Here is a 144,179-nt window from a genome sequence, read left to right on the forward strand (position 1 = left end):
TAGAATTAACCAATTAAGGTTAAAATCCTGACCCGGCCTGGAATCGAACCCGGGACCCTCTGAACCGAAGGCCAGTATGCTGACCATTCAGCCAACGAGTCGGACTGTGCAGATGTTGATGGAGTGGGATGCTCCGCGGTACACATGAGGCCCGTGGCATGGGCTTGGAAGAGTGTCACACCACTTCCTACCAGTTGTCTTTTTTGGTTTCTCCCTAAATTTATGATCGGCTACTTTTATTCTAAAAGCTCCACGATTTTCCATGATGTCGTCTGTGATATTTATTTCTTGGAGGTCCGCCTTAGTTTCTTCTAGCCATTTTATTTTGACCTTCTTTGAGTTGATTACTTTGAATAATCTTTTAGTTAGTCTGTCGCTGTTCATTCTGTAGATATGGCCGTAGAAATTAAGGCGCCTTTTCCGTACGGCATCAGTAAACCTGTCGGTGAAGGAGTAGAGGTCCGCTGTTCTCCTCTTAATCCACATTCCATTTTCTCTCGTAGGACCATAAATTTTCCTGAGAATTTTCCGCTCCTGCTTTTCAATTTCTGTAATTTTAGAGTGACCACCTAAGCATATGGTTTCTGAGGCATATAAAGCTTCGGGCAATACAATTGTCTTGTAGTGTCGTAATTTTGCATTACGCGATATGACTCTTTTGTTGTAGTAATTCCACGTCAGTCTGTATGCCTTATGTAGTTTGGTGTTTCTTTCTACATTGGCACTACTGTCTAATCCTGATGGTAGTATAATTTCTCCAAGGTATTTGAAGGAGGGCACCTGTGAAATTGTGCCGTTTTCCATCTCTAGCGGAGTTCTTTTGCTATTTTGACGTAGATTTTCCATGTACTTGGTTTTCTCGTAGGATATCTGGAGGCCTGCCTTTGATGCTATATTGTGTAGTCTCTGTATGGCATACCTTGTTTCATCCTTGCTCTTAGTAATGATTGCGAGATCATCAGCAAATGCTAAACATTTCACATTGACCTTGCTTCCCAATTTTCCGATGTTCACACCCTTGATATCCTTTTCCCACTCTCTAATAACTTTGTCTAGAACTAAGTTAAACAGAATAGGGGAGATGCTGTCACTTTGACGAACGCCCGTGCATATTTCAAAAGTCTCAGAGATTTCTCCAAGGAATTTCACTTTAGAGGTCGTATTTGTGAGGGTCTGCTGGATAAGTGCTCTGGTCTTCTTATCCACTCTGAGTTCTTCTAGAGTATCAAATACTGTCTGTCTGTCCACAGAGTCATACACCTTCTTAAAATCCACAAAGGTGACGATCGTGCTGGCACTTCGGCGAATCCTTGATATCGTCTTCAAGTTCCATATTTGTTCTGCACATGATTGACCTTTCCTGAAACCCGCTTGGTACTCGCCAATCAGGTGATCTGTCTGTTTTTCTAACCGATTCAAGAGAGCTTTGGAAAGAATTTTGTATGCGATTGGCAGTAGAGATATGTCTCTATAGTTGTTTGGATCTGCCTTGTCACCTTTCTTGTGCAATGGGTGTATTAATGCACACTTCCAATCCTGTGGAATTATTTCCGTTTCCCATATTTCTACTAGGAATGCATGAATTTTGCTTACAAGATCATCTCCAAGTTTACACATCTCCGCAGTGATGCCGTCCTCTCCAGGAGCTTTATTATTTTTAAGCGATCGTATGATCTCTGCTGTTTCCTGTATTGTCGGTGGCTGTGAATCGGGGTTGGGCATGGGCTTTTCAAAGTTCAGTCTTTCCTTTGGAGGATCACAATTGAGGAGGTCTCGGAAATAGTCAGCTAGAATGGTGCAGTTCTCTTTGGTGTTCGTTTCTAATGTTCCATTTGCTCGACGGAAACATAAAGTTGGTGGTTGATAACTAGATAAATTTTCACGGAAGGTCTTGTAGAAATTCCTGGAGTTGTTTCTAAGGAAATCTTGTTCGATTTCTATGAGTCTATTTTTGCCATAGGCTCGTTTCTCCCTGCGGATTATTTTTGAGGAGATTTTCTGAACTTTTAGGAATGTCCCCCATCTCTTAGTTGTTTGATGTCCATTCCACTGATTCCATGCTTTCATCCGTTCATCAATGGCTTTGTCACAGGTCGTGTTCCACCACCTATGTTTGCGTTTCCTTGGAGGCTGTCCTAATTTCATGGCTGATGTCTGAAGTGTTTTACGAAGGCCTGGCCAGTCCTTGGGGTCCTGCTCTCGTATGTCTTGTAGAAAGGTCGTGGCGTTCTGTCGAAGACATTCTGGATCAACTCTTAGAGATTTTTGTGTTTACGTCTGCATCTGTTGGGTTGGAATCTCACTTTGATTTGTGTTAGGTAGTGGTCCGAGTCGACAACTCCCTTCCGTACTCTAACATTTTGGATCTCACACATATTCTTTCTGGAGATTGCGACGTGATCGATCTGGAATTCGCCCAATAACGGGTTTGGTGATTTCCACGTTTTCTTCTTATGTGGGGGTCTCGCAAAATGCGTAGACATTAGTTTTAAGACAAAGGTTTTACAGAAGTCTATAAGACGTTCTCCGTTCTTATTCGTTCTCCAATGTGCCGAGTGATGACCAACAATCCATTTGTGTTTCCTCTCTCTGCCAACCTGTGCGTTAAAATCACCTACTAAGATTTTCACGTGATGCTATGGAAACTTGCTAGTGGTTTCTTCTAAGAGTTCCCAGAAGGCTTCCACTTTCTCTGGGTTTTTCTTATTGTCAGTGTTTGTGGGAGCGTGGGCATTGACCAAGGAGTAAGCTTTATCGCCAGATTTCACAGTAAGTACTGAGATTCATTCAAATGGGGATGTAAAGTCAAGTACAGAACTGATGATAGTTTTTCGTACCGCAAAAGCGGTTCCAAGTTGTGTAAAGTTCCCATGGATTCGTATGGCAGGTTAACCCTTAAATATCCTGTACTCTTCAGAGTCAAAATGGTTTTCATCCTGGTAGCGCGTTTCCTGGAGTGCTATGATTTGAATATCGAACTTATCCAGGGTGTCCGTTAGCTGTTTAAGCTTGCCTGTTTTCAGTAGGGTGTTGGCATTAATTGTACCTAAGAAGGTCTTTTTCTTGGGACGAAGAGATTTTGAGAAGCTCCGACTCTTCTCTGCATGATGCTCCCGATCCCCCAGAATCCGATGATCGGGAGAAACCGGACTAGGTGTGTCCAGAGCCTGGGGTAGTTGCTGTGATAACGTGTTATCCATGATGCCAATGTTGCAAGTTGAAGATACATGCAGGGGGTGATCATACTGGTATGATCACAAGGTTACAACTCGATGGTTAAGATCGAGAGGTGCCTCTTGATGTCTTCCGGCTAAATTATCATTTACGATTAATTAGGAGTCCCCTTCAATATTTACAAAATCCATTTTTCAACATAGCTGTTTATTACCCTCTCCGCCCTCTTCCCACTCACCCTTATACTTGTTTCCTTCTATTATACAGGTCCCTTTTTTTCTTGTTACCCTTGTTTCTTCTCTTTCTGCTCGCATATCATCCCTTCTGGCCGTTTTAGCACTCTCTTTACCAGTATTCTCGTCCTGCCCTTTATTTTTCTTACCCCACAAGTCTTTTAGAATTAGGCTTCTTCCCCTACCAAGTCCTTCTCGGCGTCTTCTTTCTTCTCCTTCCACTGTTCTGCTTGCGTGCGACGGCACCAAACACTCCTCCCTCGGTGTTCTTCCCGTTACCCTTTCCTCCTCTGTGCACTAGACTTTGGTCACTTCGTCACTATTATTCACTGCTTCGTCAACACAATCTGCAATCTGCAATCAACATTCACCAGCCGATTGTTCGCCAACCTGCTGATGTTTGTCGTCCATTTCTTGTAGCTCGTCCACCGCCCACACGCGTGACCATCTACCGTTTCCAACTACCAACTCCTGACCTCTGAAATATGCTCTCAGGCCTTGCTGTCTAGCTGCCCATACATGTTTCCTTAAAATTCTAAATTCTTAACTTGCTTCACTACCAATATCGCTCTTCAACCACACTTCTTCCCCTTCTAAGTTTCCTGCACTCCTTAGCACAATATTCGCCATCAGGTTGGATAATAGCAACACTGATGATAATGTTTGTTGTTTAAAGGGGCCTAACATCTAGGTCATCGGCCCCTAATGGTAGGAAATGTAATGACAAATTAAAAGTCATTCAAAACGTGAGCATGAAGAATGAATGGATGGTTGTGAATTTAAAAACAATCAGTGGATTCGACCTGCAATGCCTCACATTAAGAGTAACTGACATAAAACAATAGCATTACTGACCAACGGACTGCTTCTATAGCACAATACTGTATCTACGATGCTTGTAGGCTAAAGAGGTCCAAAATGCGAGTCATCAGCCCCTCATAATGGTACTTATCACTAGGGAAGTAGAACCATGGTATTTGTCATGTTGCGGTACTCATCAAAATTAGCGTAGACTCACGGTATTCCACACATATGTTACTACTCACAGGTAATGAAATTCGCACATGTTACACACACCTATGGTGTTTCGCACATTGCGGCGCCATTTACAGGCAATGCAAATCTATGGTGTTTATGACATAAGTGTATTAAGCACAGGGACTCGTACTATCCCGTGGTTTTCCTCATATAGTGGGCACTAATCACAGGCAAGCCACAATCATGGTGTCGCTCACCCATGGTGTCGCTCATATAGTGGTACTAATCACAGGTACTGTAAAAGCCGAAAACGCACTCTGTTGCTACTAATCACAAACCTATTTTGTACCTAACATACTGGTACTACGCGCAATTAAAAGCGACTCATGGTGTTCCCCGCGCGGTGGTACTAATTACAAGTAGTCTCATAGTTCTAATTCGATCATCCCTTGGTCGCCGCGTATAGTCACCTCTTACGACAGGCAGGAGATACCCACAGAGGGTAGGCCGAGAGAAAAAGAAGATAAAGAAGCGATCCGTCACTTCGAAAAATGAGGTAACGGATGAAGAAAGACAAAGGCCACGAAGGGCGTGAAAATGAAAAGACCCCCTAGGCCTCGGAAACCTAATAGCGTCGGGGTCGGAAAAGAGCAAGAGTTGACCAAGGGAGGTCGACAGGATAAATGAAAGTGAGGAGCCTGCATAAGTAATTGGAGGCAATGCCAGGACTCAGCTAAGGGCCCCGTGGTCGCCAATCCACGCTCCCAAGTTGAGAGCCCCTTGGTCACCTTTCAGTCGCCTCTTGCGACAGGCAGGGGATACCGTGGGTGTATTCTTCATCTGCGTACCCCACTCACAGGGGGTTATTATTATTATTATTATTATTATTATTATTATTATTATTATTATTATTATTATTATTATTATTATTATTATTATTATTATTATTATTATTATTATTATTATTATTGCTGACGACAGTAGGGTTCGAACACACTATCTCACAGAAAGAATCTTACAGCTTCCGACCTCAATTTGTTAGGTTCAATCCCGGGCCAGTTCTGTAAATATGTAAATGCCTTGAAATGTGTCTGTACATTTGCACACTCGAAATCTTTAGTATGTCGTGGTCGGAAATATTCATTTCAGGCAAAAGTTAGTACAGCCCTCAGAACCACCCAGTACCTGCTTACACACTCTCTCTCTCACTGGTCACATCCATCAGACGCGTTAACACACGCACACAACTGAAGAATGAGGGGAGGTGGAGAAAGAGAAGTACGAGGATATCTAGCATGCAGAGGTGAAGGTACTTGCTTCCTCGCCTGTCCACACGTCCCACTGGCTCGACAATGGAGGGAGGAACCACACGGCTTCTTCAAGGCAAGAGACGTAATGTGTATGTCAACTCACTGAGGGTCAAATTCCCCAGTTTCTTTGCAATTATTGTGTGCGAACCTGGCTGAAATTTTAGCGGTCTCGACTGTGACTTCATTATAAAATGGCATCGGGCTCAACCACCGTAAAAAGGAATGACTATTATTTTCGTCAATTTAGGCCATGTCAAACACTAGTACTACTAATAATAATAGAGAAAATGTTTATCCTCAAAAACCAAAGTAAAAATAACCTGGCATTAAATAATTATGATTATCAGAGACGCAAGGGCGTTTGAAAAACCGTTCCTATGAGGTTATTGTCAGCGCTGATCAAACAATTAAATGCCATATACTTGGTGGTATTACACTTCATCGCAATTAAATTACAGTTAATTAATTGTTTGACTTGATTAGGAAAAGCTAGTGTAGCCAGAATGTTTAAGCATAAGAACATCTTAATCAGTTCCCGGAAAAATGGAGTTGGGCGTGACCTCTGAGTGCGCAACGTCCCAAACCACGCCTTCTGGAAGACGAACACATGTGACGTTGCTTTGGTTACTTCTCCTTCATCCTCAGAGTTGGCCAAAACCTTCACCCAAACGTTACCTGTTTCCTTCTACACCCGGAATACTTGTGATCGAGATTGTACACCCCTACATCCTGTAACGTTACTTTTGTTATTTGCATACGTTCTCATTTGACCGTACAATACGCAGCACACTAACTCACCTGCCAACAGTCTCACAGAAGCAAAATTCTACATTTATAGAAAATAATATAAAAATATTATGCTTTTAAAAGAAGCGTCTAAATTATGCATCTAGAAATGTTCAGGGCATAATACATGTATGTAGAACAATATGAGGACACGGCGGAGGGCACAGTAGTCGTTAACTGTCTACATAAGTTTTTCCGTGGTTTTCCATTTCTCGACAAGGCAGGTATGTCTGCTTCCTTCCCTCTCCTTTTCTACCAGTTTCTAATCTTTTAATCCACATACAAGACCTTAGATAAGCTTAACAGGTGAGGTAAAGGGTTGTTGTCTACGGGATTCAATAATAATAATAATCCTTTCTTTCAGTCTGTACTAGTCTCGTTTTAGTCACTACTTACAAAAGAGAGAATACTTTTCTGTAGAGGATGCCTTTTAGTCGCCTTTTACAAGAGGGAACGTGATACCGTTGTATCCCTCTATTTACAGCGGCCGTACCCCTTTTAGTCACCTCTTTCAAGAGATCAGCGGAAGCGGTCGTAGCTAATAATAATAATAATAATAATAATCGCCCTTACTTAACCTGTTTTCCCTTCTAGAATTCGTTTTTCTCTAACGCCACTAATCGCATTAAACAATGCACTGTACATAGAATAAGAAAGTGATATTTTGTACACCCTGTCGGGACAAACTATGGTCAAACCTTAGGCCTATCCATAAACGTAAGCTTAAAAGTATGTGTGTGGGAAGAGAGAGTCACCTTGCATATTTCCACGCCCACTGTTTTGTGCGCCTGTTGAAGCCTGTCATACTCCACTGGGACAATGATTAATAACAGTCTTATAAAATTAAATAATATTAGAGTGTTGCTGAAATGAAAAATGTCAGAGAAAACCGGAGTACGCGGAGAAAAACTGGGGCTTCATTCTGTTTTTTAATCCTCCTCGCACTGCTCATATAGAGTAAGGGCATATTACGGTGCTGTTGGCGATTCGTCTGTCGAATCGGAACATAAAGCCTTGAGCAGACCTCTTTATGGTATTCGAAGGGAAAACAGGAGTACACGGAGAAAAACTGGGGCTTCATTCTATTTTGTCAATCCTCTCTGCACTCCTCATATAGAGTAAGGGCATATGACGGTGATGTTGGTGATTGGTCTGTCCGTTGGAGACCTAAAGCCATGTGCAGACCTCTTCTTGGTATTCGAAAGGAGAAGGCTATGTCCTCTCCCTCCTACTAGAAAAAACCGTATTATTATTATTATTATTATTATTATTCGTAAAATAGGGCCAAATACACATGTGCGTCGCAGTTCGCGCCCACGACCGCAGATATAGGGAAAAGCGGTATTATGTTTATTTTTATTTTTATTTTTATTTTTATTTTTATTTTTATTTTTATTTTTATTTTTATTTTTATTTTTATTTTTATTATTCACTGTTAGATGGGGCTTCATTCTATTTTGACAACCCTACCCGCAGTGCTCATACGGAATAAGGGCATAAGACGCTGATGTTGGTAATTTGTCTGTCGAATGGAGTCGTAAAGCGTTGAGCAGACCTCTTGGTGCTATTCGACATGTGTAGGCTATGTGCCGGAAGCGGTTTTACCCTCTCCCTTCCTGCTATCATATACCACGTCATTCCTTTCATCTTATTAACTCCTCTGATGAGGTTCACGTCAGGAAGGGGATCCGGTCATAAAATCCGCCTCGACAGATTCACCTCACCTCATACCGAACACCGTAGAGAAACGGTTGGACAAACAAACGTTTTAAATAGTATCTGTTAATTATTTCTACGATTTAATGTGGTTTCTGTTCACGCAGTATTATAAGCGAGATTGTGTCAACGAGCAGCAGTGTGGCTGCAATCCGCTGTATGGTAGAATACGACGTCAGTGAAATCAAATATTCCCGCTTCCTCTCCTGGCTAACAGTGTGTTGAGATGGAGAGACATTAATTTCTTAAGACAACTGAAGGCAGTCCACATGCGACATTTTAAAACAGACATGATACTGTATAGGCTTATGCCGTGTCAAGGAAATAAGGTGAAATTCTTTACGTTTCGCAAAGAACTGTCCTCTGTACCATTAGAAGAAAATCTCGATTGTCCACGAGAAGGCTTCTTAAACAAAAGGCCTATATAGAATCATGTCTATAAGTACGGGCCGTGAAAGCACCAATGGCAACATTTTAAAACATGTTCAATCCCCTTATTTGTTACTTGTAAGTATATATATATATATATATTACGCTAATATGAGGTAAGTAATTAATTACTAAAAATATGATAGAAGTGTGTGAATAATTAAAACACATTCATGAATGCTGTGTAAAGGTTATGCTTCTGTAAATGCGCCGCTTTCCGTTGCTTTCTTCACTACGCTATAAGTTGCTGTTACATAGTTCAATGTGTGTGCTATGCCTATTTGTGTACTGTAAAATAAGTAGTAAGGTAGTTTTCCGTTGCTTATATTTTACTGCGCACAAATTTGCTACTAAATATGTGTGTGATGATTAATGACTGAGGTATAAAAGAAAATCATATTAGAGAAAAATCTGTCCCGCCTCCGCTTTGTCCAGTGTAAATTTCACATGGAGTGACCGGGATTTGAACCACGGAACACGAAGAAAACAGTCCGACGTGCAGCCACCTGAGCCACGGAGGCAGCTAATATTTTATTATTATTATTATTATTATTATTATTATTATTATTATTATTATTATTATTATTATTATTATTATTATTATTATTATTATGTAAACCTGGTAGTAGTACGAAGCCTCCGTGGCTCAGGTGGCAGCGCGCCGGCCTCTCACCACTGGGTTCCGAGGTTCGAATCCCGGTAAATCCATGTGAGATTTGTGCTGGGCAAAGCGGAGGCAGGACAGGTTTTTCTCCGGGTACTCCGGTTTTCCCTGTCATCTTTCATTCCAGTATCACTCTCAAATATCATTTCATTTCATTTGTCATTCGTTAAGCATTGCCCCAGAGGAGTGCGACAGGCTTCGGCAGCCGACACAATTCCTTATCCTAGCCGCTAGATGGGGTCTTCATTCATTCATTCCATTCCTGACCCGATCGAATGACTGGAAACAGGCTGTGGATTTTCATGTAAACTTGGTAGTGTTGAGAGCGAAACAGTTCTAAAATAAGCATGCCCAGTCTCACAGCAGTGATGACGCTACGTTCTAGAGCTAGAACGGGAAATACCATATAGGTCTATACAGAGTCACTGAGCGTTGTATTAAAACACAGCACCTTCGGGGCATCGAAATAAATTAGAATTGAAGCAGCATAACATGCAATGTCGTAAAAAACTTACTATCCAGAAATGCTCGAAGCGCTTTAAAAGTATGACATTTCTACGACCTGCAGACAGTACAAATTTATATCTTCATAATATTTTCATGATACCTTCGATAATCTTATTCGATGAATGCTAGAAATAATACAGTAATTAAATAAAATATGTCCGCCTCTGTGGTGTACTGGTTAGCGTGATTAGCTGGCACCCCCAGAGGACCAGGTTCGATTCCCGACTGTGCCACGAAATTTGAAAATTGGTACGAGGGCTGGAACGGGGTCCGCTCAGCCTCGTGAGGTCAACAAAGTAGAGGTGGTTTCGATTCCCATCTCAGCCATCCTGGAAGTGGCTTTCCGTGGTTTCCCACTTCTCCTCCAGCAAATGCCGGGATGGTACCTAATTTAAGGCCACGGCCGCTTCCGTCCCTCTTCCTTGCCTGTCCCTTCCAATCTTCCCATTCCGCCACAAGGCCCTTGCTCAGCATAGCAGGTGAGGTCGCCTGCGTGAGATACTGGTCCTGCTCCCCAGTTGTATCGCCGGCCCAGAGTCTGAAGCTCCAGGACACTGCCCTTGAGGAGGTGGAGGTGGGATCCCTCGCTGAGTCCGAGGGAAAAACCGACCCTGCGGGGTAAACTGATTAAGCTAGTGACTTTACGTCGCACCGACACAGATAGGTCTTATGCGACGATGGGATAGGAAAGGCCTAGGAGTTGGAGGGAAGCGGCCGTAGCCTTAATTAAGGTACAGCTCCAGCATTTGTCTGGTGTGAAAATGGGAAACCACGGAAAACCATCTTCAGAGCTGCCGACAGTGGGATTCGAACCCACTATCTCCCGGATGCAAGCTCGCAGCCGCGCTCCTCTGACCACACGGCCAACTCCCCCGTTAAACAGATTAAGAAGCAGAAGAAGAATTAAATGAAATATTCCACTTACGGACAAGGAGCAAGCACAAGTAATAATAAGTAGTCGCACATTATTAACATCAGCCTCAAGGTAAGATAATGTTCGTGTACTTGTTAAAATATCCATAAAAAGAGCTCATGTAAGGACTAATTACCAATTGTGTAAGACTATAGAGAGAATTTATGTTTCAAGTGTCCGACTCGTTGGCTGAATGGTCAGCGTACTGGCCTTCGATTCAGAGGGCCAGGGATCGATTCCCGGTCCGGTTGAGGATTATAACCTTCATTGGTTAATTTCAGCTCGAGGGCTGGGTGTTTGTGTTGTCCGAAACATCCTTGCAAGTCCCATCCCACTTAACACTATCCTCCACCACAATATCATGCAGTTACCTGTACATGGCAGATGCCGCCCACCCCCTTCGGAGGGTCTGCCTTACAAGGGCTCCACTCGGCTAGAAATAGATATACGAAATTATTAATTATTATTATTATGGCTAAAGCTAAAAAAGTGGAAAACTTGTGACATTTTCATTTCCACTCTCATATCTTTATCATTGCACGACTTTCCGGAACAGTCAAGTACATCTCTCTCTGTTAGACACAACAGTTCTTGTGTGTAGTTCGATGTGAAGGGAGCGGTGTTTCCATCCATGCTCCTAACATATCCTCAATGATTATTGTTACCGTGGTTGGTGGATCAGCACAGGTGAAAGAAGGTGCCGGGATGAATGGGTCTAACTACCAAATCAAAGTTAATTTAAAACTTTAAGAAGGTTATATTTTCTGAGTTTTAACAATCAATAACAACAAAATTTAATAGGATCCAAGAATTTTAACTCTCTTGGGCTACAAGCCCCTACTTTTACAATTTCGAGCTCCTAGCTCAACGCCCAAATTAATTCAAGGGCAGAAATCCCCTAACAACATCAAACTTTACAATGTTACGCCTCCCAGAGGAATTCAAACAACACTAGAAAAGAGCTGACACGCTCTCAGTTTTTCAAGCCTATTCAAGGCAATATCAGAAACTTACAATTACTGGCCATCAAGGCACAACTACAAAAATGAAACAGGGGTATCTCGTACCCAGCCTACAGGGTCTTCGTGTAGAAGAAATAACAGCTAAATAAATGGCCAGAAAACAAAATGAAAGGAGGCGAACTCTTGCACTCCTCTATGCAGCTTCTTAAAACCTAAAAGGCACGAGGCCGATGAAACAAGGGCTATTCCCAAACGATGGAGGTGACTCGTATAAGGATTATTTAAGACATTAAGGAAGAGAAGAAAACCAGTTACCAAAACGTAGTCACCTCAAACCAAAATGAAGGGGAGCTTGAGAGGGTAAATAACTCTCTATCCCCGAATTACAGTTACAGATTTAATTAAGTTTTTACATAAGCCTGCAGAAAATTACATGTTTAGAAGGATAGGTTACATGGTAAAGGATTCGGACCTTTCCCGCGGGTTAAAATGCTGAGCTAGCAGAAAATAAAGATGTTAAATGGCCATTACCTTGCTGAAGACCTGCTGCCAGATGAAAGAGGCACCACCCGCCTCCTGATTCACACCCGCACACTTAGATAGCTGTTGATCAAATGGCCAAGAGACATGAAAATCAGCAGTTTATAAACCCTCGGGGAAAGTTCGAGACCTTTCATGAATAAAACAACCACACCCTCTCACCTTATTGGAGAATTTAAAAGTTACACACCAAATCGAAGAAGAAGCCTGTGATTGGTAGGAAATTAACTACAGAAATTCTGGATTGGCTAAATTCAAAACTGGTGGAAGGAACAGTTAAATATTGCCAACCCGCCAATGAATGAACGAAATTTAGTAAAGAACAAACTTAGGCATACAAAATTTCTTCAAAAAAGTTCCTTAACTTCACACCAGGATGCATGATCATAGTTTTTAACAGAGACATCTATGAGAGAATGTCCACACTTCTTGAAGAACGGAAAACATAACAAGTTGAAATGCACACAGTTCAGGAAACCTCACCATAAAAAAACTTACGGTAGTGACATCTTCTGAGGAAAAGTTTAAGTAAGTCAAGTTCCAAGTTCGGTGTTTCTCCTGTAGAGGAGGTTTCATTGGCGCAATATTTAAAAGTGCGGCGTAGGGGTGTACCTCCCGGTACAGACCTCCCGCCTAATGTCCTTCCAAGGGGTGACACAGAATAATTTTAAAAAAATTATTATAATTTAACTTTGAAGAGAAAAAATTATAAGATTTTTGTAGTAGTTGGGTAGCAATTAATTGAACTTCATCTTTAGAGAGTCTTTGTTGCTGAATACTTTGAAATGCATGCCACTAATTTTGACGGCAAGACCTACCGCCGCTGCCGATATCCAGTTGAGGTCACCCGGACCCCTCAAGTACCCTCAGATACACCTCTCTCTCTACTATGAGAGGGGTAGTCGTGGTGAAGGACGCCGCAAATCCAAGATATAAGTACAGTCCCCAGATGAGTTGGCGGTAGGCGCGCCGCACTTTAGCCTTTGTCGGGAGAGGGACTCCGGCGCGCCGTACACAGGTAGACATCACGGGAGTGGAGTGGGCCCGTATCCCACCCCAGTGGCGGTACGGCGACGAACGGCTGCGGGGCACTGAAACAGTAAGATCTCGGCGACAGAAAAGAGTTGTTGGTGACTTGAGAAGATGGGGTGCGATCTTTATTGGGTGAGGCTGAGGGGTCAGCGGCGTTGAGGAAGGCAATTTGCCACTAGAGTGGATTTGCAGGTGACGGGGGCTTGGTAATGGCCACAACTGAATTGACAGCAGGAAAACCCGAGGAAAAGACCGTACATGACAAAATCTATATCTATAATAAAATCAACTAGTTTGGGGCAGAAGGCCACCCAAAAAACATAACCTGTCGATTGCTGTTAAATGTTGAAAGGTAGGTTAATAACGACGTTACACAGGTTTTACCTGAGAGATATGGACCCTAAAGATCCTCTCGGTGGCTGGATTGCTCACCAAAAATGTAACAGGAGTCAGGAAATCTAAAATTATGCACGGCCCATGAAATCTGGGGGCAAGCTTGCCCGCGGGAACAACGTTTTTTACCATGACTTGATCTCCTACCTTTAGATGGGTGGACCTCCGTCCGCGATCATATCTTTCCCTAACATTTTCATGAGAAACTTTAAGATTGGCCATAGCCTTCTTCCAAAGATCTCTAATGTTGTCGGGATCTATTGTCTCCGGTAGAATATCACTAAGAGACCAAAGGTTAGAGAGCGGCGTGTTAGGCACAAATTTAAACATCAACGAAGGTGGAGTGAGCATATGGGACTCATGAACCGCCGAATTCAGACAATGCAGAGACTATCCCACCTGGAATGATCATCATTATGATAGGCAATTAGACCCCATCTCAGATTACGGTTGACCCGTTCAACCAGAGATGGTTGAGGATAATATGCCGAAGTAGTTACATGAGAGATGGATAGATCAAAACAGAATTTACGGAAAAGATTGGAGGTAAAGGCTTTAGCATTATCAGAAACAATATATTGACATGGACCAAAAGAAGCAAAGATGGTATTTAAACAAGCAATGGTGGACTGAGCGGTAGCCAGCTTAATCGGAAATAACCAGGAAAAGCTAGTGAAACCATCTACACACACAAGAATGAATTTGTTGGCATTCCCCTTTGATTGGTGGAAGGGTCCTACGTAGTCGATATAGAGGCGTTCCATGTGGCGCGACGCTTGCTGAGAAAATAATAGCCCTAGTTTGGTGGACAAGGTGAGCATACTAAGCAAACAAGGTTTACAAACTTTTACCAATTCACGAATTTCACCGTCCATACCTTTCCAAATGAACATCTCTCGGATCTTTTCTCGAGTTTTGAAGATGCATAAATGTCCCCCTAATGGGGTCTCATGGTAGTACTCGAAGATCATAGGTACAATAACAGCTGGAACCACAACTTTCATCTTCTGATCATGCCTCGACGGGCAACATAATTCCCCATTCCTCAACACATAAGGGACGACATGTTCCCCAGAAGAAAGGGTTTCCATAATGGGAGCCAGCACTGGATCTTCACGTTGATATTTTTCAATATCCCTAAACAACATGGGGGCATCAGTTAGAATGGCATTTACACCAGGAGGTATGGACTCGGGAAGAGAAGAACTTCCTGTTCAGAGGTCTCCACATCATTGGAAAACATACGGATTAGTCCGTCAGCCACAACATTTTCAGATCCTCTTATATGCCTAACACCAAACTGGAAGGCAGAAATCCTGATAGCCCAGCGGGCTATGCGACCAGTACGACGCGGCCTAGCTAAGACCCAGCTTAAGGCTTGGTTATCAGTTTCCAAGTCGAACTTGACGTGTCCCAGATAGAGGCGGAACATCTCTAGTGCAAATAAGACTGCCAAACCCTGAAGTTCATAGATGGAATATTTGGTTTCTTGAGCCGAAAGTTTCCTAGATGCATAGGCGATGGGTCGCCTTCCGAGTTCGGTCTCTTGAAGAAGCACAGCAGCCACCGCCGACGACGACGCGTCGGTTTGAACGATGAATTTCTTCGAGAAATCCGGCATAGCAAGAACAGGGGCATTAAAACGGGCTAATTTCAGGTCTTCGAAAGCGGCTTGTTGAGAAGGAACCCAATCAAATTTGACGCCTTTCCTACGAAGTAAGTTCAAGGGCGCCGCTCTATTAGCGAAGTTAGGAATAAATTTCCTGAAGAAATTCACCATGCCGATGAACCTGGCAATACTTTGATGTCCTTAGGAGGTTTGAAATTACGGGTGGCCTGTGTTCTAGAATGATCAACAGCAACACCATCGGGCGACACAATATGCCCTAGGAAGGACATGGAGGGCTTAGCGAAAGCAACCTTGGACAACTTCACAGTTAACCCTGCCTTACGAAGGCGATTAAGGACCTCTTTCAGATGATCTAGATGTTCTTCAAAGGTCTCAGAAAACACGACGACATCATCAAGATAATGGTATAAGTATTCAAACTTGATGTCGGAGAAAACCCTATCTAGCAGTCTGGTAAGCACGGCTGCTCCCGTGCGGAGCCCGAAAGGCACACGGTTGTACTCATACAAGTTCCAATCCGTGGCAAAAGCTGTGAGATGTTTGGATTCCTCAGCTAGAGGGATTTGATTATACGCCTGATTAAGATCTAAGATGGTAATGAACTTAGCTTTCCGAAACCATGAAAAACACGAGTGAAGGTCGGGAAGGGGCACAGATTGTAACACCACCTTCCGATTTAAAGCCCTATAGTCAATCACAGGCCTGAAGCCGCCTTTGGGTTTCGGAACTAGGAAAATAGGCGAGGAATATGCCGACTTAGAGGGCCGAATTATACCATCTTTTAGCATCTGATCTATGATCTCCTTGAGAGCCTTCATTTTAGGTGGAGATTACCTATAAGGTGGAAACCCAACTTGGATTGTATCAGTAACCTCAATCTTGTATTCGATAAGGTCAGTAACACCAAGAGTATCGGAGAAAACATCTGGAAACGACTGACACAATTTACGAATACTCTCAGCCTGCTCCTCAGGTAGATGTCTAAGGTCTAACAACATCTCATCCTGGGTAGGCGAAACGGATGAACATGACACAGAATTACATTTAAGCAAAGGGATTTTACAATTACTAGCAAATTTGAAAGTGCACGACTTGCTCTGAATGTCGAGCACTAGACCAGTAGAAGACATGAAATCCGCTCCCAATATAATGGGGCAAGACAAATGCTTAGCCACAAATAGTTTAACTTTCCAAGTAAATTCAGCAATCCGAATTTTGGCATATAGGAAACCTAAAATTTCTAATGGAGAGGAGTTGGCCGAAACGCATTGAACCGAATACGAGCAATAATCAGAAAATTTACAGACAGACCTTAATTTGGAATACCATTCAGCCGAAACAATGGAACACACACTCCCAGAGTCTAATAGAGCGGTAATAGGTTCATTATTCAACTCAATTTTCAGAAAAGTTACCAGTGCGGGGGGTCTCCGCCGCGATCCTAAGACATTCTTTGGGACCTTCGAATGATAAATTAGAAGAGCCCTGACTTTTCCCTGAGCTTTCGTCGGGTTTAACAGGGGCTGAGCCTGAAGAAGGTGAGCACGCCGACTCAGCCGATGCCACTAGTCACTTTTGATTATTTAGGTTGGTGGAAGTTGCACCAGAAGTTAAACAGGAGGGGGTGCTATTAGCATTAGGATAATTCTTGGCAATATGTGAAAAAGAGCTGCATTTAAAACAGCCTTGGGATGACCCCGCTCCGTTCTTTGTCCCGCTGGATTTAATCAATGGACACTTGTTCAGAAAATGATCTGCTGACCCACAAGCATAACATTTGCGGGTTATGGAAGTTCGGCGAGGTGGACGCCGAAAATTACTCGAAGACGGAGGGGGCTCCTTCGTGACACGTAAGGTATCGGCATACCTAACTCCTTCGGCTGAGACAGCCATCGTTTCTAACTCAGCAAAAGTTTGCGGACGCGAGGCGAAACACAAATATGACCTGTAGGGTGGTGAAATTCCTTCCACAATGGCCTGCACAATTTGGTCTTCTGGGAAATGAAGAGCAAATACCCCTGTGTAGAACTTAATGTATTGTAGGAAGTCGGCAAGATTTTCATCCAGTCGCTGTACTCGGTAATAGTACTTCTGTATTAGAGAGGACATTGCGAAGGCCGGAATGAAATTAGCTAGCAGATGAGCGTGGCAGTCTTCTATAGATGATTGTTCAGCAATTGCTCTTACTATTTTGTCTGAGAGGACACCGATGGAGTGAGGGTAAATAATTTGAAGAATTTGACACGGGGAAAGAGAAAACACAAGAGCGTGATCTTGGAATTCAAATAAAAACCTCAAGAATGCAATGGCGTCATTAGTGGAATTAACCGAAAACTTAGAAATACCTCTAAGTAACATAGCCAAAGGGTGAGGCAAACTACTAAAGCCAGGCGACATAACAGGTAACGGCCTAGGGGGTCAAGAGGCTTCAGAGACAGCGTTATTCAAAAAGAAAGTTGGGATTGAGGTACGACGAACAGACTCATTTTCTAATGGGTACACGTCTGTTGAGTAGCTACCGATTTTCTACTTTCTTCACCCTTGGAAGAATCCTCCTCATTAGTTATGTATACCAAAGTGGGCTGGTCGGGTTTGGGAGTAGCAGATCCAGTTAACAATTGACTAACCTTACTGGACATATTAGAAAGGTGTTCAATAAGATTACTTGCCTCCTTACCCTGAACTTCGTTTAACTTAAGAGACAATAGATCACTCACCTTATTATAAAAATGGTACAATCTAGCCCTGCACTCTTTTAAGTTGATTTGGAGATGTAGCACTTACTTCAAAAAAACTAACTACAGATGCTAGCTCAGTAGTGTAGTCAGTGATAGTGGAGGGAGCCTCATCAATATCTTTCTCTCCCAAAGTTGGGATACTAATAGGTAACCCTAATGATTATTTTAGCTTAGTAGTATCTGCCACAACCGTGCCTCCAGATTGAATATTTCTAACACCTAATTCATAGATCAATTCCTCCTTGCGCAAGTAGCCGGGATGGAGAACTTCGCGAGGGCCGGACATGATGACAGAAATTTACAAGTTTAGAAATTTGGAAAGATTTCCAGCGACTGAGAAAATAGTTAGAATACAGATCCGAATGCTATGTTTAGCCGTCAAAAAGGAGCTTAATTGAGACGCATTCAACCACGCTCTGCTACCACTTTACCGTGGTTGGTGGATCAGCAGAGGTGAAAGAAGGTGCCGGGATAAACGGGTCTAACTACCAAATCAAAGTTAATTTAAAACATTAATAACGTTATATTTTCTGAGTTTTAACAATCAATAAGAACAAAATTTAACAGGATCCAAGAATTTTAACTCTCTTGGGCTACAAGCCCCTACTTTTACAATTTCGAACTCCTAGCTCAACGCCCAAATTAATTCAAGGGCAGAAATCCCCTAACAACATGGAGCACTTGCTCCCACTTTACAATGTTACGCCTCCCAGAGGCATTCAAACAACACTAGAAAAGAGCTGACACGCTCTCAATTTTTTAAGCCTATTCAAGGCAATATCAGAAACTTACAATTACTGGCCATCAAGGCACAACTACAAAAATGAAACAGGGGTATCTCGTACCCAGCCTATAGGGTCTTCGTGTAGAAGAAATAATAGATAAATAAATGGCCAGAAAACAAAACCTAAAAGGCACGAGGCCGATGAAACAAGGGCTATTCCCAAACGATGGAGGTGACTCGTATAAGAATTATTTAAGACATTAAGGAAGAGAAGAAAATCAGTTACCAAAACGTAGTCACCTCAAACCAAAATGAAGGGGGCTTGAGAGGGTAAATAACTCTCTATCCCCGAATTACAGTTACAGATTTAATTAAGTGTTTAGAAGGATAGGTTACATGGTAAAGGATTCGGACTTTTCTCGCGGGTTAAACTGCTGAGCTAGCGAGAAATAAAGATGTTAAATGGCCATTACCTTGCTGAAGACCTGCTGCCTGATGAAAGAGGCACCACCCGCCTCCTGCTTCACATCCACACACTTAGACAGCTGTTGATCAAATGGCCAAGAGACGTGAAAATCAGCAGTTCATAAACCCTCGGGGAATGTTCGAGACCTTTCATAAATAAAATAGCCACACCCACTCACTTTATTGGAGAATTTAAAAGTTACACACCAAATCGAAGAAGAAGCCTGTGATTGGTAGGAAATTAACTACAGAAATTCTGGATTGGCTAAATTCAAAACTGGCGGAATTAAAAGTTAAATATTGCCAACCCGCCAATGAATGAACGAAATTTAGTAAAGAACAAACTTAGGCATACAAAATTTCTTCAAAAAAGTTCCTTAACTTCGCACCAGGGTGCATGATCATAGTTGTTTAGCAGAGACATCTATGAGAGAATGTCCACAATTCTTGAAGAACGAAAAACAAAACAAGTTGAAATGCACACAGTTCAGGAAACTTCACCCTAAGAAAACCTTCCGGTAGTGACATCTTCTGAGGAAAAGTTTAAGTAATTCAAGTTCCAAGTTCGGTGTTTCTGCTGTAGAGGAGGTTTCATTGGCACAAGATTTAAAAGTGCGGCGTAGGGGTGTACCTCCCGGTACAATTATATTTAAGTTTGTTCATTCATGTGCACTGGTTTCAACAGCACTGAGAATCCAAAGTTGGCGGGTTCGATCCCGGCTCCTTCCGGGTGTATTTGAAGCTGCCCGAATACGCCAGTCTCGTGTCGGTAGTTTTACTGGGACCTTAAATAATTTCTGTGGGACAAACCTCCTCTCCTCAGCGTATCCGAGAGGAGTAAAAGTAGTTAGTGGGACGTAAAACTAATGATATTATTGCATCTTAATCCAAATCAGCATAGAGCAGTTATACTGTGTTGCAGTTAACAATTGCTGTTCATTTCGATAAAAGGCAAACATGGCTGAAGACTTGGCCGATAAGTGATTAAGAATATCTTCCGAATAAAAAATTACTCCTGTTGAAATAATTCTTCTTCTTAATCTGTTTACCCTTCAGGGTCGGCTTTTCCCTCGGACTCAGCGAGGGATCCCACCTCTACCACCTCTAGGGCAGTGTCCTGAAGCACGAGACATTAGGTCCGGGGATACAACTGAGGAGGAGAATCGGAACTTCACCCAGGCGGCTTCACTTTCTATGCTGAACAGGGGCCTGTGGAAGGATGGAAAGATTGGAAGGGACAGACAGGGAAGACGGAAGGAGCAGACCTTGACCTTAAGTTAGGTATCATACCGGCACTTGCTTGGAGGAGAAGTGGGAAACCACGGAAAACCCCTTCCAGGATGGCTGAGGTGGGAAACGAACACACCTCTACTCATTTGACCTCCCGAGGTTGAGTGAACCCCTTTCCAGCCCTCAAACCACTTTTCAAATTTCGCGGCAGAGCCGAGAATCAAACCCGGACCACCGGGGGTGGTAGCTAATCGCGCTAACCACCACACCACAGAGGTGGACGTTGAAATAATTAATTTCATTATACCGGGTGGTTCACCAGCCCCTTATTTTCTTTCTGAGGTAGGTAACCCAACTAACGAGTGTATCATAGTCATCCGAAAAAACATCAGTACCTGCTTCGTTATGGCCTTAGTACAACCATACCGTTTATATAATGCTCGCGAATATGGTAGAAATCATTAGCGCCAGTGTTATTTCTATTACTTAAACTATAATGAATGTGTAAAACGATCACAGCTGTGAATAACCCTACGTTACGTTTGGACAAGCTATTGTCTTGGCGGATGCAAACTGTACCGCAGTGCGGATAATTTTGCTGATAATTTCTAAATAATGAAGTTTATTGATATTCACTTAGGTATACTCTTATTTTTGCTTATGGTTAGGTAACACTTGACAGTGATATGTGTACCGGGTGGTACACCTCCACGCCGCTTATTTAAAATTTGCGCCAATTGAAATTCCTCTGCTGGAGGAAGCCTGAACTTTATCTACGGTATTAATTTTCAAGTTTCTCAGAAGATGTCACTACTTGGAAATTTTGGAGTTTTTGAACTGGGTCATTTTTGATGTATTTTTGTTTTACCTGTAGTAAAAAGTGTGAACTTTCTCTTCTAGAGGACACTACTGAAAAACTACAATGGTGCACCCTAGTGCGAAGTGAAAGAACTGTTTTTTTGGAGAAAATTTAGTTTCAAAAGTTTGTTTCTTGTTAAATTTCTTTCTGTTATTGTTTAAGTTGGCTGTATCCCCCTTTCTTTCCCCTTGTTTTGAATTTAGCCAATCCTGAATTTCTCGAATTAATTTTCCACCAATAATATGTTTCTTCTTCGTATTGTGTAGGGGTTTTCTTGGTGAACCAATAAAATCCTTGTGGGAGGGTGTTCTCATTCCAAAAACGCCTCGAACTTTCCGCGAGAGTATATAAACTGCTGATTTTCGGGTCTCGATGCCACTTCAGTACCATCTTTCAGTGTGTAAAGTACATAGCAGGGGCCGGGAAGCGCCTCTTTCTTCGGGCAGCAGTTCAACTACCAGGTAATGGCCATTTAATAACTTCTTTTCTTGCTAGCTCAGCAGTTTAACTCTCGGGGCGGGTCCGAAGCGTTTCCACCATGTAACTTCCCTAAAATGTAAAGACACTTTGTATTTATTCTATCTTTTAAGCTACATATTGGGATAGAGAGTGCTTAACCCTCTCGAGCTCCCACTCATATTGTTTTGAGGTGAACTTATTTTTCTTCCTTAATGTAATGTAAATTGTTCTTTTCTAAAGTCACCTCTGTAGTATGGGATTAGCCCTTGCATTAGTGGCCTAGAGCCAGATTAGGTTTTAAAACAAATGCATTAGGAGTGCAGATCGCCTCCTCTCAAGTTGGTATTTTAGAGGCCATGTAATTAACCTTTTCTCACTTAATAGGCCTCAGTAGGTTGGGTATTTTACCCCTGTGTTTATGTCCTTAGAGGACAGCTTGAAGGTGGAATTTGGTGTGGCCTTTGACAGGCTTAAAATTTGAGAGCGGGTTGCTCTTTCTTGAAAATTTTGTTTTCTGCGCGCCTCAAGGAGGCTTTACTGTGTAATTTGGAGCAAGTGCTCCTGGGTATGAACGGGGTTTTCCGCCCCTCTGTTGAAAATTGTGTGGGGGTAAAACTGGGCTAATTGCTCAAGAATTGTGAGGTCGGGGCTCGAAGCCCAAAGCCTGTAAATATTGTAATTGTACTTTTATTGCCTTGCTACTCTGTACCTGTCTTTCGTGTTATTTCTGAATTTTGAAAAGAGAATATAACCTTGTTAAATTTTACATTAACTTTAATTTCGTAGTTTGAGACCCGTTCACACCCGCACCTTCTTTCACCTCTACCTACCACAAAAATACGGTAACAAGTGGTAGCAGGGCGTGGTTGAATGGGTCTCAATTTAGCCCCTTTTGACGGCTAAACATTGTTTTGATTCGAACTCTAACAATTTTCTCTGTTGCTGGAATTTTTTTATTTTTTCTGTTTCAAAATTGTTCTGTCATCATGCCCGGCCCTCGCGATGTTCTCCATCTTAACTATTTGCGCAAGGAGGAGTTGATCTATGAATTAACTATTAGAAATGTGCAATCTGGAGGCACGGTTGCAGTAGACACAAACAAGCTTAGAGAGTCCCTTGATTTGCCCATTTCCATCCCCACTTTGGGAGACAAAGAAATTGACGACTCTCTTTCCACGATCATCGAGAATATTACTGGGCTAGCATCTGTAGTTAGTTTTTTTGACGAAAATGATCCTTCTCCTAATCAAATTAAGCGTGTGCAAGCCAGGCTATTTCATTTTTCAAATAGAGTTAACGATCTGTTGTCTCTAAAGTTGAATGACGTTCAGAGGAAGGAAGCTAGTACGGTGCTTGAAAATATTTCTGAATTATCTAGTAAGGTCACTCAATTGTTAACTGGGGAAGTTCCTCCCAAAACTGATCTACCCGCTACGGTGAATGTAGGTAGCGAGGAAGAGCCTCCTAAGGGAGAAGTCAATAGGATAACCGTTGGAGCTCAAACGATCTCTGCCCCATTGGACAACGAGTCTGAACGCCGTGCATCGTTGAATAATGTACGTTCTGAATTAACTTCTTTGCCACTGAAACCTTTACCTACTATGTCACCTGGGTTCAGCAGCTTGCCTCATCCATTGGCAATGTTGCTCAGAGGTATCTCGAAGTTTTCGGTTAACACTACCAGTGAAGTTATTTCTTTCTTAAGGTTTTTAGTGGAATTTCAGGATCATGCCCTTGTTTTTTTCTCTTTCTCCATGTCAGATTTTGCAAATCATCTATCCTTACGCAATAGGTATTCTCTCAGACAAAATAGTAAGAGCCATAGCTGAACAGTCATCTATTGAAGATTTTCACGCACACTTGCTTGCAAATTTTATTCCTGCTCGCGCGAGGTCATCACTGATTCAGAAGTACTATTATCGAGTACAGAGATTGGATGAAAATCTGGCTGATTTCATACAAGACATTAAGTTTTATACTAGGGTGTTTGCTCTTCATTTTCCCGAAGATCAGATTGTACAGGCTATTGTAGAAGGAATTTCACCATCCTATAGGTCATATTTGTGTTTCGCGGCGTGCCCGCAAACCTTCTCTGAACTTGAAGCATTGGCCGTCTCAGCGGAAGGAGTTAGATACGCCGATTCTTTGCGTGTCGCGAAAGAACCCCCGCCTTCTTTTAGTAATACTCGGCCTCCACCTCGCCGACCAGTCACACCCCGTAAATGCTATGCTTGCGGGTCGCCTGACCATCTTCGGAACAAGTGTCCATTGATCAAATCTAGTAGGGCAAATAATGGAGCTGGTTCATCACAAGGCTGTTTTAAATGTGGGGCTTTCTCACATATCGCCAAGAATTGCCCAAATTCAAATAGCACCCCCTCTTGCTCAACCTCTGGTGCAAATTCCACCAATGCCAATAATACAAAGTGACTAGTGGCTTCGGCTGAGTCGACTAATCCATCTTTCCGAGGCTCAGCCCCTGGTAAACAGATCGAAAATTCAGGGAACGTTCAATCTGTAAATCCATCTTTTGAATGCCCCAAAGAGTGTCTTAGGATTGCGGCGGATACCCCCGCACCGGTCCCCTTTCTCAAAATTGAGTTAAATAATGAGCCTATAACAGCCCTATTAGATTCAGGCAGTGTTTGTTCTATTATTTCGGCTGAATTGTATGCAAAATTGAAATCTGTTTGTAAACTTCCTGACTATTGTTCCTCTTCGATCCAATATGTTTCGGCTAATTCATCTCCCTTAGAAATTCTAGGTTCTTTACAGGTCAAAATTCGTATTTTTAAATTTACATGGAAAATCAAACTGTCTGTGGCTAAGCACTTGTCTTGTCCCATCATATTGGGAGCGGACTTCATTTCTCACACTGGTCTTGTGCTCGATCTTCAGAGTAAGTCGTGCACATTCAAATTTGCTTCCAATTATAAAATCCCCTTATTAAAATGTAATTCTGCGTCATGTTCATCTATTTCGCCTACCCAGGATGAGATGTTGTTAGACCTTAGACATCTACCTAAGGAGCAGGCTGATAGTATTCGTAAGTTGTGTCAGTCGTTTCCAGAGGTGTTCTCTGATACTCTTGGTGTTACTGACCTTATCGAATACAAAATTGAGGTCACGGATTCGATTCCTGTCCGTTTTCCACCTTATAGGCTATCTCCACCTAAAATGAAGGCTCTGAAAGAAATCATCGATCAGATGTTGAAGGATGGTATTATTAGGCCCTCTAAGGCGGCGTATTCTTCGCCTATTTTTCTAGTCCCAAAACCCCAAGGGGGCTTCAGGCCTGTCATTGATTATAGGGCTCTCAATCGGAAGGTGGTGTTACAATCTGTGCCCCTTCCTGACCTTCATTCTTGTTTTTCATGGTTTCGTAAGGCCAAGTTCTTTACTATCTTGGACTTGAATCAGGCCTATAATCAAATTCCCCTAGCGGAAGAGTCTAAACTTACAGCGTTTGCCACGGGTTGGAATTTGTATGAATACAACCGCGTGCCTTTCGGGCTCCCCACGGGAGCAGCTGTACTCACTAGGCTGCTAGATAGGGTCTTCTCCGACATCAAATTTGAGTACTTGTATCACTACTTGGATGATGTCGTCGTATTTTCGGAGACTTTTGAAGAACATCTAGATCATCTGCGAGAAGTTCTTAATCGCCTTCGTAAGGCTGGGTTAACTGTTAAGTTGTCCAAGGTTGCCTTTGCTAGGCCCTCTATGTCATTCCTAGGGCATACTGTGTCACCTGATGGTGTTGCCGTCGATCATTCTAGAACACAGGCCATCCGTGATTTTAAACCTCCCAAGGACATTAAAGGTATCGCCAGGTTCATTGGTATGGTGAATTTCTTCAGGAAGTTTATTCCTAACTTCGCTAATAGAGCGGCGCCCTTAAACCTTCTTCGTAGGAAAGGCATCAAATTCGAGTTGGGACCTTCTCAACAAGCCGCTTTTGAAGATCTTAAATTAGGTCTCTGTAATGCCCCTGTCCTTGCTATGCCTGATTTCTCAAAGAAATTCATCGTCCAAACTGACGCGTCGTCGTAAGCAGTAGCTGCAGTCCTTCTTCAAGAGACTGAACTAGGGAGGCGACCCATCGCCTATGCATCTAGGACCTTGTCGGCTCAAGAAGCCAAGTATTCTATCTATGAGCTCGAAGGTTTGGCAGTCTTATTTGCCTTAGAAAAGTTCCGTCTCTATCTTGAACATGTCAAATTCGACCTGGAGACAGATAATCAAGCCTTAAGCTGGGTCTTAGGTAGGCCGCGTCGTACTGGCCGTATAGCCCGTTGGGCCATCCGTATTTCTGCCTTCCAATTCGATGTCAGGCATATCAGAGGTACCGAAAATGTTGTCGCTGATGGACTCAGCCGTATGTTTTCCAACGACGTTGAGAACCATGAACCGGTCGATAGTTTATCTCCTCCCGAGTCCATGCTATCTGATGTTAATGCCATCTTAACAGATGCTCCCATGCTCTTTAGGGATATCGAGAAATACCAACGTGAAGATCCGACGCTGGCTCCGATAATGGAAATCCTTTCTTCTGGGGAACATGTCATCCCTTATGTTTTGAGGAATGGTGTTTTATGTTGCCCATCGAGGCATGATAAGATGATGAAAGTTGTCGTTCCAGCTGTTCTTGTACCTATGATCTTCAAGTATTATCATGAGACCCCATTAGGAGGGCATCTAGGCATCTTTAAAACTCGTGAGAAGATTCGTGAAATGTTCATCTGGAAGGGTATGGACGGTGAAATCCGTGAACTAGTAAAGGCTTGTAAATCCTGTTTGCTTAGTAAACCAACCATGTCCACCAAGGTAGGCCTTTTGTCTTCTCATCAAGCGTCGCGCCCCATGGAACGCCTGTATATTGATTATGTAGGACCCTTCCCCCAGTCGAAGGGAAATGCCAACAAGTTCATCTTTGTATGCGTAGATGGTTTTACAAGATTTTCCTGGTTATTTCCGACTAAGCTGGCTACCGCTCAGTCCACCATTACTTGTCTAAATTCTATCTTTGCTTCTTTTGGTCCGTGTCAATATATTGTATCTGATCATGCTAAGGCTTTCACATCTAATTTATTTCGTAAATTCTGCTTTGACCTGTCCATATCTCATGTGACAACTTCGGCTTATTACCCTCAACCATCTCTGGCTGAACGGGTTAATCGTAATCTCAGGTCCGCGCTTATTGCCTATCATCATGAAGATCATTCTAGATGGGACACGTCTCTGCATTGGTTAGCTTTTGCTTTGAATTCGGCGGTTCATGAATCACATAAATTTTCTCCAGCGTCTTTGATGTTCAAGTTTGTTCCCAACACGCCGCTCTCTAACCTCTGGTCTCTGAGTGACATTCTACCCGGGACAATAGACCCGGACAATATTAAAGATATTTGGAAGAAGGCTAAAGCCAATCTTAAAGTGTCTCATGAAAAGGTTAGGGAAAGATATGATCGTGGACGGAGACCCTCCAATTTGAAGGTAGGCGACCAAGTGATGGTCAAGAATTTTGTTCCCGCGGGCAAGGTTGCCCCCAGATTTCATGGGCCGTGCATAATTCTCGATTTCCTTATGCCGGTTACGTTGTTATTAAGTAATCCAGCCACCGAGAGGATATTTAGGGTTCACCTGTCCCAGGTGAAACCGGTGTAAATTTTGTGTTAACTTGATTCATATAATTTGAAAGGAATACGAAGGTTATATTTTTTTTGAAGGTTTTCACTTTTAAGGCTTTCTGCCCCTTCTATAATATTTTGTTTTATATGTAAGCATTTTTGTAAAACCTGCCCCGAACCGTTAAACTGCCATCCTGTCGTTGCCACGGCCATTACCACGCTCCCGTCTCCTGCTCCACTACACACAGTGGCTTGTACGTGAAATGAATTTCTCCACGCCGCTGGCCCCTCAACCTCACCACAATGAATGTACACTATTATCATTCTGGTCCAACAAAAATTCTGCCGTCGAGCTTTAATGTTTCAGTGCCCCCGCAGCAGCGCGGCGCCGTACCGCTCCTGAGGCAGAGTACGGGCCCGCCCTTCCCCAGTGAGGCCAACCTGTGTACGGCGAACCGGAGTCCTCCTCCCGGCCAAGGCTGATGTGCGGCGCACAACCAGTAACTGGCCCGCAGCCTGTATATGTTCGCCGCGGGCACGGCGTGCTTCAACACCACTACTCCTCTCATAGTGCGGGCGAGCGGTATTTCAGGGTACTTGAGGGGTCCGAGCGGCCTCCTCTGGACACAAGCCGCAGCGGCCGCTCTGGCCATCCAACTTAATCAACCTTGAAAATATTTAATCAGCTATATGGACATTCCAGTTCAACATTACTACCTTTCCTTGGATTTTACTGCAATACCTGGTGGACTTAGAAAATTTTTCCTCAACTTTAAAAATTAAAGATTTTCTTCTGAATTTAACTTCTACAAACATAAAGACATTACTTCAGCAGTTACTACGAGAATTTTTGAAACAGGATCAAATCAAATTTCAACAATTTTGATAAATGCTTCTGAATTAATCTCCATATCAACATCATAACTTGGACTTGGTTTTCAAACAAAAGTTTATGTTCTTCTGTGTTACCCCCTTGGAGGAACTTTGGGGGGGGGGAGGTCTGTACCGGGTGGTACACCTCCACGCCGCTTATTTAAAATTTGCGCCAATTGAAACTCCTCTGCTGGAGGAAGTCTGAACTTTATCTACGGTATTAATTTTCAAGTTTCTCAGAAGATGTCACTACTTGGAAATTTTGGAGTTTTTGAACTGGGTCATTTTTGATGTATTTTTGTTTTACCTGTAGTAAAAAGTGTGAACTTTCTCTTCTAGAGGACACTACTGAAAAACTACAATGGTGCACCCTACTGCGAAGTGAAAGAACTGGGTTTTTTTGGAGAAAATTTAATTTCAAAAGTTTGTTTCTTGTTAAATTTCTTTCTGTTATTGTTTAAGTTGGCTGTATCCCCCTTTCTTTCCCCTTGTTTTGAATTTAGCCAATCCTGAATTTCTCGAATTAATTTTCCACCAATAATATGTTTCTTCTTCGTATTGTGTAGGGGTTTTCTTGGTGAACCAATAAAATCCTTGTGGGAGGGTGTTCTCATTCCAAAAACGCCTCGAACTTTCCGCGAGAGTATATAAACTGCTGATTTTCGGGTCTCGATGCCACTTCAGTACCATCTTTCAGTGTGTAAAGTACATAGCAGGGGCCGGGAAGCGCCTCTTTCTTCGGGCAGCAGTTCAACTACCAGGTAATGGCCATTTAATAACTTCTTTTCTTGCTAGCTCAGCAGTTTAACTCTCGGTGCGGGTCCGAAGCGTTTCCACCATGTAACTTTCCCTAAAATGTAAAGACACTTTGTATTTATTCTATCTTTTAAGCTACATATTGGGATAGAGAGTGCTTAACCCTCTCGAGCTCCCACTCATATTGTTTTGAGGTGAACTTATTTTTCTTCCTTAATGTAATGTAAATTGTTCTTTTCTAAAGTCACCTCTGTAGTATGGGATTAGCCCTTGCATTAGTGGCCTAGAGCCAGATTAGGTTTTAAAACAAATGCATTAGGAGTACAGATCGCCTCCTCTCAAGTTGGTATTTTAGAGGCCATGTAATTAACCTTTTCTCACTTAATAGGCCTCAGTAGGTTGGGTATTTTACCCCTGTGTTTATGTCCTTAGAGGACAGCTTGAAGGTGGAATTTGGTGTGGCCTTTGACAGGCTTAAAATTTGAGAGCGGGTTGCTCTTTCTTGAAAATTTTGTTTTCTGCGCGCCTCAAGGAGGCTTTACTGTGTAATTTGGAGCAAGTGCTCCTGGGTATGAACGGGGTTTTCCGCCCCTCTGTTGAAACTTGTGTGGGGGTAAAACTGGGCTAATTGCTCAAGAATTGTGAGGTCGGGGCTCGAAGCCCAAAGCCTGTAAATATTGTAATTGTACTTTTATTGCCTTGCTACTCTGTACCTGTCTTTCGTGTTATTTCTGAATTTTGAAAAGAGAATATAACCTTGTTAAATTTTACATTAACTTTAATTTCGTAGTTTGAGACCCATTCACACCCGCACCTTATTTCACCTCTACCTACCACAAAAATACGGTAACAATATGGATGAATGGTAATGTATAAAGTGCCCTGAGAACATAAAGCCGTAATTCTGACCTAAACCTAACTGGCTACTGCCCGCAATTAATGGAAGGAAGGAACAAAGGGTCCGCCTCTGTGGTGTATTGGTTAGTGTGATTAGCTGCCACCCCCGGAGGACCGGCTTCGTTTCCCGTCTCTGCCACGAAATTTGAAAAGTGGTACGAGATTTGTAACGGGGTCCACTCAGCCTCGGGAGGTCAAATGAGTAGATGTGGGTTCAATTCCCACCTCAACCATCCTCAAAGTGGTTTTTCGTGGTCTCCCACTTCTCCTCCAGGCAAATGCTGGGATGGTACTTAACTTAAAGCCACGGCCGCTTCCTTCCCTCTTCCTTGTCTATCCCTTTCAATCTTCGCATCCCAGCAAGGCCCCTGTTCAGCACAGCAGGTGCGGCCGCCTGGCCGAGGTACCACCCACCCTATTCTTTCGTCGACTTTGCGACGTCGCAGGTTTTAGAGCAGGATTATCTTTGGCCTCTTATACTTGAGGCCATCGGTTTCGTAGTTGCCTAGCTGGTGATAAGCGGGTTGCTTGCATTGGGTAGCCGCTTGTACAGCTTGCTAGCCATGAGCCTCCGTCTTTCACCCAGCGTGGTGATTTGACATTCGTCCTGGATGTCGGTATTCCTTGTGTGCCACTCAGCCCCTGTGATAAGGCGAAGTGCCCGGTTCTGGACAACTTGCACCTTATACAGGTTGCTTTTGGCGGCAATGCCCCATATTGGAGTAGCTGCCTAATCATAGTGACAAACAGTAGGAGCCTGTTTTCTGTGGAGAGGCTATTATTAGCGTTAAGTAGGGGGTATAATTGTGATACCCTAGTGTGGGCGATGGCCGAAATTTGAGATATATGCTGACGGAACGTCAGTCCTCGATCTAAGGTTACCCCAGGTACTTCGAGGTTGGGGACCATCGGATAACTTCGCCAAAGAAGTCCAGACCGCCCTCAAGTCTCGAAGTTCGTTTGGTGAAAAGAGTAGCGTGCCTCTTATTACCGTTGATTTTAATTCTCCACTTTCCGAACCAAGGTTCGAGATGAGAGAGGCTGTCCTGAAGGTATGTTTCTACTCTGGGGGCCTGCCATGAGACCGCAGAGATCGCCGTGTCGTCAGCATATAGGTAGGTTTTAGCCTTCGGAGGTTTAGGCATGTCAGAGATAAATAGGTTAAACCGGCAGGGGCTTATCACGCTGCCTTGGGGCACGCCCGCCGTAATAGTACGTGCTGATAAAGCGCCTTTTTGGCTGAAATTTGGAATTTCCTCTCTGAGAGGTAGCTCGTAATTAGAGCGGTCAAATGAGGCGGGAAGCCGAAATGTTTAATTTTGTAAATAAGCCCTTCATGCCAGACCTTGTTGAAGGCTCTAGAAATGTCCAGAAAACATACTCCTGTGTATCTGTTGTCATTAAAGTTTTTGGTTATGTCTTCAGTCAGTCTGAGTAATTGGTGAGTCGTGGAGTGCCCTTTCCGGAAGCCGAATTGTTCATTCAGTTCCAGATTAAGATCGTCTATAGTCGCTTGAAGACGGGATAGGAGGATCATTTCGAATAACTTCGAGATGATAGATAGGAGAGAGATAGGCCTGTAGTTCAGTGGGAACGTCCGGTCAGATTGACGTTTGTGTAGCATAATTGCTTTCGCTGTTTTCCAGCAGGCTGGAAAATGAGCGAAACGAAATATCGCGTTAAATAGCTTAGTGAGAAAGGTGATAGCCTTCTTGGGGAGGTGCTTTAGGAATACCGCTGAAATCCCGTCCAGGCCGGGGGTTTTCCTGTTCTTTAGCCTTTTAATACGGGTCATGACCTCAGCGGTAGAGACGAATTTGAATTCCAGCGGCGGGTGGGGGTCGTCTATTTCCAGTAGATCTTCCTCCACCTCGTCTATGAAGTCCTCATTCGCAGGTTCAGCGTTAGGAGAACACGTAGTTTCTAACGTGTCCGCCAGTGCTTCTGCCTTTTCCTCATCAGTGTAGGCTAACCCTCTCTGGCGGTGTAACGCGGGTATGCCTGTCCTTGCGCCCGTAAATTTGCGTGCCATGCGATAGACGGAGCCGTCCGCTGAGCTTAATTCGGAGAGTTTAGACTGGAATGCAGCTCTACGGTGGTGTTCTAGTAGTACTCGTAGGTTGCGCTTGTGTCTATTCCAGAGCGCCTTCATTCGAAGGTCCCTGGTATTCATCCACAAGGCTCGTACCCGGTTCTTCAGTTTGAGTACTTGAAGTATCTCGTCTGGCAGCGAGGTAGCTTTAGGCTTTCTGGTAGAAGGTCCCACGGCGGAAGTCTTAGCTGCATTCCTTATGGCCGTCGTAATAACTTCTGCTTGGAGGTCGATATCCTCAGCTGAGCGAATGCTGGGATTGCCAGTGATAGCCTCGCTCAGTGTACTGCGATATCGTTCCCAGTCTATGGTAGGCATGTGTAGCGGGATGGTATCAGGTTCGTGCTGAGGGGCGGCGTCAAGGGTAAGAAGGACGGGAGTATGGTCAAGAGTCTAAGAAGTCTTCAGTGGTGAGACATTGGAATAGGTTAAGGTTCCTTGAGAGGGCCATATGAAGGTGGTCTGGAAGAACGCTAGGGTTGTGGGGGTAATAGGTGGGTTTATCAGAGAGGTGAGCTAGTACGTTGTTACTGTCGCTGTACGTGGCGAGAATACGGCCCCGTTGCGTAGTAAGGCGGCTCTTCCATCTCGTGTTTTTACAATTTAGATCTCCCGCAAGGATTACTCTTGGTTTGATTCGGAGTATGGAGTCAAACTCGTCCGTGTTAAGCTCAGCTTTGGGGGATAAGTAACACGAAGCAACAGCTAAAGGTCCTCGACTGGTCTCTACCTCCACTATAGTGGCCTCTAGGTGTGTTAGGCCTCGTGGGGTTGGTAAGCGAGTGTGTTTGAATGTATTTTTAATGAAGATGCACGTACCTCCGCCGGCTCGATCACCGGGGCGGTCGTTTCTATAAAAAAAATGTAGTTTTGTAAGTGTACATTTAAATGGGATTTAAGTTGAGTTTACCCAACTCAGATCAGGTGTGCGTGGTGTGAGCGAGCGCTCACCAAGTTTAGCTGTCTTGTGGAGGATAGAGTCGTCATTCCAGAAGAGGATTCTTAAGTGTTGAGGTTGTGCGTAGGGTCTAGTTCCCATCACTGGTCCATTCGAGGGCTACACTTAGTAATATTTCCATCATCTCCGCCTTGGAAGAGGCAGTGCGGAGACGACGGAGAAGGGACAGTACTTCCCTAAGTTTGGGGTCCTGTAGGAACCTAATTAGTTCAAACAGGTCAGCTGCAGGGGAGGGGTTGTGGCTTGGGGGTGGGCGGGGGCGGCGTTTGTGTTGAGGAGAGGGAAGTTGGTTGCCGAAAAGATGGGCGGAGGGGGGTAGATGAGGTGCTGGGTTGGAAAGGTTCGGGGTTCTATCCCATGGCTTGGGCGAACGTTGTTCCCTTCTTCCTAATGGGGGTGGGGGCGGCGTTGCATTTCTTAGTGAAGGGTAGGCGGTGGCTTCTACCTTCCAGTATGCGGAGATAGACTTCGCATCCTCTGTAGTTAGCCGTGTGCTTCTTTTTACAGTTAGCACACGTCGGGACGAACTCATCTTGTCCCCGTCTAAGGCTGTTGCCAGAGAGGTGTTCAGAGCAGATCACGCACTTCTGGTTGCAGTGACAACCAGTAGAGCTGTGACCGAAGCCCTGGCAGTGATAGCATTGAATGGGGCCTTGGGGGCCGTGATAACGCTCTAGCTTAACTGTGGTGTTGGCTAGGCCTTTTATTTCGTAAATAGAGCTCTCCTGGGCATTGGTGCCGTTGTAGGTGACCAGGAAGAGCGGCATTTTCTGTCTGGACCTCGGAGAGGTCATTTGAGCAATAGAGGCCACTTCGTAGCCGTGGGACATGAGTTCGTCCTTAAGAGCGTTCATATCCTGGGTGTGGTGTAGCCCACGAATGACCGCTTTGCGGTAGCGCTTGTCTCTAAGGGGACGGGTGTGGTACTGCCACTTGAGGTCCTCCACGACTTGAATGACGGTCTCCCTGTCTTCTTTAGTTCTGATATCCACCCTAACTACATTGTGGATAGATTTCAGTCGGTAGTCCACCTGGTGCTGGACGAGTAGGGCTTGTAGCTGGTTAATGTCAGTGATTTCTTTCACGTATACTGGTGGAACGTTAATTCTGGCCTTTCTGGCCTGAGTGTCCTGGGCGTCCGGTGTATTCGTCTACTGGTTCGTGACCTGGTTGAGCGGGGCTGTTTGTAGGTTGGTGGCTCGGGAGGTGGAGGCTGCAGGCGTGGGTGGGGCGTCCAGAAGAGCATATCTGTTTGGTGTGGTTAGTGGGGCTGGAGGGGGAGTGGTAGTTAGTTTGCGGCCCTTATTTTTGCCTTTGTAGATAGTGAATCCGTCGGCGTCTGTAGCAGTCCTGGCGCTGGCGTCCTGGGGGCTGCCGTCTGTATGTGAGTTCATCGGGCTGGGGCTGGCTGGTGTCTCGGTGGTTTCGGGACTGGCTGGCGACTCCGTGGTCTCTGAGGACGACGGAGAGCAGACTAAGACTTTGGCGCGGGTGGGGCGGTTCGGACCAGTGATGGGGGCGGCGTCGTCATCGCATTGCTAATTGCCTTAATATAGGCTTTCTTATTCGGTGTCCTACGCTTAATAGATGCGTTTACACGCAGCTTCTGGTTACCGACTTTAGTCATGGTTGTGCTTTGAATCGCACTAAACATAAATTTAGAAAAAAAGTAGAATGTAGCGGTAATTAGAGAGGTCTCCTGCCGAGGCCAGGAGCCTGTGCTGTGGGGCGTTGCCTGTTAGGTGTTAGCAATTAAAGCAAGCATCCTGTCGCTAATGTGTGGAGTAAAAAGTGTGGGAGTTGGGGGGGGTCTAACACCCGAGGGTGGACAAAAGGAACCGCGCTGCGGCTTACCACTGTGAGCCAAGGTTATGTTGGCACCGTTAGGTTTCGGCGAGTCTCACAGTGGGGCCGGCTATCAACCCAGCTACGAGGGCAAGCTATGCTGGCCGCTAATCGGCTTGAAATTTAGAGGGAGCCTAGGGCCGCCGCCTGACGCTAGAATGGAGCCTAACTACCAGTCAGGAGGCAGTAATCCCACGGTGGAAGCCAGGTATGCCACCCAGACCAGCGGAAGACAGACCAAGTAGCCGTAAGACAAATAGTGCTCTTAGGAATTTTGCTCTTTTGGAATTGGCTACTAGGCTGCTGTGCTGGTACGAGCGGCTCTGCCTGGGTCGTTGGGGGTGAGGTCACCCCTCAGGTGAGTAGTCGTAAAGTCGGCCCATAAGCTGGAGGTTGTATGTACTGCCGTGGTACAGCCCGCCTGGGCTGGATGTACCTGGGGGCACCTCTGTCTGGCCACCCGCAGTACTGCTATGTGCTGGTGGTCTCGGCGGTGGAGGCGGTGGCTGCCAGGAGCGCAGTTCAAGCTGCTGACCGTCAGTGAGTCGAGTGACATGAGTCAGTGCCTGGCCGACGTACTGGCCATTCTCCACTTTTGTATTTCCCGGCCCAGAGTCTGAAGCTCCAGGACACTGCCCTTGAGGCGGTAGAGGTGGGATCCCTCGCTGAGTCCGAGGGAAAAGCCAACACTGGAGGGTAAACAAATTAAGAAGAAGAAGAATAAGGAGGAACAAAGGTCAATGCGTCGATAGATGTCGCAAGAGGAAACCCCTCATAAAACTGTGAATGTAAGGGTTCTGGTGCCGGGTTTCAGGCCTATTTTACTGTGTTAAGAGATCTATCCATTTCAATACCTCGGATATAATATACTATTGTTAAATATTCACAATATCCGCTCATAACAATTTGCGGATGCGGGTGTGGATGATGGAAGTGCTGATGAGGAGTGGGTGCGGATAATATTTTGTATATCCACGCAGAGCTCTATCTATAAGGACTACGACGTGCTAGTTGCGCACTCAGGCTCGCAGTAGCTAATGTCACTAAATCGCGCGTCACTGCTGTTGCATCAGCCAAGCCGTCTGGTAGTAGGTTCGATTCACAACCTGGTGCACTTTTCTTTTCGATTAACGCCGTTCACTTTGGCTGTAATATGACAGTATATTATCCTGTTCCACATTGCCCCTGAGGCGGTAGAGTTGTGATCCCTCGCTCAGTCCCAGGGAAAAACAAACCCTGGAGGGTAAAAAGATTAAGAAAGAAATATATTATCCTGTTGCAAAGAGTGAATTTTTATTTGTGCACCTCTGTTGTGTAGTGGTTAGTGTGATTAGCTGCCACCTAACGGAAGCCCGGGTTCGATTCCCGGCTTTGCCACAACATTTGAAAACTGGTACAAGGGCTGGAATGGGGCGGTGGGCTCGATTCCCACCTCAGCCATCCTGGAAGTGGTTTTCCGTGGTTTCCCAATTCTCCTCCAGGCAAACGCCGGGATGGTACCTAACTAAAAGCCACGGCCACCTCCTTCCCTCTTCCTTGTCTACCCCTTCCAACCTCCCCATCCCCCCACCAGGACCCTGTTCAGCATAGCAGGTGAGGCCCTTGAGGTGGTAGAGGTGGGATCCCTCGCTGAGTCTAAGGGAAAAACCAACCCTGAACGGTAAACAGATTAAGAAGAAGAAGAATTAGTGTGTCTAGTATTTCAATATTTTGCCTATTTTCCATTCATTAGGGATTTACGTTTGAGAAGTGCAAAAGGTTTTTAAGTACCCATATCTTGGAAAATCCACCAACATTTTAACGGTATAGAGAGAATGTGTATGTGCATAAGGTAGACTATTATGGAGAACATATAGAAATAAATGCATTAACATCATTAATATTAAAACGTTGCATTAAAATATACGAAATTTTTGACGGGTGTAACTAAAGTTATGTGCTTATTTTTTGAGACAAGTGTGTTATTGTAGTCTACATTCCTTCAATCATCACACTGAATGTATGTCCAAAATTTCAGCTATGTGCTGAAGTACTTATTTATGTATTAAATTAAAAGTATCTGAAAAATATGCCTGCAGGGAAATGGACTTGATGTTGGGCATTGCTTTTACCTAAGGTTGTGCCATAAACGTATGTGTTTAATGCATTCTATCTCCATAATCATCTTTGTTCAGAAGTTCTTCAACCTCCTTCTTACCCTTTGTATTTTCTTTTCTGGTTCTTGCCTCATTGGAACTACCCTTGTGCATTCTATCACCCTCGGAAAATATTTTCCCGTCAATAGCAGTGAGTGCGTGCTTCATGTTGTACCCTGATTCATGCCTAGCAGCTCCAGAACCATACATCTGTACGATGTCCCTTCGTTAAATCAAATCACTGCATCTACAACTCCTATTTTTAGTGTCTGTACACCCACAAAAATCTGTTTTACGAACACTGTCCCAGTTACAACGATTGAAGTACTCGTTTAGACATTGAGTCATTTCCTCTCTCTTCTCTCTCTCTCCCTCTCTCTTAATGTGTTTACCCTCAAGGGTTGGTTTTTCCCTCGGACTCAGCGAGGGATCCCACCTCTACCGCCTCAAGGGTAGTGTCGTGGAGCTTCAGACTCTGGGGAGGATGACCAGTACCTCGCCCAGGCGGCCTCACCTGCTATGCTGAGCAGGGACCATGGTGAGGGATGGGAAGATTGGAACGGATAAACAAGGAAGAGGGAAGGAAGCGGCTGTGGCCTTAAGTTAGGTACCTTCCTGGCATTTGCCTGGAGGAGAAGTGGGAAAACACGGAAAACCACTTCCAGGATGCCTGAGGTGGGAATCGAATCCACCTCTACTCAGTTGACTTCCTGAGGCTGAGTGGACCCCGTTCCAGCCCTCGTACCACTTTTCAAATTTCGTGGCAAAGCCGAGAATCAAACCCGGGCCTCTGGGGGTGGCAGCTAATCACACTAACCACTACACCACAGAGGCGGACTTGAGTCCTTCCATGAAGGCAATTCTCCAGTAATTTTCGATTGCTTTGATCCCTGAAAATAGGCTTTCACGCCTCACCGGAATATGGCAAGGAATGCTTATGCTTTATTCAGTACCATTTGCCTTTGCTTTCTTGAACATGCACTATGAATCAGGACCTGTTGGGCAAGGGACAGGTCAGGGGTGTTCATCAGTTGACGATATGTGTATAAGACTAGCCCATACAGATTTTCTCATAGCAACTAGGTTTCCCTCCTTCCTCCTAATGGTCAGTCCATAACATTTCTTTGGTAGGTCTATTTGTCCATCAGTGAGGCGACCCCTCACACTCAGGTACTTCCCACCACAGAGCTCCTGACTTTTTAGGTATTTTTTCAACTTCCTCAGTCTAGTGCCTAACCTCATCTCCAAATACCATTTACCATTCCTGCTTAGGCAATTACCTTTACTGCACCAAAATATCTTCTTCTTCTCCTGCTTTACCTGTTTACCCTCCAGGGTCGGTTTTCCCCTCGGACCCTGCGAGGGATCCCACCTCTACCGCCTCAAGGGCAATGTCCTGGAGCTTCAGACTCTGGGTCGGGGGATACAACTGGGGAGGATGACCAATACCACGCTCTGGCGGCCTCAACTGCTGTGCAGAACAGGGTCTTTGCGGGGGATGGGAAGATTGGAAGGGATAGAAAATGAAGAGGGAAGGAAGCAGCCGTGGTCTTAAGTTAGGTATCATCCCGGCATTTACCTGGATGAGAAGTGGGAAACCACGGAAAACCACTTCAAGGATGGCTGAGGTGGGAATCGAACCCACCTCTACTCAGTTGACCTCCCGAGGCTGAGTGTATCCCGTTCCAACCCTCGTACCACTTTTCGAATTTCGTGGCAGAGCCGAGAATCGAACCCGGGTCTCCGGGGGTGGCAGCTAACCACACTAACCACTACAACACAGAGACGGCCTGTGTTATTTTAAGGTGTGATAAATCACATGTTTGCAGAATAGTCTTTAGCATTTGGCGCGGAATTGTGCATAGTACTTTCCTTTGCGCCCGCCTCTGTGGTGTAGTGGTTAATGTGATTAGCTGTCACCCTCAGAGCCCCGGGTTCGATTCCCGGCTCTGCCAAGAAATTTGAAAAGTGCTACGAGGGCTGGAACGGAATCCACTCAGCCTCGTGAGGTCAACTGAATAGAGGTGGGTTCGATTCCCTTCTCAGCCATCCTGGAAGTGTTTTTTCCGCGGTTCCCACTTCCCTTCCAGGCAAATACCGGGATGGTACCTAACTTAAGGCCACGGCCACTACCTTCCCTCTTCCTTGTCTATCCCTTCCAATCTTCCCATTCCCCACAAGGCTCTGTTCACCATAGCAGGTGAGGCGGCCTGGGCGAGGTACTGGTCCACCTCCCCACTTTTATCCCCCGACAGAGAGTCTCACACTCCAGGACACTGCCCTTGAGGCGGTAGAGGTGGGATCCCTCGCTGGGTCCGAGGGATAAGTCAACCCTGGAGGGTAAACAGATTAAGAAAGAAAGAAAGAAAGAAAGAAAATGTTTCCTTTGCTAGATCCATGGATATATTTAAGGTGATGACACACAGGTAGGAGAGAGCCATGTCGACCCTGAGGGGAAATTTCAAGTTATTTGGTGTTCATAAAAGTAAATTATACCGGGCGAGTTGGCGTGCGGTTAGGGGCACGCAGCTCTGAGTTTGCATCCGGGAGATAGTGGGTTCGAATTCCATCGTCGGCAGCCCTGAAAATGGTTTTCCTTGGTTTCCCATTTTCACGCCGGGCAAATGTTGGGGCTGTACCATAATTAAGGCCACGGCTGCTTCCTTCCCATTCCTATCCCTTTCCTATCCCATCGTCGCTATAAAACTTTTCTGTTTCGGTGCGACGTAAAGACACTAGCCAAAAAACTAATTATAAAGATATTTGTTATAAACGTTATTTGGGAGGCCGATCTCCGAAAATATAAGGGGCTGGTGAGCCACCCAGTATATACATACACCAGTGCCTTAATACTTTCCATTTTGAACTTATCGTTATGCATTTAATTTGACAACATTTTCTTTGTAATAGAAATTAAATCAAAACACTAACTCTTGCAAAAAAAATTATTAAACTCAAATATATTACTGCACAATAAAGGTTCTCGTGCCACTCCTTCCATACATTAATCATACACTATACTATGATTGGCAAGATACCCATGCTTCGCTACAGCTTTAAACTGAAAATTATTATTCAAAGTTTTATATTTTTGACAGCCGACTGTCAGCTAAGCCTGTAAAATACGCCCTCAGTTCGTACGTAAAACGTTTTTGGGAGAATGATAATTTATTTTCTGGTCTAACACCCATTTGAACCCCATGCGGAAGAATTTGAATGTTTAAATCTTATCTTATTTAAAATCTGGGATGTTAAGGCGACCAACGTGAGAAAGTTGGATTTTGTACGTCGAACAGTAATGGAGGAATTAATACTTTTTTTGGAGTAAATGTTTTTAAATATTTATTAACAATTAGAGGATAGAAGACCAACCTTCCTAAAAAGTGCCTGAAAGGGTTTCGGAAGAATGGTATTGTGTTTTTGAGGGTCAACCACCATCTAAACCCCTTAAGGGAGAATTTTTTTAAGTATACGATATTTTACACCTAGGACATAAAAGAACACCCTTCTCGTACAATTACAAATTTGTACGTCAAACAGTTCTGGAGAGATGAATAACTTCGCTCGTGGACCTAACCTCATTTAACACTTTAGGGTTGGAACGTTAAAAATTATTTCTTATTTCACACGTAGGATTTGGAATTGGAATTTTGTCCTCGTACGTTAAACCGTTCCGGAACAAGGAATGAATATATTTGTTTTCGGATCTTAAACCCCATTTAACCCTCTGAGCGGTTAAATTTGTTTCGAACCCTCCGTTATTTAAAGCCTAGGATAACATCTGAAATTTTAACTTCATAATTCACGGTTTCATATAAATGCATTGTGCCCTTTTAAAGGCACCCAACTGCGGTGGTCGTCTTTCTTGATATGTGCGCCGGCTGCTCCTGAAAATAATGACATTTAAAAAAATTACCTTCCTCAGGCGTGGTGCGTCCGTGGATCCCTCGGATTGGTGGGCCACACGTCGATCGGGGGGGGTGAGAAAATGAAATTTGGGGTAAACTAAACTAGTAAATGACGGTACCCAAAGACTGAATTAAAATTGAAATAAGTAAAATGGTTTATTTAACAAAATTTGCAAAGTGGAAAATGCAAGTAAACTGGTGTAAAATGAAATAATGTGAAAATGAAATTAAAATTAAAACAATTAAAGGATCTGCATTACAATAAATTAATAATCTGCCTTAATAAATTTTCGACTGAATGTCGATTAAATTTTAGTGTTCTGAATTACATCGAACCACTGTCTCCATGACGATGAGATGACCACATTTAAACACTGGTCAGAAATATAGTCTCATTTGAATGAATGATTTATAATACCTTGAAAATGTCATCTCACAATAAATTCAGTAATTAATTAATTAAGTTATTAATTCATCCAACTGACATTGACTTAGAGGTGTCTTTCAAATTATTTAACTCATGTTCAAATTCATTTGGGAAGCACCCAACTCTAAAATAATAATAAAATACACTAACCATGTGTAATAATAAACGAAAAGGAGAGAAGAGCAAACAACCATGAACATGGTACTTTATCCGTTATATAACATTTGCCACCTATTTAAACTGCTCGTGGCTGAAAACAAGAAAATTTACTAAACTGAACGCCTGAGTGCTACCACCACTCATTTAATTATTCAAACTTTACTTGTTTAACTGTGATAGTCTGGACGCTAAAAATTACTTAAATTAATTAGGCCAAGTGCCTCAGGTTTGCATCTGAAATGAAAGCGATCCCTTTACATCGTTAACTTTACCTAGTTTGCCGCTATCTGCATTTTCATTGCGAATGCGTATTTGTGGTACCAACTCTAGATGGAGGCAGATCCCATCTAATTTATGTCACTCATTTACGGCACTTGTGATACAACTGCTTATTAAAGATCGCTTCATTTGCCTAACTGAAATGTAGTGGATTTCTAAGACTTGGTGATTACTGACTGCCTTTTATACGAGCATCCCACTACTATATTTTTGACTATGAAATAATCGATGATCTCTTACCCTAACACATGAAATCTTATTTACATAAATGAACATGTCAATGGAGAAACACTGCTCCTAAGAAATACTGGAAATAAAATAACCTGACTACACCTATTTTATTTTATTTACAGACATTAAATCAAACACAATTCACGTATCAGATTTGAAAATAATACGGTGACAAAATATATACAAAGAAATGATATCATAATAAAAATCTAGATCCCAAAAATCGCTGCCAAATAAAATTTAAAATAAAAATGCGCAACGTAGAAGTATAAAATGTTACCCTGATCCAAGTAGCAAAATTACGTGAATTTGATGGCAATCTTCTAACTTCAGACTAAAATGTCTGGACATGACTTTATTCAATCTTTACGGACAATAATTATTGGTATTACATGTTATCAATGATTATACTTGACTGTCGAAACACGCATTGATCAGTCGCTCCGTTCACAATTTATCTCGGCCTCTCAATTGCATATTTTCCGAGCATTTATTTTCCCTGGAAATTATTTGAAGCAATACAGGCTTTCCGCCTACAATCATAACACATGTCGTCGCATATTTAACACTCTCGGTTAAATTATTCATCTCTCAATTCTATTTATTCATCAATATTCTCGACGTATTAACTCATAACACGGCCTCGCTCGTATCCGGCGGGCGAAATAACTGTCGTTCACGCATCCATTTATACGACACTATTAATGACATGGTCCAAATATCACATTTTCCATTTCTCAACACCGAACATCAGGGATATTACTACTACTTTGCTCGTTATTTTGATCATCCACCGTTTCACATATTATGAAATATCAGAGCTAACTTATCAATGGCTTCCTGTCCCTAATTAATTAACTGAAATAACGAGATTGCCTCTCAAAAACACGGCTATCGAACTGTGTAACCACGTTACATAAAGAAATTAAATCTTCGCGTATCAACCATATCGTCTCGAAATGCAAAGTATGAGAGCTACCGGAAACGGTCATCTGAATAATGATTACAGAACATGCAATAATAAACTGAATGCGCTAATAGCAAAAATAAACATTTAAACTACATGACGGCATCTACAAAATCAAAACGTCAACAAAATAACACTCATTACCACAATTATTATTATTATCATCACTTAAAAATCTGCATTACACCGTATGTAAATTTCTTAGTAAAATAGGATTCTCATATGTCAAAATGACTTACTTCAAAAGAAAACTACGCACGTAACACTCGCTAACACTTTATTATTATTATTATTATTATTATTATTATTATTATTATTATTATTATTATTATTATAATTACCATCCGATCCGTGAATTATTTACAATCCTATCTAAAATTCTAAACTACATTTGATCATCGACTGTTCATAGCCCTACATATTTTACATATTTACATTTTGCTCATTTACCTTATTTGTGCTGGAGGCAGGTCAGATCATCCTCCGGACCCCGTCATGATGAATTTAGTGCTCCATCTTCAAGCTGATGTTATCCAAGAGGTCACACACGCAAACTTGATGCATTTTTTACAATATCGTTGCACACGTCCATTATTTATATTAACACTCGCATTTTAACACTCCTACGAAGAATATTCAATGACACTGCATTGACCACCTGACGTGAAGTCGAAAGTCTGGACTCCGCTACCTGCCTGCTGAAGTCTCTCTCTCACCCCTCTCAGATTGTTTGTGTAAAGGATTATTGGTTATTCACCTTCTCTGACCATGACACTGAACTCAAGGTCTTACTGCGGCAGCATTCCAATTATGAAAACAAAGTTTTTCTCCCTGTAACTGGCTTAACTAATTCTGCTCCCAAATATCTCACTTCTATGAGAGTGTGGAAAAATTTAAATGTAATGTTCCCGATGATATGGAGAATTTTATAATAATCGTCCTCCAAAATATGACTTTTCCACGAAATATACGAGCTACACGTGAAATAGGGAAAATGTCATGCAGCTACGTGTTACGACGAGATTCATTTTTCACCTCGGTCCTAGCACCTTAAGTTCATTCATGGCAAGTGTTGAGAGTTTCACTACCATTGTCATTTGTTAATTTAATTGCCTGATTATATCTGCATAATCTAAAGTTGAATAAAAGTTTGTCAAAGTGTTCATTTCGGCTAAGATATTATTCACACTGTTACCGCGTTTTTGTGGTAGTTATGCATGAAAGAAGGTGCTGGGTGGTGAATAGGTCTCAAGCTACTAAAGTGAAATTAATTTTAAAATTTAACAAGGTTATATTTTCTTTTCAAAATTAGGTAACAACAAATAGAACAGGTACTTAGTAGCCGAAACACGATTGAAAAATACATTTACATAGGTACCCCATTTGGGGCTTCAAAAGTCAGAAACATAATTCTTGAGCAATGAGCCCAACCTTACAATGAACACCATACAACAAAGGGGCCGAAAACCCCCAAACATGCCAGAAACATTTGCTTCCAATTACACCCAAAAGCCTCCTTGAGGCAGAAACACAATTTTCAAGAAAGGGCAACTTCCCCCTAAAATACAAGCCTATCATAGGCCACTCCGAACTCCACCTTTAAGCTGTCCTCAAAGGACATATACACAGGGGTAAAATACCCAACCTACTGAGGTCTGTTAAATGACAAGAAGGTTAATACATGACCTCTAAAATACAATTTGAGAGGAGGCGAACTTGCACTCCTAATACACTTTGCTTAAGACCTACTTGGCACTAGGCCGTTAATACAAGGGCTAATCCCATACTACAGAGGTGACTTAATAGCAATTTACATTACATTACGGAAGAATTGGTTGAGAAAAATAAGTTCACCTCAAGACGATGTGAGTGGGAGCTCGAGAGGGTTAAGCACTCTCTATCCCGATATGTCGTTTTAAAATAGAATATATGAAAAGAGTAGTTACATTTTAGGAAAAGGTTACATGGTTGAACGCTTAGAACCCGCCCCGAAAGTTAAACTGCTGAGCTAGCAAAGAAAGAAGTTATTAATCGGCCATTACCTTGTTGTTGACCGCTGCCGAAGAAAGAGGCGCTTCCCGCCCCCTGCTATGTACTTAACACACTGAAAGATGGAACAGAAGTGGCGCAGAGACCCAAAAATCAGCAGTTTATATCCTCTCGCGGAAGGTTCTAGGCGTTAGGGGAATGAAAACACCCGCCCACAATAATTTTATTGGCTAGGGTACAGAAACATATCCAAGTTGGGGGAAAATACATCGGATTGGTCGGAAATTACTAAAAGAAATTCGGGATTGGATAAACCTAAAACAAGGGGAAAAAGAGGGGTATACAGCCAACTTAAACAATAACAGAAAGAAATTTAACAAGAAACAAACATTTGAAATAAAAATTTCTCCAACCAAATAGTTCTTTGACTCCGCACTAGGGTGCACTATTGTTGATCTTCAGTAGTGTCCTCTAGGAGAGAAAGTTTACACTTCTTACTTCAGGCGAAACAAAAAAACACATCAAAAATGACACAGTTCAAAAACTCAAAATTTTCCACGTGGTGACATCTTCTGAGAAAATAGAGAATTAATAGCGTAGATAAAGTTCAGACTTCCTCCAGCAGAGGAGTTTCAACTGGCGCACATTTTAAATTAGCGGAGTGGAGGTGTACCGCCCGGTACACACACAAATAAATGCATTACTCACTCGGATGTCAACTACTGTATAAGACACTGAAGATTCTCACAAGACTGCGAATCACCACAAGACTGAGAATTCCGACGAGACTGACGATTTCCTACGAGACTGAGATTTCGTGCAAGACTACTCATCTCCTACAAGACTGAGGTTCACCACACTGGTGTCTCTGTTTTTGTAAACAGTCCTCCTCCACTTCGAAAATAGTTCTGTGGAAGGGATGTGGCGTAATAATCCTGCACTTGGGACCGATTTATCATGTGCTCGTAGGTTAGAATTTTAGAAAATGTGTTCAAAACCTTCCTAATTCTGGTCCGACTTAGGTGTTACTTTGCGTTATGAGAAACGATCACAGGTTAATTCCTACGACGGCGCGCGTCCCTGGCTCTATTTTCTGTCAGAGTATGGCGCCTTCCCGCCATGACGGTTCACTTCCTGGGCGATGCCACTCTTCCATGTAAAGTTGAAAAGTTCTTATTTAACCATTGATTAACCACACATTTGCACTGATAAATTCTTAAATATTGCATGGAAGTCAGGACACAATATTTTACAGCTACTTCGGGCACCAAATCGCGAAATACTAGCTGTAGATTCCCGCTATGACAAGACATTAAAATTTGCAATTTTGTGATTGGCTGAGACGTTCGCGCTCTTAGTAGTTTGGGTTCTTCCATTTTCTGCTAAGGGATGACGGGTATTATTCGTGTCTCACTCACTCTTCTATGCAGGGTGCATTCCAACGTGCGAATCCACGTGGGAACTGGATAGAAAGTTTTCACTTCCCGTCAGCATCATAAAACATAATTGGACGTACCACTCAGGCTAGCTACATCCTGTTCGTGCATTAAGACATATTCTGTGGATTTATTTCCAGTCTGAACGGCGCCTGGCAGTTGCTTTGTGGGACTGCTGTATTCCCATACGTGTGAATTATTAAATATTTAATTTATGCATTAATTATGCACATTCGCTTATGGGTGCAGCATATTTTTTTCATCATTCCTTACACCCCACACAAAAACCACTTAGGAGTGTATGGTTTTAAGTCCACTTCTTATTTGTATCCTCATAAAAATAAATCAACTACTTTTACACTTCCTTAAGTTGATTCCACCCCCCCCCCCTCTCCCCCGCCACAAAATACGTGTGCCTTTGTTTTTAAATTAGATTCCAAATACCAATTTTCTCGTCCTTAACATCCTTCGTTTTCGAGGAATAAGTATCCTCAAACAAAGAATTCAACTCATTTTTCAATTGATTCGTCTCCCCCTCCCCATTAAGAATACGTGTTTCTTTTTAAGAGGAGATTCAAAATAAAAATTTTCATGTCTGTGCCATCTTCAGTAATTGAGATATAAGTATACTCATATAAAGAATTCATCCCCTTTTACAGTCCTTTTTACAACCCCCACCCCTTAAGTGTTTTTCTTGAAACAAAAATACGTTCTACTATGTGTTTAAAAGATTTTTTAATGTTCATGTCTGCAATAAGTGGTAACTTTTTTATATACTGTAGCTATGCTCATTTTTAAAATTCGCCCCTTTAACACTTCCCCTTAAGTGGATTTTCAGAAAACAAATTATGCGTTTTCTTTTTACAGGAGATCCAAATATCAATTTTCACGCCTGTAACATCTTGAGTATTTGATATATAAGTATCCTCATAAAAATAATTCAACACTTTCTTCAGTTCTTTTCACCCACCGACCCCCCCCCCCTCCCACCTTAACTATTTCTGAAAACAAGGGAATACGTGTTTCTTAACTTTAAAGAAGATTCCAAATACAAATTTTTATGTCTGTAACATCTTCTGAGATATAAGTATCCTCATAAAAAAACGTCAACTCACTTTTCAGTCATTTTTACAAGCCCTTTAAGTGAATTTTTCCAAAAAACAAAAATACCTGTTTCTTTATTTTTAAAGGAGATTCCAAATAGCAATTTTCACGTCTGTAATATCCTCAGTTTTGGAGATACCAGTATCCAAATAAAAATAACTCAACCCATTTTTCAGACATTTTAAACCCCGTCTATATGTTTTTCCCGAAAACAAAAAGTAGGTCTTTCTTTATTTTGAAGGGAGATTCCAAATACCAATTTTCACGTCTGTAATATCGTCGGTTTTGGAGATATCAGCATCTTAACAATAATATTTCAACCCTTTTTCAGTAATTGTACCCCCCTTAAGTGTTTTCCCGAAACAATGCGCCTTACTTAATTTTTAAAAGACATTAAAAATACCTGTTTATCGTTTGTAACATGTAAAGTTTTTTATATATAATACAGACTGCTCACTTTAAAAATTCACCCCCTTTAACACTTCACTTAATTGGATTTTCAGAAAACAAATTATGGGTGTTCTTTTACTTTTACAGGATATTCCAAATACCAATTTTCACATCTCTAACATGTTACGTTTTTTACATATATATCTTAGATATACTCATTAAAAAATTCACCCCTTTTGTGACTCCTGTTTACCCCTTCTTAAGAAGATTTTCCAAAAACAAAAAATACGTGTTTCCTTATTTTTAAAGAATATTTCATATACCAATTTTTAAGACTGTAACATCTTCAGTTTTTTACATATATGTATCAACATAAAAGGTACTCAACGCTTTTTCATCTTTTTTTCACACCCCTTAAGAGGAATTTTCCGAAAACAAAACAATTAGTGTTTCTTTATTTTTGAAGAAGACTTTAAATACCAATTCTCACGTCTTTAAACTGTCAAGTTTTTGAGATATAGATGCACTCATTTTAAAAACTCCCCCCCTCTTTTTACCCCTTTAGCGATGGGATATCCGAAAATCCTCCCTTAGCGAGCACCTACATTGTAATACAAATGTATCCTCAAAATTTAATTTCTTTATGTTCAGTAGTTTTGGCTCGGCGATGATGAATCAGTCAGTTAGTCAGTCAGTCAGTCAGGACATGTTATTTTATGTATTATAGATTTCTAATCAATGGAGTGACAAGAAATTAAGTTCAAAGATGATACCAGTTATTCACTGAGAATTTAATTCGTCTTCCTTCCATAGACCACTCTCACGGTTAACTTCCACAGACAGCCGACAACATATTTACCTCATTGGCTGATACAAAGGCCTACTGCTGTTCTCTGTATAAAAATATTCCCTGATGCATATGGAAAAATATTCATAATCTCTTTCTAAACGTACTCAACAAACAAGCATCGCTTATGCACTCAACATCTGTTGCGTAGCTGTGAGCAGGCATTCGGTAGATGTTGGGTTCGAATCCCACCGTCAACAACCCTCAAAATTGTTTACCGTAACTTCCCATTTTCACACAAACCAAATGCTGGGCCGGACGAGTTGACCGTGCGGTGAGGAGCGCGCGGCTGTGAGCTTGCATACCGGAGATAGTGGGTTCGAACCCCACTATCGGCGGCCCTGAAGATGGTTCTCCGTGGTTTCCCATTTGCACATCAGGAAAATGCTGAGGCTGTACCTTAATTAAGGCCACGGTCGCTTTCTTCCCATTCCTAGGCCTGTCCTATCCCATCGCCGCCATAGGACCTATCTGTGTCGGTGCGACGTAAAACAAATAGCAAAAAATAGCAAATGCTGGCCAAAGCCACTACCCCTCCAATCCTAGCCCTTTCCCTTCCTTGCGTCGCCGAAAACCTTCGATGTGTTTGTGTGACGTTAAGCCACTACCAAAAAGAGATGCACTCAACATCACATATCATTTAACAAAAATGTGGGCGTAAGGCAATGTAAATATACCATATCCATAGTACTTACCAGTAGTAACACATCACGGTTTGGACACAAAATCCTCGTTCGCGCAGTGCTAATCGAAAAGATGTCTACCACTCGCAATGTTCACTTTACAGAAAATAAATGAAATTCGTATTATCTAACGCCCAGTGTATAAACTCGACTTGGTAAAACATCAAGGTAAGCTCGAGAATATTCCGGTGATGATGAGCATCCATTTCTTCTAAGCGTTCCGATGAGGTGTTCTAACTCTTCTTCAAGGTATTCTCCGTCCATTCAATGTGGCAGTCTCCATGGGCCTGTAATTTTATTAAGTCTTTGGCTGGTGGCAGATAACGACTTAACTTACTGTGTGGTTTTTAAATGGTCTTCATATCGATTTTGTTTAATATCTTCCCAGTCCTGTCTGCCATGTCCCTGATGTACGGAAGTATCGCTGTCTTCGGACAGGTCAGTTCCTATTCCCCTGTTTCTTATCCTACCGTGACCTTTTTTCTTCGAAGTTTCTAAAAACTCGTCAAATGATGTAATACGATACTGGTCGTCACCATCCTCCTATATCGTAGTCAGGAAATAGATCAGTTCGCAACTCTTCTTGTGGTTTAAGGTATGCCAACAGCGCTGGCAGGGCCGGGTTCACAGGTTCCGTCCTAGCGGCTAACTTCTGGATAAAGATCTCCAGGACTGCCTTGTAGTCGAAATCTGCGGGTCTCATGGTTTTAGCGACTCCTGAAATAGCTGTGGTCCTCCTAAAATGAAGGTCTGAAAGTACTGAGAAGTACTAGACAAACGCTCCTGGTTGTATTGATAAGTGCAGGACAAATATTGCTCCCTCCCGGTTGTGCTGATAAGTACAAGACAAATTACTCGTGGCGAGGAGAGAGGGTATAAGAAAGAGGCACCTACGACCTTTCACTTCCATAGTCAGCCTGCTCATCACCAACGAACTTCTGACTCGCCAACACTTTCCCTAAAATTATTATTATTAGTAGTAGTAGTAGTATAAATTAAGTGGAATAAATTTGGAAGTAACGGACATGAAAGCAGCAAGAATTATCGCCGGAAAAAACAGGTATGAACAATGGCTGGAAGTTACTGGAAATGAGAAGATAAATGCTATGTTACGAATAAATTCGATAGAAGAAGATGTGCTCATGAACTTGCCTGGGTGGTGTGATCATGTGAGGCGAATGGAGAAGAATTGGTTACCTAGTACAATATTAGACTCAGCCTTGAAGGGTACGAGAAGTAGAAGGAGACCAACGCAACGATGGTTAGACTCGGTTTTTTATTATTTAAATATAAGAGATGTGGCATTAAAAGAAGCCAACGAAGCTAACTGCGAATAGAGTATAGTGGAGGCGCTTAGTTAATAATTTTGGTGTATCGTTCGTTTGCTCATATACTCAGAAAACTTTGATCATATGAATAAACTTTCTGATGACATTTTCTCATTTGTAATGAAAGATCTTTCCTTAGGCAAATGGCCTTGATCTGAAATTCAGCGTTCACGACCATCGTAAGGTTACCGGTACCTGTAGTGGTTTTTCTTTTCAACATATCCATTGTACAATAAGTGTGGTCTCCTTTCTTTGTAGATATGATTATTATTCAAAACACCGTAAATCGATTAAAATAAGCTTATCTGGACACCCTGGCACGATATGCAATGTGCGAAAATTAAAGAACGGGACAATTTGTATTCATCCGGCTTGTATGTCAAACAAGATACAAACCTAGATCACTACAAGGGAAGAAATAATATTAAGATTAGGTCTTAGAGATGCTGAATAGATGACGCAAAATGTTTTAATTACTTTAATTTTAAAAAACTACTCCTTTTAATCTGTTTACCCTCCAGGGTCGGTTTTTCCCTCGGACTCAGCGAGGGATCCCACCTCTACTGCCTCAAGGGTAGTGTCCTGGAGCTTCAGATTCTGGGGAGGATGACCAGTACCTCGCCCAGGCGGCCTCACCTGCTATGCTGAACAGGGGCCTTGCGGGGGAATAGGAAGATCGGAAGGGATAGACAAGGAAGAGGGAAGGAAGCGGCCGCAGCCATAGGTTAGGCACCATCCCGGCATGTGCCTGGAGGAGAAGTGGAAAACAATGAAAAACCACTTCCAGGATGGCTGAGGGGGGAATCGAACCCACCTCTATTCAGTTGACCTCCCGAGGCTGAGTGGACCCCGTTCCAGCCCTCGTACCACATTTCAAATTTCGTAGCAGAGCCGGAAATCGAACCCGGGCCTCTGGAGGTGGCATCTAATCACACTAACCACTACACCACAGAGGCGGACAGGAAAAAAAACATGCTATGAATACTCTCAATGCGGAAACAACGCATGTCTTCTTATCTTAATGGAATCTGAATTATCCATTTCAGTCAACGTCTACAAGCCGAGTAGTTCTCTTACAAGTTCGACATTAAACTACTAAATGCATATTGCATGCATATTATTGAGGCTGACCTTTGCAGTCAACAGGAAGTGCATTATTAAGGTACAGAATTTTGAGATTGGTACATCCACCCTCAGCTAAATGACGCCCAGTTTCTCTTTCATTCCAGTGAAAAGAGGTTTTTCTTTTTATCAACCATTCTAGAACCCAGTCAAAATTTCAATTAGTCCGAGAACTACGGCTTCCCTCCCTTCATTGGCCCTTTCCAACATACAATTAAACATGTAGTAACTGTGTTCACCGCCTCATCAGAAAGACTTTGAATTCTAGAATTTAATCGGAAGACCCTCAGAAAAAAAGACTAAAGAAACTAACAAGTATTGAATTAGGCTTTGACTTCATTACAATTCGAAGCACCAGCATCGGGCACGACCGAAATAAAATTAGCTTAATGAATATCAGACACTAATTGAGAAGTCGGAGATGGAGTTGGAACATTTACTGCTATCACCTTTATCACATGCGAGCGTATGGTAACACTGAGTCCGGCTCCATGGCTGAATGGTTAGCGTGCTGGCGTTTACTTCAAGGAGCCCCGGGTTCGATTCCCGGCCGGGTCGGGGATTTTAACCTTAATTGGTTATTTCCGCTGGCTCGGAGATCGGGTGTGTGTGTCTTCCTTAAGCAGGAAATGAAACGGAAAGAATGAAGAAAATAAGAAAATGTCAATCAAAATATAAAAAATTCTAAAAATTATTTTTTTAAAATTAAAAAAAGAAAAAGAGCCAAAAATACCACAATGGACTTGAAATATTATGTACATACCACATATTTTTTGCACTGTGATATAGTGTTTCTCTAGTGGTTTCTAATTGCACATTATCTCCTTTGTATTTGAAGCCGTAGTTTTTCTTGCCAAGTTTGAATCAACACGGGGGTGAGTCAAATCAAAACTTGAAAAGTGTAATAATTAATGAATATTCGAAATGCCCCACCTTTCTTCTGTCCGTTGGCAGTACCGTTACAAAAGCTTTAACGAATATTCTATAGATGACAGTACCGTGCAGACAAGCAAAGTATCAGTTTAGCAATGGCCGCCCCACTTCAGACGTACACAGAAGGAGAACAGTGGTCTTCTATTCGGTTCTTCAGGAGTGAAGGTGTGGAACCTATTGAAATTCTACAACAAATGATGATTCAGCATGGTGATACATGTTTGTCACGTCTACAGCATGACAATTAACAGTTATGTCCACTCAAGACACGCATTTTTAACATCTTCCACATCTATCATATTCACTAGCCCTCACACCTACTGATTACGACATATCTGAGCCACTCAGGGACGTGCTAGGATGAAGGGCGACGACTGTGCACGAGTGACTATGCAGACTACCAAATATATTTTTTCAGGAACCCATGAATTTTGAAACAGCTGGAGAACAATGCATTGAACGTAACGGAAATTGCGTAGAAAAATCATACAGTTGTGCACAACTTTTCTCAATAAAAAAAACTGAAAAGATATTTCAAATATTCACTTGAATCACCCGTGTGTTTCTTCATCGGTCGACATGTTACGAATTTTCAAGTTTATTTTTGATGAGTACCGTACGGTAATATTTTTGAATAAAATATATTGTGCCCTACTGCACTATTAAGTTCCGTCCAGGCGAAGGCCGGTCTCGAACCTAGAGTACAGTAGTGAACGAACTCTCACAGACGTGAGCTGGTGCACATAGTCTTACCTGAACACTGTCCTCTTCAATCAGCCGGTAGAGCGCTCTTCTCAGGATAACATGGGTATAATGGGGCAACATAAAGATAACACAAGGACATGTGCCTCCTCAGGTAAGAATTCGACTAAATAAAATTTTAAAATATAATATCTAACAGAAACACCGCTGCATTCCAAGTTTAACAAATAGGGATTTATTACATAAAATTGAATTATTTACAAATAAAAGATCATTTCAATATGAGATGGAAAAATGACGCTGAGCCGATGACTATCATTTCACTGCCTTCACAAAAACACGTGAATCTGCAACAAGCATGTAACCATAGTGTAAGTAACGAAGTTTAGAAAGATGGATATCTGCTTAATGACACCAAAAACAATGATTCCCTTAAAAATTTTACAAAGCCTCGCGCCGTCGAACCCCGGTGCAAACAAAAATCACTACAAAATTTACAATGACCTGACACGGTCACGAACCCTAGTCCTATGACAGGTAAGGTGTCCAAGATACCTAAGCAAAACAATATCAAAGATCCAATCAACACATACAAGGGTGTCAGTATAAAATGGGCCAGTGTTAAAATCTTACGTAAAACACGTAGGACATAAAACAAATCTCTCTCTCTGCTTTCAAACAAGAAGGTCGTTTCTTCCCCTCTGGCATACTTGAAATACTGCAGACGACCAACACACCCGCCTGTGACGTCAAGCTCAATGACCTCCATTCTCACCCCACCCCGTGCGGCAGCCCCTAATTTACGAGCTCAAACGGGAAGACTGGCTAAAGTCTTGCCTTTCAAAGAACACATCACGTCGTCAGCTGTTAAAGCCTTCATTTAAATATACCTGGGCTATCTGCCCTTGTCTCCATACTTCAGCAATCTCGCTCATCTTACTTATGCCTCTCATGGGCTAAATCCTGGTGCTACAAAACACTAATCATTAAGCGCTCGTCACATTGCCATACTTGGCATTTCCAAAATATACTCAATAAACTCTCAATGGTTGGGCTCTCTCAGGCCGACTGCAAATCTTACTTTTGCCTCTTATGGGCTCCAATCTCTTAATACCTGGGCTCGCTCGCTCTATCAATGAATCTGGGTGAATTACTGGTCACAACTTGGTCACAACTTGGTCATAATTATACACTTCTACGTCTGCAGAAATAAATGCCTGAATGTGATCTAATAAAAGTACCTATCTGTAAACTAACCTCCTATGCCCAACTGAGTTCGATCAGACCCTTACACAAACATGTACTTCAAAATAACGCAATCAAAATGAACTATAAATTCGTTAACAAGGACTCTACAAATACCATCTACCTTAAAGTACGGGGTTCGAGTTTGAGGCCTAGCTCTATATTACACGGGAAACTCTCCTATTAACACAACTATGCTGACTGACGGTTCCCATATTCCTATCTAAATTTAAATGACATGCTTGAAACAGAATTGGAAAGCTCTGACCTTAAAATAGAAGACATAGCGTTGTTCTCAGCACCAACACGCAGTATGACGATACGTTCCTGCAGCCTCTCGTTCCAAGAATGACTCTGATATGCCCTGGCGGCCTTAATTTATAATTCCGGGTGGCGTCATCAAGCCACTTGGCTGCGTGCAATCTTAGCGTGCCCGGGAAAATTTTCCCGCATTAATTATCATGAGCGCAACTTAGCGAATGCATTAATTAATGCAGCCCTAATGCCTATCAAAATAAAGCAGATATAATACAGGTTGCAATTCTTGTCTCAAATCCAATGCAACTCTTCTGTACCCAAAGATATTAATTTATTTCATTCTTCCCTCCTAGAATAAGTTTAGCCGGGAACTGGAACGCGTCCCCAAGCTTCATCAAGAGGCTTCGCTTGGGACATAACTTCTATTAATGGGTTCTGGAGATTTCTCATAATGAGGCTCGCGCTCACTTCACATAAGAACGCTTCTTCTGGACCCCTTTATGACCTTTACTGTAAGACATCGGCTTCGTGGGTGGCCTAGTATTATTCCAATATCCAATACTCAAATTGATATAATTGCACCAATGAACAGAATGGTTCATAGCCCCCCGTGAACGACAAAATAAAATTTTGTTAAGAATTTTATTTTCCCAAAATCCAAGATCATTTCTTCATTGCAATCATATCTGCTGTCAATATACAAAACTTCAGGGCATGGGACTATCTTCAGCTACAGACATGATAGCCTCCCTATCCTTCCTAACTTGGTAATAGGCATCCAGCAGAGCTAGAAATCTCCGGTGGTTACTCTCGCAGTCTTGACACTCCGTTTCTTTGCGCTGCTCAGCTCGCTGTTTCTGGTCGCCTGGAGAAATCATATTCACTTCTTCTTCTTCTTCTTCTTCTTCACCATTGGGTATCTCTGGTTGTTCTTCTTCGCTGTCATTTCCATCTTCTTCCGGAATGATAACCTCCTCTCTGGCCATATTTTCGGTCTCTTCGTCCTCAGGTTCTTCTTCCTCTTCTTCGCCTCCTTCTTCTTCTTCTTCTTCTTGATTGTCTAAATGATATTGGCCGGGTTGGAAAAAGGGCTTAAGGTTTGATGAGTTAAAGACCTTAGTCACTGTAGCGTCCAAGCTTTGGACCTTGTATGAGTTATTTTCATAACTATGAATTACTCTATACGGTCCCGTGTATAGCTCCGCGAACTTATGGTAGTATCTCTCTGTAGGGTTAGAGACAGTGGGTGTCTTAACTAACACTAACTCGTGATCTAGTTGCGGATCCCTGTTAAATTCATCTTATATTCTCTTCATTCGTCATGATGTTCAACGAATATAATTCATACAATAAATTTATAACTACTGGTTATCATCAGTTTTCTATTTACAATACTACTTATATACAGTGGTGTTTATCTAAATGGCTCTTCTATTTGCCAAACTTACAGAAGTTCCCTGTCTCACGGCCATTTCGCAACTTTCTTCACACCCTGTCTCATTCATGCGGCCTTCTAGCCTGCAGAGGTTCCTGGCACTACGTGTTTGTTTCCTTCTGTAGTTAAAGAGGTTCCCTCTCTCTGTTCCGCTCTTTCTTTTGTGGAGTAAGAGACATTCCTTTCTCTCGGTTTTCCAGTCACTTTTCTTCCGCCTTATTTCACGACATGCGGAAAGCCACCTCTTCGCAACAGCACGTTTTCTCCTCAGCTGTTCCACGTAGCTTCTCGGTTCAAGCATTCGTCCCTCTTTCATATCTTCTTTTCGCCGCTTCTTCTTCCTCTTGATGGTTCCACTCTTCCACCTACGGCGTATTCTCACTTGTTTCCCGAACCAACAAACTGGTATCGGTATTTTTGTTTCTTCTTGCGTCTCTTGTATGACTTCGTTCTCTTTCCTTCATTTTGCTTCGAATGCTGGTTATACCATTGATCGTCTCCTTCCTTTCCGGCTGCTATTTCTTGAAGATACTTTCCAATCGTTTCCCTTTGATTATTTTGTGCGTCCCCGGTCGGGTCTCCCATTTCTCGTCGTCCAGAAATCCCATTAACGTTGTTTGCTATTTTCCTTCTTATCTCATCTGCCTCGACCTTGGATACTGTTACACATTCCAGACTCTTTTCTTCTACCGCAGAATTTACGAGGTCTTCGCCCTCAGACGTCGTCGCGTAGTACTTGAGCTCAGCCCCTTCTGACAGGACTATGTTGCCAGATCTCTGCACAATGTGATTCTTGAACTGCTCTTCTTTTCCTTCCTGTAGCCAAACCAAAGTTGCCATTTCCCCAGCTTCCTTGCTTCGGTCTGTCTCCACCTCCGTACTTTCCGTGTCATTCAATCCTTCTTCTGAGGCTACTGTAATATTCTCGTTTCCTGGTGTATCTTCCCTTTCTGCTTCTGTCTCCTGTACCATTGGACTGTTTGTATCAGATTGCTCCATTCGCATCACTTCATTTTTGGGCGGTTCAACCGGTGAATCAGACTGCTGAACTTCTGTGATAATTTCCTCCTCGGGCACCTTATCGCCGACTTTACCTTCCTTATTCTCTTCCGTGGTTTGCTCTTTCCTCCCAACTCCTTCTCGAGTCCTCGCCTCCATACTGTCTTCTACTTTCTGCTCTATTTTTTCTAGCCTCGCTTGCGTATGGTCTATGCGATCTATTGCTGCTACCAGGTCTTCTTTAACGGTTCTCAGTTCGGACTGGGTCTCCTTATCTTTTTCTTCCATGCGCTGTTCTATTCCCTCGATACTATTCTTTACTTCCTGAATTTGCTTCTCTACCGTTCTGTGCGATTCTTCCATCTGTTGACTTAACTTCTCGGTCGTGGTAACACAGCACAGCCGTACATTCTCTATTTTAGTATCTAATTCTGCTATGGTTTCCCTAGTTGCTTCATTTTCAGAGGCCAATTGCTCCAAACGAATGCTAGTGTGTTCCCTTAGCTCAGTTATTTGGTTAGCTACCCGTGTTTCGGCGCGTACTATTTGTTCGGTCACGTGTACTTTAAGTTCTTTTATCTGATCCGAGTTCCTAATTTCTTGTTCTTTAAATTGAGCACTGACTTGGTCGTTCAAACGTTCCCCCAGCGCCACAAACTGTACCTCGCTTTTGGCACACTGTTCCGTGAACAGCTCACTATTCCTATCCGTTTGTCCTTTAATAGCTCCTACATCCTCTCTAAGCGTAGTCTGTTGTCCTTTAATAATTCCTACCTCCTCTTTAAGCGCCACAAACTGTTCCTCGCTTTTCGCACATTGTTCTTTTATCTGCTCGCTGAGTTGCCTCAGCATCTCTCCTATGTCTACCGACATTCTACTCACTTGTCATAAAGTCCGGCGGGAAAAGCCGCTCCGTATGTCCTCGATTAAATTTCAAATACTATAAATTTCCTACTCTTTCTAATTTATCAAAATGTTCCTACTGCTAAACTCTCGAACTTTCAAAGCCTAAATTGGCTACCTCAATCTAATATCATGTCATTCACACATAGGGTAACCGTCAGTACAACACTATGATACAAAACATATATACAACACAAACATAAAATTCTCCAACACATGACATCAAAAACAGCTAAAACTACCACATGCAAAATCCAAGCTATACGATTATACACCTGTAAAACATAACACCTTGCAGGTCAAATCCCCGCACGAATATCATCCATCACTTCAATGAAACCACAAAATCAGCACATCCTCGCTAAACACCATCACCAGCAATCTCCATAAACAAATGGTAAGATCAAAGACATAACCTCACAAAATACCTCTCTGAACTGGCAGTCACTCAACCTCACAAGTTTAACAACCTACTCCAAATATATCACCAAGCTAACAGTACAAATCATCGACCAAACTTGGTATACCTGCATAACACCTAATCGAATGCAGCTAACATAACATATGCCTGAAATCAAGCCTTACACGACCTTTATTTACCAAAATATCAGGTCCTGCCTTTATAGACACACATTATGACCTATCGCCCTCTTTTATGGGGAAATCAACAAAATACCACTTGGTTGTGTGAGCTCGTTTACACAAATATCAAGCATCACCTGACGGCATAATAAAATAAGCTGTGTGACCCTCCTTACTGCAATATCGGGTCCTCAGTTAGCCACACCAAGTTCACAATGTAGCCAATGGCGCTATGGTCCCTTTTCCTGAAATATCGGGCCAGTCGTTACTCGTCGTCAATAATACTATGGCGCACTGTTTACACTGTCTGGGTAGCCCTCATTACAGCAATATCGAGCCCCACGATTGGCTTGCGCCATAAATACTATGTGCCCTACTGCACTATTAAGTTCCGTCCAGGCGAAGGCCGGTCTCGAACCTAGAGTACAGTAGTGAACGAACTCTCACAGACGTGAGCTGGTGCACATAGTCTTACCTGAACACTGTCCTCTTCAATCAGCCGGTAGAGCGCTCTTCTCAGGATAACATGGGTATAATGGGGCAACATAAAGATAACACAAGGACATGTGCCTCCTCAGGTAAGAATTCGACTAAATAAAATTTTAAAATATAATATCTAACAGAAACACCGCTGCATTCCAAGTTTAACAAATAGGGATTTATTACATAAAATTGAATTATTTACAAATAAAAGATCATTTCAATATGAGATGGAAAAATGACGCTGAGCCGATGACTATCATTTCACTGCCTTCACAAAAACACGTGAATCTGCAACAAGCATGTAACCATAGTGTAAGTAACGAAGTTTAGAAAGATGGATATCTGCTTAATGACACCAAAAACAATGATTCCCTTAAAAATTTTACAAAGCCTCGCGCCGTCGAACCCCGGTGCAAACAAAAATCACTACAAAATTTACAATGACCTGACACGGTCACGAACCCTAGTCCTATGACAGGTAAGGTGTCCAAGATACCTAAGCAAAACAATATCAAAGATCCAATCAACACATACAAGGGTGTCAGTATAAAATGGGCCAGTGTTAAAATCTTACGTAAAACACGTAGGACATAAAACAAATCTCTCTCTCTGCTTTCAAACAAGAAGGTCGTTTCTTCCCCTCTGGCATACTTGAAATACTGCAGACGACCAACACACCCGCCTGTGACGTCAAGCTCAATGACCTCCATTCTCACCCCACCCCGTGCGGCAGCCCCTAATTTACGAGCTCAAACGGGAAGACTGGCTAAAGTCTTGCCTTTCAAAGAACACATCACGTCGTCAGCTGTTAAAGCCTTCATTTAAATATACCTGGGCTATCTGCCCTTGTCTCCATACTTCAGCAATCTCGCTCATCTTACTTATGCCTCTCATGGGCTAAATCCTGGTGCTACAAAACACTAATCATTAAGCGCTCGTCACATTGCCATACTTGGCATTTCCAAAATATACTCAATAAACTCTCAATGGTTGGGCTCTCTCAGGCCGACTGCAAATCTTACTTTTGCCTCTTATGGGCTCCAATCTCTTAATACCTGGGCTCGCTCGCTCTATCAATGAATCTGGGTGAATTACTGGTCACAACTTGGTCACAACTTGGTCATAATTATACACTTCTACGTCTGCAGAAATAAATGCCTGAATGTGATCTAATAAAAGTACCTATCTGTAAACTAACCTCCTATGCCCAACTGAGTTCGATCAGACCCTTACACAAACATGTACTTCAAAATAACGCAATCAAAATGAACTATAAATTCGTTAACAAGGACTCTACAAATACCATCTACCTTAAAGTACGGGGTTCGAGTTTGAGGCCTAGCTCTATATTACACGGGAAACTCTCCTATTAACACAACTATGCTGACTGACGGTTCCCATATTCCTATCTAAATTTAAATGACATGCTTGAAACAGAATTGGAAAGCTCTGACCTTAAAATAGAAGACATAGCGTTGTTCTCAGCACCAACACGCAGTATGACGATACGTTCCTGCAGCCTCTCGTTCCAAGAATGACTCTGATATGCCCTGGCGGCCTTAATTTATAATTCCGGGTGGCGTCATCAAGCCACTTGGCTGCGTGCAATCTTAGCGTGCCCGGGAAAATTTTCCCGCATTAATTATCATGAGCGCAACTTAGCGAATGCATTAATTAATGCAGCCCTAATGCCTATCAAAATAAAGCAGATATAATACAGGTTGCAATTCTTGTCTCAAATCCAATGCAACTCTTCTGTACCCAAAGATATTAATTTATTTCATTCTTCCCTCCTAGAATAAGTTTAGCCGGGAACTGGAACGCGTCCCCAAGCTTCATCAAGAGGCTTCGCTTGGGACATAACTTCTATTAATGGGTTCTGGAGATTTCTCATAATGAGGCTCGCGCTCACTTCACATAAGAACGCTTCTTCTGGACCCCTTTATGACCTTTACTGTAAGACATCGGCTTCGTGGGTGGCCTAGTATTATTCCAATATCCAATACTCAAATTGATATAATTGCACCAATGAACAGAATGGTTCAATATAGAAATGCATAACACCTAAAACAGGGAATAAACGACATAGAGAGCTTAGATAGCTGATGAGAGAGTGAAACAAAGGCTATGAGAGACGAAATAAATGACCAACAAATCCTAGCACCTGGTAGAAAAGGAACGCATCAGTCGTCCAGTTACAAAACTAGGGAAGTCCACCGGAAATGAAATGTCTGAATATGGCGCCATTTGGTAGTTGTAGTCCGCCTCTGTGGTGTAGTGGTTAGCGTGATTAGCTGCCACCCCCGGAGGCCCGGGTTCGATTCCCGGCTCTGCCACGAAATTTGAAAAGTGGTACGAGGGCTGGAACGGGGTCCACTCAGCCTCGGGAGGTCAACTGAGTAGAGGTGGGTTCGATTCCCACCTCAGCCATCCTGGAAGTGGTTTTCCGTGGTTTCCCACTTCTCCTCCAGGCGAATGCCGGGATGGTACCTAACTTAAGGCCACGGCCGCTTCCTTCCCTCTTCCTTGCCTATCCCTTCCAATCTTCCCATCCCTCCACAAGGCCCCTGTTCAGCTTAGCAGGTGAGGCCGCCTGGGCGAGGTACTGGTCATACTCCCCAGTTGTATCCCCCGACCAAGAGTCTGAAGCTCCAGGACACTGCCCTTGAGGCGGTAGAGGTGGGATCCCTCGCTAAGTCCGAGGGAAAAACCGAACCTGGAGGGTAAACAGATGATGATGATGATGATGGTAGTTGTAAACGTTCTACAACCAGTAAAATGAAATGTCGTATGGCTTTTAGTGCCGGGATATCCCAGGTGCAGGTCTTTCTATTTGACACCCGTAGGCGACCTGCGTGTCGTGATGAGAATGAAGACAATATAAAACTAAAGTAGAAGTGTGGCTGCCCGTCATAAACTTCATTCAAAAAATCGCCTACTCCATTGACGAAATACTTCTAAGCTTCGAATACTGCATCAAAACCAATATAACCGTTTTCCGCCTCTTTTGGTGATATTCTTCAGTTTATCAAACCTCCAGGAGAATCATTTCATTTTCTTTTCTTCACAATTTGCTTTACATCGCACCGGCACAGATAGGTTTTTCCTACCGAGCTCGATAGCTGCAGTCGCTTAAGTGCGGCCAGTATCCAGTATTCGGGAGATAGTAGGTTCGAACCCCACTGTCGGCAGCCCTGAAAATGGTTTTCCGTGGTTTCCCATTTTCACACCAGGCAAATGCTGGGGCTGTACCTTAATTAAGGCCACGGCCGCTTCCTTCCCACTCCTAGGCATTTCCTGACCCATCGTCGCCATAAGACCTATCTGTGTCGGTGCGACGTAAAGCAACTAGGTTTTTCCTATGGTGACGATGACATATAAAATGGCTAGGAGTGGGAATGAAGAGACTATGGCATTAATTAAGGTATAGCATCAGTGTATGTCTGGTGTGAAAACGGGAAACCACGGAAAATTATCTTCAGGGCTGTCGACAGTGGAGTGAATCATTATTACAAGATCCAAGTTGGGTAATGCATTGGTTACACGAGAGGTTCACTGCACCACCAGTATCAATATTGGGGAAGGTAATCGCATATTTTAACAAGAAAAGTATTACAGCAACTTAAATGTTCAAACGATTGACGTACGTAATCTACTGAAAACTGCTAAAATGAAAGAACTCGCTTCTTTATTACAAAAACATTTTGGCATAAACTGGAAGGGAACTGACTATGTGGAATTTTGCAGGAGTCTATTGGATCCACAGGGAAAGGTAAATAACAAATACATGTTGATTCAGACATTAGACTTCGAAATAGATAAGGAAAACAGTGAAATTCATGTGTGATGAGAATTTGGCCTGGAACTAAAGAATAAGATAAATCATCTAAAGTTCGGAAATAATTAGTGAAAATTTAGAATATTAGTTGCAATGCAATACAAACAGGTAAAGTACATTTCATTTTTTGTAGTTTGTATTTTATTTACACAAGTCCTTCACACTGAAGCAAAACTCCGTACATATTTAACACAATGAAAACTTAGTATATATAAGTAATATTTTTCAGTGTTGGCAGTTTCAAATAACTCCACAATTGATACAATAATTACTAGGTAAGTTGAAGTACATTACCTTTAAACTTCAGCTTTGCAGTGCTGAAAGATACAATTAAGTTTCTTCCTGTTCCTGAAAAATTTGATCATTTGAACTTTTTCAGTTTTGCAACTCGACGATTGCAATATCCATGTACTAGATGACTTTCGTCTTCTTCTTGACATTTTTTCCAAATACTTGCAGTCCGCACTCGGCACTATACCTGGATTAAGCTCAATTTGACGGCCGGATGTCTTTCCTGGGCTTAATCTACATCTGCTGCCGACCGCAAGTTGTAGGGGATACAGGGAAGGAGAAGATTATGACATGAACGAGTGAAAATTCCAAAATGGTATATGATCACATCTTAAGTCATCATCGACGTCTCGTACGTCCAAGGACACCTTCGTCCAAAAAAATTAAATAATGTCTTCCTCAGATAATGCTTCCCTTCTAGGTAGGGGATGTAACCTTCAATCAGATACACATAACACAACACTGATTTACTGGTTATATTATATCGGCTGAATGGACAGTATAGCGGTCTTCGATTCACAGGGCCCCCAGTTCAATTTCCGGCCGGACCGGGCATTCATTTCTGTAGCTCAGAAACTGGGTATTTTTCCTTGCCCTTCCTGACGTCAATTCTGTACGGAGGAATGTATTCACTATTAAGTGTTTCTATGGTTTTGGTACTATGGTTGTGTTGTATGTACTGTACATGAAGAAGTGTGTATCAATACAAACTCCCAGCCCCCAAATCACTGGAATTAATCAGACACGGCTAAAATCTCTTACCAGGCCAGGAATCGAACTCGGGACCTTCTGAACTCATTGCCACGACGCCGATCATTCAGCCAAGAAGCTGGACTTATTTCACCTCCTCGTTCATAATGAAATCAACACAACCCCAACACAGCTTACACTAACAAGAATGGCACTGAAACTGACTCACAAGAAAAGTACTAGTGTAGGATTCAGTTGGTAAAAAATGTATTAAGTAGTTTGGCCCACGCCAGAAACTTGCTATCTCATAACCTGGAACATGAAAAGAAGTGGTATGAGTATGATAAAGAACCGTCGTTTCCAAGACAAATGTCATATCCACTGGAAGAATGTCTTAGAAATTTGAATGACATTTCGGGAAATCGGAATTGAAGCACGTGAACCATTTCAAGTTTCGGAATCTGTATTATCTCACGGTGGCAGCATATTTAGAGAAATTGAACTGAAGTGGAATAAGCCAAAGCAGTAAGGTCTTAATGTTTTGTAGGAAACTGGTGAGATCGAAGACAAATTCATTCTTTTACTACTTTGTTCTCTGACTTCGCTGTTCGAGAGTAAAATCATGGTAGACTCAGGATATCCGTTACACAAGCTGGAAGTAACAGTCTTCAAAGTTTTGATAATGATTGCTGGAACATTGTCAGGAGGTCACTCGCAATAAAGAGAGAAATGAATAAGCGAGAAATGAAATTAGAGGGTTAAGCTGTACGTAAGAACAACACACCACACTACCAATCTTCACAAGAACACGCAATAGTGAATAGGCCTACATCCCCCCACCACTACCACCACCACCACCACGACATAGGGTTGGCGTCACGAAGGGCAGTCAGTCGTAAAACAGGGCTAAATCCACTTGTGCTTCATAGTTCACATATGTGACCCCACACGTGTGGGAAAAGTGGTAGAAAATTATTTTTATTATTATTATTATTATTAATAATAAATCTTAATATTTTATATTATTATATTTGTATTATATTTGACCGGCTAGAGTGTTATTTCACAATCACATTCTCACTGTTAACATACCAACACCGAAATACATAACCCGAACCAGTGAGACTCAAGATAAAAGGTGTAAAAACTTTGAACTCATCGTTGATAGTTGAAAATAGAAGATTATGCAGGCACTTCATTCACAGAAGAATACAGACTAAACGCAAGAAGGCGTGTCTATCATGAAAAGGATGATCAGTAGTGTAGCTGTAACAGCTTTCGTCGTAGTATTAGTAGTAATGCAAAAATTTCCACAATGTGAAAAAGTGCTCTGGGTGACTACTAAAGTAAAGCACGAAAGGAGAAAGAATCACAAACTGCCCGGCTTTATTGACAACCGTTCGGGAGGCACGTTTTCCTGCTGAAGTCGGCGTGTATCAGCACTGACTCCAGTCCTCTTCAACATTGTCGTTAACTACTCGATATAGCACTGTTGCCAGAATTATCATGCACCCTACTATACTCGGATGATATCGTTCCAGTCTGTGAAACACGTGAAGTCGAGATCGCCTTTGAACGTTAGAGAGATCGCTGGAGAGAAAACGGACTCGGGATCTGCCTGTATGTATGTATGTAGGGTATTCAGCCCGAAGGCTAGTTGGATCCTCAACAGGTTCACCATTAGCTGTCATAGATGGCCTAGGTGTCACTGAAGAGGCGTACTAGGGAAATGAGAAGTGAGGTAGTTTTCCGTTGCTTTCCTCACCGAGCCAGAAGTTGCTATTGCACATCAGTCTGCCAAGTCCACTGAAATGCCTGCACCAACCGACCCTATGAGCGACATTTTCACACCATTCATAGCAGGGACTGGCTGCATAAGGATTGGCATTACTAGCGTCACTCATACCTCAGCCACTTTCATATTGTCAAAGCCAAGGAAGAGACTGAGACAGGTCAATGAAAGTAACAATTTTATTCTAGTCCATACCAGAAGACATAGCGCACTGTAAACACTACATCTTGCCAGCAAAGGCATGGGATCTGCCTAAGGAGACAGAATACATGTTCTGTAACTTCGCTGTTTATTCCACATAAGATTATCTTCCTAGGAAACACCTATATTTTTGTGTTCGGAAAATCCACTTAACGGGCGAAAAGAATTGAAATCAATGCATCCACGCAGCATGTAAAAGAACTCTTGCGGGACAAAAAAGCGGGTAAATTTTTAAAATGATTATTTCTACAGTATATCTAAAAAAGGTTCTGCTCCGCGGTGTAGGGGGCAACGCGTCCGCCTGTCACCCGGATTCGATTCCCAGCCGGGTCAGGGTTTTTAATTGTAAGGATGTCGACTCGTTGGCCGAATGGTCAGCGTACTGGCCTACGGTTCAGAGGGTCTCGGGTTCGATTCCCGGCCGGCTAGGGGATTTTAACCTTCATTGGTTAATTCCAATGGCCCAGGGGCTGGGTGTTTGTGCTGTCCCAAACATCCCTGCAACTCACACACCACACATAACACTATCCTCCACCACAATAACACGCAGTTCCCTACGCATGGCAGATGCCGCCCACCCTCATCGGAGGGTCTGCCTTACAAGGGCTGCACTCGGCTAGAAATAGCCACACGAAATTATTATTATTGTAATGATGAATATCCCCGGCCTGGAGACTGGGTGATTGTGACGTCCTTAATCTTCCTATCCTCACACACAACATTCCACACTACCGCCATTACAATTACACGCAGGTTCATGCAATATTGTGCCCGTAGGGGCAAAAGATCGACATGGTTCGACGCCCCGAACAAATAGCATTTTCTTTTAATATCTAAAATCTCCACCGAAAATACAATTTCTAATCATTTATTTTATATTATATGTTTTTATCGCAAATAGTATAGAAAGGAACATTTGTACGATAAATTTTTACCAAGTCGAAGATGTTTATACCTAAATAATTTAACACGGGGACGAATCGTTTGTATTTTTTCTGTTACCCATGCGGCCCTAAGAATATCAAATTCGTTATTAAAATAATTTTTATTAGATTTCTTAACATTGCTCACAGCAAGCTGGAAGACAGTATAGCCGTCACTGTCATCGTCGTTGTTGTTGTTGTTGTTGTTGTTGTTGCTGTTGTTGTTGTTGTTGTTGAACTGCAGCTGTAGAAATCGCTCTAGGTCGTATCGTTATGGGCGCTCAGCTGTGAGCTTGCATCCGAGAGATAGTGGGTTCGAACCCCACAGTCGGCAGCGCTGAAGATGGTTTTCCGTGGTTTCCCGTTTTCACACGAGGCAAATGCTGGGGATATGCCTTAATTAAGGCCACGGTCGCTTCCTTACCACTCCTAGACCTTTCCTATCCCATCGTCACCATAAGACTTATCTGTGTCGGTGCGACGTAAACCAAATTAGAAAAAAGGTCGGTCGTAAATGTTTGAATTATTTTTTTAAAGAAAATTACGTTGTGATCAAATAATGAGCGAATGTTGGACAGGAAGTGTTGACACTGCGGATAAAAAAACAGATTGTGTGTGAAGAAGGTGGTGCACAGGGTGGCTAAACTTCTCGAGCCGGCCCAGTACACTTTCTCTTCTAGACCTAACAGAAAGATCAGCAAGCTCCTTAGATTACTTCTGCAAGAAAAGTCTCCGAGAATTTCTTCTTAATCTATCGCCTTATAAAGATCCAGGCGTTCATTGCAGCCAAGTATAGTATATTTTGAAAGATGCGAATATGGCAGCGCCTTGTACATGTTCTGATGGTATCTCTCACGTTCCCGAATCCAAATCGGCACGCCACAACCTCGGTTGATATTCTCTTTGATGTACGTGCTGATTACTCTAACAGTTTACCTACTAAATAAATAAATTATGAAGAGTAATGAAGCTTAAACTACCTGTATGACTGCGCACTAAACTTGAATCGCTGTCATATGAGCCAGGACTACGACAACATCGCCATTTGATTCGTGTTCTTCTTCAGTACTACTACACTCTGAGGCATCTTCAGGAATGTCCCGTTAAATTGTTATTACTTGGTATGACACTTTCCATGCACCATCCTTGCTTTCGCCACTGAGTACCTGCGCTTCGCACATCAGGGTGCGGCGTTGTGAGGAGAAATACTAGATGCTGTCTAAATAAAGAATTGTATAATAGGAAGGCTAGTCACATGAAATTAGGAATATACCTACAACCTATCAGGAGTCAAAATGATTCCCTCGTGCATTATATTATTACTGGCAGAAGTACCCGTTCTTCGTACGGGTTATCAGAAACTGGCTTTCGTTACTCATACTATCGGTGTGACTGTCTTCATTAGATATTTATATCACTGGTGTATTTAATTAAGTACGTAGAAATTATTTGTCATGTTTGGAATTATAGTGTATCTTCTTTTTTTTCTTCATGGGGGTCTCTAAATATTAGTTCCTAATTAGCGTCGACCTCTAAGATCTTTTGCTACCATGTTTTTCCTTCATTCCCACCTAGATATACCTGCTCCCTTCACAAATCTGCAGGTTTATTGTTAGTATACTTTCGCCAGATAGTACCACAAATATAAATATTTTTGAATGTATTTGTTTGATCCGACATTTCATAACTATTAAAAATATGATAAAGGAAATACGTGGCGAATAAAAGAAACTACTATAATTATCGAGAATTATAATTCTCAGGGCTTGTCACTCATGTCGCACATCATATAATGAATCTGAGTATAAATGTTGAGAAATGTTTTCAAGTCATGGGCGCACCATCTTGACAACTGTGTACAGTATATAGGTTGTTTTCATGGTTACAATGATCGTAAAAGTGGACCAAAATATCGGCACTAATAACATCAGTGATCCTACTACTCCACGATTTGATAGAAAATAGTTTAAACTATAGGTAACAGACTCCGCAAAATGCTGAAACCTAAACCAGTACGTAAAAACGGAGGCCCGTCGGCAACCGCTGGTCGCTGTACTACGGAGATATCCGGGGCTATTATTTTTATACTTCACTCCCTTTCCATCCCCTCCCAAAGGAGTGCTATGAGCGTCTTACACAACAGTTTATTTTTTCCAGATAGTAACTCATGTGTGTATCAATTTTGGTTGGCACCTATGCACAAACGTACATGCATAATCTCGCCGCTGTAGAATCCTGGAGCTGACGTTGCCACGGTTACGGCCGTTCGTTTCTTTATCCGATTCCTAGAGCAGGGGTAGTGTGGTTCCAATATCTCCATAACGGTTGGTTTTAGGGCCTTCAAACATGGTTTTCGGGCTCGAAGGGTTTACCGAGTTTTGTTCTTTGCGTCAAGAGGATTAAATTGAGCTTTGTCTCGTCCTTATACGACAAATTCGATATTTTGCCTATATTAGCTTATTATTTTTAGATCTCCCCCCCCCCCGTGCCTCCCACTTCGAATTGTTTTGAAAATAAAATACATCCCATGTTACTCACTCAATGTAGCTTGCTATAGGTGAAGAAATTTTTAAAATCGGTTTAGTAGTTTTTGAGTCTATTCCTTACAAACAAACAAATTTTTCTCTTTATAATATTAGTATAGATTATTATTATTATTATTATTATTATTATTTTTATTTTTATTATTATTAGTTTGCTAGTGGCTTTACGCCTCACCGACGGTTAGATAAGAGGGTCTCTGCTTGTATATTATTTTGTGCAGTAGAAGCAACGAATGATAGCTACGACGCTGGTTTAATTTAAGCCAATTTAGCTCATGGAATGCAGGAGTTATATGAAGATATTTTGGAGTGTTCATTACAAAGCGGACACAAGCATTCTGAGCTCTCTGAAGTGTATTAGAGAGGGCGCCTCTTAGTCTGCCGTACTCAAAGTTCCAATAGTCAGAGGCATTGTTAGCTGCTGAACCAAGAGCTTTCTCACCTTGAAAGGAAGTAAATCTTTCATTCTTTCAAGTAATTGAGGGAAGAAAAATACTCGTCATATTGCAGTTACGTGTTCTGTCCAGACAAAGTTTTTGTGCAATATTAGTCCTAAACATTTAACTCTATTTTCAAAAGGGATCATAGATCCATTCAACGTTATTGGGGGGATATTTATGTACGGTACTTACGTCCGCTAAGTGATAATGGGTCTTGGATGTACCTATCATTATAGCTTGAGATTTCACGGGTTTCATTCTTAGTCCATTTAATCTAGTCAGTAGTTCGACACGCGCAATGTCTTGATTAATTTTACATATAGCTTCATGAATACCGATTACATTCGTGTGTTCCTAGACCTGTAAAATCTGCGTATAGATGACATTTACAGTTTTCAGCTTTTTTATGAAATGTATATGTATATATAATAAATAACATGTCCTGACTGACTGACTGACTGACTGACTGACTGACTGACTGACTGACTGACTGACTGACTGACTGACTGACTGACTGACTGACTGACTGACTGACTGACTGACTGACTGACTGACTGACTGACTCATCACCGAGCCAAAACTACTGGACATAAAGAAATGAAATTTTGGGAATACATTTATAGTACAGTGTAGGTGCTCAATAAGGAAGGATTTTTGGATATTCCGTCGATAAGGTCATGAAAAACGGGGATGAAATCTCAATATGAGTATATCTATATCTCAACAACTTAACAGTACTATATATTACCCCATTCCACTGTCGGCAGCACTGAAGATGGCTTTCCGTGGTTCCCCATTTTCACACCAGGCAAAATGCTAGGGATGTACCTTAATTAAGGCCACGGCCGCTTTCTTCCCACTCCTAGGCCTTTCCTCTCTCATCGTTGCCATGAGACCTATCTGTGTAGGTGCGACGTAAAACAAAAATTGTAAACAGAACTTTACATGTTACAGACGTAAAAATTGGTATTTGAAATCTGTTTTAAAAATAAACAAACACGTGTTTCTTTCTTTATGGAAAATCCATTTAAGCGGTTGAAAAGGACCGATAAAGGTGTTAAATTATTTTATGAGGATACATACATATCTAAACTGAAGATGTTACAGACGTGCAAATTGGTATCTGGAATCTCCTTTAAAAATAAAGAAACACGTCTTCTTGCTTTAGGAAAGGCCACTTAATGTGGGAGGGTGGTGAAAAGAAGTGAAGGATTTGAATTATTGTTTATGATGATACGTATATTTCAAAAACTGAAGACGTTACAGACGTGAAAATTGGTACGTGGAATCTCCTTTAGAAATAAACACGTATTTTTGTATCGGAAGGCCATGCAGTGTGCGGGGGTTTGAAAATGAACGAAAAAAAGGTTGAATTCTTTTTATGAAGACACTTATCTCTCAAATTCCGACTCGTTGGCTGAAAGGTCAGCGTATAGGCCTTCGGTTCAGAGGGACCCGGGTTCGATTCCCGGTCGAGTTGGGGAATTTAACCTGGGTGTTTGTGCTGACCCCAACATCCCTGCAACTCACACACCACACATAACACTATCCTCCACCACAATAACACGCAGTTACCTACACTTGACAGATGCCGACCACCCCCATCGGAAGGTCTGCCTTACAAGGGCTGCACACTCCTAGAAATAGCCACACAAAATTATATTATAATCTCTCAAAAACTGAAGATGTTATATACGTGACAATTGGTATTTTTAATCTTTTAAAAATAAAGAAGCACGTACTTTTTTCGGAAAATCCACTTAAAGGGGGGGGGGGAGAATTCAAAAGCGGGTGAATTTTTAAAATGAGCATACCTACAGAACACCTCAAAGATTTTACATGTTATAGACGTGAAAAATGGTATTTGGTATCTCCTTTAAAAATAAAGGAACATGTATTTTCCTTGTTTTCGGATAAGCCACTTAACGGGAGTGAAATTATGTTGATTCTCATGAGGATACTTATCTCAAAAACGTAATATGTTATAGACGTGAAAATTGGTATTTGGAACTCCCTTTAAAAATACACGTATTTTTTGTTTTCAGAAAATCCACTTAGGTGGAGGGGGTGGAAGGGCTGATAAAAGTGTTGAATTCTTTTTATGGGGATACTTATATCACAAAAACGGATGATGTTACAGACGTGGAAATACGTATTTGTAATATCGTCGTTGCCGGGACAAAACCTCCTATGTGAAATATATTAGCTTAGAACTTTGGCCGCTAAGGTTCTGTCATCTAAGGTGCAATATTGTGTGAATACTGTCAAGGCATTCTCGCTCTTCATAATGTACGTGCTGCGGGTCAGTATATCTCCAAAGATATTATCACATAGGAGGTATTGTCCCGGCAACGACGATATTCTTTTAAAATAATGAAACACGTACACTTTTTCCGACGTAAGTGATATTCGGATAGGGGAGATAACGAGGAAGAGATAGGAGATTATAAAGTGTACTTGACGGATGTTAGAAAGAGAAGGACAGAGTCTGGGGTAGGGCTCTTTATCAGGAATACCATTGCACACAACATAGTTTCTGTTAGGCACGTAAATGAGCGAATGATGTGGGTAGATTTGTCAGTTGGAGGAATTAAGACTAGAATTGTCTCCGTGTATTCACCATGTGAGGGTGCAGATGAGGATTAAGTTGACAAGTTTTATGAAGCATTGAGTGACATCGTGGTCAGGGTCACCAGCAAGGATAGAATGGTGCTAATGGGCGATTTCAATGCGAGAGTTGGGAATAGAACTGAAGGATACGAAAGAGTGATTGGTAAATGCGAGGAAGATATGGAATCTAATGGGAATGGGAAGCGTTTGCTGGACTTCTGTGCTAGTATGGGTTTAGCAGTTACGAACACAATTTTCAAGCATAAGGCTATTCACCGCCACACATGGGAGGCTAGCGGTACCAGGTCCATAATAGACTATATCTTAACCGACTTCGAATTCAGGAAATCTGTTCGGAATGTACGAGTTTTCCGGGGATTTTTAGATAATACAGACCACTATCTGATCTGCAGTGAACTATCTCTAGGCCTAGGGTAGAGAAAGTGAAATCTGTCTGCAAACGAATAAGGGTAGAAAATCTCCAGGACGAGGAAATTAGACAAAAGTACATGGATATGATTAGTGAGAAGTTTCGAACAGAAGACAGTAAGCAGGTTCAGGATATAGAAAGTGAATGGGAGGTACACCGGGATGCTGTAGTAGAAACAGCAAGGGAATGCCTAAGAACAACTGTGTGTAAAGATGGGAAAAGGCGAACATCTTGGTGGAATGATGAAGTGAGAGCAGCTCGTAAACGTAAAAAGAAGGCTTATTAGAAATGGCTCCAAACAAGGGCCGAGGCAGACAGGGATTTGTACGTAGATGAAAGAAACAGAGCGAAACAAATAGTTGTTGAATCAAATAAGAAGTCGTGGGAAGATTTTGATAATAACCTGGAAAGGCTAGGTCAAGCAGACCTTTCTGGACAGTAATAAGGAATCTTTAGAAGGGAGGGAAAAAGGAAATGAACAGTCTTTTGAGAAATTCAGGTGAACTCATAATAGATCCCAGGGAATCATTGGAGAGGTGGAGGGAATATTTTGAACATCATCTCAATGTAAAAGGAAATCATCCTGGTGGTGTTGCGAACAACCAAGCTCATGGAGAGGAGGAAAATGATGTTGGTGAAATTAAGCTTCAGGAAGTGGAAAGGATGCTAAATAAACTCCATTTTCATAAAGCAGCAGGAATAGATGAAATTAGACCTGAAATGGTGAAGTATAGTGGGAAGGAAGGGATAAAATGGCTTCATAGAGTAGTAATATTAGCATGGAGTGTTGGTAAGGTACCTTCAGATTGGACAAAAGCAGTAATTGCATTATCTATGAGCAAGGGAACAGGAAGGATTGCAGCAACCATCGAGGTATCTCATTGATTAGTGTACCAGGCAAAGTATTCACTGGCATCTTGGAAGGGAGGGTGCGATCAGTCGCTGAGAGGAAGTTGGATGAAAACCAGTGTGGTTTCAGACCACAGAGAGGCTGTCACGATCAGATTTTCAGTATGCGCCAGGTACTTGAAAAATGCTACGAGAGGAATAGGCAGTTGTGTTTATGTTTCGTAAATCTAGAGAAAGCATATGGCAGGGTACCGAGGGAAAAGATTTTCGTTATACTTGGGGACTATGGCATTAAAGGTAGATTATTAAAATCAATCAAAAGCATTCATATTGACAATTGGGCTTCAGTGAGAATTGATGGTAGAATGAGTTCTTGGTTCAGGGTACTTACAGGAGTTAGACAAGGCTGTAATCTTTCACCTTTGCTGTTCGTAGTTTACATGGATCATCTGCTGAAAGGTATAAAATAGCAGGGAGGGATTCAGTTAGGTGGAAATGTAGTAAGCAGTTTGGCCTATGGTGAGGACTTGGTCTTAATGGCAGATTGTGCCGAAAACCTGCAGTCTAATATCTTGGAACCTGAAAATAGGTGCAATGAGTATGGTGTGAAAATTATCCCCTCGAAGACTAAATTGATGTCAGTAGGTAAGAAATTCAACGGAACTGAATGTCAGATTGGTGATACAAAGCTAGAACAGGTCGATAATTTCAAGTATTTAGGTTGTGTGTTCTCCCAGGATGGTAATATAGTAAGTGAGATTGAATCAAGGTGTCGTAAAGCTAATGCATTGAGCTCGCAGTTGCGATCAACAGTATTCTGTAAGAAGGAAGTCAGCTCCCAGACGAAACTATCTTTACATCGGTCTGTTTTCACACCAACTTTGCTTTACGGGAGCGAAAGCTGGGTGGACTCAGGATATCTTATTCAAAGGTTAGAAGTATCAGACATGAAAGTAGCAAGAATGATTGCTGGTACAAACAGGTGGGAACAATGGCAGGAGGGTACTTGGTATGAAGCTATAAAGGCTAATAATTTAGTAATCAACTCGATGGATGAAGCTGTATGCATAAACCGGCTTCGGTGGTGGGGTCATGTGAGGCGAATGGAGGAGGATAGGTTACCTAGGAGAATAATGGACCCTGTTATGGAGGGTAAGAGAAGTAGAGGGAGACCAAGACGATGATGGTTAGACTCCGATCAACAGTTTAAAGATTTAAAGATAAGAGGTATAGAACTAAATGAGGCCACAACACTAGTTGCAAATCGAGGATTGTGGCGACGTTTAGTAAATTCACAGAGGCTTGCAGACTGAACGCTGAAAGGCAAAACAGTCGATAATGATAATATATGTATGTATGTATGTATGTATGTATGTATGTATGTCACAGAGGACTGTTTCTCACATGTAGAATTCTATGTCGCATGTTCCAGAGTTAGCTCAGCCAGTAGTCTGCCCATCTTGGCCCCAAAACACAAAGCCACAAACATGCTTTACAAAGAGGTTCTGGGGGTAAATTAATTTCAATTTTTCGGTCATTTTTTATACTTTAGGGATTTTCAGATAATGTCTTAGTACAGTGCCGAAGAATGATTACTATCTTCTTTCTTTCTTTCTTTCTTATTCTGTTTACCCCCCAGGGTTGGTTTTTCCCTCGGACTCAGCGAGGGATCTCACCTCTACCACCCCCAGAGCAGTGCCTTGGAGCGTGAGACTTCGGGTCGCGGATACAACTGGGGAGGATGACTGGTACCTCGCCCAGGTGGCCTCACCTGCTTTGATGAACAGGGGCCTTGGTGGGGATGGGAAGATTGGAAGGGATAGACAAGGAAGAGGGAAGGAAGCGGCCGTGGCCTTAAGTTAGGTACCATCCCGGCATTTGCCTGGAGGAGAAGTGGGAAACCACGGAAAGCCACTTCCAGGATGGCTGGGGTGGGAATCGAACCCACCTCTACTCAGTTGACCTCCCTAAGCTGAGTGCACCCCGTTCCAGCCCTCGTACCACTTTTCAAATTTCGTGGCAGAGCCGAGAATCGAACCCGGGCCTCCGGGGTTGGCAGCTAATCACACTAACCACTACACCAGAGAGGCAGGATTGCTATTATCAAATTAAGAAATCCACGCGTGCGAAGCCGCGGGTAACAGCTAGTGACTAATATAAAGGGAAAGGAGAAGAGCAGAAAATATAGAACCCTGACGCCCTTTCTCAACCTTTTTCCATGCGATGTTCTTTCCGAGATGTAAACACACTGACTATGATTTGGCAGAAGAGATTTTACCCTAGTTGTTACACGGGATGAAAATTTCAACGATATAGTTGTATATATATACCGGCTGGTTCACCAGCCCCTTATTTGTTCGGAGATAGGCAATCCAAATAAAGCGTATAACTTAAAGATTCTTATATTTTACTTTTATGAACATCAGATAACTCGAAATTTCTCCATATGGTCGATAAGGCTCTCCCCTACTCCTGTATCATCACTTTAAATTGATCCATGAACCTAGCAAAAGAAAAATTCCATGAACAATTCCGCGCCAAATACTAAGAACCATCCTGCAAACATGTGATTTATTGAGCAGTGAAATAACACAGGTGACCGTAATACGATCTAATTAATAGGTTATGCCGCGTGCTCTGGAATGTAAAAAAAGTTAAATGAACAATGTGAACCATCATTGAAGACCTTGACTCGGCAATTAACTTTCTTGGTGGAACGGCCACCCTTAAGTGCTAAACATCTAGCGAGCGTTGTGTATGTCGACTTCGTGGTTGAGTCGGCAAAATGCTGGAACACAACGTGTGTGATTATCGGCAGGGTAGTTTTTCGAGTCCAGGACGAGGCAACTTTTTTTTGAACGACAGAGGTGCACCATTTTAGCGGGGCTACAATAATAATCAATATTCTTCTTGCCATTGGATTTAAGGGGTGCGCTCTGATTTGGCGTCTTTCCCCTAAGGACGGAGCCAAAGAGATTGAGAAGGAAAACGGCCTTGGTATTTTATTAAGGTACTGGCCCGGCAGTTGCCTGGTAGTGAACGTGGGAATCCGGGGAAAACCATATCCAGGACGGCCAGCATGCGATTCAAATCCACAACCTCCCGCGTCCAACGCACACAAATAATAATCCACACCTACCATGTCACATCACAGCACTTATTAATTTCCTCACGATGTATTCCTATAACGAGTACTTTGAACTCTTGTTCATTAATGGAGAAAGTGCGGTCGAATTAACATGTATGCCACGTGCTCCGTGATAGTAAAAAGTTCAATGAACACTCTAAAGTATTTCGAACGCCTGTTACTCTGAATATGCAGGGTACACTACTTCCTACCTACCTACAGATCATCACGTCATAGTCCCACCTGGTAACGTACATCGGATAAAAATGGTCATTTTCAGGACCAAATAAAAATTCACTCTTTGGAACAGGATGACATGCGGCCGTACTACAGTCACTGTAAATGGCGTTAATCGAAAAAGTGCACAAATCTTGCGATTCGAACGTACTACCACACAGCCTTACTACAACACAGCTTGTTTAATGCAACTGCATTGAAGCGTGGTTTAGCCACCTTAGCTACTGCTAGGTTCGATAAATTGCAGCTCGTTACATTTCTCATAAACACTTACTGTCCAAACGTAAGATAGTGTTAATCGCAGCTGTGATCATTTTCCACATTCATTAAAGTTTAAGTAATAGAAATAACTGCCGTTAATGATTTTTACCTTATTCGCGAGCACTATATAAACGGTATGGTTCTACTAAGGCCATAGGGAAGCAGGGACTAATGCTTTTCGAATGACTATGAAATACGCGTTAGTTGGGTTACCTACCTCCGAAAAAATAAGGGGCTGGTTAACCACCCTGTATATAAATATACTTTTACAATTTTTTCGTCGCACCAATACAGATAGATCTTACGGCGACGATGGGATAGGGAAGGCCTAGGAGTGGGAAGGAAGAGGTCGTGGCCTTAATTAAGGTACATCCCCAGCATTTGCCTGGTGCAAAATGGGGAGACCACGGAAAATCATCTTCAGGGCTGCCGACAGTGAGATTCTAACCCACTATCTCTCGAATTAAAGCTCACTCCTGCGCGCCCCTAACCGCACGGCCAACTCACCGGGTTCGAACGCTTTTGCCAGAAGCAAGTCTTTATCCGAAGAGTCGAAGGCTTTAGTCAGATCTAATAGTATTAAAATAACTAACTGACCATTTTCCATACCCCATTCAGTGCCGTTAATAAATTTCACCAGAGCTGTTGTAGTACTGTGCTTAGGGCGAAATCCTGACAGAACAAATATATTTTTTCATGTCTCACCCACTCATGTGAAGCAAGCCTTCCTCTCTCTCAGCTCGCGTGCTACTGGCTGTGGTGATAGATTGACAACGTTGCACTGTGTACTATATATTACCCCATTCCACTGTCGGCAGCCCTGAATATGTTTTCCGTGGTTTCCCATTTTCACACCAGGAAAATGCTAGGGCTGTACCTTAATTAAGGCTACGGCCGCTTCCTTCCAACTCCTAGGCCTTTCGTATCCCATCGTCGCCATAAGACCTATCTGTGACGGTGCGACGTAAAGCCCGTAGCACAAAAAATATATTATCCTTCTTACCTTAAATCACATAATAAATACACCCCTTATGACTGGAATATTTTCCTTCCGAGTGGAAGCAAGCTATTTTTACTTGATCCCAGGAAAAGAATCCTACTTTACCAGAAGATTTACGACCCGTAAGCATATTAACTTCTTCTTCTTCTTTTTTATCTGTTTACCCTCCAGGGTCGGTTTTTCCCTCAGACTCAGCGAGGGATCCCCCTCTACCACCTCAAGGGCAGTGTCCTGGAGCGTGAGACATTGGGTCGCGAGATACAAGTGGGGAGAACGGCCACTACCTCGCCCAGGCGGCCTCACCTGCTATGCTGAACAGGGGTGGAAAGATTGGAAGGGACAGACAAGGAAGAGGGAAGGACGCAGCCATGGCTTTAAGTTAGGTACAATCCCGTCATTTGCCTGGAGGAGAAGTGGAAAACCACGGGAAACCACTTCCAGGATGGCTGAGTTGGGAATCGAACCCACCTCTACGTATTTGACCTCCTGAGGCTGAGTGGACCCCGTTCCAGCCCTCGTACCACGTTTCAAATTTTGCGGCAGAGTCGGGAATCGAACTCGGACCTCCCGGGGTGGCAGCTAATCATACTAACCACTACACCACAGAGGCGGACTGAACTACCTTTGCGGTAGATTTTACAGGCCCTCTCTATGAGTCAACAGTTCACGAATATATTGGTCTAACCAAGGAGCTGTTGGGCGAATGACCCGTGTTGTTCTCAGCGGAGCGTGTCTATTGTACAGTGAAAGCAGAAGGTAACTAAACTAAACTAAGCTTTATCATCAACATCATTCAGATGGTGAATAGTATGCCATATTGCTGAAAGTGCATCCCCAAATGACGGCATCAATCTTAATGATTTTTAAATCTCTGAAAGTGACAGTTTTCGGTTTATATGTGCGGATTTTGAATGTGAATATACAACATATACAGCATCATGATGGGAAATTCCAGGAACAGGAAGGTGTGCATGTGCTTTGATCTTGCCGGGATTGTTTATTACTATCAAATCAAGTAAACTTTGGGAAGTATTGGTGTAATACGTCGATCCTAAGGGCAAAGTCGCCATGTTGAAAAATCTAAACATCTTAATAATAATAATAATAATAATAATAATAATAATAATAATAATGTTATTTGCTTTACATCCCACTAACTACTTTTTAAGGTCTTCGGAGACGCCGAGGTGCCGGAATTTAGTCCCGCAGGAGTTCTTTTACGTGCCAGTAAATCTACCGACACAGGGCTGTCGTATTTGAGCACCTTCAAATACCACCGGACTGAGCCAGGATCGAACCTGCCAAGTTGGGGTTAGAAGGCGAGCGCCTTAACCGTCTGAGCCACTCAGCCCGGCTCTAAACATCTTGGTCCTTTGCGTGGTCATATTGGTGCATTTTAGAATGTTGACGTCTCCTAGTACACCACACCCAAAAGAATCCTCGTACCTGACACATAAATTTCAACAAATATGAACTCAGGTTTTGCAGAGTAGATATTTTGCGGTCCGCCTCTGTGGTGTAGTGGTTAGTGTGATTAGCTGCCACCCCCGGAGGCCCGAGTTCGATTCCCGGCTCTGCCACGAAATTTGAAAAGTGGCATGAGGGCTGGAACGGGGTCCACTCAGCCTCGGGAGGTCAACTGAGTAGAGGTGGGTTCGATTCCCACCTCAGCCATCCTGGAAGTGGTTTTCCGTGGTTTCCCACTTCTCCTCCAGGCGAATGCCGGGATGGTACCTAACATAAGGCCACGGCCGCTTCCTTCCCTCTTCCTTGCCTATCCCTTCCAATCTTCCCATCCCTCCACAAGGCCCCTGTTCAGCATAGCAGGTGAGGCCGCCTGGGCGAGGTACTGGTCATTCTCCCCAGTTGTATCCCCGACCAAGAGTCTGAAGCTCCAGGACACTGCCCTTGAGGCGGTAGAGGTGGGATCTCTCGCTGTGTCCGAGGGAAAAGCCGACCCTGGAGGGTAAACAGATGATGATGATGATGAGATATTTTGCGTCCGATAAACTATTTTATTTTTGAAATCGTTACGTGTATAGGAGGGGCGTACTGTATTGTTTTGTACGTTTTGTACGTTCGGGTGTGGTTCACATTTCACTTTTGAAGGCAGTGACGTGTAACTAGTGTCTTGTTCCACTGTTTGGTAGCCGCACACGCACAGGGGCCAGTGAATGCACCCATCATAGCCAATTCATAACAACACTGTCAGCGTAAGAGCAGACAACATGGAAAGCAACCGTCAGGGACAGCGCTATACGACTTGGTTCCTATGGAAAGAAGGCGTGACCACTGCAGAAATTCTTCGGCGTTTGGTGGCAGTTTGTGGGGAACATGCGCCGTCACGGCAAACAGTTTACATCTGGGTCGAAGGTTGGAAAACAGGCCCACATCGGTTGACAAGGGAACCAGTTCTGGAAGGAATGTGTCAGTGTCAACACCAGCCAACATGGCCCGGGTCGAAAAGGCCATCCAAGAAAACAAATGCATGACATTTACGGAAATGGAGCCAGCGACGGGAATCAGCGCAAACACCCTGCAGCGGATCGTGCACGACCACTTACAGTTGGGGAAGGTGCCATCCACGTGAGTGCCTAGACTCTTGTCTGCAGACGAAAAGCAGAGGCGTGTAGACTGTGCAGAGAACTTTTGCAACGCCATGATCAAGATCCAGCCGACTTGATGGCTAGGCTTGTGACTGGTGATGAGATATGGCTCCGTTACCATGAGCCACAAACTAAACAACAATCGATGCAATGGAAGTATAGGGGCAGTCCGCCGCCAAAGAAATGTCGAACAGTGCCATCATTTGGCAAGCGAATGATGACAGTGTTCTGGGACACAAAGGGCATCATCCTCATTGACTGGCTGGAATTTGGGGCCACGATTAACAGTGCAGCATATGTGGCGACCCTTAAGCGCTTACGTCGTGCCATTCAAACTAAGCGGCAGCAAAATGGGCTAAAGGTGTGCTTCTGCAACATGACAATGCCCGGCCCCACACTAGCCTAGAGACCACCGCTGTTCAAAAACATGAAGAAACCTATGCGTGGTAGCCGTTTTACGGATTTTGCAGAACTGGACACGGCTGTCAAGGCATGGGTACGCAGCACTCCGAAAGAATGGTTTCAGGAAGGTCTGGAGAGACTGACACATCGATGGCAAAAGTGCATACAGTTACAAGGAGATTATGTTGAGAAGGTGGACGTAACAACTGATGTGTTATGTACTTCATTTGGGTGGAAAAAAATAAAGTGTAAAACAATAGTCTATAGTACGCCCTTCGTACATACATATACCTCTCCCAAGTTTTCAATCTCTGTCATAATTTTTGAGTGAAAATCCATTTAAAGTAAACAATGAACAAGGAGGAGATTGCTACAATCACATTTCCGAGAATAGAATAGCATGCGAATCACATGGGGAAAATGTTTCAGTTACATGATTTAAGCGAGGTACAAGTGACTGTACACTATCATGGATGACTCGCAATGCATTCTGAGGGTATGGAGAAAGTAAGTCCTTCGAGGACGGGTTATAGTCGCCAGCAGGAATTCCATTATTAGCAGGGGCACCTGAACCGTTATCCGACCCTGCTGCCAGAGTTGTACCTGTACTGGATTTGACTGTTAATAGATGAGACAAAGATCAAAGTTGCTTAAATAAATCTAGAAATTATGCTGCACAGCCAAAAACGTGCACTATCTGTTATAACCTTGAAGCAAGTTGAAATATGATGCAAGCTGAGAAAAATTATTAAAACACTACAATAAACGCGGGTTACAGTTATAAATTAGAAAAAGCAAATATAGCTAGAATTAACAACTACACACCCTTATAGACCTAAAAGTGATTACTAATATAGACTAACTACACTTGGTTAAACAGATACTACACTGTAGAAATAAAAGGAAGATTAATATTAAATATATTAAATTGTAAATTACATCTAACTGAAAAGGTCAGCTCGTTAATATATTGAGAAAATAATTAAGTAATAATACTGTTTCACTTAAAACATATTATGGTTACTGGATTACTTTGGAAATGGAGGGAAACTACAGCATGTAAAAACAAATTTTTCATTCAACTAGGTTAAGTGAATCACATTTATTATATCGCCCTCCAAATGCCGGTATAATTCCATCCACTTTAACAATAGTTAAACATTTAAGATTATTTTTTAACTTTCGAGTACCGGTAATCATTAAATTTTCCCTCGAAACCAACAATTGTGATTCTCCTCTGTCTATTCTTAGCTGTATACTCATTACACAGAGCACACCCTCTGATATTTCAGAATATTCTCTCAGGTGTTACGTACTTTAGAAGTACAGTACACCATGTAACTGTGACAGCTGTGTACATTTTAACCCCTGCTTCGTGTTGAGTGTCAGGCGTTGTAGAAAAAGGCTCAGGGATGAGGTGAATATGTTAATGGTGTTTACCAGTTACAGCACCTTCCAGGAAATGATCGCATTGTGAATATTTCATCGATCCCCCCTTATCAACATTCTTAAAAAGAATCTTCTGTGGAACGGATAGTTTCACTCAGTTTAACTCGGACTGTAACGTGACAAGAAGCGGTGTGCTAGTTATCTATAAGCCTACATGATCCTATAGTATTATTATTATTATTATTATTATTATTATTATTATTATTATTATTATTATTATTATTATTATTATTATTACCGAACGGCGCCCAAATCAGGTGCGCCCCAGTACATGAAAAGGTTGGACAGCCCTGGTCTAGCGGATGTCAGGCCCTCTCGAATAGTTATTTTCGTACCTTTCAGTTTCATTTTATTGTTGTACACTTCCTGCTTGGCCCTGTACGTCGTAAATTTCACGATAACTGGTCACGGCTTGCCAGTCTGTTGACCGGCACGGTGGGTGCGCTCGATGTCGCTAAAATTCGTATTTACGCCTATGTTCCTGAAAATATTAACCGCTAGTTCATCAGTATTTTCATCTGACATTTCATTAATACTGAACATTCTGGCACTATTTATTCGACTGTTTTGTTCCAGGGCATCAGATTTTATATTTAGATTGTTATTCAGGGATTGAATTTCCCTTTCCTGCCTTCCTAACCTGGTGTTAATCTCCTCAATAATACTATTGTGATTTTGCAAAACCCAAAAATAGAAAAAGGAATGTGCAGAAGTGGACAAAATGGAAAGAAAATTAAGAATATTTATTATTATTATTATTATTATTATTATTATTATTATTATTATTATTATTATTAGTATTATTATTATAGTTACATTACCAATCATTTGCAGCAAGAGAGGCTATGACGTGTACTATAATCCTAATTAATATAAATAATATACCACTTTTAAGTTTCATGCTGAACACAAATAAAAACTTATTTATCTTCAAATATGCTCCAGTTGGGATGGAACCAATTTTTTTCCAGGAACTTATCGGAGCTAGCAATGATGTAGGCCCTACTGCATTCGCTGCGTTTGCTGGATTGCTTTTGCTTGCTGCGTCTCATGTTCATTCAATAATCACTTACTTATTGAACACGCGGAATTATGCTTTAAAAATTAGTTAACACTATTAACTACTGTACTTAAAAGTACATATCTGTTACTATTATTTGCCAATCACTTCTTTCTATTACACCTGCAGATTCACTAAAACCGAGGAGCTAACGTTAAGCGTGTCTGTCACTCAGCGCCATCTTATCCTTATTGCACTGAAGCTAAATTGGAAAAAGTAGACCTAAAATTTCATGAAGGTCAGTCTCCACTTGACTTTTTTTTTTGCTATTTTGTTTTACGTCGCATCGACACAGATATGTCTTATGGCGACAATGGGAGAGGAAAGGCCTAGGAAGTGGAAGGAAGTGGCCGTGGCCTTAATTAAGGTACAGCCCCGGCATTTGCCTGGTGTGAAAATGGGAAACTACGGAAAACCATCGTCAGAGCTGCCGACAGTGGGGCTCGAACCCACTATCTCCCGATTACTGGATACTGGCCGCATTTAAGCGACTGCAGCTATCGAACTCGGTACTTGACATTTCGGTCGAACTCTTAAAATGAATAAAAGTCGCGAGATAATATTTGAATACCTGCCGGCAATAACGTTGTAACCCTCAAAATGCAAATTTTTCCATTGATACAATGTTTCTGCACCCGCACGAACCGTGGCGAAATTTAAACAAAAGAAAAAGGCGCTTAATGTTCAAGTTTGCCAACATAACTTCCTACATGCTTCACTCTGACCGCATACATCGTTTATGCACGGAAACCCAGCATTCTAGAAAAGTGAGGGTTACAACGAAATGGTTAGGGCACAAGAAAAAATAAACAGTAGCGAGGAATCAATATGACTCCATCGGGTATTCTAGAGATTTAAGGGTGTTTCAAGTCAACACTCAAGCAATTCTTGAACGTACTACTCAGTAAATAATAGTAAATAATGTATTTGTCGAGCTTATAATAGCTAATATTAGAATTAACTTCCCTGGGTCTGGATATCATTGCTTGATAATCAAAACATCTTCTTTTTCTACATGTTTCACGTCGCACTGACACAGACAGGTCTTATGGTGACGATGAGAAAGGAACGAGCCATGAGTGGGAAAGAAACAAACGTGGCCGTAAATAAGGTACAACGCCAGCATTTGCCTAATGTGAAGATGGGTCACCATGGAAAACCATCTTCAGGGCTGCCGACAGTGGGGTTCTAACCCACTACCCCATGAACACGAGCTGACAACTACGTGGAAAATCGGAACATATAAAGCCCATTTCACTCCTTATATATAATTTTCTTTTGCATGGGCTTGAAAGTTTTGTGTTTTTTACTTCATCTCTCAAAAACTGTGTGACTATTATTACATTTTTTGGACAGATATTTATCTAAACAATATACAACCCCGTGACTAATTGGATACCGCTCTCTAGTTTAGTCCAAGGAGTCCTGAGTCATATTCACGTCCGAGTCGATGAATTTAACCTTCATTGGTTAATTCTTCTGGCTCTTGGACTTGGAGGTTGTGCTGTCTTCAACATTAGGTGTTATTCTGGGTAGGATCCCATCCTCACAGACGCCCAGGTCGCCCATGGGAATCAATCACTCAATCAATAAATCAATTAAAATACCAATCTGTCAATCAATCAATCAATCAATTATTCAATCAATCAATCATCAATCAATCAGTCAGCGCTGATCTGCATTTAGGCCAGCCGCCAAAGTGGCAGATTCCCTATCAGTTCTTTACCTAATCTTTTCCTAAGCACTCTCAAAGATTTTTGATATCTGTCGAACGCCTCCCTTGGTAAATAATTCCAATCCCTAACTCCTCTTACTACAAATGAATTTTTGCCCAATTTTTCGTCTTGAATTTCAACTTGAACTTCATATTGTGATTTTTCTTCCTTTTAAAAACACCACTCAAACTTATTCGTCTAAAAATATCATTCAACATCATCTGTCAGCTGGCAGCTCGGAATGTATCACGTACTCGAGCAGCTCGTCTCTTTCCTCCAAGGTCTTCCCAACCCAAAGTTCGCAACATTTTCGTAACACTACTCTTTTGCAGGACATCACCCAGAACAAATCGTTCTGCCTTTCGTTCAATTTTTCCAGTTCTCGATCAAGTAACCCTGATGAGAGTCCCTGTGATCACCCCAATGAAGATCTTTTCTTATATCAACACATAGGTACTTACAATGATCCCCATGAGGAACTTTCACCCTATCAATACAGCAATTTAGACTTAGAGACTTTCCCTCTTTGTCAAACTCGTAACCTGACTTTACATCCCGTTTACCATTATACCATTGCCTGTTGTCCATCTCACAACATTGTCGAGTTATTTTTGCATGTTTTTACAATCGTGCGTCTTATATATATCTCTATACAGTATAACATCATCTGGAAACGGCGTATCTCCGATTGCAGTTCTTTACTCATATCATTCATATATACCGTGTGATTCAGCCACCCCTTCCAATGTAGTATTATGCAACCCGCAAAATAAATTCCGACCTGGAAACGTCTGCTCTGCCGGTATGATCAGACAACAGAACTTTTTTTGCTAGGTGCTTTACGTCGCACCGACACAGATAGGTCTTATGGCGTCGATGGAACAGGAAAAGGCTAGGAGTGGGAAGGAAGCGTCCGACAATGGGGTTCGAACCCACTATCTCCCGGATGCAAGCTCACAGCTACGCGCCCCTATCCGCACGACCAACTCGCCCGATGACAACAGAACTGGATATATTGGTATTTGTCGCCTCACCGTGATAGGATGCCGTAATATTACACTCGTATTAAACACTGGAAAGCATACGTGTGCCTTCCAGATCATGTGAACTTGACACGCTGGCGAAACACTCAATTGATATTGTGACCGCAGTAAACCTAATATACGCTGCACAATACACCCTACGGAAACGTAGCGTATTTGGTAAAGGCACGCTGGAGAGGGTTTACGTGTGAGGTGGGAGATTAGATTCCAGGGCGAAGATTCCATTTTTTTTATGTTTATCTAGTAAGTACCGCACGTATTCTAAGTCCAATACCCTTTTTCATGCAATCTGTGAGTGAATGAATGTGCTTGTGGCCCTAAGAAGGGTCGATTAGTTAGCAGGCCGGACACATACAGACCGGAAATAATAGGAACACAACTGCCCTGGCAATGTTTTGTCGCAACAGATGCTCGATGTAATGGCCGCTTTGGTTTATGCACATTCAGAGCCGGTGTCTAAAGGATCGTTTTGCACGCTGAAGCATCTCAGGTGTAATTGCTCGGCAGGCGTCTGGGATGGGTTGCCGGAGTTGGTCGGGTTTCCCGGTGCTTGAGTGTAAACGAAGTTCTTCAAATGCACCCACAATAATTCTAACGGCGTTAAATCCGGTGATCTGGCGGACCAAGAAACAGAGCCCCCTCGTCCAATCCATTTCCCTGGCAGTTTCTCGTTCACATAGTTACGAACGGACAAAGTCGAATGCGGCGGAGTTCCATCCTGTTGTAACCACATCATCAAATGACCGTGCAAGGGCACATCCTCCAGCAGCAATGGGAGTTCGTGACGCAGGAAGTGCAGGTAGCGCAGGCATGTCCAATGTCCCTCAAAGAAATAAGGTCCAATCAGGCGATCCCCCAAGATTCCACATCACACATTCACTGCCCATCGTACTTGAAAGGCTGCCTGTCGCACCCAGTAAGGAGTGTCCGGACTCCAATAGTGCATGTTGTGGCGATTGACGTTCCCAGGATTGTGGAAGCGTGACTCGTCCGAGAACAAGATGTGCGATACAAACGCTGCATCATTGTACAGCTTGCCTAATAGCCACCGACAGAACTCCATTCGAGCTTCGAAAGCTCAAGATGGTATGGGCGAAATTTATGTTCATGCAGTATTCGCCAGACGGACGGCTGGCTGGTGTTCACCTGTTGTGCAATCGCCCTTGTACCGATGTGTGGATTATTACGAACTGTCTCCAGAACGACCTCTGCTGTCTCACCCGATGTAACGGGCCTATCGCGGACTGGTAGCTGGTTAGAAATCACGCCTATTTTCCTTAGGAGTCTTTCAACACGGCGGAATGCCGTAGCAGCCGGGTGTCACCTGTCGGGATGCCGTTCCTTGTACAGACGGTATGTCTCGCATAAATGTTGTCTTGCTTTCTCATAAAGGAGGAGCATGTCAACATATTCCTCTGTGGAAAAAAATAGCGAATGACAGCAGAGATTACATTCAGACCCTAACAAGCGGAGTATGCGCAGGACACAAGATGAATAACAGTGTCGTTGTACTGTTTGAACGTGGCAAACGTGGGCCTGTGTTTACGTACTCACACATCATACTGATGAAAAATATTTCAACGATGAAAGATTCGAACCGCCAATGACACATTTCGTCGATTCCTGGTCTAACGCCAAACCACATCCGCTACGAGACACTGCTGGCAACAAGAAGTGAATAGAGTATATTCGCCATCCGGTTCGGTGTATAAGACATTAATTACTGCATTGTTACCTACTTTTATGCACTGATTCCCCTCTTCGGTACACCCGGTCACGACGCACGACACATTAGCATAGTTACATGTTCAAAGGACATCGCTATATGATTTCAAGGTGTCATGTTTTATTTATTTGTTTTACGTCGGGCTAACAAAGATAGGTCTTATGGCGACGATGGGAAAGGAAAGGCCTAGGAGTGGAGTGGAAGAGGCCGTGGCCTTAATTAAGGTACAGCCCCGGCATTTGCCTTGTGTGAAACTAGGAAACCACGGAAAACCATCTTTAGGGCTACCGACAGTGGGGCTCGAACCGTCTATCATCCGAATACAAGCTCACAACTGTGCGTCCCTAACCGCAAGACCAGCTCGCCGATGCGTCAAGTTTTGCGAGCGGACGATATAACCTGTCGGTAGGGCTCAGAGTCGTGTGCAAAATGTGCTCACTGGACATTATTACCATACAGTACGCCTGCAGGGGAGTAGCCACCTTATAACCATGTCGCACGTTAGTTGGGTTGCATAAAACTGCATCGGAAGAGGCGGCTGAATCATACGGTATAAGAAATCATAAAGGTCCCATGAAACTACCTTGAGGAATTCCCCTCTTAATGATTACACCGTCAGTAATGAATTGCCTACTGTAATACTTTGAGTTCTATTTTCTATAAATATAGCTACATATCCAGTCACTCTTCTGACTAGTCCAAGTGCACTCATTTTTGTCTGTAAACTTTCACTATATACCCTATCAAAGGCCTTAGATAGATCAATTGCGTTACAATCCATGTAATCTCCTGAATTCAATGTACAGTATATGTTATATCTAGCAGGAATCCTACCAGTTGAGCTTCAGTGGAACAACATTTCTTACACCTGAAATTCCTTCCATCTAACTAGTTATTAATTTCGCAAACATGTATAATATAATTATAAAGAATACTTTCCCAAAGCATACATGCAACACATGTTAAGCTGACTGGCCTGATAATGTCCGCTTCCTTTACACACAGGGGCTACTGTTGTTACTGTCCATTCATGTCGTATAGCTCCTTCACGCAACTAGTAAACAAATAAAAAAGCCTACTTCAGATATTATACCAAATCCCAACACATTGCCTTTCGTATATATCCAGAAATGCTACCAAATCCAGCTGCTTTTATAGTTTCCAACTTTTGCATCTTATTGCAATTATCTTCGTTATTAAAGGTAAATTTAAATACTTCGTTACTAATAGTCACCGCTTCTACCTGTACATTATCCATGTAACGAACAATCTTTACATACTGCTGATTGAATACTTCTGCCTTCTGCAAATCCTCACATATATACTCCCTCCGTTCATTTCTAGAATGTCCCTTTTGGAACATGTTCTTGCTTTAAATTACCTACGCATATCCTTCCATTTTTCACTAAAATTCATATGACTACCAATTACGCTTGCCTTCATGTTATCCTTAGCTGACTTCTACACTAGATTCAAATTTCTAGTCAGTTTCTTCAATTTCTCCTTATTTCCACAACCATTTCAAACTAAAACTAATATTTCTTTCCAACCTGCACCTCCTCCTTAGTCTCTTTACTTTCTGTTATAATATACCGCGTCTTTATCTTTTATTACCACCCTTCAATGTATATTCCTATTTTCACATTCCTCAACAATTGCTTTAAACCTATCTCTCAGTCTGTTTACATATTTTTTATCATTTTAAACGGATCATCATTTTTCAAGCTCTCTCACACCTAGCTTATCAACCATACGGTACTACTTAATAGTCCTACTTTTACAACCTTCCTTTCAAATGCGTTTATCTTTAACTACGATGAAAACAGCTGCGTGATCACTTATACCATCTACTGCATCAGTTTCGACACAGAGCTTATCTGGTTTTACCAGTACCATGTCCAGAGTATTCTTTCCTCCAGTTGGTTCCATTACATTCTGATTCAACTGTCCTTCCCAGATTAAGTTATTTACCATTTCCTGGTCATTCTTCCTGTCAATCTCATTACCTTACCAATGATACTTGTTAAATTGAGATCACCCGCTACAATCACGTTCCTTTCGTGTATTTTCCCAAACAGGTGATTATCTTATTAAATAATTCCTCATCAGCGTCAACATCACACTTTCTAAGTCTGCACACCCCGAAAACGTCAAGTTACCTATTAACATTTTCGTAGCTTACAAATCCTTCTTTCACCAATATGAATAACCCACGCCCCATACCGTTCCTATCCTGTCTTTACGATATACACTCCAGTTCCTGGAAAAAATTTCAGCATCTACAATATCACTTAACTCCTACTAAAATATCTGATAAATATACCTATGTCTATTAAGTTACTTATTTGTATTCCTTTCTTTACAATACTTACACAGTATAAAACTAACATTTTAATGTTATTCTCACTTGACTTCCAGCTCCCTGTAATACTATCACCACTCCCTTGTCAACAATATTTCCGTGAGTCTGCCTCCCTATAGCCCTTCTGAACAAATCTCTTAACTTAGGTACCACTGCGGTTGAATCAAATGCCATTTGAGTGCAGATTCCTATCACCTATTCACACATCAGGGTCTACAAATCTCACTCACATTTTTCCGCATCCTCACTCCATTGTCTCGTTTGCATCCCAGATCACTTTCCAGTCATTATCCTTCCTAAACAGTATTCCAATGATAACAATCTCCACTCCCTCATACTTCTCCCTTGCTGCATTAACTATATCCCACTCATCTCCAACTATGTTGGCACTTTTACCTGCTTGCCTGACGTTGTTATTACCAACGTGAAAAACTACAACCTTGTTCTTACCCTCCTCTTCCTGTTCTGATTTCTTCAACATTTGCCTTAACCCAAATTTCAGATAACACTCTACCCTGGTTCCCTTTCTTCCACACACTTCCCCCACATGCCTAACAGTGGAGACCTACACGACTTAATCGCACACACCTCATTCGAGCCCCTCCCTCTTGGTCTTGACTGACGGCTGCAGAACCTACTTTCTCCTCCCTTTTCTCACCCTATGATCTTGTTCCCTCTCCATTTTTCTATCCTTTACTCTAAATTTTCTTTTCCTACCTTTCTCTTTCCTCCTACTTCACCCCTCCTCTGCAGCAGTTCCCTGTCCCTCATGTTTTCTCTGTTGTTCTACCTGCAGTGACTGATACAGATTTTTAACCACTACCTGTCCGAATTCTGCCCCCTGAATAGAGCCTTTTACCCTTTTCCCTTTCTTTCCCTTTAAACATGACCCTACCTGCATTCTACAATTTCCTCCCTTTCTTTACATCCCTCTTGTACACTTACTGTATACTGTACATTGTGTGAGGGAGACCTACCTTACATCCTGTCCACCGTGATAATCCTAATTAACTCCATCAAGCCCTCCAGCTCCTCCCTCATACTCCGCAATGCCCGCTCACACCCACAGTCCCTGCGGCTGCATTCCTAAGCCATTCTTTACTCTTCATTACGGAAAAATGTAAATTAACATAAACATAATAACGTAATTCTTTCTTTCTCTTTCTTAATCTGCTTACCCTCCACGGTTGGATTTTCCCTCGGACTCAGCGAGGGATCCCACCTCTACCGCTTCAAGGGCAGTGTCCTGGAGCTTCGGACCCAGGGTTGGAGGATACCACTAGGGAGGCTGACCAGTACATCGCCCAGGCGGCCTCACCTGCTATGCTGAACAGGGGCCTCGATGGGGGATGGGAAGATTGGAAGGGATAGACAAGAAAGAGGGAAGGAAGCGGCCGTGGCCTTAAGTTAAATACCATCCCAGCATTTGCATGGAGGAGAAGTGGGGAAACTACGGAAAACCATTTCCAGGATGGCTGAGGTGGGAATCGAACCCATTTCTACTCAGTTGACCTCCCGAGGCTGAGGGGACCCCGTTCCAGCCCTCATACCACTTTTCAAATTTCGTGGCAGAGCCGGGAATCGAACCCGAGCCTTCGGAGGTGGCAGCTAATCACACTAACCACTACACCACAGAGGCGGACAGAACGTATTTTGTGAAATAAAAATCGAGGGAAGAAAATATTGCCTAGGATATTATACAAGGATCACTCGACGATACTAACTTATAAAATTACTGTACTACAGTACCGTACTACATTGGCGTAATGTGCGGTAACCAATCGGATATGCCAGAAATTTTTTTTCTAGTTTTCGACCTATAATTTGCTCCTTAAAGGACAAGCCTCGTACCGGAGGACCCAGTGTTACAGACGGGAGAAACAGCTCAACGGCTGAAACACCTGAAGAAACTGTCGTTAATTACTCAATATCGAAAGGAATATCCAATAATTACACAATAGTATAGAATGCAAGCAATATACCATCTTAGTTAATAAAATAACTACACTACGGTTCTAAACTGCATTTAAGAAGGTCTTAATCCAACAACTTAACGGAAATAATATAAATATGTGCTGGGGACATAAGGCCGTTCGCATACAGCAACAATAATCAGCCTACGGAGGCCACAACCCGCTCTACAGCAGTGATAAAGCAGTTGCATCACGCATTCAGGTAAGCAGGGATGAATGACACACAATCAGCTGTTTAGTGTGTACTTGAGGACATCTGCTGCTGTTCGTGTGCGCTAGTGCTTATTTATTTAGAAAATTTAAATGAGCATTTCAGACACTTTATACTCTTTCATTTACACAAGAGAACAAAACGCTTCACAAACACGGAGGAAGATTTGTGCTGTTTACGGTGAAGGTGCGGTAACCGATCGAATATGCCAGAAATTGTTTCCTATTTTTCGATCTAGAATTTGCTCCTTAAAGGATAAACCTCGTACCGGAATAACCAATGTTACAGACGGGTGAAATGCTCAACTGTTGAATATATCACCCAATAATGTGAGGAAACACCTGAAGAAGCTTGGGTACATACACTGTTGCAATGTTTGGGTGCCACATGAACAGACTGGACAGCGCGTATCCATTTGTGACTCCTTACTAAGGCGCAATCCATGTCCGAAACGTCTGGTGGCGGGTGATGAGAAGTGGAACGCATATGACAACACTTTAAGGATAAAGCCATGGCGAAGAAAAGGTGAACCTCCAATCACAGTTGTTAAACCAAGCCTCCATTCCCGCTTTGCATTTGGTGGAATTGGAAAGGCTACAGTGAATTGCTCCCTATTGGACAGACTATCAATTCAGTGGGATATTGTTCACAGCTGTACCATCTGAAAGGAGCGATTGAAGAGAAACGGCCAGAATTAACAAGTAGTGAAGAGGTATTCCATCATGACAACGCGAGACGATACGTGTCTATTGCGAATTGTCAGAAGTTGCGGTCTTTTGGCTGGGAAGTACTAACCCACCCATCCTACTACCCTGATATTGCTCCATCAGAGTATTATCTTTTCTTATCTTTGCAGAATTTTCTGAATGGTAAATGCCTTGATTCGTTGGAGAAATGCAGGAGGACCACGACCAGTTTATGCTACAAAAACCTGCAACATTTGGGAAAACTGGTATTTTAAGACACGCAGGAAATAGCAAAAAATAATAATAATGGAGAGTACTGTACAAAATAAAACTTGTGTGAAGAAATAATGCAGATTTAGAGAATTGGAAATAATTTTGAGCATATCCTGACATAGTTATCATTAAATGCATTTATGTTTCTTTTGACTTGTTACCCTGACAGTCGATTTATATAAAGTATATTTTGGTAGGTTATCATTGTTTCCCTTTGCACCAATCGTGCAATATAGAGAAAATGTAAACATACACACAGGTGTCCTTGCACTGGAATGGTAAGAAGTTACGTCGGCAACTTGGCCGTCCACACCATTATGTGAGCATGCTTACCTTTCAGGCGTTCTAATTGGTGGTACGAACGGATGTCTCTCCCCACTAAATACTTAAGACAGATTGTTACAGATATTACAGCTACAATTATTCCAGTTAGGTGTGCACTAATTTTAAAATAATAGAAATGAGATTCTAATTGACAATAAGGAAATGAAATTACAACAAACGCGTAAATAAATAAACAGGTTATTATTACTGTTATTACGCGCAAACAGAAATGAAACTTGTCGCTCAATGTCAAAATATCGATAGGAATATACAATAAAACTAAAGACGTAGACATATTATTATTATTATTATTATTATTATTATTATTATTATTATTATTATTATTATTATTATTATTATTATTATTATTATTATTATTATTATTATTATTATTATATGAAAATCATTGTGGTTTCAGACCACAGAGGGGCTGTCAGGATCAGATTCTCTGTAAGCGCCAGGTAATTGAAAAATGCTACGAGAGGAGTAGACAGTTATGTCTATGTTTCGTATACAGGTTGAAGCGAAATTCGCGCACTCGGGCGTCGCAGCGCGACTCCTCACGTGCTAGCAATAAAAAAATGTCTCTCACAAAAGTTCGTCCTGCAAGTATATCCGGCAGGAAAAGAACGTTGAAGAGTGGCAATCTGGCAACACTGTAACCACATGTAGGGTAACTACCTCTGTCAGCACATATTACTCGTGGTGTACATTTGGTGCAGTGGACATAGTTTTGGGTTAGCATGCAGGAGGTCGAGGGTTCGATCGTGGATTGAGGCGCACTTTTTATTTGCTAATTTCTATCGGGCATTACATACAGTAATACAGTAAGACACCGTTTCTTATGTCACATATATCTTACATTTACAAAATTTAGTAAGGCTGAACATGTTGTAACGCGTCTAGTAGATGAAGTGTTGCGAATAAATTCACGCCCACGACGTGGAAAGGGCGTCTTTCAAAGCTGAGCAATGAAAACGAATGTTCATGCATTTCTAGGATCGTAGTATGCAAGTGCAAATAGTTTCTAGAGGATCCGCTGCAATCGCTGTTGACGATTACGATGCCAGGTACCTTACCACCTCGACTACATTTACGAAATAAGAAACATACTCCTCAAACCAGGATCGACCCCTCGACCTCCTGCATGCTAACCCAAAACCCTATCCACTGCACCAACTGTACAGCACGACTAGTATGTGCTGACAGAGGTAGTTACCCTACATGTGGTTACAGTGTTGCCAGATTGCCACTCTTCAACGTCCTTTTTCTCCCGGATATACTCGCAGGACGAACTTTTGTAAGAGACATTTTTGTATTGCTGGCATGTGAGCAGTCGCGCTGCGACGCACGAGTGCGCGAATTTCGCTTCACCCTGTATATAGAGAATGCATATGACAGACAACCGAGGGAAAGGATGTTCGCCGTACTGGGGGCTGTGGAATTAAGGTCAGATTATTAAAATCAATCAAAGGCATTTATGTTGACAATTGGGCAGGGAGGGATTCAGTTAGGTGGAAATGTAGTAAGTAGTCTGGCCTACGCTGACGACTTGGTCTTAATTTCATATTGTGCCGAAAGCCTGCAGTCTAATATCTTGAAACTTGCAATGAGTATGGTATGACAATTAGCCTTGCCAAGACTAAATTGATGTCAATAGGTAAGAAATCCAAGAGAACTAAGTGTCAGATAGGGGATACAAAGCTGGAACAGGTAATTTCAAGTATTCAAGGTGTGTGTTCTCCCGGAATAGTTGAATAGTAAGTGAGATTGAATTAAGGTGTTGTAAAGCTAATTTAGTAAGCTCGCAATTGCAATCAACAGCATTCTGTAATAATAAAGTCAGTTCCCGGACGAAACTATCTTTACATCTGTCTGTTTTCAGACCAACTTTGCTTTACGGGAGTGAAGAATGGGTGGACTCAGGATATCTTATTCATAAGTTAGAAGTAACAAACATGAAAGTAACGGGAATAATTGCTGGTACAAACAGTTGGTAACAATGGCAGGAGAGTACCCGGAATTAGGAGATAATGGCTAAGTTACGAATGAACTAGTATTATTATTATTATTATTATTATTATTATTATTATTATTATTATTATTATTATTATTATTATTATTATTATTATTATTATTATTATTATTATTATTATTGCTTTACGCCGCACCGACACAGATAGCTCTTATGGCGACGTTCGAATAGGAAAAGGTTAGGAGTGGGAAGGAAGCGGCGTGGGTTTAATTGAATTGAATTGCAAGTTGCTTTACGTCGCACCGACACAGATAGGTCCTTCGGCGACGATGAGACAGGAAAGGGCTAAGAATGGGAAGGAAGCCACTGTGGCCTTCATTAAGGTACAGCCTCAGCCAGCATTTGCTGGTGTGAAAATGGGAAACCACGGAAAACCATCTTCAGGGCTGCCGAGAGTGGGTCTCGAACCCACTATCTCCCGAGTATAAGCTCACAGCTGCGCGCCCCTAACAGCACGGCTAACGCTCTCGATCTACGAGTATAATAATAATAATAATATTTTGTCGTTCTATGCACTAACAGAAATGAAAATTTCCGTTTCGTTTAATGCTGAAATATTGAAAATAATTAAGTGAAAATACATGGGAAGACATCTAAACCAGTGACTCAATAAATTTCCTCGAACCTATGCCTGAGACTTGAACTACAGATATAGGAATTATAGGAATCATCTGATTTTCTGGATTATATATATATATTCGTCAACTCGAAAGACCTTCACCAGATCTCTCCAGAGGCTATACACCAATATTATTCTTAACTAAACAATGTTTCCCTGTCCCTTCACTATTGTTATTTCGTCTCAGTGTTTTCCAAATTCGTACGTTCCTCATCGCCAGATGTTTCATTCCAGGCTTGTGTCAATGTCAGACACCTGTCAATGTCATATGTTACGTACACATGTTATGTGACCCTCTTAGACTGATTCTAATGGTTCGGTTAGCTTCCGCTTCGAACGCTAACGCTATGCCGCGTCCGGGCAGCCATCTGGTGGCGAATGACCGTACCATTTCTACCTCTATTATAACGTCTAGATTTCAAAAGCCTTTCTCGTGGACAGTCTGATGACACAGAGCACAGTTCTCTGCGGAACGTAAAGAATTTCACCTTATTTTCTTGACACGGCATGAGCTCAAAAGCCAATAGAGTATCATATCTATAAACAATGTTTGTTACTTATTTCATGTTTTATTTCTACCTAAGGAACGCTTTTATATGTTTAATGTGATCATTCATCCATAATTAGTTTTGAAATGTATTTTATATTGAGAAATTAAAATTGAAATTGTTATATTAAATCTAACCAAATCCAAAGAAACCATGATAGTGAAATCCTACAAATTTTTCACCAGTTATTATTAAAAGACATCATTAAAATATGTTATTAATGGTGTTAGTTCCACGGTCGTTCTAACTGCTGTCTTAACAGACACAGAAACTAATGCGTCATATATTTATCCCAAAGGAGTTCTGTGCTATGCTAGAAGCCATTGACAGGAAAGGAAACTGTTGCATCCAAATACCACCAATGTCAGGTGGAATCGAACCCGCCATCTTTCTAATCTGTTGAACAATGACTGCACCACAGAGGCTTATAAGACACATTCCTCCCTCACGTAAAGGTGGAGATAATGTCCAAATGTGTTCTAATTCCCTAGAGTGACTTAACAACTACTGCAGTATTGTGTCTGTCTGTTAGGTCATCAGCCCAGAGGCTGGTTGGATCCTCAAATAGCACCACCAAAGGCTATGCAGTTATATGAAAACCGCAAAAACCAATGGCAGTACCAAAATGAGGCGTACTAGGCAAGACGAGGAGTGAGGTAGTTTGCCATTGCTTTCCTCATGCAGTATTGTATTTTCGATTAATTTTACAAGCTGCTTTACGTATGTGTAACAAAAAATTTCAGTCTGTCAAATTGAAATTGCTGTGTGTTTGACAGACTGAAAAGTTTTTGTTACATTTAACTACGTCGACACTGAAAAGTATGGCTTCATTGTTAACAAAACAAAAAAGCTGCTTACGTCACACCGACACAGATAGGCCTACGTCTTATGGCAATGATGGGATATGAAAGAGCTATGAGTGGGAAGGAAGCGACCGTGACCTTAATTATGTTTCAGCCCCAGCATTTAACTGGTGTGGAAGTGGGAAACTACGGAAAACCATATTCAGGGCTGCCGGCAGTGTGGTTCAAATCCACTCTTTCCCGGATGCAAGCTCACAGCTGAGCGGCCCTAACCGAACGGCCAACTCGCCCGGTATACAAATTTCTAATTACAGCAACGTATTCGTTCCAGATGTTGTAACACTTCATTCTAAAGGATAGGGATAAGAGTAAAGTGCGGAACAATTGCACAACTAAGCGAGTTGGGTTCGGGCATTCGAAACTTTGTGGGTTCGATCTCCCACCTGAAGATGGATTATGGTTTTCATCTTCATACGAGATAAATGCCGGACACTATCTACCTCGTCCTAATCCATCCCTGTCGCAGCGTCAACGAAAATCTATGCTTTGGCGTGTCATTAAAGAGCTAGGGGAGGATTTACAACATTCAGCAAATTATTTAGGAATACGGTATTCTTCAGTCATTCTTTATCAGTTTGCATGGTTGAGAACTAAAATACAAGCAATGTTCCATTTTAATGTTCAAGTTTTATATAAGTTACGAAGTCAATACACTTCTCCAGTTTCCGTATTTCTCACTTTGTCGATGACGGTAATGTGGTATCCCAGCTTTGTGTAGCTAATGATTGTAATTAAGCGAATTAGAAAAGGAACGTAAAATTAATTAAGAAGTGAGAATCCATTTATGAACTGCAAAAAGAACGAGATTACGAGCTGATATGTCATAGTTGTCGCTCTCTCGTAAAGCAGCAAATCAGTTAAATTTCCTTATCTCTCATTCAAGCATTATGCTGTAACCAACTACAACTATTCCTTCGTCAAGGAATCGAAAAACTTTATTATATTCTTTGAATATCTTACTATTGATCCATATATTACAGGGGCGTTCAGCTATGTGCTTTCATCCGGGAGATAGTGGGTTCGAACCCCCTTGTCGGCAGACCTGACGATGGTTTACCGTGGTTTCCCATTTTCACACCAGACAAATTCTGGGGCTGTACCTTAATTAAAGCCACTGTCGCCCCCTTCCCACTGCTAGACCTTTCCTCTCCCATCGGCACCATAAGACCTATATGTGTCGCTGCGACGTAAAACAAATTGTAAACAAACATATACTTTAACATAACAGATATAAACATGAAACCTATTAGATTCCTAAACTGATAACGGTAATTTAGACCTCTGCGGGCTATTTTGTTGAGAAACTCCAACTGAGAATCCTTGAGAACTTGCAGATAAATTTCTTAACTGAATTCCAAGTCTTCAGACATTGATATACGAGATCAAATATGTTACCTACTAGTCCTTTTCAGATGACATCATTTTAAAAATCTCTTACTGTTAACTTTCAAACCATGCAAATATCAAATTTTTCACTGGTAAATATAAATTAAATTTTTTGACCATTAGCTGATATGCCCCTAAGAAAATACACGTACTTTTGAAAATATACGTCGAAGGTGAATTATGCTATACTACGTATCACCTAAACCATAGGATACAAAATAGAATAAAATTACTGATAATATGGTCCTCGTACTGATAAAGAAATCAACACACTCTCAAAATGTAAGAACCGTGAAGTACTTTAATGGAAATGATTTTCGGTAGTAAAAAGGAGCCATCGCACGTGGAGAGGTGTGTGGTTCAGGATTATTACGTTTCAAACGTTCTACAGGACTATTTAGCATAACATTATCTTTTTTACGATCTCATTTACGTCGAACCGACACAGATAGGTCTTATGGCGACACTGGGATAGGAAAGTGCTAGTAGTGTGAAGGAAGCGGCCGTGGCATTAAGTATGTTACAGCCGCAGCATTTGCCTGGTGTGAAAATGGTAAACCACAGAAAACTAATCTCGGGACAGCCGACGGTGGGTTTCGAACCCACACGCCCCCCTAACGCGGAGCTTGGCTACATTCACATAGAGCGTTAACACGCGCGGCTACTCCGGACGGTATAGTCCCAATTGATAGGCCACAGCCGATTCATTCCACTGAACAAAACAAACCCCAATAGACTACAGCCCTTGAAGGGCCCTGGCCTATCAAGCGACCGCTGCTCGACCCGAAGGCCTGAAGATTTCGAGGTGTCGTGTGGTCAGCACGACGAATCCTCTCGGCCGTTATTCTTGGATTTCTAGACCGGGGACGCTATCCCACTGTCAAACAGCTCCTCAATTATGATCACGTAGGCTTAGTGGACATCGAACCAGCCTTCAGGTCAGGTAAAAATCCCTGACCTGGCCGGGAATCGAGGCAGGCACGCTACCCCTACACCACGGGGGCGGGGCCGGCGATTCCTTCCACCTTTTTACCCTATTTAATTCAGTATCATTAATTTCATCTTCAATGGCTCCTCAATGATGTTCGCGTCAGGAAGGGCACACAGACGTGAAAACATGCCATATAACTTCATCTCACCTCACCCCCTACCCTATATCAAGAGACGAGACAAAGGGGTAGAGAAACAATAATAATGGATGTTGAGTACTCAGCCCGAAGGTTGGCTGGAACCTTAACAGCTCTGCCATCAGGTGCCACAGATGGCCTAGGGGTCGCTAAAGAGGTTTACTACTGAAATGAGAGGTGATGTAGTTTCCGTTGCTTTCCTCACCGAGTAGGGAATTTCTATTACATATCAGCCAGTCAGGCCCACTGAAATGCTTGCACCAATCGACACTATGAACACATTTTCACCCCGTTCATCACAGAGACTGGCTGCATAAGGAACGACATTACTAGCTTCTCTCATAACTCATAACTTCCACATTGCCAAAGCCAACGATGAGACTGAGCCAGATCACTGAGCATAACAAATCTGTTCTCTCCTATAGCAGAAGACATAGTGCACTGTAAACACTACGTTTCACCAGTAGAATAATAGGAAGAACTGTGTAGATTGCAAGCATAGTTCCCATGCCTAGTAGTAATTCTAAACCCCTAAAGCTATATAACCATGAGAGGTTTGCTCGGAAAAGTAAGTAGGAAGCGTAGATTCAAGTTCGAATTTTTGTTTTGCTAGGGGCTTTACGTCGCACCGACACAGATAGGTCTTATGGCGACGATGGGATAGGAAAGGCCTAGGAGTTGGAAGGAAGCGGCCGTGGCCTTAATTAAGGTACAGCCCCAGCATTTGCCTGGTGTGAAAATGGGAAACCACGGAAAACCATCTTCAGGGCTGCCGATAGTGGGATTCGAACCCACTATCTCCCGGATGCAAGCTCACAGCCGCGCGCCTCTACGCCCTCGGCCAACTCGCCCGGTAAGTTCGAAATTAAAATCCTTCTGAATTTGCGTTTTGTACAAGAGAAGCTGATATTGTTTTTGTTGGAAATTGCTTTACTACTATGCATAGCAAAACTATCAATATTAAGTAACAGAGAGATGTGAACTAATATGGGTTCACAATATTTGAATTCTCCTTCTTCATTTTTTATCTAGCTTCTTCAGCAAATAGCAATGAAACTTCGTTTTCCATGTGGTTGTCAGCATTCCTTCAAAGCAAATACAGTTTCATCCTTGATAGAATAATAATATACCGGGCGAGTTGACCGTGCGTTTAGGGGCGCGCAGCTTTGAGCTTGCATCCGGGAGATAGTGGGTTCTAACCCCACTGTCGGCAGCTCTGAAGATGGTTTACGGTGGTTTCCCACTTTCACACCAGGCAAATTCTGGGGCTGTACCTTACTTAAGGCCACGGCCGCTTCCTTCCCACCCCTATCCCTTTCCTATCCCATCGTCGCCGTAAGACCTATCTGTGTCGGTGCGACTTAAACCAAAATTGTATTGTCTTTATAGAATATGTCTCCCTTGAAAATGACTTTTGGTTCTTCAAGGAAATAAATTTACAGTACATAAACAAATACGGTCCTTGAAAGGGACTTATATTATTTTAAGGAAATAAACTTATATAAGCTCAGTTCTCTAATCAAGGATGATTTTTATTCAATTAATTTTCTTACTTGGATAGTGAAATTGGTTTTCAAATGGATCTGGTGCGGAAAATTAAGTAAAGACAAGTCACCTAAAGCAGGGGAGGGTTCAAGGTATAAAAAATTGCTCGTTACATAGTTATTTCTTACCGTAGTATAGGCTGCACTGGCATAGCTGCCCTTGCGTAGCGAGCGCCAACAACAACACGACTGGAGAATGGCCATGCCAGCATGTCACTCGCGACGCGGGGCGTCCACAGCCGACCACCTCAACCGTCGGCAGCACACTGGACTGAGCGCCACTTCTCTCGCGCGTCTCAACCCACCACCCTCACCGCGCCCGCGCGATAACACACAGGTGGTTATCACGCAGGCGAAAAACTTACATGAAACTATCTCTGTATTATTTGATATTAACTGAACGGCATCCCATTATGGTTTAGGCTTGTGATGATTATTGGTTGCCTTTGGCTTTAGTCCATTCTCGCCAGGTCTACAACAAATAGAAAGGCCGAGTTGGGATTGTCTGCAATTAATTCTAGTGTATTCGTAATATGGCATGGTATTTGTTTCTAAAGCCTGACCCTTGGAATAGGAATGGCATCTCTGCCTCTTACCCGGTGGATCCGAGCTCGATTCTAGGTTGTTCAAGTGTTTTAGTCCAATTTCATGTGGTCAATTAAGGAGCTGCCTGATGTAAAAGAGAGAGAATTGCTTGAAAGTCTGGAAATACAGCTGAGGCTTTTCAGCCTTAGAACTAGTCCTTCAGTATATTTACATTTAAAAATAATATTTCATTTCCCTCTATTTTAAGTATAGCTTGTAGGAACATACAATTGTCATTATATCGCTGTTCACGTAATTTATGAACCTGATTTAAATGAACGACTATATTACTCTGTCACAAGGCAAAAAGCTGTGTATGTACCGAGTGAGTTGACCGTGCACTTACGGGCGCACAGTTGTGAGCTTGCATTCGGGCGATGGTGGGATCAAACCCCACTGTCGGCAGCCCTGAATATGGTTTTCCGTGGTTTCCCATTTCACATCAGGCAAATGTTGGGGCTGTACATTAATTAAGGCCACGGCTGCTTCCTACCCACCCCTACACCTTTCCTCTCCTATAGTCGCCATAAGACCTATAAACTTAAGGACTCGTTTCACATAGAAAGGTTTGAAGACGACTCCCTCATGACGGCTGCTACACGGTGGCTTAGTCGCTCCGGACCAATTACACCAGTAGGTTTTCCTTTAGTAAAAAATTCTGCAGATGGACAAACGTTAATACGCACTGTTACCTTCACGCAAATGAAACTATGAAAGCAGGTTGCATTTGACGAAAATTCTGATAATGAGTATACAGAGTTTAATTCCAAGCCACTTACGGTTAGTGAAGGGAAGGCTTAATGAAATATGTTTAATGTCCCTTAAAATCCCATCAGTTATAAAGGAACCTCACTGCCGGAATGTTTCCTTTGCCTTACATCTCCTGACATGCCAGTAACTCTACTGACATGAATCTCTCATATTTAAGCAGTCTAGAAATATCGAACGACTCTGCCAGTATTCATCTGTACAGCATGAGGACAGAACGTGACCCCCTATTCAAATGCAAAATTAGCCGGCTGCATATCGAAGAAAGTACAACAAGGAAGAAGTGTACAGTCTGAAGATGCAAACTAAGTTCCTTGAAACTGTAAAACAATTCCTACCTGAGATTATTCGGAAATGTTTGTCGTTGCAACTGATAACAAGGAGAAGGGTCTGGTCTCAAGTACGTCGGCTTTCCATGATGTAATGTCAGGTGAACTTCTCTGACACATTTCCATGTGTAGTTCAGTTGCTGTTCCACGTAACCTACGCTTTGCAATCGATTATCACGTAAATTACAGAATGGTTCCCATATGACCTATTCACATTGCGACACGAATACCTTTATACAGGTTTGTCGTAGAAGAATGCCCGTATTATTAAGCATTGTTGCTCCAAATTGGACAGACATGTTCAGGCGACTGCTGTCGCCAAATACAGTAGAGACAATACGCGACACTCAGCGAGATATCGAGGGACAGCTATTAGAGCTCTCTCTAGCGGATAGACCTAGGAACTACTGATTATGTCATAAGAGCACGTGCATTTGTGTGTGAAGTTTTTGGTGTCATTTATGCGTTTTCAGTGAGTTGACATAATTAAATAGTATCGTGTGTCATTCCTTGATATCTCCTCTCAACATGAGGGGAAAGGTATGTGCTGTGTTTGGCTGCAGTAACTATGAAGTAGAGAAGAATGCGCGGTCTTTCTTCCGCTTGCCTCGTGACACGAAAATGTAAGTAATATTGTGTCTGCATATATATTCTTCCAGTGACAAAGAGATTTGTATAGTACTTCATAATCTTCTGACCTGCTCGACCCATATTTTAACTGGCTTAAAATATAATACGCATATTTTATTGTATAGTGCAGCAGTTAACCTTCAATACCGATGTGTTGTTGTAGGTGTGATCAGTGGGTTTTAAAATGTCACAGAAGTGATTTGGATAAGGTGTACAAGAAAGGAGGGACGTTACGCTTATATAAGAATTATAAGATCTGTTCAGATCATTTCCAGGCCAGCGACTTTAGAAATCCTCGACTATACAGCCAAGGGTATGTTACATTTTTACTCTAATTGTACGTAAATATTCCTCAAAGCATTACTATCGACAACATGTTCATACTTTTCTTTCTTTTATCCCTCTTCTCAGATTAAAGCCGGGATTTTATAGATTTTCTTTCTGTTAGTAGGCTTCATGTTAAGAGGAAAATTGTCCAGCTTTTAAATGTTAATTCATTGCGTCATGTTGTAAGGAATGTGCCGATATTTTTATTGACAAGTGTCTTAATGTGATGATACGATGTTTTCTAAATGAGAAAAAAGACAAATCTAACCGTAAAAGTTCAGGCAGGAATGCTAGAACAAAAAAAGTAATGCATAAATGAATGATCAAGCCATTTCAAAGCAGTCCATTTCACATCTTGTTTATATGTCTAATTTCAGTCTTTAAATAATAACCTTTTAAATAATTCTTGTTGGGGATTCAGTATGAAAAGATAAAGACTATACTACTTTCAAGAGTGACATATCTTTGTACATCCTGTTCTCTGAGCGGTAGCCATCTTGTAAATAATGTAGTATAATAAAACAGTGTGCAACGCAAAGTATACGTAACTTATTCACAACATTTATTTTGGTGCCGAAACCCGGGAGCATTTCAGTTCAATATACGGACCACATACTCACGAGAAGACAGGTATTGCGCAGTATTACACGAAAATACGATGCGAAGTGCAGTGAATTGAAGTGCCCTTGGAAACCATCACTAGACCTCACGAAAGAAGACGGCCATTGACGGGAATTACCAACGGATGAGTATACTTTTTACACTACAACACTTGGGGAATATTTTGAGGAATACGGAATATTGGCATGAACATTTTGAAGTTTTCGCGTGACTGATAGAAATTGTTTGTTAACTATAAACTTCATAACCTATCGTCATAACGGATAGTCATTTCGCATGTCATTTGTTACCAAATAACTACCACACTAGGCACTTCCAACAACATGCTTGTGACACGTGCTGCCATCTAGCAGCAAAAACTCAACTACGTTGTATTACACGACGAGACTCTTTGGACTTCAAGAGAAGGACGCACTCTGCGGGCCACTACAGTGTACTACTCACGTAAACAACAGCCCCAGCGACCGAGCAGCTGTCAATCAGGATTTACTACACGGCCATTATGGCAACTACAGAAGGGACCGCCACTCGACCTGCTGACTCGACCGCGACAATTCACAACTTGAAAAGAAAGAGAACTAGAGAAAGGAATAACGTTACTCGGTTCCTCACGGCTATTGACAGCTTCACGAGAGACACATCCCTTAATGATTACCAGTATTACCGAGACCGACTCCAGGAATCTTTATCACATTTAACGCAACTGGACGACTCAATTCATGATCTTCTGTCAGATTCGGAGTTTAATTCTGACGTACCTACTTGCGATGATTATATTGACAAAGCAAAACGTGGAATTCAAAAGGCTAGTTTGGAGATAGAAAATAAACTTTCCACTGCCACTGCGGAACTGGCATTGAACAGTATCCCCACTCCTACGTCTGACGGAACAATGACTCACACTGTTAAGCTTCCAACTATTAGACTACAACCCTTCGCAGGCGACGTAGAAACTTGGATGCCCTTCTGGGAACAATTTGAATCGTCTGTAGATAAAAACCCTACCCTCTCGACAATAAGCAAGCACATTTTCCTGCGCAGCTACCTCGAAGGAGAGCCTAAGATGGTTGTCGACGGTATCGCTGTGACTGCATCTACGTACGAAGACACGAAAAAAATACTAATGGCACGGTACGGAAATAAAAGCAGAATTATTCAGGCGCACATCGATTATTTGGAAGAAATTAAACCCATAACAATTGTTTCACCTGAATCACTGAATTCTACCTACATAGAATGTAACCGGCGCATCCGTTCATTACAGGCCCTAGGCGAAAATGTCAACGGATATGGACGAATGCTAGCTCCAAAAATTCTCCGAGCCTTTCCTGACGACATTTGTACTCGGTGGATAATTCATTCCAAACGAAAAGAGATCCCGGAGTCTGACATCATGCAATTAATGGATTTTCTAGGAGAAGAAGTGGAAGGCGCTCTTGTTACACAGAAGATTCGAGGAGAGCCCCTAAACTCTAGTAGTGTCTTACCAACTACAGCCGCATTTCAAGTTAATTCTAGAACAAAGGGGCCCACGAAAAACACTAAACAATCTAATGATCCATTCTGCGTATTCTGTGAACAGCGGGGTCATTGGGGTCAAGACTGCAGAACGATAACTACTATACGCGATCGTATCCAGAAACTGAAGTCAACTAACCGTTGTTTTCTTTGTTTAAATCGTGGGCACACCATTTCAAAGTGCAGTAAGAAAGGTAAAGCACAGTGTACCAACTGTAAGAAATCACACCATAGGGCAATCTGTGACGAGAATGAGAAGACTGTATCTACTCCGCCTTCTCACACTGCCGTAGGAAGAGTAAATGTTACGTCCCCTGGTTTTACTTATTTGCAAACAGCTCAGGTGTGGATTACGGGTCCAACGGGTTTAAACAGACTCACTCGCTGTGTTCTCGATGCAGGCAGTCAGTCAAGCTTTATCGCCAAATCGCTGGTAGATGATCTTCAACTGGAGGTAATCAGGCAACAAGAACTAACTGTATGTGCATTTGAGTCAAACCCAACGACTTCAAACAAGCGGAAACTTGTTCGATTTAATTTGAAAGGAGTCTGGACGAACACTACCATTTCTCTTTCTGGTTTCGAAAGTTCTCACGTTCTCTTGCCGCAGCCATGTGTTCCACAAGACGTCACGGTATTGGCACACGCTCGGAAGCTACAGTTGGCAGATCCTAAAACCCCCTCACATGAAGACCTCCCCGTCGAAATCCTTATCGGTAGTGATCACTACTGGAAAATAATTAGAGACAGTCCACCACTGCGTATCTCCCCATCACTTGTACTGGTTCCTTCCACAGTTGGCTGGATCCTCAGCGGGGACAGATCCGGAATGCACGCGTACCCAGCCGCTGTCAATCATATCAACTTGAAGCAGTCGTCTCTCCACTCGGATGACGAGTTCAGAAGATTTTGGGACCTGGAGACTATTGGCATCACTGCTGAACAAGAACGCCCACTGAACAACAAGGAGTCAAGAATTCTTGAGGAATTCAGATCATCTTTTCACATCAGAGATAAGCGATGTGTAGTCTGTTTACCGAAGAAGCAAGATATCCTCGAACTACCCCATAACCTACAGAATGCAGAAGCTCGCTTGAAGAACCTTCAGAGGAGACTACAAAACAATGACGACTTCAACCAGATGTACTGCCTCCAGATGTTGAGCTACATTCAGAAACAACAAGTGGAAGAAGTGGATACGACGAGAGCGACTGACGTCATGTACTACCTCCCACATCAAGCCGTAAAGAAAGAGAAGTGTGGGACGACCAAGTGGAGAATAGTATTCGATGCCTCGGCTCATCAGGCTAACGCACCCTCTCTGAATGACATGCTCGAAATGGGACCTAATCTCTTACCAGAGACCCTCGCCATTCTCCTGCGTTTCAGACTTTACCGACGTGCAGTCACCGCGGATATACAACAGGCATTCCTTCAGCTAGTCCTCGATGAGAAAGACAGAGACCTTACCAGATTTCTGTGGTATAGAGTGACTCAGGACGAAGGAGGACACTTATCACACTACGAATGACATCGTTACGTACCGTTTCGCTCGGCTTCCCTTTGGGCTAACGTGCAGCCCATTCATACTCTCTGCAACTATCAGGGAACATGCTAACAAACACCGACTAGAATTTCCAAACACTGCACCATTGATCAACAGCAACACCTTCATGGACGACATCCTTATTGGAACGAGTGATGACATCAAAGTGATCACGATTTACTATGAACTCACCGCCTTGATGAAGATCATTAGCCTTCCCCTCGCAAAATGGGCTACTAATTCGGGTGAGCTGCGGGACATCTGGAAGGCAGAAGGAAGAGACAGTATACTACAGACCCAAGTGTTAGGCATGAACTGGTGCACTTCAAGCGATTGTTTTTCGATAAATGCGGACGAAATCCTGCGCAAAGTTTCAGATGGACCAACGACCAAACGACAGATTTTGAAGATCGCGAGCAGCTTTTACGACCCACTTGGCTTGTTAACGCCGGTATCCCTCATCGGGAAGCGAATATTCCAGGATACTTGGTGTCGAGGTGTTCACTGGAATGAACTGTTACCTTCCGATCTTGCTGCTCAGTGGCAAATATGGATATCAACTCTCTCTTCTCTTTCACAAGTACGCATACCTCGTTGGGTTCATATCTCAAGCGAGGTAGATACCCAGATCCACGTTTTTTGTGACGCTTCTCAGCGAGCCTACGGGGCAGCCCTGTACAGCCTGCAGTAAATCAAGACTAGCTCCAGTGAAGAAAGTAACCCTACCACGCCTTGAACTCCTAGCAGCGTTAGTAGGAGCACGACTTCTACGATATTACAGCAAAGCAACTGACTGTGACATCTCCCAAGCAATCTTATGGACAGATTCTACTGTGACCTTAGGTTGGATACATGGTAATCCAAATCAATGGAAGACCTTCGTCTGTAACCGCGTGACGGAGATCCAATCTTATACAACACCATCGCAATGGCGACACTGCCCAGGATCTGACAACCCTGCAGATCACCTATCTCGTGGAGTTTCTGCAGATCAGATACAGTCCCTAAACGTATGGTGGCATGGGCCATCTTGGTTAGCAAAGGCAGATTCTTACTGGCCACGAAATCTGCTGTTAACTTCATCACTTCCAGAGACGAAGAGCACTGCCCAACAGGTCCTCCACGTGGATTTGCCGTTGCCCATAATTAACTGCACAAGATTCAGTTCTTACGTACGCCTCTTGCGGGTCACTGCTTGGGTACTTCGCCTGGCACGTGTCTTTTGTCACAAAGACCATGAAACTGGAGAACTTACTGCTAAAGAACTTAATGCCGCACGGAACTACTGGATACAGGCCACCCAAATCGATTGCTTTCCTGCTGAACTGCGAGCTCTACAAACCAACGCCCCTCTTCCAGAAGGATCCAAACTACGTTGCTACAATCCCTTTCTGGAAAATGGAATCTTGAGGCTTGGTGGACGACTAGAAAATGCTGAACTTACCCACGAGCAGCGTCATCCCATAATTCTTGAAGGCGATCACCACTTTACGCAATTGCTGATTAGAGATACGCACATTCGCCTCCATCATCTGGGAGTGCGAATAGTTCTGTCAGAACTCCGAACGAACTTCTGGATACTACGAGCACGCCGCGCCATTAAGAAGATCCTACACCGCTGCCTACCTTGCAAAATGGCCCGAGGCATCGCTGGACAAGCAATTGAGGCACAACTTCCACCGCAGCGAGTCATTCCACAAAAAGCATTTGCGGTAACAGGTATTGATTTTGCCGGACCATTATACGTAAAGGAAGCGCACGCCGCACAAAAATGCTACATTGTCCTCTTCACATGTGCAACAACAAGAGCACTTCATTTAGAATTATGCCGAGATCTCAGCACCGATAAGTTTATACAGGCACTACAGAGGTTTGTGGCAAGACGTGGCATTCCGCACACTATCTACTCGGACAACGCCCAGACATTTCAGTGTGCAAACAGAGAACTGTCAGATCTATGGACAACGATCTCGCATGCAAAGACTCACCAGTATCTATCACAGCGTAGCATCGTGTGGAAGTTTATTGCACCACGCGCGGCTTGGTGGGGAGGCTGGTGGGAAAGAATGATTGGCTCCACCAAGCGATGTCTGAGGAAGACACTGGGACGATCCTCAGTAGATCAAGACAGTTTGCAGACGGTACTGACATCTATAGAAGCCGCGCTGAACTCCAGACCACTGACCAAGGATGACGACGTAGATGTTCTCACTCCAGCACATTTCCTCGTCGGCGGAAAACTCACGGCACTACCCTCTGGACCTGAACCCCAGGCAAACTCTCCCATTAAAGAATTCAGGCTCCAGCAGCAACTGGCGGATCATTTCTGGAAACGATGGAACAAAGAGTACCTGCTGCAACTGCAAAACTTCCACGAAGTAAGACGCCCAAGAGGAACACGCCCTGTCGTCAGAGTAGGAGACATCGTCCTTTTGCAGGAAGATCACCGACCACGTCACATGTGGAATAAGGCCCGTGTCGTGGAGTTACGTCATGGACGAGATGGACACGCCCGGACAGTTGTGCTCTCCAAGACGAACGGGGCTCGCATTGTAAGGCCTCTTCAGCTGGTCATACCTCTGGAGGTTGACCAGGGTGGGGAGGATGTTGGGGATTCAGTATGAAAAGATAAAGACTATACTACTTTCAAGAGTGACATATCTTTGTACATCCTGTTCTCTGAGCGGTAGCCATCTTGTAAATAATGTAGTATAATAAAACAGTGTGCAACGCAAAGTATACGTAACTTATTCACAACAATTCTTCATTCATTTATCCAGAATTGCTTTAGCAACTTCGAAGTTAATATCCCAATAATACTTTCTTTCTAGACGTAATTTATTTATCCATTTTCGTATATGCATTTCCATTGATACTTGAATTTAGCGCGAATTTTCAGGTCAAGTCACTAGGAGCGCCACCGTCGAATTGTCTCCCATTTTAACAAGGCTAAATCCGTAAGTGTCGCGTATTGTCTCTACCGTATTTGCTGTCCCGAACTGAAGAGGAAAACGGGGATTATATTTAAACCGCTGCTAGTAGTCTTTACCTGACCTTGACCAGGGGTTGTAATCCTCGCTATGATTAGCGCGTCTGCACATGTGCTGTGTTTGTGTAGCCAGTCCAGTACGATGTGGACCACCCAGCAGAATGGTCAGTGCGTGGTTTGTTTTCCTTCAGATGCAGAATCGAATAAGAAACCGGCGTCTGTGTTATTTTCATGCAACCGCCGCATTTCAAAGGAAATGTACGCAACACACTGATTGCTCAGTTTACGTTTGGTTGGACTGGTAGAGGTGGCCCTTTTCCCTGGCCGCCTAAAAGCTCTGATCTCACTCCAATGGCTCCTTCTTCTTCTGGGGATACATTAATAACATTGTTTATGATGAGAATATAGGTGACTTAGTGCATTTCAAAGGATCACTGCTGCCATCGAAACTCTCTCTCCAGACATGCTCCAGCGTACGAAGCAAGAAACTGATTATCGATTCGATAGAGACATAGAGAAATTTATTAAGGTATGTAAAAAAAACTCCCATCTTTCCTCTTCAGTTTAAGATCATAATCAACGTCGCCATAAGACCTACCTGTGTCGGGGCGACGTAAAGCAAATTTTAAAAGAAAATCATAATCGCCTCAGTACATTTATCATACATGAAGAGGTATTTTTTAAATATGAGTATTCTTTTTCGATGACCCTGTATAAACACATGACTAATTAAACAAACAACGCTGCTGGTGGGTGCTCGAATTTTTTTTTTTTTGCTAGGGGCTTTACGTCGCACCGACACAGATAGGTCTTATGGCGACGATGGGATAGGAAAGACCTAGGAGTTGGAAGGAAGCGGCCGTGGCCTCTACGCGCACGGCCAACTCGCCCGGTGCTCGAAAAATAATTGTAAATGCAAATTATAAGTTTCAATAATAATAATAATAACAATAATAATAATGTTATTTGCTTTACGTCCCACTAACTACTTTTTCGGTCTTCGAAGACGCCGAGGTGCCAGAATTTAGTCCCGCGGAGTTCTTTTACGTGCCAGTAAATCTACCGACACGAGGCTGACGTATTTGAGCACCTTCAAATACCACCGGACTGAGCCAGGATCGAACCTGCCACGTTGGGGTCAGAAGGTCAGCGTCTTAACCGTCTGAGCCACTCAGCCCGGCAATTATAAGTTTCAAAACCTAGCAAGTTGGCTACGCATTACGGAGGATTGAAATGCAAAAATAATGAAGTATTCTGTGGTATGCTACTGTAAAATGAAAATCCACAGCCTATTTCCAGTCATTCGACCGGGTCAGAAATGGAATGAATGAAGCCCCCATCTAGCGACGAGGATATGAAATGTGCCGGCTGCCGATGCCTGTCACACTCCTTTGGAGCAATGATAAATGACTGACAGATGAAATGAAATGTTATTGGAGAGTGTTGCTGGAATGAAAGATGTCAGGGAAAAACCAGAATACCCGGAGAAAAACCTGCCCCGCCTCCGCTTTGTCCAGCACAAATCTCACATGAAGTGACCGGGATTTGAACCTTGGTATCCAGTGGTGAGAGGCCGGCGCGCTGCCGCCTGAGCCACGGAGTCTGGTATGCTACTGTAATAATTGAAATTAAGTTCCAAGTTTTTGAGTCCAGTTAGCTAGAGACATAAGAAGACGGTTTGGTAAGTTGAAAAATAGGGCTAATGAGACAGATCCGCGGAGAGATATAAGTTCCATTCGCTGATTTCCCTTTGTCAAAAATGCTTAGAGCATTCCTTTGGAAATACTTCAGGAATTCAACCTAAACGAGGAGTGAAATGAAATGAAGTGTCGTATAGCTTTTAGTGCCGGGATATCCCATGACGGGTTCGGCTCGCCAGGTGCAGGTCTTTCTATTTGACTCCCGTAGGCGACCTGCGCGTTGTGATGAGGATGAAATGATGATTAAGACAACACAATACAGCCATCCCCCGTGCCATTGGAATTAACCAATTAAGGTTAAAATCCCCGACCCGGCCGGGAATCGAACCCGGGACCATCTTAACCGAAGGCCAGTACGCTGACCGTTCAGCCAACGAGTCGGACCTAAGCGAGGAGTATTCTTATTCCTTCACGTTTGTCTTCACATTATGAATTAATGAAGTAAAATCTCTATATATTTAATGAAAATATTGAAAGCATTATTTGATTAAACTCAAATGGAATGTTTCTAGTCAGGATTTCCAAACTAACATTATATTAATAATTTTGCGAAATTTGAATATCCGCCTCTGTGGTGTAGTGGTTAGTGTGATTAGCTGCTTAGTTCGCTGTGAGACGTGCAAGCGTAAACATCGAACGCGCTGTTCTGTTGTGTGCTGTGAGGTATAGTGTTTCGAGTGGTATTAGTACAAAGGGCAAGAAAATGGCAAGCTTAAATATTAGGAAAAATACAGTAAAATGTGCATTTCCTAATAAAGCAAACAAACCCGGACCGGCAGAAATTCATGAGTGGATTGAGACAGTTTTAAAATTAAATGTTGATCAAGTGGAAGCAATACAATTGGACAATTTGGAAACAGCAGTGTACATAAAATTAACCAGCAAACTTCTGATGGAGCGCATTCTGACTTCAACAGCTGGAAAATCTCAGGTAAAGAAATTCAATGGTTCACTTTCGGAAGTAATTATAACATGTGCTGATGTGGACACGAAACTAGTACGGATAATGAATCTTCCTATTGAAATGACCAATGAACGCATGGCAATTTATTTCAGTAAATATGGGGAAGTTAGGGAAATACGTAATGAAAAATGGTCTTCTACATACACATTTAATGTATTCAGTGGAATTAGAGCTATGCGTATCGAATTACAAAGTGCTACCCCGACAATAGTGACAATTGACGGATATAGAGCTCAGGTACTTTATGAAGGACAACCAAAAAGATGCTATTATTGTAGTGGTAGTGACCATCTCCACCAAGACTGCCCGGTAAGGCGAGAAACAACTTCGACAGGTGAAACAGGACCTAGGCTTATGATCCAAGTAGTTGCAGGGAACTCCACTGCCCCATCTCTCGCGAGCGACACAGTTGTAAACACAGGCAGGAGCGACAAGCTGGAATCACAATAGGTTATCGGTCTTGAGTCACAACAAGACCAGACCAGCCGGGGACATAAACAAGATACACTACACGAAGTTCAGGTTATCACAACGCAAGCAGAGATACATCCCTTTCCAAATAACCTTGTAACACATGGCCAAGGCAACTCAGTCGATGTGAACGGACCAGAAATAGATCCACAACCAGCTCATGTCGGAACTGTAGGATTGGAACAATCTACGAATCACATTCAAGTTGAAGAACACTCACCCCACCATAACTCAAATGTCACTGAACTTACGACAGGAAACGAAATAATTAATTCTGACCTCGCAAGTACAGACTTTGACGTAACCAGTTTGTTGGCAGACAAGTTAAATATTTCCAGTTACCCCAACACTAGAAGTCCTCCGAAGGAAGATATGGAACTAGATACTGATGATAGTAACACCACCGAAAATTTGACAGGTCATAGTGAGACTCCTAAACAGCTGTGGTCAGATGACCTTGAACCCTCGCCTCATACACTGCTTAACGACATTAGCGAAATTCCCTCAAGACAGATTGTTCCGCCAGAGAAAAACGTTAAAAAGCTAAAAACTACCCAGTCCACCAAAGATGGCGTTCATAAGTCAGTACAACCTTATATCAGCCCAAAAGATCCTCGAAGACAAGGAGGGAGGATATGTGAGAGACGGTAGTTTGGCAATGTCTGTCAGATCCAAGGGCTCGACTGTTCAGGAATGTTACATTCCTCATGCTAGTAACGTACACTATAATGACCTTAATCATTAACTGTATCCAGATAGCCAGCAAGCAGCAGCTTCTTAAGAAATTAATTCGTGACCAAGATGTTGATATATCATTGTTACAGGAGGTTGCTACATATAATTTAATTCATATCTTTGGGTATGAAAGAATAGTAAATATCAACGAGACCAGACGAGGCACAGCTATATATATAAAAGATGCAATTCCCCATACAGCTCCCGTATTTCTTCCCAGTTCCCGTGATATCAGTTTCAACATAAAACGACTTCTAATTGTAAATATTTATGCACCTTCTGGTTATCAGGCGAGAGCCGAACGAAATGACTTCTATACCGGTGATATCATACATCTAATTAAAAATCATAGAGATCGCATGGTTATTGGCGGATATTTTAATGCAGTTATCAATGCCAGAGATCAGAGCGGGAGTTTTAGAACTGTATAGCCTTATCAACCCTAGTGAAAGGGCTCAAACTGATAGACACCTGGGAATTACAAGCATCATCCGACCCAGGCTATACATATTTTTGCGCTACAGGAGCATCGAGATTAGTCCGAATATATGTCAGTCCAAGTCTGCAAGAGCATGTTGGAAATGCTGATGTGTGCCCCGTCGAATTTTCGGACCATGCAGCATATATATGTAAAATAAAGCAATCAGAGCTGGGAGTAGCTCAGGGAAGGAGTGTATGGAAGCTCAATACGAATATTCTCAACAGTGAAGAACTGAAGGAACAGTTTTCTGTGCAGTGGCAACTATGGAGGAAACATACTTCACGTTATACAACGAGACTTGAGTGGTGGTTATCTTATGCAAAGTCCAATGTAATAAAATTCATGAAACGGTTTAGTGCTCAGTATACTCAACAGATCAATCAAAAATCCGAATTCTTTTACAAGTGTTTACGTCATCTTTATAGGGAAGATCCCAGGAACCCATCAACATATCTCCGTATCAAAAAAACAAGAGCACTTCACCTCAGATTATACAGAGAAATGAATGAACGACTTAAAATACTAGTACGGGATCATCGAAATAATACTGATGAAATTTCATCATTGTACCATCTCATTCGTGAGAGTAAACGAGGCAAACAAAAATATATTTCGAAACTGGCATCGTCAAGTGGTGAGTCTTCCGAGGATGTAAATATCATTAAGAACACAATTGAGCATTTCTTTACACAACTGTATGAACAAACGAATGATGTTCTTCTTGACAGTAGCAGCGCCTTTTTTGATTCTGTTCGAGGAAGACTGACCCATGTGCAACAAGACCATCTTATTGAAGAATTACGGGAGGAAGATATTTATGAGGCCATACAGCGCAGTCTGCCTAACAAATCCCCTGGCTTAGATGGCCTTGGACGAGAATTCTACCTGACATTTTGGCCAGTTATCAAGGAAGACCTTACGATAGCCTTAAATGATGTGTTACATTCAAGACCAAATATAAGTCGCCTAAAAGAGGGATTGATTGCATTGGTACCAAAAAAGCCTCATCCTAAAAGTATAGATGATTACAGACCAATTACTCTACTGAATTTCGATTACAAGTTACTCACCCGATGTCTTAAACAGCGAATGACCTTCCTTATGTCCGATGCTTTAGGGGCACACCAATCGTGTGGAGCTCCCGGTAGGAGCATTATACACTCAGTATGTGCATTAAGAGACATTATCAGCGATTGTAGGGTAAGAAGGCAGTGTAAACAACTAATATCTTTAGATTTCGATCACGCGTTTGACAGAATGAATCATACCTATTTAATTGCTGTTCTACGTGCAATGGGACTAGACAGCCGCTTTATTAATATCCTACAACATGTTCTTCAGGGAGGATCTACGAAAGTCCAATTTAATGGGGTTTTTTACTAAGGCAATTAACATAAAAACAGGAGTACAACAAGGATGTCCGTTATCGATGTTATTATTTGTGCTATCTCTTGGACCACTATTGAGTAATTTAGCACGTCTACGCGACAGAGATATGATGGAAATCCTTGCCTTTGCTGATGATGTCACCATCATTGCGGACCGAAGAACAAACGCACAAGATCTTCAAAAATATATCAGTGACTACTGCAATATATATCTGGTGCACAGCTAAACGTTAATAAATCGTGTTTGTTAAAACTAGGAGCAAGCCACATGTGTGATAAACCTTTGTTAAACTGGGCAACGGTTCCGAAAAAGGTAAAAATCTTAGGACTTAGTTGTTTTAACAGTATTCACCAAATGATCCAGCATAACTGGGGCAAAACAGTGAATGTGATACGCGGACTGTTACAGCGAGAAAAATACAGGAATCTATCATTAATGAAAAGAATTCAGTATATCAATACATACACAAACTGGGATACATGGGTCAAATCCTACCTCTACCTCGGGTATCCGGTATTAAGATAATGTCTGCTGTAGGATGGTACATATGGCAAGGTTCAATCCTAAGGGTGAATCGTGATACTTTAACTCTGTCAAGATCTACTGGTGGATTAGGACTCAAAAATATCCAGAATCATGTGACAGCCTTATTCCTCAATCGGCACATAAAATTCCTTATTGGTGAAGGTCTATTCTCAAAATTGTCTCCAACAGTGGTGCAGTTTACAGCAGTTGCCTAACCCTCCCGCTTTCCATGATGTGGATAAATTCGCTCCTCATGCGCGATATTTGAAATATGAAATGAGCTATCTACCACAAACTTTTATGAACAATAACGTGACCTCGAAAAGCATCTATATGTTTCTGCAGCGTAGCCAATATGTAGCTCCCAGGATTCAGCAGTCAATTCTGGTATGCAACTGGAATCGCATCTGGAGGAATATTACGCATCGGGTTCTTCCTCTTGAACTTCAAGCAAAGTGACATATAGTTGTTCATGACATTGTGCCGACAAATAGTAAACTGTATAATATTCGTATGGCAGAAAGCCCCACCTTTTGGACAACCAGCTCATTTTACATCTGTGCTCGTGTTAGTGATTGCAGTGTACGTGAATACAGTGTTAAAAACTCACGGAACTTGGAACTCTCGACACCGTAGTTTGTGTCCAGATATTCAAGATGGTCTTGGTCAAGTTTTGCCGTCACCAAAAGCTAAATATGTGGGGGGATATAGTCCGTTATTGTACTCAATAATGGAAGACTTCCTAACTGAAGCCAACGGCCGTAGCCGTGTTGACACACCGGATCCCGTGAGATCTCCGAAGTTAAGCAACATTGGGTGTGGTCAGGAGTTGGATGGGTTGCCACGCGCTGTTGGTGTTGGGAATGGAGGAGCGGAAAGGAACTGGCCACCTTACCGCACGTAAACTCCGGCTCAGGAACACCTCTGCGGAGGTTCGGACCTGCCTTCGGGCAGAATAACCCTTACCTCTGTACTGAAAACAACATGAATAATTCATCATCATCATCATCTGTTTACCCTCCAGGTTCGGTTTTTCCCTCGGACTTAGCGAGGGATCCCACCTCTACCGCATCAAGGGCAGTGTCCCGGAGCTTCAGACTCTTGGTCGGGGGATACAACTGGGGAGTATGACCAGTACCTCGCCCAGGCGGCCTCACCTGCTATGCTGAACAGGGGCCTTGTGGAGGGATGGGAAGATTGGAAGGGATAGGCAAGGAAGAGGGAAGGAAGCGGCCGTGGCCTTAAGTTAGGTACCATCCCGGCATTTGCCTGGAGGAGAAGTGGGAAACCACGGAAAACCACTTCCAGGATGGCTGAGGTGGGAATCGAACCCACCTCTACTGAGTTGACCTCCCGAGGCTGAGTGGACCCCGTTCCAGCCCTCGTACCACTTTTCAAATTTCGTGGCAGAGCCGGGAATCGAACCCGGACCTCCGGGGGTGGCAGCTAATCACGCTAACCACTACACCACAGAGGCGGACACATGAATAATTAAGAAACGTATTTCTTTTTAATGTCTTTTGTAACTCTCCGAAACTTATGCTACTGTTCCAGCTCGGTAAAGCCAAAAAGAGTGTGTTGCTATTTTTATTTATTTTTATTTTTACTATTTGTATTTATTTTCATTATTCTCATCCTAACGGTTACATAGTAATGCTTCCTAACAAATTTCAATAGTGCCAAATTATCAAGGCGAAAAGAGACCTTTCAATTTTTCAATCTGTATATTTTACTAAGACATTGTTTCCTAATTGTGTAACGTCATCTATGTAATTATTGGTGTTGTATTCTGCATGTGTACCAACGGTACCAACTGTGCCGAAGGATTAGGCACAAGAACTCTTCATTGTTTTTACCCAAGACGAGGTCGTTAATGGTAATCAATTATTGTCATAGCAATGTAAGATTGTTCAAGAACTAACAAGAACCACCAAGATAGTGGAAGTGGAAAGGACTTACTGTAGACCAGGAGACATGAACTATGTAAACCTACCAACTGTAAAACTTGTAAGCATGTATTTTTATCAATAAAAAGTTGTATTAAAAAAGAGCCACGGAGTCTGGTATGCTACTGTAATAATTGAAATTAAATTCCAAGTTTTTGAGTCCAGTTAGCTAGAGACGTAAGTAGACGGTTTGGTAAGTTGAAAATAGGGCTAATGAGACAGATCCGCGGAGATATATAAGTTCCATTCACTGATTTCCCTTTGTCAAAAATGCTTAGAGCATTCCTTTGGAAATACTTCAGGAATTCAACCTAAACGAGGGGTATTCGTATTTCTTCACGTTTGTCTTCACATTATGAATTAATGAAGTAAAATCTCTATCTATTTAATGAAAATATTGAAAGCATTATTTGATTAAACTCAAATGGAATGTTTCTAGTCAGGATTTCCAAACTAACATTATATTAATAATTTTGCAAAATTTAAGTATCCGCCTCTGTGGTGTAGTGGTTAGTGTGATTAGCTGCCACCCCCGGAGGCCCGAGTTCGATTCCGGCTCTGCCACGAAATTTGCAAAGTGATACGAGGGCCGAAACGGGGTCCATTCAGCCTCGGGAGGTCAACTGAGTAGAAGTGAGTTCTTTTCCCACCTCAGCCATCCTGGAAGTGGTTTTCCGTGGTTTCCCACTTCACCTCCAGGCAAATGCCGGGATGGTACCTAACCTAAGATCACGGCCGCTTCCTTCCCTCTCCCTTGTCTATCCCTTCCAATCTTCCCATCCCCCACCAAGGCCCCTGTTCAGCATAGGAGGTGAGGCCGCCTGGTCGAGGTACTGGTCATCCTCCCCTGTTGTATCCCCGACCCAATGCCTCACTGCCCTTGCGGCCGTAGAGGTGGGATCCCTCACTGAGTCCGAGGAAGAAACCAACCCTGGAGGATAAACAGATTAAGAAAGAAAGAAAGAAAGAAAGAAAGAAAGAAAAAAGAAAACAACTGATATCGTTTTTAACGTTTATCGTTTTAGAGATTCCCGAGTAACGATTTTTTCTCTAAAAGGGATTCAATTTGCTAAAACTGACCACAGTATGCGCCACTCAGCTGGTGGGATGAACTGCTAAATAATCACAGGAATGTACGTCATCTCATGATATATTCGTGTGAGTTTTCAAATAATTTGGCTAGTTGCTTTACGTCGCACCGACACGGATAGGTCTTATGGCGACGATGGGACAGGAAAGTGCTAGGAGTGGGAAGGAAGCGGCCGTGGCCTTAATTAAGGTACAGCCCCAGCATTTGCCTGGTGTGAAAATGGGAAACCACGGAAAACCATTTTCAGGGCTGCCGACAGTGGGGTTCGAACCTATTATCTCCCGAATACTGGATACTGGCCGCACTTAAGCGACTGCAGCTATCGAGCTCGGTTTTCAAATAAATAATGAAGGAATTTGTCAAGCAATCAGAGAATCGCTATTCTACGCTACTACGCTGCTATACAACTAAAATTGCAAACATTTACGCCCTTCATTGACGGCGTTGTTGTTGCTAGTTGCTTTACGCCGCGCTGACACAGATAGGTCTTATGGCGACGATGGGACAGGGAAGGGCTGGGAGTGGGAAGGAAGCGGTCGTGGCCTTAATTAAGGTACAGCCCCAGCATTTGCCTGGTGTGAAAATGGGAAACCACGGAAAACCATTTTCTGGGCTGCCGACAGTGGGGTTCGAACCTACTATCTCCCGAATACTGGATACTGGCCGCACTTAAACGACTGCAGCTATCGAGCTCGGTCATTGACGGCGTAGGAGACCTCCTTTGCTTCCTTGACACATGCCACTGATATCATCAGAACCCGGGAACCACACCATAGCTCCACCCAGATGGTTTTTTCGTAATGTATTTAGTCCGTAAAGTGTTATACATATGTTATACTAGAAACTTTTACTGAAGTGGCCATGTTTAACAAACGTAGTGCAGTCATTAACTTCGTGTGCTGATCGCATTGTTATTTTTTTGCATATTATAAAGACAATCATGACAACAACCATCATAGGCAGTTAGTTTGCTACTGTGATGGCATAACAATACTTCCTCGTCAGCAATGCTTGGCTGTTGATACACTTTGTAATAAACTCTTGAATATCTTCATTATTACAGCTCGTACGGTAAAAAGGTGTCAGATATAAATGACTGAATGAAAATTGTACTTTCTATAATTATTGTTATGTGCTAATAGCTCAGATGATAGAGCGCTGGCCTTCTTAGCCCAACTTGGCAGGTTTGATCCTGTCTAAGTCCGGTGATGAAGGTGCTCAAATACGTAGTTAGTGGGACGTAAAACCAATAACATTAACATTATTATGTGCTAATAACTTATATTTCTGAATACATTTCGAAGCTCCTGAAATAATACAGTATCCGTGATACGATATATAGTAAATACGAAGAAAGAGACAAAAATGTCGGTCGGTCAATCACTTGCTTTCTTGGCTTACGTTGCGCCAACCTTCAACGAGAGACTCCAAGTGTAAGCATACGAATTGTAGAGCATAGAAACCTCTACAAAAAAAGTCTGCGATAGTACAGGGTCTTTATTTGTGCTTGGAAGGGACATTCTCGCTCGACCTTGGCGGCCGATGACAGCCCGCTGCCGGCCGCTGGCGCGCGCGGTATCCGGAACTTCCTGCAGTTTGCTGACAGCTGAGCTCCGAGATACTAGTGTTCAATGAAGCTACTGCGTACTGTATGTCGTATTGTATAGTGTTTTATTGTGATTGTCTATAGTGATGTAATGTATGTGAAATATTCGTTGCGTGAACGTGTATATCTGCACAATACTTACATTAAGTGCAGAATATCGTGCGCTAGGATAAGACAAAAGTTACGAGCGAAATTTCCAGGGAGACCTATTCCTACCAATCGGACAATAAAACAGCTGGCCAAGAGATTCAAACCTACAGGCTCAGTAAACAATAAAAAAGACGTGAAAGTCGTTATCTCCTTACTGAAGCGTGTTTGGTGCGAGGATCATAAGTAAAAATATGTGGCCCCCTCGTAGCCCAGATTTAACGTCATGTGATTTTTATTTGTGAGGAGTGTTAAAAAATATTGTTTATGGGAACAACCCTCACACACTAGATGAACTTAAAGAAAATATAAGCGCTGCAATTGCATCCATCAGTGCTGAATAACTTGGTAGAGTACACTGACTGACAGAGCAAATGCAACACCAAGAAGGAGTGGTCAGAACTTTATGCCAATTGCAGGGTAGACTGACGTCACTGAGGTATGTTCATGATGTGAAATGCGCCGCTGTGCTGCGCACGTAGCGAACGATAAATGGGACACGGCGTTGGCGAATGGCCCACTTCGTATCGTGATTTCTCAGCCGACAGTCATTGTAGAACGTGTTGTCGTGTGCCACAGGACACGTGTATAGCTAAGAATGCCAGGCCGCCGTCAACGGAGGCATTTCCAGCAGACAGACGACTTTACGAGGGGTATGGTGATCGGGCTGAGAAGGGCAGGTTGGTCGCTTCGTCAAATCGCAGCCGATACCCATAGGGATGTGTCCACGGTGCAGCGCCTGTGGCGAAGATGGTTGGCGCAGGGACATGTGGCACGTGCGAGGGGTCCAGGCGCAGCCCGAGTGACGTCAGCACGCGAGGATCGGCGCATCCGCCGCCAAGCGGTGGCAGCCCCGCACGCCACGTCAACCGCCATTCTTCAGCATGTGCAAGACACCCTGGCTGTTCCAATATCGACCACAACAATTTCCCGTCGATTGGTTGAAGGAGGCCTGCACTCCCGGCGTCCGCTCAGAAGACTACCATTGACTCCACAGCATAGACGTGCACGCCTGGCATGGTGCCGGGCTAGAGCGACTTGGATGAGGGAATGGCGGAACGTCGTGTTCTCCGATGAGTCACGCTTCTGTTCTGTCAGTGATAGTCACCGCAGACGAGTGTGGCGTCGGCGTGGAGAAAGGTCAAATCCGGCAGTAACTGTGGAGCGCCCTACCGCCAGACAACGCGGCATCATGGTTTGGGGCGCTATTGCGTATGATTCCACGTCACCTCTAGTGCGTATTCAAGGCACGTTAAATGCCCACCGCTACGTGCAGCATGTGCTGCGCCGGTGGCACTCCCGTACCTTCAGGGGCTGCCCAATGCTCTGTTCGCATCTCCCAACAGGCTCTACGAGGTGTACAGATGCTTCTGTGGCCAGCGTACTCTCCGGATCTCTCACCAATCGAACACGTGTGGGATCTCATTGGACGCCGTTTGCAAACTCTCCCCCAGCCTCGTACGGACGACCAACTGTGGCAAATGGTTGACAGAGAATGGAGAACCATCCCTCAGGACACCATCCGCACTCTTATTGACTCTGTACCTCGACGTGTTTCTGCGTGAATCGCCGCTCGCGGTGGTCCTACATCCTACTGAGTCGATGCCGTGCGCATTGTGTAACCTGCATAAAGGTTTGAAATAAACATCAATTATTCGTCCGTGCCGTCTCTGTTTTTTCCCCAACTTTCATCCCTTTCGAACCACTCCTTCTTGGTGTTGCATTTGCTCTGTCAGTCAGTGTAACCGAAAACTTCATTAGGAGATGCCGATTATGTTTGGCATCGCATGGGGAACATTTTCAGCATAAACTATAAACATGGTGAGTAAAATACATGGTAATGGCTTTGAGCACCGTATTCTGCCGTACATACGCAGGAAGTGCCGGATACCGCGCGCACCAGCGTTCCGGCAGCGGGCTGTCATCGGCCGCCAAGGTCGAGCAAGAATGTCCCTTCCAAGCATAAATAAAGACCCTGTATATACCTATTTCCAACCAGTTGCCCTCTAGAAGCGATTTTATGTTATAGCCCGCGGTAAAAATAACTCATTACAATTAAATAAATATTTCGATATTATCCTCGAACTCCTCATCGAAATAAATTGTTTGGCCTCCTCCAGTATGTGATAAGGATTGCAATAACCTTGTCAGGACATTATTTGCATGAATAGTTCAGAAGTTATGACCATTTTAGACTGTAGTGGTAGTATGTGAACGTACAGCGTTTCCTCTACCTCGCCGCTTGGAGCGCTGTAGTCGCCTCGGATGAAAATTATCATCAGAGCATCGCGACTGCATATATTAGACTGTGGTAAAACTCTTAATGTGCTTGGCCTCTTGACTCTAGAAAATAATAATAATAATAATAATAATAATAATAATAATAATAATAATAATAATAATAATAATAATAATAATAATGTAATTTGCCTTACGTCCCACTAACTACTTTTACGGTTTTCAGAGACGTCGAGGTGCCGGAATTTAGTCCCGCAGGAGTTCTCTTACGTGCCAGTAAATCTACCGACACTAGGCTGGCGTATTTGAGCAACATCAAATACCACCGGACTGAGCCAGGATCGAACCTGTCAAGTGCCACTCAGCGCGGCACTCTAGAAAATGATACGTACAGCATACCATTCATAAAAACTGATGTTTTTAGGTCCACGCCAACAAGCCCTGAGCTTTGTGCATCGTAATAGCAAATGCAGGCCTTTCTGGAAATTGATGTCGTTGCATAGTACATCCGAGATGAGCTTTTGTGGAACCAAGAGTGATTCTAGAAATATGCTTTTCTTTGCCAGATTTTTCACTAGTAATGATTTTTGCTTTATTACGTTCTTAGACAGGCTTGTAATAATTAGTCTAGTTCCGTTGCATAAACCTTATGCTGCATCCACATTACGCAGTGCAATTATTATTGCATTTTTCAATTTCAGTTCATGTCGTGCCAAGTCTGAAATGTTCACCGAATTAAGTAATTCAGTTGTAAATTCAAATGTTTCTTTGGGTTGATCTTTTACTGTGTCGTAGCTATGATAGATTTGTACCCTCCGGGAAGTTTGGCAGTGATATCTTGGTTAATTCCATCGACGTCTTTGTTGAGTGGCGCGAGTATTGCTTTATCTTTCACTCCTTACTAATTTCCAGTGGCAAAGTAGTTTCCGAAAATTTTCTCAATTAGATTGTCACATGAAATGATATCTTGTGGCAATTCAATTTCTTCCATTGTAGTCAGCAAACTGGTGTTGCTCTGAATCAACACGCATGTTTCCATCGAGTGTGAACATCTTGGATAGTGGCCATAGAGAACATATTTTAATGCGAAGATCCAATAATTCAATTCTACTTGCTCGCGTGCTCCTAGAACTTTTCATTAAACAGTGTAGATGTCATAGCCAACATTGTACTGTTTTTAACCTCTTGTTTCTGAAAATGAGACCCTCATCTATTGATTTCTAGTTGGCCGTGCGCTTAGGGGCGCGCGGCTGTGAGCTTGCATCCGGGAGATAGTGGGTTCGAATCCCACTGTCGGCAGCCCTGAAGATGGTTTTCCGTGGTTTCCCATTTTTACACCAGACAAATGCTGGGGCTGTACCTTAATTAAGGCCACGGCCGCTTCCTTCCAACTCCCAGGCCTTTCCTATCCCATCGTCGCCATAAGACCTATCTGTGTCGGTGCGACGTAAAGCCACTAGCAAAAAAAATGATGTCTAGTCCCAAGAAACTTCTAGTTTGTGATTATCATCGAAATCTCTAGACCCGATCTCAAGAAATCTAGCACATGCAATAATTGCTCGTTTAGTAGTATAAAATTACAATTTATGTGTAAATAAATTCATTTTTCGCTCTGGCAGTCTTAACAGATTTGTCGGAATTTAACCCTGCATGAGTTTTCGCTTTTAAATACATTCAAAAGCCACATTCTCTGTCAGGATCAAACTCGCTCTCTTAATAAATGAGGCTCAAGTTCTGCAAAATGTGCAATGCCATGCCAGACAAAAGATAATAGTTTATCACATAATTTACTCATCTCATAAACATTATGATACATCCAAATTACGCAATACTCGTACAATTATTATTACATTTTTTTAAATTTCAGTTCATATCAGGGCAAGTCTGACATGTTCACCGAATTAAGTAATTCAGTTGTAAATTCAAATGTTCCTTCGGGTTGATCTTTTACTGAGTCGATGGTTTTGTTCGCCGACAAAACTAACACACTGGCGTTCACTGAACAGGGCGTAACGTTACGGCCTGCAACCGGCATTTACTTCTTAAAAAAATACATAATTCTGGTGGATTTTAATTTATGACTTGATAAATTTGGTGAGCCAAGTAAACACTAGCATAGCGCTTCGCGTAATCGCGTGGGCGCGTGATGCAATATATCAATCTATGCACTTGCTAAATAATAGCGTTTGAGTGCATGACTCATTCACACATGCGGGGCGTGAATTCATATTATATTTAGAAGGCTTTTCTGAGACCGATTGTCGCAAGTACACACGTCCTGTATAAACAATGTTCAGCTGGTGTTTAACTTACCCTTTCCTATCTCATAGTTGCCGAAAACGTATCTTAATATATCACATACAACCTACTTTTTAGTTTTCAATATTTACTATTATGTGTGCTTAATTGGCAGTAAATATAAGTGAATCATTCCCGTTTGATGTATGTGACAGCCCTCTGACTATTGAGACAAGTAATTCTGATATGTATGTAGTCGAAGTGCCCTATAATTCCGTGGAAATTACCCCATGTATAATAAAATATATCGGTTGCCAAGAATTGTATTCCAGTTGGCAATTACCGGACTGTCCCTTTGTCAGTCTCAAGAAACAAATCTCTTGAAAAGCGAAATCTTATTTTAAGCTCTACCTCCCCGTACAGTTCAAATGAATTGCTGCAATTTCGCAGCGGGCGACCCACAGAGAAGCCGTCGGACTAACCTTTCTTCCCGAAATCGTCTCAACATGATAATACAAATTACATGCTTCATGGTACATAACCTCTGATTGTGATTCACTCCTTTCATTTGAGGTTAAACAGTGTTCTCAGTAGTATTTAAACATTGCCGGTTGAAAATCGGTTTTAGACAGTGTCTAAGTGATAAATAACGTCTCTGCAATACAGCTGCCATACTTAGGCATTGCTTAACCGTAGACATCGCCTAAATACCGTTTCTGCAATCGGCCCTATAAGTCTTTTTTTTTTTGCTAGGGGCTTTACGTCGCACCGACACAGATAGGTCTTATGGCGACGATGGGATAGGAAAGGTCTAGGAGTTGGAAGGAAGCGGCCGTGGCCTTAATTAAGGTACAGCCCCAGCATTTGCCTGGTGTGAAAATTGGAAACCACGGAAAACCATCCTCAGGGCTGCCGATAGTGGGATTCGAACCTACTATCTCCCGGATGCAAGCTCACAGCCGCGCGCCTCTACGCGCACGGCCAACTCGCCCGGTCCTATAAGTCTTATGTATAGAATTAAACTTAGAATCGATATGTCTACATCGTAAATTAACTGGTACCTAGCGTGTGAACACCTCCCAGTTAACTGCGCTACTTGCTTACCGTCCTCCTTTCGTCTCATCAACAGTTAATCTATTATTATATTTGCCTTGATAAGATTATGAATATTCTTCTTCGGATGTACATTGATAATGAAGTGTAGTTAAGTGTAACAGAGGACCATGAGCCGTAACTTCGCCACTGCCAATAAACTACCGTTACAAACTATAACTACAAATCAAATCTCACTCCTGAAGCATTAAATGACATTCAACGAGTCAAACTAAGTTTGAACGAACCGAGACCTCATAGTTGGCAGTTCGCTGGGCTGAGTGGCTCAGACGGTTGAAGCGCTGGCCTTCTGACCCCAACTTGGCAGGTTCGATCCTGGCTCAGTCCGGTGGTATTTGAAGGTGCTCAACTACGTCAGCCTCGTGTCAGTAGATTTACTGGCACTTAAAAGAACTCCTGCGGGACTAAATTCTGGCACCTCAGCGTCTCCGAAAACCGTAAAAATAGTTAGCGGGACGTAAAGCAAGTAACATTATTATTATTATTATTATTATTATTATTATTATTATTATTATTATTATTATTATTATTATTATTATTATAGTTGGCAGTTCAGCAGCTTGGCCGTTATACCGCGCAGGCAGTCAAGACATATTAAATATATTTTTTAATATTACAATAACGATTAATCCCTTTGTTTATATAAATTTACAATATACTGCAGAACTTCTTCTTGCTGTGACTAAGTTTGAATTAGTTGTTCATAGGTTTGCCTTCGGACTGAACAGCGGTTTCTTGGTAAGCCATGGCCCTTCGGGGTTGTTGCGCCGTAGGGTTTGGTTTGCTGTTATTCATAGGTTTTACATTTTATTTGAGGGGGCCCGAATTTTAATTTTTGCAGGCCAGCCCGTATCACATTCTTTACGTCCCTGTCATTGAAAGTGTAAACTTCTCCATTATTTTTTCTCGTGGCTGTCCATTTCTCATCTGCATACTTCATACACAACTGTACAAGAGATAGACATTCAAAGATAAGATTAACATTATTATTTTCTAACGTTGTTTGAATGATCACAGGTTTAATCTCGTTATTAGTTTTAGCATTCGATATCTGCGAGTACATTAAACATACTCTTTTTATAACTCATTTTAACAGCAAATCTTCTCAAGATTTGTAATTTTTTTATTACTAGAAACAGCAAATGTTTTCCTTATCTATTTTGTCATTACAAATGAAGGGCCAGGGGGGAAAACGATGAGAGTCAGAATGGATGAGTTTTACAGTAGAACGAATTTAAAGTTCAAAACGTTCTGAAACAGCCGTTAACGATGAGTAATGTAAGAGTGTAAATGAACAATAAACGACTTGGCATCACTATTCCAAAACAACATTTTAATTTCCTTATTATTATGTTATAAAATTTTAAATACACTTAATACAAATTGCCAGAGAGATAAACGATGAGAGTCAGTAGACAAGTTTTACACAAACTATCAAACCACGATGTCATTTCACTAAAGATTTTCAAACATTCTTCCCTTTTCAATTTCACTTGTAAAGTTCAGTTAAATTGAGTCAATAGTTGAGACAGAAATATTTCAATCAATCAATCAATCAATCAATCAGTCAATCAATACTTAAGATGTCGTAGAAAAGTTTTCATCAAGTTGAGATTTACGGTTGGTCTCGCCCTACGTTTGGCATGCTTCTATGTTTCGCATTGCATTTCGACTGGAAACAAAAAAAAATTAGCATTAGCCTACTTTTAGCTGTGCAGCCTAGCAAAAAGTCAATAGGTTAACGTAAAAATAAAGTCATTGGATTACTACTGCACAAGAATATTATGTATAACACAAGGCTACAAATTGTTATTCTAGAGGTTAGATTCAGTAACAATAGTTCAGACTACGTTTGGTTAGGTTGTCAATAAACTTACCAAAAATCTTTATCACTTTCGTCATCATTGTCAACAGAAACATTGGTACCGGTTGTTATAATGCCGTCAAAGAAGTATTGCGATTCGTTAGAAATAAACTTCGTAAGCTGCTGCAAATCCTCGAACATGGCATTGGATACAGGTAAGCGGCTTCTATACAGATCTTCAGGTCGAATATCAAGGACTGGTGTCATTCCAATGGATTTGCGGGGAGTTTTGGATGGTTTCCTTCCTTTACGTTTATTGTTTGGATCATGTTTAGCTTCAATTAAGTTAATTTTTGAAAATGCCCCGTTATACGACAATCTGAGATGAATTGAGGCCCATCCTTGTTTACACGCACTTCCCTAACAGGTCTGGGTTTGAAAGGGCACTTATTTTCAAAGGTGAGCTTCTTAAAAATAATTTGTAAATCCTTTTAAAATGTTTTCATTGCATTTTACAACGTCAGAAGGGCTTGGATTGGCTCTACCACTCACAATAACACTATCCCAATCATCAGGCATTTCAACATAGGCCTTTTGGTTTATTAATCCCATATTACGGTCACACTCCATGTAGAAGTGTCCGCGGATAGGAAAAACCATTCTTATTGAATCTAATCGTTCCAAAACCTGCAATGCATAGTAGGCATACCTAAACACAGTGATGTTTTTATTTTGGCCTGCACAGGAGCCACAGAAAATTGCCAAATCCCTCACTTTAGGTATCAAAATATTCGTAATAAAGTGTTTGAGCATGTATGTTACTTCATCTGCTCCTTTTTCCCTCGGGTCTCATCATAGGTGTAAAAAAACACTTTGCTGAGTACTCAGAACATGGATGTTGAAAAGATAGTAAGACAGTTGCCTTCTATAGTAAACATCATTCGTTGGTATGTTAGGGGCATGTAAGTTTTTTTGGAAGTACATACACTACCGTTCATTAATTTCAATGCACCCTGGTATTTAAGATTTACAACACAAATCAAACGTTATTTTTCACAAAAGATAATTATATTGACTTACACATATATAATACAATCACAAACATTATATTTTACTTTCATCGAAATATCCTCCTTTGGATTTAATGACTGCCTCACAAACTCGAGGCATGCGGTCAATCAGTTTTTGTAGGTACCGGTATCGTGAATGTATATGATTCCACACATCCTTAATCCTTAACAATATTCCAGAGATTTTCCTTGCTGGATATATCAATTTCCCTGATACGTCTGTCCACTTCATCCCAGACAATTTCAATGGGATTACAATCGGGGCTTTGGGACGGCCATACCTTATATTTCAGTACTTTCTGTTTTTCCTTTGATGCAATGTAGTTCGTACAGTATGCCGACCGATGTCTTGGGTCATTATCCTGTTGTAAGGTGAACCCTTTCCATATTAAGCGCAATCCACTTGGTATTGCATGATACTGGAGTATGCGGTGGTACTGCTTCTGATCCATACATCCTTCTATTCCCACAATGTCGCCCACTCTATCTCCGCCAAAACATCCACAAACCATAATAGAACCTCCACCGTGTTAAACTGTAGGTAGAACATACTGCTGGGCTACCCTTTCCCCTACAAATCGGTGAACAAATATTCTCCTTTTGGTTCCAAAAATCTCGAACTTCGATCCATCGATGAATAACACCTTCGTCCACTCTTTCGATGTCCAATTACGATGATTTATAGCCCATTCAAGTCTCTTCTGTTTATTCATGGGCCTTAGAAGGGGTTTTCTTGCTGTGACACATCATTTCAAGCCGGCTTCTATCAGTCTCCCTTTTACTGTTGTTGTCGTGTTCATTTATACCAATTCTGCAGGAATTTGGGGCGCTGTTTTGAATCTATTTCTCTTACTGGTAATTCTGATATATTTATCATCGCTTTCATATGTTTTACGAAGTCGTCCTGGTCGTGGAATGTCCTTATTGCTGCCTGTTGTCTTCTGACGGTGAAGGGTGTATTGTACTCTCCCTAAAGACACACTACACTGTTTCCCAATTTGGCGAAAACATAAACCTGCTTGGCTAAGTGCTACAATTGCAGCACGTTTTTCTATGGATATCTCAACTCGTGGAGCCATACTAGCGATGTGCACACTTCAATTGTCACGAAGGAACTGACATGCAGTAACCACATGTTATGTATCGTGGCAATGCCTGCCGTTCGCTGCTGATATCACATCACTACAGGGAACAACACAGGTGCACCAAATGCGGCGTCCGTCGGCAAATACGTAAACAAACATATCCGATAGGTACATAACGTTTATGTACACAACGTTGTTTGTTGGATACTGTTGTATCCTGATGACCACAAACAAAAATCATGACCTGTGTACAACTGTTGTACTATTCCTTTGTTTCCTCAACCGTACCCACGGTATTAGACCTTATCTATAGAGAAGTAGCTGTCAATTATTGGGTGTATTGAAATTAATGAGCGGTAGTGTACATATTGCCTCTATTCTTTCGGATTTTTGGGAAGCCTTTCATGCTGACCTTTTACATTCATAAGAAGCTTCAGCTTTCTTTAAGTGAAGTTCGTTGGTAATTTTGATTTGTTTCATTTCATCTTGTACAGTTTTAGTGTCTTCTTCTTTAGCGTTGTCAATTTTCACGTGAAAGTCTCGTTTCTTTACTCTAAATCCGTCACATGTGCTGCACGAGTCAATACGAGAGTACCCCAAGACCAATGTTATACTTTGTATTCAAAATCGATCTATACAGTAGTATAATACAGGGATTCGGGCGCCTCCTCCCGCGGGAAATTTGAATTCTGGCGGGAAATTTGCATTTTGGCGGGAAATTTGAATTTTGGCGCGAGATTTGAATTTGTAAACAAAGCCACGTGCTTTTTGACAGCTGTCATCGACAACAACGCATCGTTAACCTCACTGCTGCCATCTTGACGGGCCTAAACCTCAGTAGTGCCAACTTAACCTAACTAGCGCGAGGTAAACAAAGCCACGTGTTTTTTGACAGCCACGTGCTTTTTGACAGACAACAACACATCGCTAACCTCACTGCTGCCATCTTGACGGGCCTAAACCTCAGTAGTGCCAACTTAACCTAACTAGCGCGAGATAAACAAATCCACGTGCTTTTTGACAGCTGTCATCCGCCATCTTTAAAACACAGAGCACTGTGCTGCCCTCTTTATCGCAGTAGCTACAAATTCGTCACCTGTCATCGGCAGTGCTGCCATCTTGGCGGGTCTAAACCTTAGTGCTACCAACTTAACCTCACTAGCGCGAGATAAACAAATCCACGTGCTTTTTTGACAGCTGTCATCCGCCATCTTTAATCTATAGAGCACAGTGCTGCCCTCTTTAGCTACTTACCTTTGAAATGTGGTGGTGGATAATTTGAAAAATGCTTTTTTGACAGCAGATATTTTGCATCGCAAACTTCAGTGCTGCCCTCTTTGGCTAGATACCTTTGAAATGTGGTGGCAGGCAATTCCACATGACAGCAGCCATCTTTAATCAAGAGAGCACCGTGCTGCCCTCTATGTGGTGGCGGCAAATTCTACATGCTCTTGTTTGGAAACAAACTCACGTGCTTTTTTGACAGCTACCATCCGCCATCTTTAATCAACAGAGCATAGTGCTGCCCTCTTTAGTTAGATACCTTTGAAATGTGGTGGCGGCAAATTCCACGTGCTCTTGTTTGGAAACAAAGCCATGTGCTTTTTTTTGACAGGTGTCATCTGCCATCTTTAATCAACAGAGCACCGTGCTGCTATCATGCAGGTAATTTCGTCAGCTGTCATACGCCATCTTTAATCTAGAGAGCACCGTGCTGCACTCTTTAGTTGAAATGTGGTGGCGGCAAATTCCACGTACTCTTGTTTGGAAACAAATTCTATGTGCTCTTCAGCTGTCATCCACCATCTTTAATCAAGAGAGCACCGTGCTGCCCTCTTTGTGGTGGCGGATAATTTGAAAAATTCTTTTTGACAAGCAGCCATCTTTAATCCAGAGAGAACAGTGCTGCCCTCTTTAGCTACTTACCTTTGAGGCGGTTAATTTGAAAAATTCTATTTGACAAGCTGTCACCTTTAATGAAAAGAGCATCGTGCTGCTATCTTGCGGGTAATTTTTACGTCACAGCCGTCAACCACCATCTTGCATTGCTAACCTTAGTGTTGCCCTCTTTAGCTACTTACCTTTGAGGCGGACTATTTGAAAAATCTATTTGACAAGCCGTCACCCACCATCTTGCATCGCAAACCTCAGTGCTGCACTCTTTAGTTGAAATGTGGGAGCGGATAATTTGAAAAACATCTTTTTTGACAAGCACCCATCTTTGAGCACCGTGCTGCTATCTTTATCGTAGTAGCGAGCAATTTAAAATCTAGATGCTTTTTTCTAACAGTTGTCATCCGCCATCTTTAATCTAGAGAGCACCGTGCTGCCCTCTTTGTGGTGGTGGTAAATTCCACGTGCTTTACAAACCCACGTGCTTTTTGCCATCCGCCATCTTTATACAAGAGAGCGCAGTGCCGCACTCTATGTGGTAGCGGATAATTTGAAAAAATTCTTTTTGACAAACAGCCATCTTTATTCAACACAGTTACCGCTATCTTACATCGCTAACCTCGGTGCTGCACTCTTTAGTTGAAATGTGGTGGCGGTTAATTCGAATAAGTTTAATCATACATCGGGGGAGCTAGAGTAAGCACGTGCTGCAGTGATGACGTCATCATGCATGTTTAGACTTGTCCGTTTTCTTAAGAGTAAGTCGGTGTAAAGGAATGTTGTGGCGGAAAATTCGAACAAGTTTAAACATGCATCGGGAAAGCTAGAGTAAGCATGTGCTGCAGTGATGACGTCATTGTGCATGTTTAGACCTGATCGTTTTTCTTAAGAGTAAGTCGGTGTAAAGCAATGCAATAAGTACAACATTTTTGAATGCGATCAAATATTTATTTACAAATGTACTAGATTTAGATTTAGATTTATTATTTTTCTTTAGATCTACAGTAATAATACCCATTTGATCCGTTATAAAGAAAAATAACAATGTCCAGCCTAAGCCAAATTACATACTACTAACTTGGTGGACCCTGCACAGGCGGAATACCGGACAACCATGCAAGGTTCCACCCCTAGCTAAATCTGTTAAGCTGCCTCTAACATGGACGGATGACCGGCTCACATGCTAGGGCACCCCCTATCTCTAAATTAAGCCTATAACTAATTACAACATTAAATCTATACTAATCTATCTTAAGCTGCCTCTAACATGGACGGATGACCAGCTCACATGCTAGGGCACCCCCTACGTCTAAATTAAGCCTATAACTAATTACAACATTAAATCTATACTAGTTCTAAATCTATACTAATCTATCCTAAGCTGCCTCTAACATGGACGGATGACCAGCTCACATGCTAGGGCACCCCCTACATCTGAATTAAGCCTATAACTAATTACAACATTAAATCTATACTAATTCTATCCTAGTACCTCTTATCATTAACTAATAAATCAAAACCAATACTGTCTCAATACACATAAATACACCTTCACTTGAATAAATACCCTCTAAACTTCGCTATCTTTCCTAATATCCATAAATACACCTTCACTTGAAAAAATACCCTCTAAACTTCGCTATCTCTTTTAATATCCATCCATCGAACTCAACAATCATTCACTTCATTTCCATGCCACATATCATTACATATCTACCTCTTATCATAAAGACACCTTTACTAGAATAAATACCCACTAAACTTCGCTATCTTTCTTATCATCCATTCGCCACCATGCCCCTGCTGAACATACACACAAACCTTTGCACATTCCATTCCTCCTACATTTCCTCTACTTGTCTCTCTCAGGGTTGCTGATTCCATGCTTCAGCGGTATTATGAATGTCACAGACCCCATACACGCTAACCTTAGCACATTCCATTCCTACTACATTTCCTCTACTTGACTCCCTCGTGGTTGCTGATTCCATACTTCCGTTGCACTCACATTCTGCTACTACGTATTCTACTCATGTTGCAACTTTATCACTGCACTACCTATCTATTCCTGCTCATCTTATTCAACCATGCTTAATCTAATTAAATAATCATCTAAAACCAACTTTGCTTGCCGATTTACCATTAACTATATAAATCACTTACCAATACCATTTAAACTTCGCTACCTCTCTTAACATTCATCCATCATCGTCATACTTAACACTTCAATTCCAGTCCTCATTCACTTTACAATTATAATACACATTAAGACATCTTTACTTGAATAAATACCATCTAGACTTCGCTACCCCTCTTCTCATCCATCCATCGAATTCAACAATCTATCCATCTTATATCTCAAGTCTCATTACTTGAATAAGTACCATACAATTACAGTACACTTAAAAACACCTTATCACCTCGCTACCTCTCTTATCATTCATCCATCATACCATACACATGCAGATACCATCACTTCTTTACTTTAACCATTACAATGCCCTTCGAACTCAACAATCCATCCATCTTATATCTCAAGACACCATTATATGAATAAGTGCCATACAATTACAGTACACTTAAAAACACCTTATCACCTCGCTACCTCTCTTATCATTCATCCATCATATCTATTATCATCACCTTTCATATTTAACACTTCAATTCCAGTAGATACCATCCAACCTCCTTTATATCTCCAAACTCGTAACAATTACACTACACATATAGACATCATTACTTGAGTAAGTACCATCTAAACTTCGCTACCTCTCTTATCATCCATCCATCTAAACTCTGATCCAACTTCTAAACATCAATACATATCTACCTCTTATCATTCTTCACTTGAATAAATACCCTCTAAGCTTCACTACCTCTCTTATCATCCATCCATCGCACTCCACAATCATTCTCTTCAATTCCATACCACATATCCTTACATATATACCTCTTATCATTAACTAATAAATCACTCACCAATACGATCTCCGTCATGCCATCACTTGAATAAATACCATACACTTGGTCTATCCATCTTCTACCTAAAGACACCATCACTTCAATTACAATTATACTACACATACAGGCACCATTACTTGAGTAAATACACACATACAAACACCACCATAACTACGCTTCTGTCCTCCATCATAGGCAAACTATGTTACTTACTACTGTTACTTGACTTTTTACTTCTCGTAATTATTCCTTCCATTTTTCCTTTTTTGTCCCATAGGTCCTTCAAACTCAAGCTTCTCCCTTTGATCACGGCACTTCTTACTTCTGCTTCCTCCCTCAAACCATTATTCTCGCTCCGATTCTGTCCGCTTGTCTTCCCCTGTGGTTCTTTTTCTTCCCTCGCGCAGACTTCCGACACTAATTCGTCCATTAAATTCCTGACTACTTCCATCCTTCTTGCATTTACTTTTTCTTCAGCTCTTTTCATGATCTCTTCCCAGGAACCCCATCTACTCAGTGTTCCTTCATTTACAGTATGTACATCAGCCCTGGTAGTTTCTTGTTGCCTCGAACTGTCAGCCCTGCTAGTTTCTTCTTGCCTCAAACTCTCATCCATTAATTTCAGTTTCGATATTGTCCACTTTCGGGTCCAATTCCTGTCGCTCACCACGAGTATCTGACCACTAATATACGCTTTCAATCCCTGAATTTTTGCTTTCACAAGATGTTTCTTAAGAATTTTAAAATTTCTACTCTCTTCTCTTCCGAAATCTCTCTTAATTCTAATGTTCTCACACTGTAGATTACCAGCGTTCCTTATCACTATGTCTGCCATCAATGAAGATAGCAGCGACACTTTTATGGGCCTGTGCCCTCCCACCTTGCCAACTCTCTCCACATTGTCTATATCTACCTCACTGAAATTTATTTTCATTTTTTTTTTGTATAACATCTTCCACTTTGTAAATAATGTCCACTTTAGATTCTGCCTTGTCTTCCTCCACCCCATAAATAAATATGGATTTCTTCTTGCGCTCCTGTCTGCAGAATTCGATTTCTTTCTTCAGGTTTACCATCTCTTCATCCATATTTTTTATTTTCTCTCTTAGTGACACCAGTTCTTTCTCGCTGCCTTCTATCATCGCCTTCGTATTCTTCATATAATCCTGGATCCACTGTCTCGTCTTTTCTTGCTCCTGGCCTTGTTCTTGAAGCATTTTCTTTAATTGTTCAAACGGACATACCTCCTGTATTACTTCTCTTACTACTTTCCTCATAACCTCTACGTCTACCCAATTCATCGTATCTATCTCCTTGCCGACCGCTTGACCTTACCGCTTCCTCACTCTTAATCCACTCCACTCAGCAGGCGCACGCCACACGACACGTCCGTCCTCCTCACTGGCTTAAGCTAGGACAAATGTACTACAACAGTGTTCGTTCTTGCTGCTGACAAGGTTGGTGTGCTTCTTAACAACGTATGCTTCTGAAATGCCTCCTGTAACATTCAAAGTAAACAAAACATTTAGAAATATATTATACTAAGTATGTTATGCTTTACAGAGAAGAGCATATACTTCTTACCTTGTTGTTATTCCTTTTCGGAATCATCATCATCATAAGGTACTAGAGAAAGTTCATTCATACACTGTGTGCAGTGTTCAATCCTCGGATTTGGTCCATCCCAATCATCATCACCATTTTCTCCTTGATGCTTGTAATGTCGTTCACAAGTTCTGCATAAAGCTACTTCGATCGACATCTTACTGTGTAGAGGAAGGATGTCCCAAAAATTATGTACGTAAGAGGCAGCGTACGTATATAAAAATCCTGGTGGTAAGTATTGAATAAGATGTTTCGGCATCGACGATCTATGTTTATAGAACATCTTAACAGCCTCACTCACTCGTGTAAGATAAATAAGATGTTGCGTATGAGCATGCAAACAGCATGCACATTTACAGTTTTGTTCCATAGCGTACGATGTCGAAGCACACACTAATGAAAATGATAAAGATCTATTCTTATTTATAGTCTCGTAACAATATTCGTTAGCGGATGGTAAGTAACATCACTCATATGAATAATAAGACAATAGGCTGCTGTGTTAGCAGGAATGTTTTCAGATGTTTCAAATTCTAAACGAATATCAACTGGAGATTATTTTATAGACTCTTCATGATAAGAGCAGTCAATAACTACAATCGGTGCTTTATTTTTAAATTCTTGAGGTGTAAATAGCGGACGATCTTCTTCCTGATAATACGATGATTGAAATTTACAAAACATGTCATAGAGCATCCCAAACTTATTTTTCTCAAAGTTAATGTCTATGTTTTCGTAGGGATACATAATTCCGTTGAGATATAGTCTAACGTGTCTTAATTTACAGTGATCGAACAGTGACCTATCTTTTTCGTGATTGAATTTACGATTAGTTTGAAATCCAAAAATAATGTACAAGGGCTTCTCAGTAAAACGTGATGTTTTAACAGCCGAGCTATGCTTGTTTTTAGGTGGTAACACAGGATATTCATGCAGCTCCCAACTTCTAAAACGTATAGGTAATGGTGTATCATTTTCTACAATCTTGACCAATCGAAGTTTTTCACGATCAGATAAGGTTACATGTGGAATCCGCCACAGTATACGATGCAGTGTTATTTTCTATTTTACTGGTGTTTCTACTGCTTTAAGAGAATTGTAATCACTTCGATCACGGATTAGAATAAGCTCTTGTTTTGCGTTGATTATAATACGTGTAAAGTCTTCTGCGAATCCAAAGATATGTTTCAGTGATAACATACTCGTAAAAGTTCCATCCTCATTAATCATCCAGTTGTTAGTAGCTTTTGGACACCATCCAGCCATCCGCAAAAGAATACTTTCTTCATCACAGAAAGAAGGGTAGAGTTTCATTGCACTTGTAATACCAACATTCTTCGTTCGATCTATTTCAACATTATTTACTTCATATCGCGCTTCAGAAATGAGAAAAGCTAGAGCATGGTTGTTTAGTTGTGAAGTGCTTGGTCCACTTCCATCAGACTTTTCTAGTCGTCCTTCAATATAGAGGTAGCTTTCGTGTGGTAAGGTGTAAACATCTTGTTGATTAATAATAAAATGAATTTCATTATTGTTATTTAATCCAAACGTAAAAGGTTGATAGGAATGAAGCTCACTTCGTACTACACCTTCACGACTTTCTACTGTATTCATAATGTCTAGCATTTCTTCCATTCTGTTGTAGTAGTGTATATCCTAAATCTTGGAGTATCTGCTTATGGGTATCTGTTAACTCGATGAGTCTCTGCACACATGTAGTATGTCTTTGGAATGTACACCGTGCTTTATAGATAGTTTTCATACTAGTTTAAGATGTAGTTTGTAAGCTACGTACGCGTGCTAATCTAAATGAATAAGCTGATTATGTTTATTTACAAGTCTAAGAATAATGCTGCTAATGTGTTTTACAGACACAGGATGATAAAGAAATACTGCTGGTTTCTCACAAATAGTATATCCACGTTCCTCTGTAACTATAAAGTCGTGCAGGACGTGCAAAGGTTGTAGATTACTATTCAAGTCTGTAATAATATTACAAGTAATGTTCACATTATAATCATCGAAGAGTTTTATAGGTTGATCAGACTCGTAACGTACGTTCGGTAGGAGCTCCCTCGATGAAAATCCAAGCAGTGGTCCAATCGAATCAGGTTGTGATTTGAAGTCAATCTTAAATGATGATTCAATAACACATTTATGTGTAATGTTGCTTATAGTGATAGAGAACTTGTAATTATGATTACTAAAACTATCTTCCCCAAACTGATCAATTAACGTACTTTCAATATAGTCGTGAATATCGTCTACTGTATAACTACCTGAAGGTAGTGTTAGCACATACTCATCGTAATAGAACTTGTTTACACCATCACGCACATTATAGATTTTATTGTAGCTTTCAAACGATACTAGTCCAAGATTATGCGGCTGATAACCAAGTTCGATTGGTGGATTAAAATAGACGGTTGTTTCAGGTCCTTCTCCACGTGCAGCAAACGTTCTTTCACTGTTCGTCATCACGTAGACACTAATGCACTTTCTCTACTGTCTGGGTTTGATATAAGAACATAACACATAATCATCCGCACATGCGTGTATTAAAGCTTTGCACACGGTTTTTATTGTAAACAATGTCTGCACTGCTTCCGAAATAACGTATGAGCTCAAAAGGAGGAGGTAAGACTCCATAGCTATCAAAATACCATACTTTAGATTTACGTTTTACATAAGCAACGTAATGAGTTCCAGGTCCACGACTGTCGTCTAAGTTAATTACGGCACTTTCACGTTCACGTGGGCGCGCTGGTAGTTGATCGCGCATATACACTCCTCGAAAATAATGAATTCCTAGTTGTTTAGCAAACGTAAAAACTTCATCATGCGTTAGAGCTCGATATGGCAGTGCATTCAGTAGACGTTTTTTTTGGAGAAATGTAGATACCAAGCCCTTTCTTGTATGGCACTAGCTTCATGTTCACACCTTTGCCTCGTAACACAATTGCCTCCGTCGTCTTGTTATGACGTTCACTCTCTTTCAACTGTTGTTTCGCTTCTTCTACAGCTTTGACAGTTCTCGCTACAGCACTAGCTCCACCTAGCAATGACCCTAAAGCTGCTAAGCCAGCAAACAGCGCAGGAAGAAATCCTCCTCGTTTTGGTACAGGAATAATTCGTGCACGTTTACTAAATATTGCTCTGCACTTTGGAGAAATTCTCGCTCTTGCTGCGCGTAACGCTTTAGTAATAGCTACACGAGGATTGTATTCCCCTCGAATAGCTTTTTCCGCAGCCTTTATAACATCTTTCCATCCAACAGTTTTTACTTTCTTCTTCTTCTTCTTCTTCATGTCGTTTGGATATCGTTGTTTCACCATGCTGTACACGACTTTACTAGTCAAGAGCAAATCATAAACTAACCGTTGCCTCTTGTTTCGTTTAATATATATATTACTATTACGTACTTTATGATTCAGTTGTCATGAAGATTATAAAGCAGCAAGACACACCACCTGTCACCGACATTGCACCACATCTCTTACCTAGTTCTAGTACAACTACAAGGAAACGTCATGGAACATTGTTTCCTTTCACTGTTCGATGTATTATATCAGGTCCGTCGGGATGCGGTAAAACAAATCTTTTACTCACACTTATTACATCTGTAAATGGTGTACGCTTCGAGAATATTTACGTTTTCGCAAAGTCACTCTATCAGCCGCTATATACTATTCTACAAACTGTAATGCACGATCTAGTTAAAGATGGAATAAGATATTTTAAATTTAATTCACATGAGCAAGTACCATCACCAGACGATGTGCTTCCTAATTCGCTTATGATCTTTGATGATGTCGTAACAGAACAGCAAAACGTTATTCGTGCATTCTTTAGTATGGGTCGGCATAAATATGTTGATTGCATCTATTTGTGCCAAACCTATTCTTGTGTGCCTAAGCAGTTGATACGCAACAACGCAAATCTTATTGTGCTTTTTCGGCAAGATGAGCGCAACATGCGTCATGTATAACGATCATGTTAACACTGATATGTCATTCGATGACTTTAAACGTATGTGTGCTAAATGTTGGTCATTACACCGTTACAGCTTTTTAGTTATTGACAAAGAAAGTGATGTACAGCATGGACAATATCGCATGGGTTTCGATCATTTTATATGCATTAACACAGAATTACAGTAACTACTAGATTAAAAACCATCATCATGTTAAAATCTAGCAAGGAGATCACAAAACATATCATCCAAGCTAGAAACAATATCCGACGGAAATTTAAAGAGCTTAAACGTATTCAAGCAGACACGGATTTATATTTAAAAACACAACTAAGTACACCACTCAAAGAAATTTTTAATTCTACTTCACTACCGCAGTCTACTTCAAGTTTTGCTTCTATGCAAACATCATATCATAAAGAGAAGCATGAAGAAGAAAAGCATGGACAAGATAAGGAAGAGAAGAAGCAGGATGTAGATCAAGAAGAGGAAGAGGAAGATAAGGAAGAAGGAGAAGAAGAACTTAATGACACATCACCATCTAAGCGTGTTGAGTTTTTAACTACAGATGTTATTGCTGAAACACCTACTACATCGACGCAAAATCTACCATCTTTGTCTGAGGTTATGATTACACCAGAGTATCGCAATCAGTTTAGAACTTTTATTTAAGATACCTATGGATCTCTCTTTGCACCTTATATAGAAAAACTTTTTACAGGACAAACTGACACTACCTACGGTATTCGCTACGAAGATGACTGTTTCCGGATAGGAAATTCAAATTTTAAGATTAATAACAACAAACTCATTGTAAATGTTGTTACCTATAAACCTACGAAAGGACTCTTAGAACTTCTTTTCTCACGAATACCTGACAAGGATATAATTTTACAAGATGATCTTTAAAAATATAAAGCAATACTTTTTGCTACTGACGCAACACGACGTAATTACAAGAGAACAGAAGCTGTAAATGCGAATAAGAGTTACAAGTATCGTGAGTTTATTTCTAAGCTGTTTCCGACTGCACGTAGTCTAGATGTTATCTACAAGCCTTTGTTGCCGTATGTGGATGTAAGATACTGGAATGACCCAAACTTACTCGTTGAACGATTACAACTTTTAAGAGCATCGCAAGAGGCTGTCACACTGGTCACGGAGCAGAAATTCTAGAAATAGAAAGAGAACTACGTTATGCCGGTATTATTTTGTAATGGCTCGTCAAGAGAAGATCTCACCTGTAAAGGTAAACATCGCACATGAGTTACATAAACCAGCACGTCGCACCTACTGTCGCAGACGCGTTATTA

This window comes from Anabrus simplex, chromosome 2 (assembly GCF_040414725.1).
Source record: "Anabrus simplex isolate iqAnaSimp1 chromosome 2, ASM4041472v1, whole genome shotgun sequence".
Lineage (NCBI taxonomy): Eukaryota > Metazoa > Arthropoda > Insecta > Orthoptera > Tettigoniidae > Anabrus > Anabrus simplex.